This window comes from Centruroides vittatus, unplaced genomic scaffold, assembly GCF_030686945.1.
Source record: "Centruroides vittatus isolate TY-2023 unplaced genomic scaffold, ASM3068694v2 contig_357, whole genome shotgun sequence".
Lineage (NCBI taxonomy): Eukaryota > Metazoa > Arthropoda > Arachnida > Scorpiones > Buthidae > Centruroides > Centruroides vittatus.
The window spans coordinates 634,509-778,687 of NW_027122180.1; the positions used below are offsets into that span (position 1 = coordinate 634,509).

The window sequence follows — 144,179 nt, forward strand, 5'->3', positions numbered from 1 at the left end:
TCATCATTTATAAACACAATTTCAACCTTTAAATAACTGTATTAGGTAAATATTTTCAAGAAAAACGTTCATATATATCTCTTCTAAATCAAGATTTATTGAAAGAATGACTCATAAATTATATTGAAAGCCAGATAAATAACCTACCATATTGACTCTTTTATAGATCCGTTATATGTTGGTTACAAATAGATATACAAAAGATTCTATGCCATAAAAGGTAATTTATTAGAATTCAGAATATTAAATAATAAAAACAGAAAAAATTATATTAAAAATGTTTTTCTATATTTAGAATGTTAATATTACAATTAAATTATCTAGAAAAATATTATTTAAAGAACATTTATAAGAACTTTAAGTTGTGGTGTGATGATAGGTTCGGCATGTTATCGAATGACAAGGATTTAATGTTTAGTTTAATCTTTATTAACAAGTTTTTCTGTAAGAATTTATCAATGCCTAGTCTATCTTACAAAAAACTATCGTAAATTAAATGCCGCAAAGCGGTCTTCAAGACTGACATTTTTATCAGTTGACGACTTATTGGTATGGAGTACACCGAATCATAAACCCCAGTGTTATTTTATAATCTCTATTAATAAAAATATAATTTTAATAATTAATATATTTAATAATCATTTTATTGGTTATTACATAATAAAACTGTGAATAATAAAATTATATAAAATCGAAACTAAAGTCGTCTTTTTCTAATATCGCCGATTACAGCTTCATCTGGTGTCAAGAAACTAAACTAAATAAACATTGATGAATAAATTATAATTTGGTTTAATGAACAAGTAACACAGTTATTTTTTAATAAGAAATTTAAATTTAGTTTTTTTAAATTCAAAATTTTTTAATAAGTGTTTTTCAATTTTATGTTTAAATATATAAACAATTTTATAACCAAACTTGTAAATACGTTTCAATATAAGAATGGTTCTTTAAGAACCTGGAAAATTTCGTTATTACGCTGAATATATTCAGTTCATATAATTTACTTTTAGTTTTTTTTTCTGGAAACATTAATAGGATTTGTCATTAATATAATTTGTATGTAACTGGAGATGGAAAGTTTGAATTAATCAAAGTGAAAATTTTTTTCAGCCTGCTTATTACTTACATAATTCATTGCAACACATTCGGGAATAATACATGCAATTAAAACTGAAGAAAATCTTCATATTTTTATCTACGTCAACTACGGCAAGACAAATATAACCCGATTGATAAAAAATCTTCCAAAATGACGAAGTAGTCCTTACTCCAAAAGACCCTTTTTTTTCTGGAATCCGAAAGACATTAATTCTCCTTTCAACTACAACTCTGGAAGAAGGGCCACTTCGTTATTTTAGGAACTTTTCGTTAGTAAGTAAAACTTTTATTTTACTTCTACAGTTTATGATATAATAATATTGTAGATATTATGACGAGTCCCAAGTTTAGAATTTTTAATAGAGATGTTCAGTGAAAAATGGTACAAGTGATAAATATTATAACTTGAATTAGGGGCACTTGGGCCACGTACTCTTCCTTTTCGTCTCGATTTCTTTTTTTCCTAATCCCCAAGGGACCCAAAATAACAGAAAATTTGTGACTTCTAGCTTATTCTGTAAATATAAACTAAACTAATGAACGATATTTATCCACTGATCTATGCAACTTCGTCGTATGTTGACCAAAGCCTCATTCCTTGTTTTCGAAGCCAAGTTAGCGCAATTGCAATCAGCGTTACCTTGTGAGAGCGTTGAATCATAGAATTTGAAGCTCCTTGTGCAATGTACAGTACAATGCCCTTTTTTACAGTTTATGCCCTCTTTTTTATATTTATACTGTAATATACCGTATTAGTGATAAAATTTAACGTTGGTTTAAAAAATCATATTTTTATTAAATAAAACAAATAAATAGACACATTTACTTGCATATTACTGACATTTATTATCTTTTAATTTTTAGACTAATATATTTTGTATTTTCAATAGAGAAAACTGTTTTGTCATATACGATTTTTCCATTCACTCCTTCAATTATTTTCTGTTATGTAAATATAAAGTTATTATCTAAATGGTTATACGAAAAATGCAATTGGGGTTCTATTCAAATCTTTGTGATTTTTTTTTTAAATTATTTATTTCGGTAAAATGTATTTGAACACTCTCGAATAAATATGATAGGCCTACGAGTATATAAAATTTTACTTTTTATTTCTGTTCTTTCATGTTCAATTGTAATTCTTAACACGAATTGAAATATAAAACGGAGAATTACGGAGAAAGGAAGCTACTTTCTTTAGATTTGCAGTGTAAAATTACTAACAGATTTAAATCTTGATTATGTGGATTTATATCCTGGTCCGTACCTTATCCTACAATATTAATATGCAATATTAATGTTGAAATATATAATATATAATGTTGAAATGCTCGATAAAATCTTACGGAATGTGCATGCACTCGAAGAAAAATAAATCTTAATTTTTTTTACGTTTATGTCCTTACTGTTTTACATTTCTGTGTATATATTGTCTACTTGGACTTAGTTTATTAATTGGACTTATTATACTGGTGTAATTTTTGATTAGCAAAGAGAGATCTTAGTCAAATGTCGAAACAAAATACCTTTATTTTCATCCGAGCGTCCCGACCGAATCCCCCCACTTTCGACTTTCGAGGCCCACCCGTTTTGACTAAGATTGCCTCTCTTTGCTAGTCAGAACACGAGTATAATAAGCCCTATTAATAAACAAAGTCCAAGTAGGCAATATATACACAGAAAAATAAATCTTGTTTTCATCACAATGCTTGTTTTTTCAGTGTTATGAAAGTGTTAAACATCTATCCAGAGACATAAGAAATCTATTCAGCATTATACGAGTGTATGTATGTGGGTCACACTCTTTTCAGCGCTAAACTAACAGAAGGAAATCAATTCAAGACTATTAAGCATAGCATACGAATATCTCTGACTGCAAAGGATAAAGATAAAATTTCAGAAATTATTACAAAAAACGAGTTTTATTTTGTTAGAGAACATGTTTAAAACGACCGTCTTATGTTCATTTGTAAAATCTGCTCATCCCAAATTTTTTACCAGATGTTTAGGGTAAAACGCAATTGATTGTTTCGTATGTTGCGTGCATCGTGGAACACTCTCTGCCCAGTGGTACATATTGTGACGGTTATAAGTTACATTCTATTTCAGAAAAATAGTGCCTTGCCAGTTCATAAAATAAATGTGACGGAATAGTTGTAATTCGTCACGCTGTAAATTTAACATCGTGTTGCACCACTCAAATCCCTCTAAGGCATTCTCTGAATGTTGTGATGTTTCAGGTAGCAGCGGAATTGGTGCTTGTCAGGCGACATAATGATATCCGGTGTTCGCTGCCGTCCACAATCTAACATAATCTAACCCAGTGGTCCCCAACCCTATGCCCGCGGGCACCTTGGCGCCCGCCAATCGTTTTACGTGTGCCCGCCGCTGTGCGACCACGATAAAAATAAAAATATTTCGGTTTTCGATAAACTGCTATGTAAAAGTTTTTTCACTTTGAATGATTAACCATTCAAAAGTAGAAATGGCGTCCAACACAGATGAAAGCACAAAGCGAAATGCGACCGATCTCTTTTTCCCCTCCGCCAAATCTGCACCAATTCAATTTCCCATACCTGAAATGAAGTAAATCGGTCCGTTCTGAATACCATAAAATCAAAGTAGGGAAACGTGTAGGGCCCGTAACTTGGAGTGACCTAGAAATTTCAGCAGTCGTTAAGTAAAAAAAAAAAAAAAAAGGTCAACAGCGATCCGTGTGTCAGAAGTAATCTCCGCCACGATATCTCTCGCACCATCTAGAAATATTCCTGGGTGACACTACGATATCCGCACCGGGTGTCACCCATGCTAATGTCACATTATATAAGATTTGTTTAGAAGCAACTTATTTAAATGAGGCCCCAATTTAAATTTTGTCTAAGGCCCGCTAGAGGCTTAATCCGGCGCTGTTAACTATGTCCAAATATAAATTCACCTTGAAAAAATAAATGGTGCCCGTCGTCCAGCCGGTATTCTAGAATGTGCTCTTAGGTACAAAAAGGTTGGGGACCCCTGATCTAACCTAATAACGGCAGAATGACTAAGCAGTTAAAGTTCCAGATTTTTAAAGCGGGATCTAATCAGACGAGTCGAAAAACCCCAGGAATTTTTTTGAGAGGTGGTATGTCCGGATATGTCGGACCCGTTCTTTACCAACTGACCGTCTCTTTATGGATCTGGTCGAACCGATGATGGGCTTACTAAAATAAGGCCCTCAGTGCCAGCAGGAAGGAGAATTAAAAAAATCTCTAACTTAACTAATGCAGGAAAAATTTCTTTTGCCGCCGGATAGGTGTTTAATTAAGTGAGACTAGTGACAAATTCAAATCACAAAATTTTCAGCTGTTGAGCTTTCATTGGTTTTAAACCTGTAAATATATATATTAATTTTCATATTATAGCCTTTTTATTGCTGTTATAGTTGTTGTTACTTTGTTTCCATGCTTAAATATGAAAACCACAAAATCTCATGCGAGTGTAATTCTTATGCACTTTAAAGATCCATCTTGGATTTCTCAGAGACATGAACTAACGTTTGTTGCTTCGGCTAATAGCCGTCTAATAAAACAATTATTAGTCATGAAAAAAAATTAAACTGTTTTGATAATTGTGAAAAACATTTTCTTGAAGAATAATGTCAGTTTTTATGTACTGCCAAGCTTCAGGTGAATATATCTTACAAGTTAATAAAGCAGCTTTAATACAGCTAGATAAACAAACCAAGTCTGTTTCAAATAAAACGAACTACGCCATTGGCTCGCTTATCCGTCCGTATCAAAAAAGCTTTATCAGATAACATGCCCATAATCATAAATTCATTGTTACATAAATTCATTCTGGTAATTAGGGATGTCTCGATACCACAAAAGTATCGGTACCGGTATCAGTATCGGTCGTAAAGTATCGATACTGGCCAGTGTCAGCATCAGTTATCGAAATTGGAAATCTTGCCGGTAGTCGCTGTTCAGTTTGTCGTTTCGCCTTCCAGTTGTTTTCACTACCGAAAAGGTACAGTACATCTATCCCTTACTTTGCGCTGTGGCTACGTTCCAAAATCGCGTAAAAACGAACCACGTATAAAGAGATATAGGCGTACTGTACTCATTAGAATGAAGGCAAGTGGGCCCCAGAGCAGCAATTAGTATTTTGCTGGTTACTCCAGAGAACTTGACAAATCCAGTCCCGCAATTGACGCTGATCGCGTAGCGGCATAATTTAGAACTAAGATTTACCAGGGCTCTAGACGTTTGCGTATAGTAGTACCCAGTGAGTACTACCCACAAACCCCATTTGCAGGACTGTGGAGACATAGCGAGACCATAGGACATCATACGAAACTAAACTGAAGTATTAGCGAGGTTGCAGCCGAAGTTTTCAACGCGAAAACGTGAACGTCGGACGTTCATCGCCGCCTTCCTATAAGGCTAGAAGTTTGGAATGACGTTTGGAACGTCAGTGGAATTATGCTCGACGTTCCAAACGTCATTCCAAACTTCTAGCCTTATAGGAAGGCGGCGATGAACGTCCGACGTTCACGTTTTCGCGTTGAAAACTTCGGCTGCAACCTCGCTAATACTTCAGTTTAGTTTCGTATGATGTCCTATGGTCTCGCTATGTCTCCACAGTCCTGCAAATGGGGTTTGTGGGTAGTACTCACTGGGTACTACTATACGCAAACGTCTAGAGCCCTGGTAAATCTTAGTTCTAAATTATGCCGCTACGCGATCAGCGTCAATTGCGGGACTGGATTTGTCAGTTTCGGGTCCTAGTTACACATCGGTCTTGTCTTTGTTCAGTCTTGATAATAACGGAATGCAGTATATGTTTATTATTTTTTTATCATACTGTCAACATCGTTGAACTCGTTACACGTTAAATAAAATGGAATGTAGTTTGTGTGATTTAAAATATACCGGTACAATACTTATAGTTTTCTATTCATAATTATAAATGGTAAATGTTTTGTTCGAAATTATTAGTTAAAAATGAAAATAAAATAAATTTATGAATAGACACCTTGTTTAAAAATAAATTATTCTATAAAAAATTAATATTGTAAAATTATCAGATGGAATTACGAATAAAATAAAACGTAGGGGGACTTAAAATTTGATATTTTCCCACTGAGAGAAGTGCTATTATTAGTAATTGAGCGTTCTGTAATATGCATAAGTATAAAGCCTAAAAAACATTACTGTTTGCATTAATTATAAATTCATTACTCACGTGACATACGCAACCATTATATTGTCTGGATAATATTATTTTGAAAAGGATACTTATGTCTGAATATTGTTAGATATAAAAATGTCATTCTTCTTTTTTCCGATATTCACTTAAACACAAACTACATTTAAATATTTTTAAAACTCTATCCTTAATATAATCCTTTTTATGCTTCTCTCTCATGTGTTTGCTTAAGCTTTGTTTATATTTATATTTTAAGTGGCATATAATGCATTCCATTTTAACCAAGACTGAACAAAGACAAGACCCACGTGTAACTATAACAAATCCACTTTCCGAGACTGGCGCTGTTTGCTGTAGCGGCATAAATTAGAACTAAGATTTACCAGGGCTCTAGACCAGTGGTTCTTAACCTGGGGTGCGTGCACCCTCAGGGGTGCGAGAGAGCATTTCCAGGGGTGAGAGAGAAATTTCAAAAATGTAAAAAAAAAAAACAAAAAACGCTAATGCGCGTATGAAAACGGAATTTGAAAAACTAGACTTAGAACAGTTCTGATAAAAACAGTTAGAAGCTTATTCACAACTGGCAAAAGCAGCACTAGAGACACTTTTACCATTTGCCATCACCTACCATTGTGAAATGGGATTTTCAGCACTTTTGCACATCAAAACAAAAGCCAGAAATCGCTTAAATGCATCTGATGACTTACGCATGGCTCTTTTAAAAAAGATCCTCGTTTTAATAGAATTATTATGAATAAACAACAACATAGCCATTAAAATTTAAATATTGCCTTTTATGTTATATAGTAATATATATTGCAAATGAAACGTGGCATTTGTTTATGCAATAAATGTTTTTTCTTAAATAAAAAATATACTCACATTTTTTAAGAGGGTGCAAGAGCTTATTTTCAGATTCAAAGGGGTGCTGACCACTAAAAAGGTTAAGAACCACTGCTCTAGACGTTTGTCTACTGTACATGGAATAGGTGTGGATAAGAAATCGCTGGTGAAAAGATAAAAGTGTCCTTACATTGAAAGTTCTTTCTTGTGTTCAAGTTTTACAAATGTCAGTGCAAACAAATTGTAGCTCATTTTAAACGTCACCGATAGTCCAAATTGATTAACAAACAAAATTGTTGCGTAGTGTTTAACTAAATATTTATTTATAAATAGCAATCTGAACTCTAAGTATATGTAAATTTTGGAAATGAAATTTGACGTAATATATTTATTGATTTTTGCTCATTAATATGTTTTATATAAGTTTAATTTAACCGAAAATAGTGTAAAATTCCATTTCAATTTCTGATTCGGCTGCAAAATCTAATAAATTTGCTAATTTTAATTTAATTATATTATTTTTCAATCAAATCAAATTTCTATTTATCATAATAGGTATTAAACTCCCGTCATATGAGAGAAAATTATATTATTTTTAAAGCGTAACTCGTATTACTTTTATATTGCCTTAATTATTAAAAAAATAATATAGAATTTTAAAATATTTTATCCATAAAGCTATTTTTTTCTATTAAAATAATAATAATTATATATAAGTATTTGTAATAATATAAGTCTTATATAAGTAAAACCATAGTATTATTCATGTTTTTATATTGTATAAAATAAAAAATTAATAATAAAGTATTTGTAAAAACTAGTTTTAACAATTAGGCCTTAAGACAATCGATAAAGAACTTTTATTAAATATGAAGTACCGTATTGTATATATAATGATTGTACCAATAAACAATAATTTTTATTAATGCGAATAAAAAATAAAATTAATTTATTAGAAAATTTTTCTTTTAAAAAATATAATAAATGTAATACAACATATTTAATTTTAAAAATGTATAACATTTTATAAATTGATTAAAATAAGTTATTTAACAGTCGCCAGATGGCGACACGAGATAAAATAGAATTTTTGTCTTGTTTTTCCTTATAATTTTCCTCATTACAAATTATATTGTATTGTTTTACTTGTAATTTGTTACAAATAATATTAGTTAAAAATTTTAAAACAGAAAGAAATTTATTTACAGCTATATTGAAAATTTAAAAGTTAATGATATGCAGGAGGTTTCCGATTTACGTCATGTTTCGCTCCAGAAAAAAGCACTGTATAGCGAATCATTAATATCCATTGGATAATATTGAACGGACCTTTTGCATTTATCAGCCAAGAAATATTGTAAAATGTTTCTATATAAAAATATATTGTAAAATTATATACAGTAATTAGTTTATATATTTGTACTGAATTAACATTATAATTAATGCACTTACCCTATTTTTTTATAATTGAAGTAACAAGAAATGTTCATTAAAATGTTCTCCAGATTTAGTTTCAACATAAATTGTTTCAAGAAATTTCAGTTACGTACAAAGTAATACTTGTTAAAGCGATTAAAAAAATCTAGCAACGAGTTGCTTAACTTTCCCGGCAACATTTAGTAGCGCCATCTGTTATCGTACTTTATTTTAAAAAACTTTATATTTTTAACTATTATAAAATGACAAAAAGCTTAATTTTGAGGGTAGAGATGAGTTTTATAAAAAAAAAAAAAAAATTGTAAATGCTAATAACCAGTAAATTCGATTCTACTCGAGATATGACTCGCAACCCTTTTTTCTCCCCACCCAGTCAACCTTTAACCACCAAAATTTAATAGCATCAATCACCCTAATAAGCAAACTTCCCTACAAAATTTCAAAAAATTTCGACAAAAAGCATAGGAGTTATTAAACTTCAAAGAGAGTGAACAAAATCGTGCCCCCCACACACACTAATAAAGAAAACACCCCGATTTTTTTGTTTTGCATTTCTTGACGTTTCAATATTCCCGATTCGAAAAATATAAAAATCTAAGGGTTCATTATTTAACCGACTTCGCCATACTTTCCCTTTGTTATATATATATAACAGCTGGGAAAGTAAAAATTATTGAAACAATTGCCCAGAGCCGTTGTAGGTAATGCATTCGTTTTTTCTTGATATATTTCTCTACAGCATGATTATCGTCTAAAATTCTAGTATTGACTTTAGAACTTCGTGCAACATCAGGATCATCATCATTAAAAATAGCCATAGCAGTTTTAAAAGCCTCAATAAGTCTCTTTGTTATAGTTTTTAGAGGAGAAGAATCTTTAATTTTAGATTCACGTTTTCAATGTTTTGTCATTTAGCGAAGATTTGTATTAGTTAACTGTGGGTTATGAGAAATCATCATCTGTAATGTCTTCTGGTTCAATTTCAGTTCCTTTGCCATGTCAATAACAGTTTTAGTAACTTCCTCAATAAAATTTTTCATATTTTAAAAATTAGCTATAAGTTGAGAACATATCTTTTACCAGCTTCACGAAGATTACTTTCTTTAACTTTATCCCAGAATTCGCCAATGAATTAATTAAATCTGTAATTGTAAACAGCTTCCAAAACTGCTTTAAAAAATGTAGTTTTTTCCTTCATTTTCAGTTGCTGCGATTGCTTTTACATAAGTTCGTCTAAGATAAATAGAGTTTGTGAGGAAATTATTCGTTGATCCATAGGTTAAAGTAATACCGTAGTGTTGGGTGGTAAAAAACGATTTTAAATTCAAGTTAGCATTAATAAGATACTGCTGATGACCAGAAACATTGTCGAGGATAAGTAATGTTTTAAAAGAAAGATTGTTAAATATTTTTCAATAGCAATGGTGAAATAATTCGAAAACCAATCCACAAAAAGTGAAACAGTAATCAACCATTTTGTATTACGTTTTTAAATAACAGAAAATTTTTAAAATGTTTTTCAATGCTCCTGGATTTTCGCTATAATGTAAAAGCATTGCTTTCATTCTGTAATCCTCAGAAGGTTCGACACCAGCAGTAAAGTTATTCCTTCTTTAATAGCTTTAAATATAGGATTTGTTTTAGTTATATAAATTGTCGAGAATATTCTCTTCTAGAAGAAAATATCCCCTTAGAACTTATTTACGGAAAGGAATTCACTGGCAACCGCTTCATCTGCACTTACAGATTTTCCTCGAACTCCAATATTTATTATTCAAATTCAATCTGAATTAAACCTATTAAGTCAAACTGAACTTGCCTGAAATTCTTCTGTTTGTACGTTTTTTCCCCTCTTCAACATCTTCAATTAATGTTTTAGCTTTGGCCTGGATATTTACAACACTTAGTAGCATATGGCGCCTAGTTTGATCTATATAAACAATTAGAAGTTTTCTATATTTCCAATTAATCCATTAAGTTTTCTGATTACTGCTAATTTCAAAGACGAAGCACTTTTAATTTCATTCATTATCCTGGTTTTATTTTCAATTATAGTACTTTCAAAGGCGTGCAAGTAGTACAAGGAATTGAAACTTAGTCTTCTAAACAGGATAAATAGTTCATTATTATATAATTTAAGTAATTTTAATTTAAATTCTAAACGTAATGGTTTTCTAGCCCACTAAGCAGATCATAGAGACGCAAAACCGAGTCAATTTGTACTCGACGTATGAGTGAAACGACATAAAACGAAGACTTAAAACCAATATTAACACGTCACGAAGATTTTATAAAGAAACTTGTCACTTACCGGTATATTAAATTTGTTTTGAAAAATAATCGATAGCTTATTTTTAAAAAATTTACATAAAGTAAACAGTCTGAAAGTTGCTAATAAATTGATGGTGCGGCGTAAATATGACGTAGAACCCAAATAACTCATTTGAACAGAGATTACCTCTTTTCTAACGAAAGACTTGTTCAGAAAAACTGCTTATTATATCATGGTCATTGAACAATTCTTCCGAAACATTAAATGTTGGTAGTGGCGGTCTTTAATAAATTCATCATCAGCTGGATTTTCAACTGTTTCCAAATATTTTAAACATTTTAGTGTTTTAATTTTTATAATATTGTTTGATTATGCATGTATTTATTATTTTTGTAAACACAATAGATATGCAGAACATTCTATTCGAATTTTGAGTTTCTTCAATTTTTACGAAAACATGAATAAGAACATTTTTGAATATTTCCATAAATTTGAATAAACCTTACTTAAAGAGTAATTTCAGAAAATTTGCAACTACTTTCATAAATCATTTCGCCCACTTTCAATTTTGTGCCATCAATATCTATAATACTTTGAGAGTATCTATTTGTTGCAAAGAATACATAAGTTACTGTATAAATTTTGATAAGAAATAAAGAAGTGAAGCTTATAAATACATTCGATAGGTATAGATGATAAAATATAAATATAATTCGACGAAAAAATATATTTTGATTTTTTAAAGAAATTTCCATGGACACTAAGAGGGTCTTTTTAGCTCCATTAAACCGTTTAAAATATTAACTCGCTACTTTGTTCAGCACATTTTAAACAACTAAAAATTTGCCTTAATTAACATGACCAAGGTCCAATGATTTAATTAATAACAAAAAAAATAACGATTAATAATTGAATATTATTATTATTAATCGAAGAGAGCTTTGAGAAGGGAACATTTGAAATTGTAATATAAAAATAATGCATAAATTTGAAATTTAATTAATTATATTAACAAGCTATTTAATTCCTTTCTTCGTTAATGTGCGTTTATTATAAGTAAGCCTTCCTAGATATTAGTTTTCTACACATTTTCTAGAAAATGATAATGTTAAGCCAATATGTCAAAGTAAATGAAGCCCATATTTAATGGAAATTATTATATTGTTTTAAAAATGATGTTCTTATATGAAAAATGAATAAATTATAGGTCCGTTTTGTTTAATAATTAAGAAATATTATTGAAAATTATGATTTTTATGTGTAAACATGTGATATTTAGTAAAAATAATTTGAAATGCGAAATATTTATTAGAATCATAACAAAATTGAAATAAATTTAAAAAAATTCATATATTTAAAAGTTAAAAATTCTCATTTTTTATTATTTTTTTAAATAAAATATTCAACTTTCCATTTCCTTTTAAATATTTTCCAGTGTAAAAATGTCACCAAGTACTAACTCGTGATTTATTTTTTATCGTTTGTGTGAATGGTACTGAATGTGTGTGGAATATGAACAGAAATTCAACGTGGAATAATATCAAAAATTTATTAATAACCGATGACCTTGCAAGAATTGCCACCTGTGATTCCTTCCTATATCCACTAAAATATGAGTATACAAGGGCAAATGTCGTTTAGAAACAACTTTGTACTTGACTGTATTGAGACCATCTCTCGGAGATCTTCTTTTGGCCATCCTCAAGAGAGCAGTTCTATCAAAATAAATTGCTTTTATAAAAAAAGAAAGAGAAAATTATGTTGATAAAATATAGTCATACATATTTAAAAATTAAATATATTTGGCATTAAATAATTCAAACTTTCTTAAATGAAACTATATAAAAAATTTAAAATTTACGGACAAGATTTTGATGATAATTTACCTGATATGACTAGGCGATTCTAATCTATGATCGTGTTTGATCATTGTATACCTAGCAACAGTTTCTGGTGGTCTGAATATATTCAATCTTCTGTATCTGATTCTAATGAAATAAATACAGTCTATGTATATTATACATAAGAAATATATATATATAATTTATTTTATTATATTTAAAAACTATTTTTATCATTTTTATAGAATATATAATGATTAATTTACCTGTATGCCATATCATCATCTTCTCCACCCCATCCCCAATACAAATTTGAATAACCGTTAACATGTAAAAGATGATCCGTTTTTATAGAAAATACACCTCCCACTAATAAGTTATACGGAAGCCTAAAAAATATTTTTTAAAATATTAAATAAACACAATAAAAGAATTTAATAATTAAATTGATATTTTTCAAGTTACTATTTAATAATTCTAGTATCAGATGGCGCCACTAAAGACATTTGTGTTCTATATATTTATTTATATTTTTAATTTCTATAATTATAGAAAAAAATAAATCTAAATTAAACACTTTATATATTTTTTCTGGCTATTATTTTATATTTACGTATCTTAACTAACTAAAAACTTGAGATATGTTAATTAATAGTTTTTAAACATATGTCAAATTAAATATCCAACAAAAATTCCTATTTATAAATTTATTACACAATTGCTAAATTAGAGGACGAGAGACTTAATAAACCATAATTAACGCTTTAAAAAAATGTTTTTGTTACATGCACGAAGAGTGCCATGTAAAAATTTCAATCATACCGTAACAACCATTAATTAAATCAATTTATCAGGAATATTATCACGTAATATTTAATGGCTCTTCATCTACGTTTGTTCGTTATAGACTGTATCGATTAGTTAGAGTAATAAAATTGACTCAAAGTTGATGCCATTCTAAATTTCAAGTGATACCGATCATAAGCTACAGTTTATCAATACGCATTATGTGAATTGTATGAAATGACACAATTTAATGGTTATAAATATAAATTATGTATTATTCTGCATGAAAATGTTAACATTTCTTAATTAAATATTATTTAAAATTAAAAACTAAAAGGCATATCGAATGTGAATAACTCTATATATTTAAATTGTTTGCATTAAGAGAATATTACGCATCAATCGTCTTTTTATTAGATAAGTTTAGTATTGAGTTTCTTGTATAGATGATACAAAGATGAATTGCATTTAATCTTCTCGAGAAAATCGTCTTAAACATTAATCTTCGCATTGTCCTCTTGCCTTTTATATAAAATACACTTATAAATTGAAGAATACTTTGTCTCTTTAACTTACTTTCGCATTAGTAAATTAAAATTATATTCCTTAAATATTATGTAGATTATACTTTATTAGAGGAAAAATTCGCTTAAAATAGAATATAATTCAATAATAAGATATATGTTTAGTGTAGAACAAAAAGTTTTGAATTTAATTTGATACACAAGAGAAAACGTTACTTATAATGACAAACGTTTTTCTTTACGATAAAGTAGAACAAGTCAAATGGGATTTACGTTCTCTTTCTTGTAAAAAATAACTCTGAGCTATAGAAACTTGCGTGTATTCCGGACAGGAAAACAATTAGAATCTAATAACAAAGGCTAATAACATAAAATACATCAAAATGTTCTTTTCTTTAAAATATTAAATTAAAAAAATAATAAACACTGTTATTTAAATTATAATTTCGTTTTACGTTTATAATTTATCGAATAAACGAGTTTCCGTGCAGAAATATTATACTCTACAATAAGAATATAAACTAAATAAGTAATTTCCTGAAGAATCTAATCCTCTTCGAAAATTTTCACGTGAGCGTTGTCCAATCAATGTCTAACTTTATTTCATCGAGGTCACCACTCTCTCAAGAGGTCATTGTGAGGTTCGCCTTCACTTCATTTGGTATTGTTGTTGAAGATAACGATGCCACCCCAATGTTACGCACAGTACATTTCTCGTTAACCGAGTGACCATAGCGGTTTTATTCTTTCTTGTTTGTAATTTATATCAATAAAAGGCCACTATTGTCCATTTTACATACAAAATATGTTTTTAAACGAATTAATTAATTAGTTAACGTGAAACGCCAAACAATGAGAATATATAATCCATCACAATTTTGTCCATTATGAGCGAACCTAATCAGCAATAAGATCGGTGTCATCGGTCGTAATGATGAGAACGACGTTTCGATTCTCCTATCCATAATAAATTGCGAAATCTGAAACGAATTCGAAGATGGATCCTCAAGATGAGAGGTCTATTAACATCTCGTGGCCACTTGGTTCATTATAACACGCGCAATATTAATGAAACAGAAGAAAAATTTATTCTATGAGTTTACATTGTGTATTAAAGAATTTAACTTAAATTCAAACATGAGAAAAAATTGCCCTTTCGAATTATTCTCAAGAATACTTTCCATAATACATCGATTATTCCTAGATTTTTCTAAAGACCTATATAATATGCATGGAATATTTTTCTTATTCAATATAACAAATCATGATAGTTTTATGTATTGTGTGTGATACGTACTGTATATGGGCGTGATAACTAAATGTATTGGTAGATATAAATAATTTTTTAAAACGAAAAGAAAACTTTAATAATTTATAACTTCAAGAAATGTTTACAAGTAATTATTCACATTCATTATTTTAACTAATTTATAATCACACCAGAAACGAATTAGCAAATATTTTTATAGAGGCATTTATTTACTTTACATTTGAATATCTCTTGAAGTAGTTATAAATCGATGTAAAAGAAGAAATGTCCCGAGATAATTATCGGAGCTGCTGGTAATTCATGCCATTTAATCAGGAGGGCCTCATTCAACACTTTCAAAAGATGGCAATATTTTATCTTTTTGAAAAGACAAAGAATTGTTCTCTTTTGAGAGTTGTAAAATTCTTATTATCTTCTGTATTTAGGAGCGTGGCGTGGAATGGAATTTAGTTTAAAGTTATTTACTTAGTTTAATACTTGTCAATTTAATGTTCGCAACATTATCGACGAGAAATTTCGTAATTTAATACAAAACGAGCGTATCGTTAACGCAAGAATCCATTTGATCAATTCAAGTTTATGTGATTTGTCATTTTATAAATAAGTTTGTTTATCTGAAAAACTGTAGCATTTCTAGTAATAAATCTTAAAATCTATTGAAGGCTTCATTGAAAATTTTAATTGTCTTAAATATTCCTGTTAACGCATTAGTTTTATTCATTATACAAATTTATTCTTTACGTAAACTTACGTGTAATTAAACTTATCAACGGCGACAGACATGTGACGCGGATGTTCTGGACAACTGTAAAAGTTTCTGTCATCTTCAGGAATGAGATCAACATCATGGAAGACAAAACAGTGGAAGTCGAATTCTCTAAGAGCTTCTTTAACTCCGGCATTCATTAAAACACCTTTATTAAAAGTATCTTCCCCGTACTAAAAGAATTTTAAAACAGAATTTTTTTAAATCTGTTCTGTGAAATATTTAAAAAATATAATTAAAGCTTTATTGAAATAATGATTGTTGCAAAAGAAAATATATATATATATTAAAATGTAAAAAATAATTATAGGAAATTTCAAAGTAAAAGATCAATGTTCATTTAACTTAAAATAGATTTTCGATTTTAAAAGGTTAAGCTCCTCTTTACAGAAGTTTAATATTGATCTTATAAAATTATGATTACAACTTTTTAAACCTTAGTTTTTATAAAATATAGACTTTTCTCATCACGTATAATTCAAATACATTTTTATTTTTTTCGTAATTTATTAGAATTTAAAGCTTCTCACGTTTCACATGAACGAGTACGAAATAACAAGTCTGGAGAGGATAACGAGTTCTTTATTTTTCAGTTATTGTATTAAGAACTGAAAACGTTATTTTGTGAGAATGTGGTTTTTGTAGATATTTGAAAATATTACGTTAATAAAATTAAACAGTTATTAAGAAAATTCTCTTTTTTCTTCTGAAAACTTAACTGAATTAAGAAGCATAAATAAGTTCTCTATAAACTCATCAATATAATCCGATATTTGTATTCTGTGGTAGACACGCGTGTTTAAACATCAGAAAATAACGTTATGAGCTGTTGATATGCTAATTTTAATAATGATGACAACCGCTATTTAAATTAAAGATTTAATAATAAGACGGAGAACTTAATATAAATTTACTATATATTTTTTATCTTAAAAGATGAATAAGAACTAAACATTAAATTAATCAAAAGCATTTTATGAGATACTGGGTAAATATATATGATATTTCTATTTATTTAATTATGTTCAAAACACGTTGCCAAACTACCACTTTATTCTAAAAATATTTTAGACTAATATTCAATATCATATAAATCTATTATTCTAATTTGAACATAAGTTTGACTAATCGTTTCTAATATACCCGATAATGAGAAATGAATTACTTAAATTGTGTAATTATATTGTGGGTAAATTGACGACCGTATTCAGAAAAACAGAGGGGAATATATGCCCCTGTACAATTAAAACTTTAAGATAAATCTGTTGAAGAAGTAGACAATGATGCCGATCACTTACAGTCAAGACTATAGTTTACAGCTTAAAAATAGATAAAAGGATGAGCTATCACTCTTTTTAAATCAGATTTAATCAATCAAATATAAACTAAGTTTCTGTATTGTTTATCCTCAGACTTTTTTTCATTAAGATGAAAGCAAGAATCAGTTTATCAGCCACTTTACATTGAATTCAAATGATATAATCTTCAAAACTTAATAATATTTAATAAATATATACTAACATATTTTAAAAGATATATTTATAACAAGCTTTATAGGAGACTTAATGGAGAATTTTAATATATATATATATATATGGAAGTAAATTATACGAAAGCTTGCTAATGATAATTTAATCAACATGGCAGCAGTGATATGCTGCGGCTATTTACCATAATAATTGCCTACTTGCAGAACGTACCGGAAATTTATTGTTTATACCAGGCCATATTGCATTAAATGACCTTTTCAACAGTTGTAATGAGATTCGAGGGATTTGATTTCCGAGCTGTTTCGATGCATATAAAGAATAGGAAAGATTAGATCTCTTGAATTAGATCATCGAAATGCACTATATTTATCCAGACACCATTTCGTTCTGAACTAAGCTAACAAAACATTTTAGTTTGAATTTTAAAGCACTGTTCATTGTGAAAATTTCTAATTATTCATGTATGAAATACGTCCTATTTCATACTAATCGGAAATTCTAATAATATTGACACTTGTAGAATATAGGAATCGTGTAATATGAATAAATGAATATATTACATAACTGTAACTATAAAAATAAAATTTGTTATGAAATTTTCTAAATGAAATAAAATCACTGAACAAAATTCAAAACGTTGAATTAATATAGTTTATTCATATCTTATCGGTTGAAATATTGTAAAAAACGACTTAATTTAATTCAGAATGATAAATTAAAAATTAAATTTTATGAAAGTGAATTTCTTTCGCATTGATTTGATCGAATAGCTATCTTCTTACCATTCCATGGCCTATGCTTGGAATCAACTGTCAGTAAGTATTTCCCTTTCTATGGCTAGTATTTCGAGCAGCAGGAAATTGTTATTCTGATCGTCGAATTCCTTCATTTGGTTAACAAAACATGATTAAAATTTGGCTTCTTCGCTAGACTTTCGATACTAAGCAGTCTCATAGTGGGATATAGTTTCAAATTAGCATGCGTGCGATGCTCTCGAGTAATTAACGAAACTAAAAATATAATCAGTTTTTATAGAACTTCTAACTATCGCCTTTTACCAGAAAATGAGAGCCGTTCGCTTCATTAAACACGACTAATTTACTTCCTTAAAGAGATCAATGTAATTTCCACCGAAGAATATCGTATTGCATCAATCATGTTATTCAGACAAATATGTTCTACTTTTACTAAGTTTCATTGTTACTACTTATTAAACTTACTAAACAAATTAGCATTCATTGCTTTTATACTTTTATATAATATTTTATATCTCTAAAGCATTTTAATTCATCCATCAGTAAAGTTATATCTCAGAGAAAAACTGAAGAAAATTATTACGCTTCAATTCTTTCACAAATTTTTGAATTAATTAATTTTTTATTATTATTTTATAATATATATATATAAATAAAAAAGATTTAAAAAAGTAAAAAAACATTTTATGCTGGTCACTACATTTTTTCAATCTCAGAATGCATGTTCAGGTAAGCGTATAAATTCTGTCACGAACAGAGCCTCCAGTCATAAATTTATTTCTTCAAAAATATTTGCCAACTATATATTCAATACGTATGGCAATATAAGCGTATTTTTGAACTTTTAAAAATATTAAAAACTCACTACGATGGAAGAAACACTCAAAAAATACATAAAAAGTATCTTCAAAATTCCTTTTTACACACTTAAAGAACAAAACAAGTTAAATGGCATTGTTGACCTTTTATTTCGAGGATCTCTTCCGTCTCAATACGTAAAAACCTGTTAAAATCGTCCATCTGGCAGTGGCAAAATGTCAAAATATATCATTGATAAACTGTTCTGTCGAAAATGCAATTAAAAATTCAGTAGGATAGAAGAAAGACTTTAAAATATATGTTATTAATGATATACTTTTACATTGTACCACAAAGGAACGATTTTAATAAGACTTTTACATATTGAGGTGAAGTGCTTCAAAATGAAGAGCCAATCCATGTAACTTTCCTACGTTCCCGAGCTGTGGGTAACGAATAAATTAAGAAGACAGGGAGACTTTTCACTTTTATGTATATAAAAGAGTGTTCCTTCTCTCCAAGTGAATTTTTAATTGCATATTCGTCCTGGATGTTTTATCAATCTTAAAAATATTTTAATACAGATAAACAAATATATGAAAATATATTCTATGTCAGCAAAGTATTATCTTGTTAGTTAAGTCTTGATTATATAAAAATATAATTTAATAAACTTATTTTCTTTCTCAGACAGTTTTACGTTGTCACAGTTGACGAAAGTCTGATGTTGCAGCAAAAAAAAAACAGAAGCTTTTTGAAACTTATCGATTACAAGAGAAATTTTGAGAAATGAGAAGATTTTAAGTAAAATCGAAGGAAATTTGTCAGAAAGTGATGCTTTAACGAGTTCTTTCTAATGATATATAAGTGGGTTATTTAGTATAGATTTTATTCGATACTCTCACTGGAAATTTTATTCTGGGTAATCTGTAAGATAAATAATAACAAAGATGAAACCATAAGACAGTAAAAACAATTTAAATAAATGATATTCACTGTTTCAGAAAGTCATAACGATTTTTTTAGCGAAAAGAAAACAGCGTTACAGATCTGTCAGGAGAGACATTCGTGACAAATTCGATTTTAACCTTTCCTGGCGCCAAACACATTTATCCGTTTGTATCTTTCTTATTTAATTCGGAAAATTCGAGAAATCGGATTTTATTTTCTCAATATCGTTTACTTCTTATTTTGAATTGAGATATTTCAATTTTATTTATTTAACTGAGATTTTCTAAATGAGAAAGAAGTAAAATAAAATATTTATTTACTTGACGAAATACTTTTGATTAAACTATTTCCATGCTTAAGGGTATAAGAATGTAAGTAAAATATAAAAAAATGATCAATTGAAAACTCTGCAAACATGTCAATAAATATAAATGGAATGAAAAGATCAAGTTTTTAAAAGAGATTTTTATATTGATAGATAGCTTAAGGGTTTTTAGACACGATTTAATGAATGCATATCAAATAATAAAGAGGAAATTTGAATAGCAAAATGACTTTTATACATTTAAACATTTTAAGACAAATCTTATGTTGGTATTTGAAGTAGAAAACTATTTATGAAGTTAAATGCTATTAATATATGAAACGAATAATTAGACTAATTTTTTCTATATTTCCAAGTCATTTATAAGGAGATAATTATCCCTCCATTTCTTAAAAATCTTTTAAACATCTTAAATACAATAAATCAATTTATGTTTAATTGTAATGCAAATGTTACAGTGGCAGTTCTGATGAAAGTTCGTTTACAGGTAGGATAGAGACTTCCTTTGGTTGCCTATAAGAAAAGGTCTGTCCTAAATGTTATACTTTCGTCATTATGGAATTAATTTGTCATATTTAAATACGGTTTTTAAAATTTAGTCTTTTATCTTTTTAATCTTAAATAATGTTAAATTTCTATTCGGTAGAAAAGAAATGAGAAAATTCAGTTTATTTTTCCATTATCGAATACGAACTCCTTAGTTTATTACAACAGAATTTATTTTTGGAATTTAGGCCAATTGCCAAAATACAAGTGTTTAATGAGAGTCACTTTTGCTGTAAACGCCTTTTCTTAATGATAAATTTTAGTGACTATCATGAAACTTTAGATTGTTGTAGGAATGCAATCTAGACCAACACTAAGGTAAATAATCTTATTGAAAGTTTCGCAGTTTCAACAGTTTTTGGTATTATAAAAAGTACAAGGAAATTGATAGCATTGATCCAGGATGATCGAAAATTGTAGCAGCTTCCAATCTCGAGTTCTTGTGTAAAAATATCAAAGAAAACTGGTGAGCATGACTTACAGAATTGGTGATTGAATAAAGTATAGATATAAAATTATATTAGAAGAAACAAAATGGATTACAATTAAACATTTTAAATTAAATTTGGAGAAGGAAAGAAGTGTTTTACATTCTCAGCCATTTCATTAAAATGATTGGAAATGAAAATGTTTATTTTTCTTAACATGCAATTTTTATATATATTTTATTACATTTTTAAATCACGATTTTAGTTTTAAATATTTTCAAAAAGTTTTGGTTTTTAATTTGTAAAGATCAAAAATATGAAAGAAAATATAACAGAAAGTGTTACATCTTCCAATTTCATACGAGAATCGCTAAATTTCAAATTTATCAAGTAATCATTTATATTAATTAATGCTAAAAATAAAGTTGTATTAAACTGCAAAACTTTTTATAATAAAGAAGTTAACTTGATTTTATATTTGTTTTACTGTAGATATATTGCACAAGTCAAACAAAAAATACGTAGGACATTTTCAGCATTGACATAAAATACTTTGGACACTACTAAAAAATAAAATGTTTCTACTCATTTAAAAATTTTTGAATAAAATCTATTTATAATTTACATGCTACACATAAACAGCAATATTTATTATGTGTAAATTAGTAAAATAAATGGCACATGAATAAGCAGTAAGTTGAGATATTACAGAAGTAATTGCTAACTTTCATAAGAGGAAAAATCCTTGTATCAAATAGCTACAACTCTAAAAATTGTCAAATCAACAGTTTTTGACAAGAAAAAACACAAGAAAAGTGGTACTATTGATCCAGGATTATAAAAAAATAATTGTAGCAGCTTCCAATCTCACGTTCTTGTGTAAAATTATCAAAGAAAACTGGCAAGCATCACTTATAGAATTGATGATTTAATAGAATGGTTGTGTCAACATGTGATTTTTCAAGGTCAAAATTGTGTGTAGCGATTTTCAGCAATAAAGCCAAGTTTGAGGCTTGCATCAGAAGCGACAAAAAAGAAGTGATCCAAGGAAAGCACGGATTATTTCATCCTGAGTGTTTTAATCGTAGTTCCAAGAAAGTATTATGATATTATGGAGTTGTATGACTGCTCAAGGTTTTGGCATTCTGTATTTTATCGACAGAGTAGCGAATTCAGAAAAATATTAGTAGATTCGTCAAGAAAGCTTTCTTCTTCCATGCCTGGAAAAATTGCAAAACCCAAATATAATTGTCCAACAGAATGGTACATTGCCAAAGCGTCAAAATAACATGGGCATCATGGTTTGCAAATTACAACATTAATGTGTTGAAATGGCAGTCTAACAGTCTAGATCTTTTTCCATTGGGAATCTATGGGGAAAAGATCTCGACAGGTAGTGATTGGCTTATGTCAAAAAATCCAGGAAATCTGGGATGGAATTACTCAAGATGAGTGTCAGGCTCTTATTAATAGAATATATAAACATGTACAAGCACTAATATAAGGAAAAGGTGATATAACAAGATACAATTTAGCAGTGTCCGAAGTAATTTTTGTCAATGCTAGAAGTGTCTGAACTTTTTGCCACTTATGCTTTAAGTATTTATTTTTTTAAATTAAAAGCACTTGCATTTTTATTGTGACGAAGATTATAGTTTAAAATACAACAATTTTTGTAGACAAATTTATTGCCATTTCTTTTTCTTTTATTATGTTCAAAATTACTGTATCTAACAGATTAAAATCAAGAAGTGCCCGAGATTTTTTTTGTTTTGGTTGTATACTGTATAATTTAAGTTAATACAAAGATAATACATGTAATTAAAATACAAATTCAAAAGGTAAACACTTTATAAAAGTTTCTTCGGAAGTAAAACGAAGATAATTGTTGATCATGAATACAAATAACTGAGATATTAGAAAAATATTATTATAATTTTAATAATTTACGTAATTAAAATAGAAGCTTATAATTTTTTAAAACAGATTTAATTTTATATTTATTAGAAAATGTATGAAAAATTAGTTCTTTGTTATTTTATTAATGTAAAATTTGACTTTCTTACTGTATATGTAATTTAAAAAACACATTATTATTTTCCTAAATATTAAAGTATTTTTCAAATATTAAATAAAAATCAGCATTTATAACACAATATTTTAAGCTTAAAATTATTATTTAACAAGAAATTTTGAAAATAATCAAAATTTTAATGAATATAAGACGGCTTAATTCTATCTAAGCCTATTTTAAATTAGTCACTTCTTCATTGTTTTGATAACGAGAATCTTTAGCTCAAACTTTTCAGTTTTTTTAATAATAAAATATGTCAAAGAAAATTTTTTGTTCAAAAACTCATTAAATTGTACAGTTATTATGTAGCTATATCAACTAATATTTAAATTACTGAAAAATAAAAAATGATTTTGTAACAAACAAGTATTGATCGCTATTGTTAAAATAACTATTAAAATAACAATGTAATTTTCAGTTCAATAAATTGGTGTACAATATAATACAGCCTCTTAACGATGTTTAAAAACTAAACAATGGAAAAATTCTTTCAGTTTCTTACTAAACTTTTACAGTAGACGTTATTGTTCCTATAAATTTTTAAACATTGCTTAAGATTTATTTACATTTTTATTTGTTTTAAAGGGATTGTTTATCAAATAGGAGGCAGTCATTTCTTGTATCTATAAGACATTTACAATTTTTATATAAAATAGATAAATAAATGTTCTTTCCTAGTCTTTACAATTATATATTATCTATTACAAATCATATAATTATAAGTAAAACGAAGTATTAGTATTCGTTATCAGTATTCGTAGACTGTGCATTGTGTTGGATGTCTCTTGGCTCGGCCAGTTGTGTACAATCAACACATTAAAGTTAGACTGGCGACTTGCCGACAATTACGACGCGATTAGACTAAATGATGGACAATAAACTTTTATTTATTTATCTTTTCTTATTTCTTAATGCAAGAGTTAGATCAAAATATATAGGCGTAATTTTCTTACCTTTTATCCCATTTAGAGGATGTAATAATACAACGATAAATTATCATATATTTAAAATCAAATTTATCAACGGAAATTTATCAGCAGTATAATACAACAAGTTAAATTGTAAACTCATGTAAACATGGTTATAAAAAGATAAATTAATATTACAAAACAATTTCAATAAAATTATTTAAACGATAAATTTTTTAATTTTCAATTAAGACAACAAAAATAAAAGCAAAAAAATTAATTAATTAATTAAAATTTTGTCTCAAAATAGCTTCTTCGAATATAATTTGTTTTATTTAATCTTTTTATTAATTTTGCATTAAATATTTAATTTCTGATTAGGCTAAATTTTATGAACAAAAATTTGATTGCAATAACATTAGTAAACAATGCACAATACCTTGTACTACTATGAAATTTGGTAGTTATATGATAGAGATCATGTTGATGTTTTGATTACACTTCACACTGACTAGATATTCTCAAATATTTTTAACACTATAACGAATAAAAATAAAGCTATTAACAATAATAATTTCGAAGAAACAACTTGTAATATCGTATATCTCGGCGGATAAGACGACCTTCAGATAAAATGAGGTATAAATTTTCGTCGAATTTTTATAGTTTTAGCATATATCTGTCCTATAAGACGACCCCGGATTTTCGGGGCCTTTTTTTATGATTCAACTATCGCCTTATCCGCCGAGATATACGGTAACTAAAATCAGACTGAAATGCTTTTTTGCAGCTTAATATAAAATGAAATTTACTATCAAATATACTGAATGCATTTTATAAAATCCTATTTATGCTAGGTTATATCTTACTTAAGCAGAAGGAGAATTTCTTTCAGATAAATTTTAATCTAATTAATTAATTCAATAACAAACCGAAATTTACAAAGAATTTTCTAATCGTAACAACAAAAATCAATAGGTCATGGATGTTTTTGTAAGAGAAATTGTGCAAAAGAATTTCAAACAGATGAAGCAAAATCGACCAGTTTCTAAATTAGTAAAGAGAAATGCACTTGAAAACATCTTAACGTTTTTTTATATTTAAAATATGCTGATTAAAGAGCCTAAATAAGCAGATTAAATAAATTAAGTACAAAATTAAAGCAATATTATCCTAAATGTTTAAGTTTCCAATGTAGAATTATTTGATTATTACAGAATTTAAATATAGAATTATTTACAGTAAAAAAAGTTCATTTAACAATTAAAATAAACAATTGCAAGCGTAAAAGTTTGCAAAATGAATTTTAATAGCTATCTTTCATTAAGTTTAATTTATAATCCATTTTCTTTTATAAAAATTTATGGAATGCTACTTTAAAACGTGTTTTCGTCGTTAATTAATAGAAAAGGTCGAAATTAAATTGAATTATAAATGAACGTGCAAATCAATTTTCGTAATTAATATAAATCATGAAGACTACACCTTATTACAATCCAAATGTAAGGTGTTAATTAAACTGCGATACATTTTAAAACAAAGGTCATTTGTTCGTAATACAACATTAGTGAAGCGTCATTCCTTTTGGTATTTGTTGTGATATAAATGATAATTATATTTGTTGTAATTTTTTTCAAAGCCATAGGTTAATAATATTAAGGCCAATGTTCGATGTTGGTTAAACAATATCTTTAATATATTCGCTCAAAAGAAAGAAGTTTGGCAAAGAAAAAGACAAACATGTCGCATCTTTGCCAATCCATCATCTTGTTTCTCATCGCCACATTCCAGTGGGGTGGAAATCATCTAGCTGAAAAACGATGTCTGCCTGTTTCTTTTTACATAGAGGTGCAAACTGTTCCAACTTCTTATAGTAAACTTGTTAAGAATGTTCTCGAAGTTTTTATTAATACATTTATTCTGACGTGTTTTCTATATTTAATATGATAAATTTATAAAAACATTTCTTTTGTCATATATAATCTATGAAAAGAAAAATATTTTGAACACTGATTGTTAAATCATTTTTTAACAATGTAAACGGATATTTTTAATACGAAAGAAATTGTGAAAAATGTAGCGTATATACCAAGAAAAGAATGTTAAAGAAAAGAATGTAATTGCAATTATGTGAAAAGAATGTAATTGCAATTATGTGAAAAGAATGTAATTGCAATTATGTGAAAAGAACGTAATTGTAATTATCATTATATGTTAGAATTCATTTTTGGTTAAAAAAACGAATAAGCTAGAAAATTTGGTTTCTTTTAAAATAAAAATCCAGGAATAAAGCGCAAATGCTTCAAAGTCTCTAACGAACAAATTTGATCATTTTAAGTTATTTAGTTTCGATCTTGTAAAAGATAAAATTTTCAAATGATATTTGATCTGCCAGACGTAAATTGAGTCCCTTAAAGAGATTAATTTAAATTATAACAAGATAATCATCGATAGTCATTAAACATCCTAATATTTATTTTATGTAAAGATAACTTTAATTTAGAATAACAAATCAGATCAATGTAAAAATTCTCAAAATTTCCGTTTTCGGTTTTAATTTTTAATTAGATTACTTCATTCACAGTTTAAATTTTTATCGAATTATATTAAATTGTATAAATTATTTTATTTATAAAATATATATATTAAATAAATATCCAATTGAATTGCTTCCATTCATTATATTTCAAAACATTATATGATTTATTTTAAATATTTATTTTGTTTTATCGATTATTTATTATTTATTAAATTAAATTAAATTTTATTTAAGATAAATTGCACTTCTTTTATTTTATAATAAAGTTTGCAACCGAATTTTAATACTTGTAAACAAATTACTTATTTATAATTTCGATTTAAAAGGCTATATTTGTAATAAAAATTATTTAGTAATTTATTAATTATTATATAAATTAAATCTAAATTAAAATTATTAAGTAAAGAGTTCCTTAATATTTTTATAGTTTTTCTTATTGAAAATTATGTATAGAACCTATATATTTTTTATTCTTTTCTTCCAATAGGAACTTCATTTTTTTAAACATACAATGATTTCTATAAATTTTATTTATTTTGTTCTATTAAACGCTTTACAGAATTAAGCTTAATTAATATATTATTCTTTCGATCATTTAATTTTGAGTTTTTCACTATATTTTTTTTTCTAATTAAGCTATTTTCTGTAAAAATTTAATTTCCTAATTTACCGATGTTAGAAGCTTCAATTTTTCATCATTAACTTAATGTAGAATTCTTTTCGCTTTCCATCATGTTTCAAAATGTAGTATCTTAGCTTTTCACATTGACATAGAATAATTTAAATAGATTCAACCAAAATTTTAAATAATTGAACACAGACTACAATAATTTTTTCTTTCGTTTATCTAAATGGGATTATAAATTTTAATTTTTAATCTCTATGACTAAAAAGTTGTGTTTTCAATACGCAATGATTGAAGATATAAGATTTGTATGAATTTTATTTTTTCATGACACACCAGATACATGCTATTTTAACATCTATAAACTTACAAGCATATATATGTTAATTAAGTTTAATTCAATATAAAAAAAATAGAGAAAATTTAAAGAAATCGTCTTGTGATCAGCAGCGCAGGTTTACTAGTTTCTTGAAAGTTATCTCTCTTCATCCGAAATGATCCATAATTATTTCATGCTAACGGATAAAAATAAATGTATGAATAGGAATAAACAAAAATATTCATTATTTTATTTTATTCTGACCATGAAAGATAATAAATAGAAATAAATAAAATAGATTCTCAGCGGCTGACAGCATGAAGTGGAAAAATGATGGTGTGCTTACATCGCATTTTTTATGTGAAGATCGCATACATAATCTGTATTGAGAATACCCAATACAATTGACATTTAAGAATAAATTTTTATATACATTTACTATTATTTATATGCTTTAAATCAAAAATGCATAGTATATATGAAAAATATATTGTTTTTCTTATAAAAGTATACAATGAGAGGAATTTAATGGATTGTAACATACTATTATTTTCCATTGTGTATCAGTCTTAACTAATATCATAACAAAAAGATTAAAGATTTGTAATATGCTATATATATATATAATATGTCTGAAGTATAGTAAAAGGAATAGCTAGCAAAAAGGAAAACAGAAAAAGAGAAGCTTATTTGAAACGACAACAAAAATATTAAGCTGCACGAAAGGAAAGAAAATAACCAAGAAGTGTGAATCAAGCAAATAAGACACAATAAAACTGAAGAAGAATGCTACCAACATTAACAATATATGTAAAGTATGAAGAAATGTTAAAGAATGACTTAGTGTAAGTTTAAAATTACTAGAAATTGTTACAGTTGATAAATTTATCCTTTCCAATCAATTCCTGTTAAAAATAAAAGAACGAATTTTTGTTAATCAAAATTAAAAAAATACATGAAATGTTTTATCTCTTATTCAAAATTTGTATTTAAGTATCTAAAATGCATCTATTATTCATTTGTTTTCGAAATAGTTCTAAAAACTTTGAGTATATAATTGTTTATACTTAATTATTTGAATTTTAATTTATTCATTTTTACTTTCCCGGCTGTTATATTTAACAGCGGGAAAGTGTAACGTGTTAGTGTAAAGTGACCCCAAGAATTTTACATTTTTGAACTCAGGAGACCTTGAAACCTCGAGAAGTGAAAAAACAGTTGGAGGTTGTTCTGTATGTATGGATGTGTTAGTGTGTGTGTGTGCGTGTGTGTGTGTGCGTGTGCGCGAACGATTTTGTTCACTCACTTTGAAATCTAATAGCTAACTGTTCCTTTTGTCGAAAATTTTTGAAATTTTGCAGGGCGGTTTGTTGTATTAGAGGGAATGATGCTTTTAAATTTTGGTGGTTAAAGGTCAAAAGGGCGAGGAGATGGAGGGAGTTTTACTCGTCATATCAGGAGTAGGATCGGACTTAATGAAGATTTTACTTGTTATTAGCATCTGTAATTTTTTTAGAAATAAAACTTATCTCTACTCTCAAAATTAAGCCTTTTCCATTTTATAATAATTAATAATATAAAAAAATTTTTAAATAAAATCTCATAACAGATGGTGTCATACAGTTTTAAAGTTTAGAAAGTTATGCAACTCATTGATGGCTTTTTTAACATTGTAATTAAAAAAAATACATGAAATGCATACATTTGTTTTATCAAGTTAATTAACATAATGATGGGCTTATAATTTCTTCCACATTTATTCTACGAATATATTTTACTCATTACAAACTTCACAATTATCTTCTTCGATTATAAGCTTTCTTTTTATATTTTGAAAATAGAACATTATGACGATAAATACCTCAAAGAAAACATATTTTACAGTAAGAAACTATATTAAAACTATAGTAAAATTTATTTAAAATTTTAATATTGCTACATACATATTTTATTTTTTTCGAATTAGAGGTTCTAGTCTTTTTCAAATAAAACATCAACATTAATCAATAAATGTCAGAAATCTATTTAAATATATTTCAAGAGAAAAAATAAAGGTAGACTAAATTTTCACTATTTAATTCCTTGCATTTTTATCTCTGGCATAAATTTGCTCATTCGTACTAAATAAATAAAACATCACTGGAGACAATTGATAATTCAAAAGAATGTTATCTGGGATTAGAATAAAAGATGAGAATGATCAATTATTAAACTAGAAAACCACAAATATTCAAATGAAATTATTTTAATGCCAATAAAATTTAATTTTAATAAAGAATAATTAAATGAAATATCGAAGTTTGTAAAGCAGAATAGTAAGTCAAATTTTGTGATAATACGAATTATTATTTACTCTTTTTAAATAGTTTTCCGTTTTTATAAATATTACACAAAATATCAATTTTAGAGTTTTAATATCTCTGTAAACAAAGAAATAACTACAGGTACAACATCTGTTGAAATACCCGCAATACATTCTGCCATAGTGATGTATAACATGTTTGTATAAGACATGTTAGAGTTTTCCAACAAAATATTTCTACAATTTCTTACAAGCTGTATTATATCTTTTCAGTCTATTTTCTGCTCTTTCTCAAGAGATTTATCACAGCATAGATCATAAGCATCAATTGAAACCGTTTTACGCTTATCGAATAGCCTAAATCTCGTCTGTCATTCACTTTGTCATCTATGTTCTGGCTATTCTTTTTAAATACGAGAATATATTATTCTTTTAACAGATATTCAACAAGGTTTATTAATATTTAGTTTTAAAAAATTATATTTAAAAACTTTAAAAACAATTTTTTTTATAGATTAGCATACACATTTTTGTCTCTTAAAGATTTATAAAATTATACTAAAAATATGTTAAAATCTGATTTTAAATCACTTACTTATGTATTTATAACAAAGATTGGATGCAATTTTATTTATAAAATTTGAAATTTAATTAATATTTTGATGCTGTTTAACGGTAAGAGCTCTATTATTCAGATAACATCGAATATATTGGTATTTTAGAAAATGATCTTTGTCCCGACAATTTTTCATCAAATTTTAGAAAATCATTTCTTTTCGCAAAGCTTTAATGGAAAGAAATTCGATTATGTACGGATATTTTTAGAAATCAATTATACCTATAAATGAAAAGGTGATTTAACATTAATTTTCAAAGTTTGAAGTATAATTTTACTATTTATCGAATAAATAAATGGTGGCTGAAATTTCAAAAATAGGTGGAGTTGGAGAAGTTTAAAATAAATCTTTAGCTTGGAGTTTCATGGATCCCTAAGGCACAGAAAAATGAAGATTGAGATCCACAAAGCACTAAATCCTTGGATAAGATACGATGTCACTTTATCTAAAATGATACATTTCAACTTATTACGTTTAAGAGACATATTAGTTATCACTGACATACGAAGCTGTATGAATGCAAAGAACAAACTTCCAGTTTTAAATTACTTTGAAATCAGATCTTTTAGTTTCAAAAATAAATTATAATTGTGATTTTTATTTGTGAAATTGTCACCATAAGATTGAATGCAATTTTATATAGATTACCTATAAATATTGACAAAAATATTATAAATGAAGAGTGTAGCTTTTATATTATTAAACAAAAAAATACTGGTAAACGATCATTGAATTTGCGATGTAATTTTTAAAATTTTATATATTTTATATTATTATTTGATTTTATATATTTACCAAAATTTAATATTTTGCTTTCATTTTTTAAAATTATTTTCAATGGATTTTTTTATCCTTAACAAAAAAAACTTTAAATGAAAAACTTATAAAAGGTAATATTTTATATAAAAAATCATATTTTTGTTCGCCATGAATTTTTTTAATAATAAATTTACTTCTAATTTGTATGATTTAGCTGAAAACAATAAGCATCAGCCTGCATTCTTATAAATTATAATAATTAACGAGTTGAGGAATTTCAATGATGCATGGAATTCAATTTTATTATTGAAGCAGTAGGCCGTAAAATTTAATTTTATTCGCCGTTTTTTATTATTTCAATAGAATATTTATCCACAATGACTTAAAAGTTAAAAATTCGATAATGATTTTATTTGTTTTTTCTTACTTAATTGACGCTATCTGGGGGAAACAACAATTAACACGCCAAGAGAATTCTGTACTTAAGAACTTAAACTCTTCACATAACTGCAGAGAGAAACATTAATAAAATATGTACGTAAACGAATATGGTTGCTATTTTTAGAATACTATTAAGTTATAGCAAAATTTTCGCTCCAATAATTTCAATCAATAAAATTTTCGATTTGAAAGTTTTCTCCGACCTGCTTTCCAAATATTGTACATTTATTAAATTTTATCTATCCCAAGCAAAATCTTGAATAACGCAACTTAAAAATAGAAATCATTTTACTCAAAAGGAATTCAATTTTATATAAGAACAGAACAAAAATAAAACAAATATCATATTTCAAATTATTTGTATATTTTGGAAATTTTAAAGTAGTTTAACTTTATATCAAAGATTATTGTTTTATATGTATCCGTGTCAAAGGGTTTATCCATTAAATTTATAAATAAATAATGATTAAAATATACTGACTTTTATGAATTATGCTGTATTAAGAAATAGATGAATCATTATAAAAATGATGTTTCTATGAGTGGATTATTGTTAAAGGAAACAATAAAGTTGACAGTGAAGGATTATATATCATAAACTCTTTCATGAAATTCATTATTTTTAGAAAATTTATGATCTTTTACTTTCACTGAAAGAATAGCACTTCATTAGAAAAATAATTTGATTTATCATTTACAATTAAATTTGAGAATCTTGTACAAATTGCAACAGTAGACAGAAATAGAAAAACAATTCGTTCGATAACAAAGGATGTTATTAAGCGTATACGCTTATAATTATAATTAAGCACATGCTTAATAATATTAATAATGAAAAATAAATTTTATAATTTAGAATTATTCAACAAAGAGATAAATTCCTTTGCTTATTCAGTAATAAAAATATTAAAGATTGTTCTTGATGTTTCTTTAATATTATATTTTTATGCAAATTTCTGAAATCCGAGTGTCACTTTTATTAAGTATATCGTCTACAGCTTAAAATTTTGTTGAATTCAATTATTAAATTAAGTTTTATTTGAAAATACTTTTAAAAGAATAAATTACAGTTTTTACGTAAAGAAGAAAATCTTTAAAAACAAAACAACTAAAATCTAACATTAATCAATCTGAAATTTATAATTTTATAAGATTAAATTCGAATTTCTGTATAAGTCTAATAAAATTATCTAGGAAAAATTCATATAAGAAAATCATAATGAGCTTCATTTCAGCTCATTATAATTTCCCTATATTTTGTCTATATAATTTTGAAATGATTAATTTGATAAAATTACCGTGTTTATCTTTTATATACATAGTTACTGAAATCATACATTAAAATCACTGACAATTTAGCACTTACCTGTTCTATAACATAAACTTTATATTCCAGTAACTGACGTTGTAAAATAGGGTGAAGAGTATATAGAAGAATGGCAAGATGAACAAGACGATCCCTGAAGGGGATGATAACAGCTACGCGATGCCTAGATGTGCAGTTTATTGGTGTTTTTAACTCTCCTTCTTTTAATGGAATGTTCAATTTAGTTATTTTTTGAATTTGAGAGAGTAGGCGAGGCCTCAAGTCAACTTTTATCCTACCTACTGTAACAGAAAATGAAATTAGCTAAATTCGAAAAGATAATTAGTTATTTTTTTCACAAAACAAAAATAATAAATGGAAAAATCATTCTTTTACAATAATTTATTTATATTAACGATAGATTTTTCAATTTTTAATGATCTTAGTAATTCCACGACTATTCGACTAAATGATTATTGTGGTTACAGTTACAAAATCGCTCATTAGTAGAAGTAATTTACAGAAATCAATTAAACTTAAAGCTAAAATTATCTGTTATAATGATCTAAATTTCGACTTTAGCTTCTTTCTAAATGTACGAGTAATTCAAGTATTCTTACAGACTATTATGTAGATATAGGATATTGATTATCAATATTTCGGAAATTGAGAAAATGTCATTACATTCTAGGATAGTCTATAAGAATTCAGATAACATTGAAGATATGCTTTACTCACTTTTGTTCTGTATAATCGGCATATTAACTAATTAGTTATTTCTAATCGGATTTTAATTAATCGATTTGTTAATAATGAAAATTTTAACAGTTTTACATTGCACTGCAAGCAAGTTTCCAATTTAGGAAGGAATTTTACTGAAAAAATAAATACGTTATGGAATTAATTATCAAATAAAAACATATATTTTGCATATATTTATATATTTTAATACTGTATATCTTTTTTGTAAATGAAATAGTATACTTTTACAATGTAAATAATAATAATTCTGACTTTAATTTTCAGGATTATAAGGATATTCAAATATTTGCGTAATTATATATATAAAAAAATTTATCCTCAATGATAGAATATGGTATAATATGAACGAAATTTATATATATTTGCGTCATTAATTATAAATAAAATCCGTAGTAAATATCATTGAAAATATAATAAAATAAAAACAATAATTTATAAAAAAAACAAATTCTTTTATTCGTAAATATATACAGTATTACAGGAATCGTTGTCCGGAAATGTGGATATAATCTTTCATTTCATTTTAGTAATTGCATGGTTATTTTTTTCATTATGCATTTCATTTTTCTTATTAAAATATATACGTTGTCCTTTCTTAGACTTTAATATCTTCTAACTCATTTTTTTAAAAAAACAACATATTATTCTGTACTTTATGTAAATACAAAATTTTAACTATATATTTGTTTTTCCATCTTTTAGAAGATTCGAGGCTATCTAAATCCTATCAATTGCGATTGTCTTATGCCCCGTCAGCAGCATATTCTTACCATAATTGCGGTGTTCTTCACTTTAAGTATTTTTGTCATTGTAATGATTTATATATTATGAATGTTGTGTGCTATTAACAAGATAATTGCAACAGTTTTAATTTTTAAATTTAATAAATAAAATGTCTGTATTTCTGCATTAAAACATGTATTTTAATGTGCAAACATCAGGACACTCTTTGCATTTGAATAAACAAGTATTTACATTTGATAATTTATAAATAATACTTAGAAATTTCAACAAACAGCGCTTTTATGTATACAGTTCCAAGGGTGCCGGCTCGTTTTGACAGCGGCCCTTCAGGCATTTGCCAGAACTCCCTTTGGCTTGCCCATCCCTGTATCCCTGTATAAAACTTCTGTAAAAATTATACTATTGTTATTATTATTATTGATAATTAAATAAGAAAATTTAAATTTTGATATCCTACATACACATAAACATATAAAATTATATGTTTTAATTTGAAATGATATATTAAAAATCGATAATTTTATCAATAAGAACGCATAAGAACTCAAAAAAAAATCAGCAGTTTTAAACTAATCGTTTAAACTATTCGAAATAATTTATTTTATTATTATTGAAGCAGCTATTTACATGCTGAGTTTTTATAGCTGCGATACGATAAGAAATTTTTACACTCTGAACATCTTGACATATCGCTTTTGGCGAATAATATAATTTCTTAAATTTCCTGAAATATCTACTACTTATCTCTTATGCTTTAGGTAAATTTTATATTTGAAAAAGTCTGTTCTTTATATATTGTAGCAACCTATATTTGGTTACAAATCCTGAAACATCAGTAACCTTAATCTTGACTTTAAGTATGAGTAATAAATTTTATAAAAGCATTTCTTTGCACAAAATAAATAAATTGATATTTCACACATAGTTCATAAGAAGATTTTCTAACAATTATTAATGATAGTAAAATTTATTATGTGGAATTTTTGTGAAGATAAGATTTAATAATTTCAACATCTTTGCATGAAAATGTATTAATCATTGAATAATGCAAATTTAAAAATAAAATTCTATAAAATCATTTACAATTTATACCTATTTGAATATTTATTTCATTCATTTTGTATAAATAATTTCAGTATTGAAAGAACTTCATCTTCCAACATATTTACGATTTCCATGTATTGAAATCTGATAAAATATTCATTATGATAATTTAAAGTGAGAGTAGGAAATAAATTTGAACACTAATATGAATTAAAACATAATTATATCGATTCTTTATTTTATTTTTCCTAATACGTTTAATATTTTTAGGTAAATTAAAAGAAACTATCAAATAAAATATGAAGATACAAAAAGGTTACAAAGAAAGGTAAATTCATTCAACAAATAAGCACAGATAAACAATTGAATCCGAAAAATTCTGAGCCGCATTCATTGGTATATCTATTATTGAACCAACGTATGCTTTCAGAGTAAGAGATTGACAAATTTCTTGGAATTGCAAATTTTTATTTAAGTAATAAGCGAAGCACGTAGAAAAATATATTAAATTCAACTCGATCTATAACAAATCTGCTAAAATAGATTTACAAGTTGATTGAAAATAAAAATTGTTAGCATATCATTTCACATAAAAATTGATCTTTCTTGGAGAACATCCTGAAATATATATAATCATTTAAAAAGTATAGAATTTTTATTCGTTATATGATAGATTATATTAATTATAATTATATATTTTTTTTAAATTTAAAGCGGTAGGAATTGTTAGCATGGTAAGTTATCGATGGCAATGCAATTTTTAATAAAATAGATAGTTTCTACTACGCATAAATTCTAAGTAATCATATGACTTACGGATAATAAGTTTTGCTAAAGAAAGTAATTTAATATTCAGTTAAATTAAAATTCTGAAGAAGAATAAGCAGCTTTCATACGAAAACTTTTTTCAACTAAATAAGGAGTCGTCTTTTTACCTTTTGGAAAAAATCTTTTGTATTTGATAAAAAATTTCTTTTTCAGGAAAGGGAGAAGTTATTCAAATAAAAAAATTATATCTTAGTTTCAAGTTTAACTTTTCTTTTATTAGTTTTATCATAAAAAATGAACGCTTTTCTATTTACATTTTCATAATAATAATATTATTGCAAGAAATTTAAATGATACATAACTCCTTAATAGGAATTTAAGAGTTTGTACAATTTAACTCTTAATGAATATACCAGAATCTGGAGAGTCGATACAAATGTGTAGCTAAAAATATCATGCTCTTCAAATAATTGTCGAAGATCAATGAATAAAATAAAAATGAAATCTGAAGGTCAAATCACAAGATTTAATACTGTTTCTTATATAAATGCGTTGTATTTTAGTCTAGAATTATATATAATCATAGCGATATATTAGTCTAGCATTAGGAGTTTCTTCGTGTATTTCTGTTGTTATTACTTCTATTGTATATAATCTATTATATTAATAGTATTTTTTAATAATAATTTTTCTCCACAAGGAAAAGGAATCATTACTTATTATCATGAAAAAATCATTTATGAAATAAATTTCTATATTTTAAAACAATTACTATGCATAACATAGATTAAATCAACTATCTCTTTCAAATAATATATCAAATAGAAGATAACTTACTGCCTAATTGTATTGTACAATAAACTTAAATGTTCAACAATTTTAATTTCGTTTTGCGTTATTAATATTTCAATTATTAAGGTAAAACTATAATATAAGATTATACTGTATATTACAATGTATTCTATTAAGGACATTTTAAAAAGTAGCATTTATTTTTTAATTAATTAATTTTTTACTTTATGATATATCATTATATATATATAATGATAATATCACAAATGTAAGCGCATACAGAAAATTCAAACTAAATAACTATAATGCACTCCTTAAGAAAATATAATGATGCATTCTAGACTACATTTCCCAAAGTTTTCTTTATTTATTATCTATTATATGTTTTTATTAATACTCATATCATTAAGAATTATTTCATATGATCAATTTTCCCTTACTAAAAAATTTATCTTTGATTATAATAGAAAAGAATATAAATATTATATAAAAATGATTCATTTTTCAAATCTTCTATCATTACAATTTATATCAGTAGGTAATTCTAGAATAAGGAGTAGCTTAAGATGTTTTGCCATATTTATATTGGTTAAAAAAACATTAGTTCTATCTATCGATTTTAATGAGAAATACAAAGATAAATTAATATAATTTTATGAATTATGTTAGAATTATACTTTTTGTTTGATAAAATGACTAATAAATCAAATTTATAATTTAAATATAACAAGATTTCTAGTAACAGACAAGAATCTTGAAAGAATAAATTGATGTTCTAGTCATCTCTCTCTCTATTTTTTTCCCTTTACATGACAGTTAAAAGAAATAATTTGTATCTTATATATTAATAAACTAAAAAATTTCTTTTCGAAATTTAGAAACAACTTCTATTCTATCTATCAAATAAATTAGATTAAAAAAAATTAAATTCTTATTATAGTAATATAGTAAAGAATCAAAATTCGATCATAAATTTAGAAATTTACTGTTTTAAATTATGAAAATGTTAGTTATCAGAAGATTTAATATAAATTTTAAAATATATTAATGACATCTGTTGGCACAATACTAAAACCTGAAAGTATTTATTATTTTCCCTATCTTCGTATAACAATAAAAAATTTTTACAAGAATCTTTGTGTTTTTACTTTTCTTAATAATTTTATGTTACGCAAATATTAATATCAGAATCACAGATTTTTGACTTCAAATAGATTTAGATTGGGTGTCAATATTAATATAGGCCCTACTTAAAGAGACGACCTGACGGTCGAAGCAATTAAGGCGAGATCCTATCTCTCTGGGAGATCAGAGATGAAATTCGGACAGGTCGAAAATCTCCAGAAATTTTTCGGGAGTGGTCCAAATGTCTATGTCGGGCCCCCGTCCCTTATCGCCCAGCTTTCCCATTGTACGCCTGTTGGAATCCGTAATGGACTTACTAAATAAAGACCGTCTTACTTGTTAGTGCACATAGCACCGAAAGAGTTAAGAAATATCTATATACTTAAAGAAACTGTCTTTGTGTTACAATTACTAAAAATAAGTAACTGGATACATTTTTCTTAGTTTCATCAATTTTATTTGTACTGTAAGAAGAGAAAAACCTATAATTGACGATGCGACCGTTACGTCAACTTGTTGATCTACACTACATAGATATATTCGATAAAGAGGTACTTGAATTCGTTGTTCCTTTGCTCTTCAAAATTTCATATTAAATTAATAATTATTTCTATTTTATAAACATTTTACTCGAAAGTTTGAAAATACTTGATTACCTTTCATTTTTACAGGAAACACTACAAAGGAAATCAAACTAATATTATTCTGTTGCGAACGATTGTTATAGATTTCTTATTTTTAAATTTCTAATAAAATAATTTTCATTTAAAAAGTACATTCAGTTATTTTATTTGATTCGAAGGGAAATATTTAATGTGTTGTAATAATCTAGTAATTTTCAAAATTGGTCGGTTTTGAAATAGAAATGTCTAAAACTCCATAAATACAAAAAGAATTAATTATAAAATTAATGTAAAACTTTAAAAAAATCGGTCTTCTATATCGTTATTAATCTTTTTATCAGAAAAAATGCAAATTTTTTTTTGTATTTCATTTATAAATGTGACTTTAAAAGAAACTTTTCTTTCTGCTTTAATCTTGTACATTTATCTAATTGACTAGAACAAAAATATTTTGATAACAAAATTCTCTCTAGCGAACTATCTGTTATTAAGAAACTTTGATATCTTTTCTTTATTTTGCATTAATTGCAAACTTTCTATATCTCTAAAGTATCTCCATTATATATCTGTTATTTTTCTTTGCTCAAATATACGAATTCGTTTGTAAAAAAAATATATTTCTTGTTAAATGTAATAAGGTATATTTATATTTTAATGCATAAAATATTTATAATAAGTTAAAGAATATCTTTTTTCTCAAAGCTAAAGCTTTTAGAGAAAGAAGGTAGTCTTTTCACTTACTAATTTAACACATTTTTTGCACTTTAAAATGATTATTAGACAAGTTTATGGTTATTTCTAATAGTTAAAAACAACACTATACTTCTAGAACATCGCTAATGAAAAAAGCATATACACCATAGAGATGCATTTTTATTACAAATTATTTAAACATAAATTTTTATTTAATGAAATAAAAAATAAAACAATTCATTCTTTATTTATTTATTTTCAAAAACTTTCAACACTTACTTGGTTTATTTATCACACAAAAAGTTAATTATTATCGTCTTAATGATATACAGTATTTATTTTTATTATTAAAATTTTTTTCTTCATTTTAAACTTGTGCTTATCAGAGAATCTCTTTATTATCCTAACGATATACAAACAATAAATTTATTATTTTTTTATTACTTTAAAACAAATATTAAAAGGTTTAAATAATGCTGATTCGAGAGAATATAGAGTGAAAAACGTTTTTGATTTAATAGTAACAGTCTACATTAAAATATTAATTACTTAATTATAGCATTTTATAATAATCAGTTAATCGTTCGTGTAAAGATATAATGTCAAACAATTATTTATAGCTTACATATGTGTTTTCCAAATTGAAAATTAAATGTTTGCAATAATTTTCTAATATTTAATTCTATAATAAAGGTATTTATATTTTCCTTAATCTAAAAATATAATTTATAAATACCTTTTCAATTCAATTTTCCGAAAATTATCTTCATTCAAAATGATTCTGTTCTGATTAAAATATAGTGAAAAAGTAAATAGATTACCCCTTTCAATTTCTAATTCGAAATTTGCTTTATCCTTTACACAGCATACCTTAATTCTTCAAATCCCTTTGAAGAATTAATTTATGCCTGTTTAAATTCATTCTAAATTCTATTCCCAAGAATAACAACCGGATGTAATTCCATATTAATTCTATCATCTAAATCAGTTTCTTTAGCGAATTTACTTTAACAAATTTTGATTTTTTATATAATCAAATGATTTTGGAATAATAATTAAACTTCTTGAATTAGTCAATAAATTAATTTAATTTTATTATTTATTTTTGTAAAAATTAGATATTATAACAATGGTTATTTTATCATGTTTATCGCCTACTACCATTCATCAAAAATTGAAATTTATTTAAAACAGAACAAGAATATTTGATGCTTCTAAACAGAGAACAAAAATAATTTCTGGGATTATATTCGTCTTTAAACATTAAAAAAGAAGAATCAATACATGAGCAATTATTTATTGTGACATTTTCACAATGCCGGGCAGCAATTTTTTTATCATATTTTTAATTTATTTAATTTAATATATATGTTCTCCATCTCAAATTAGTAATGGCTTGCCCCTGTATATCATACTTTTACTTTAACAGTAGAGTCGTACCGGTCATCTATCTAACACCTTTCAGGGGAAAATTTTTGAATTGAAATGACGTGACTTTCGGTTTGCACCGGACGTTCATATATAATTAACCGGGGCCTCCTGCACCTAATATTTTCATATCTGGTCTCGTCGTCGTTCATCTACCCAACTTCTTTCTCGAGATTAAGCAAGGACAGGCAGTGAGACAGACGGACGACAGGAAATTTATAGATGTACAATTTTTTCAGATTACAGCCCAATAACATGGTACTTTCAAATTTATCCTGACGCACTATTCATGAATACACTAATCATATTACCAATATATTGCAAATCTTTTGTAACTTTATAAGATTCCTTCTACTCATTTTCGAAGATTATACATATATAATCTTGATATTTATTCAGTTCCTTTTCATGCTATACAGGTGCTGTGCATGTCATTATATTTCTTTCCTTTTACTTTTCCGGCTTTGTTATATATAACAGAGGGAAAGTATGGCAATCGGGCAAAAAATGACTCCCCCAAGATTTTTACATTTTTGGACTCAGAGGACCTTGAAAATTTGAGAATGCAAAGAAATTCGTTTTTCTGTATGTATGGATGTTAGTGTGTGGTGTGTGTGTGTGTGTGTGTGTGTGTGTGTGTGTGTGTATGTATGGAGACACAATTTTGTTTTACTCTCATTGAAGTTTAAAAACTCCTGTGCTTTTTGTTGAAAATTCTGAAATTTTGCAGGGAGTTTTATATATTTGGGGATCAATGCTATTAAATTTTGATGGTTAAAGGTCGACGGGGTGGGAAGACAAAGGAGTCGTGAGTCATACTCGAGTGAGATCGGACTTAATGACGATTTTCCTCGTTATTAGCATTTACAAATTTTTATAAAACCCGCCCCTACCCTCAAAATTAAGCTTTTTGCTATTTCATAATAATTAAAAATATAAAAAGTTTTTTAAAATAAAATATCATAACATGTTGGCGGGAAAGTTAAGCAACTCATTGCTGAATTTTTAAATTTTGTATGCTTACATTTAATCATCATTTTCAACTACAGTATTGCCATCCATTACAAGACGGACGTCATTGTAAATTATTTTTTCTGGTCTTTGCTATTTTTTCTTATAGATTTATTCCGAAAACGTTTTAATTTTTTCTTCAATTACAAAAGAAATTAAGCCTCTTTTTATTATATGAAATAAAGTTTAAAATATTAGTTATTCTATCATTAATTTTCAATTTTTTTTCAATTTTTTTATTTTTCAATTTTTCTATCAATATTTTATTTTACAGTCATTCTATTCATCATTTTTATTCAAAGACCTGTTTAATCATATGCTTTTAATTTTTTATTTAAATAATAAGCAGATAGTCTGAGCTAATTTATTATGCATGAAGTGTATATTAATTTCTTGTTGTTATTTCTAATGAACATAACTCTGTACTTCTTTGTACAGCTGTCAATTCATACGTATATATCATTATTATTTTACTTTAAAATGGAAGCTTCATCTCTAATATCTTTTATTTAAATTTTATTTTTTTTGTTAGTTTCTTTGATTGAAAATAAATTTTGGTTCAAAGTATATGAAAACTAAAAATAATAATGCATATAGATTATGGAAATAAAATTATTACAGTGAATAGTCAAAAAAACCTTTTAATTACACATAAAACAACAAATACATCAAGGTTTTCAATGGACATTTACTTAGAGTTTCACGGGGAAAAATTAAAATGTATAATGAATCATTAAACTATATTTCCTACGACCAGATAGCCGAAACATCTAAAGACAATAGCTGGGATTCAGAATTCGAATCCCAGTTGACTCAGAACCTGACTAATGGATTGACTTAGAAATGTTGAACGTTACGTCTTACCTCAAGCCCATCATGGACGTGAAAAGTCTTGTTAGTCCTCATAAAGTGAAAAGAAGTAAAAAGAAAAAAAATTCTTACTAGAATTAGAATTAATTTCAAATTGGTTACTTAAATATGCAATACAATTTAATAAGATCCACTAGTAGTCGAGTGGATAAAACCAGTGAACACTGGTAGTTATGTCTCACCAATGGGCTGGCCTTAGTGGATTGAATTGAATTGATAGTAGAAGACAAAAAAAAAAAAAAAAAAAAAACAGATGGACGATCTCTCAAGGGAGGTCTTTTATCGGAAACTGTCCCCTGTTTAGACGCTACTAAATACGTGAAAAAACCGGAAAAACTCCACGTTGTCAGCCCATTAGTGAGGCGCGTATCCACGACTACGAGTGTTCAGTGATTTCATCCACTTGGTCATTTTGACCGTGTGCAGTTTTCCTGGTTTCTTCACATGCCTGATATCTAAAGAGGGTCAGTTTCTCATAGAACGACTTCCGGGAGGCATCATTCCTTTGGCAAATAGCCCTCGTGTTGCTTCACCATATCCCATCAAGCCAAACCGAAAAACATGTTTTATAAGTAAATTTCTTTCACAAAATTTTACAAAAATTATCTAATATGAAACTAAAAATAGCAATATTTGTCGGATATAATCACTTATTTGATAACCAATGAAAAGAGGTTTTGAACGAATAAAACAAATTTCTTATGTTCTTCAAATCTGATATTTACTCGAGGTCAAGAATCACTCAGAAAACTATTTTAATTTACAGATCGTTTATTTATATCATTTCGGATCGGAGCTTTCGCCGATTCTTCCTCAGTCTACAAATAACAAAACTATTTTGCAATTTACAATTATTTGATTTTAAGAGGCATAAAAATGAAAACGAATAACTTACAAAGACAGAACATTGATTCAAAATGCATATAAATAAAAGATCTGCGAATTAAAATTGTCTTTTGAGTGATTCTTGACCTTGGGTAAATGTGAAGGATGTAACAAATTTGTTTTATTCGTCCAAAATTTCTTTTTAGTTATCAAATTAAAACGTTATCTAGTTTTTATAATTTATTTTAATTCACAATTTCAATATTTTCAAAGGTTTCTTCTCTGTTGTTTGTATACGTCTTTTCGAATATTTTATGAATATATTAAGGGGTCGTGATATCATTGAAATTTATTATATTCGAAATTGTCTAAAATTTAGCAAAATTTTATGTTCTGTAAGCCAAACGAAATTTAGATAATTAATTTATTTCATATGATAATATTAATTTTTCGGTTTTTAATTAAATAAGATTTAAAATTTGGTTGCCATATCAAAGATAAATTATACATTTTTCGTTAATTTAATTGTTAAATATGACATAATAAAATTTATTTATTAAATCACGATTAAAAATTAATAAGCAATCGTAAAGGATTTAAAATAGGCAAAATATACAATTCAAATAGTAAACGAAAGGTTTAGAATAAAAAATGTATTAAACTAGAGTGGAAATCAAACTATCTGAGATCGATAATAATCAAAATTATTTACTTCGTGCTATGTTATGCTGCATGAATAATAACCTTTTAATGATATAATTGCCAAAAGAACAAATGAGTCTTTGCGAGGTAAATCTGGTGTTCAGATAATTTCAAATTTTATAGATAATTTAAGAACAAAAATAGATCAATCTAACCTATTATTTCATTAGTGCTACCTTATAAACTTTTCCTTTAATATTAACCTTATTTCTGAAAATTTTCTAAGGCACTGCAAAGAAGCCTTGAGTTTAGACAGATCGAATCTAGTTTAAACTTAGATTAGATTCAGAGGCGGACCCAAAATGTGTCTAACTGAAAAATTAAAAATACAGCATTTAAATAATTGCAACTACTGTACATTAGCAATACAATTATATTGGGATGGTCCGATAATCTATATTTGCTATCATAAATGTTTTTAACAACAAAAATTTGCAGTAAAGAAATAAATTTTAATTTTTTTTGTGTGTCAAAGAGGAGGACTTAACCTCCTAGATCTGCTGTTGGTTAGATGTAGATCTATCGAAATGATAAAGCATCAGCTCACCGCTTTGAGGGCACAGATTCGAGTCTGTAGTGGCTCAGCAATTTTTAAGAGAGCCTTAAGTCGGATTTGTTGGATCTTTTACTTCACTAATCAGCACCCCTATCATGAGCTTTGCTGAAACTATGATGGTATGAAAAAAAACCTTTCTTAATTTCACAGAAAACATAGAATAAAAATTAAAAAGCGCCTTCCTAATAGAAATCAATTCGCTTCTAAGCCGCCATTCTGTGCAAGAGGAATTAAAAGAAGTATAAAAAATTATAATTTTAAATATGCAATAAATTAACATTTTATCAAAAATTTATAATTCATTTAAAACTTATTTTAAATGTGTAATGTGTATATTTTATATTGTAAGTAATTATTATGTAATTGTAACTATAACTGTATATTATATAATACAGTTACTAAAAATAGATATATCTTAAACTTTTACAAAATTTTTAAATTAAATACAATTTTATATATAAAATCTTTAATACTTTTTCTTAAAATATTAATAAATCTTTTTGAAAAATATGGCAGACAGTTATTTGAAATAATAATGTTTAACATTTCAAGTAGAAAAGCTTCAATAGACCATTTTTTCACTTTACTATAAAAATTGAACCCTATGACTATTATCACACAGTAATCGACAGATAAAAGGATTGAGGAGTACTCTAATAGTAACCATTCTGAACTATCTAAGTTCAATGGAGTAGCTTCATTGTCTTTCATTCAATAATTTCAGCTCCATCAGATATTTTTAGCAAACGTTGTCATCTTTCAATAGAATTTCTATGTTACGATAAGTGAAAAATGAAAATTAATTCACATAAAATTTACTTTATAAATATATAAAAAATAAAACATATATTTTATATTAAATAATTATTTTTTCTATAAAGAAAATGTAGTATTTATCATTACCTTTAATATTGATTTTAGAATATTTTTTCTTAATTACGAATCCCTGAAATGCAACCGATATTTTCAAAACTTATAAACTTCGGTGATTATGTTGTTTTTATTTTTAAGATTTATTGATAACTTTGAAGAGAGAAAATGTCAATCTTTCAGTGACATAAAAACCTTGACAAAAACCTATAGGAAATGTTGCAAGAAGAAGAAAAAGAAAGAAAAATCGATAATACATTAATCTGTTGGCTTTAGTATCGCACTTTTAGCTTTATACGCTTAGAAATCAAAGTTTATTACACTCATATTTACACAAAGAAATTTCATTTGTTGTAATACGAAAAATAAATTAAAATCTTAATAAAGTAAGAAATCAAATAAAAAACAAAAACTATAACACAGATATTTCAAAAAAAGACAATGAAAACATTCATTTATTATTTAAAATATTACGCAATATTTTATAAACATATTAAATATTGCATATAACATTTTATAACAATAAATATTTTGTAAGCATGGTAAAAAATAATTATAATTTTTTAGTCAAACGATTATCAAGAAATACTGTTTATCTAATGTTTAATGGAAATCTGTAATTCCAGCTAATTTTAATTATATATATATATATATATATATCCATCTGGATGTAAACTTTTCTATCAAAATATACTCATATTAATTATTTTTCCTCGTATTCTTAATTAATAGTTATAAAAGAAATACTTTGAATTTCTATTAACTTTATAATTATGATATTCATTTTTCCCATTTATCCATCACGTTTTCTATATTCTCGTTTTTCAGATGGATGAACTGTAAGGAATTCTACTGTCATGCTATTCAAGTTCGAATTTCATTTGAATTTTGATTTTTCATGGATATTTCGAATCGAGATTTTGTTCTCCATTCTTCACCACTTTGATCCAGTAATAGTTGAAACTCAGACATATTGTCCCTTCTGCTTTAGTTTTAGCCGAATGGATTTGTTCCGTGAAGATCGGTACACAATAAATCATATGAACTTTTGTGTACCTAAGTTCAAGGAACAAATCTATATTTTTCTAACCTGAGATCATTTCTGATTGCACTTATAGTAAATAACCAAATACAGTAATTTTAAAATATAATCTTAAAAAATACTAGTGTAAGCCTATAATAAATTAATGACAACGTCCTTATTTCCATATAAAATTTTAATCAAATCTACCACAATGTGAATTTTATGCTTATGAAAAGTTTTATGCAGATAAATAGAAAAATTTCAGCTATTTACATTATATTTACAAATGATTATTTTTTCCAGCGATTTTATTGGTTAAATATTAAAATAGATCTCTGACTACTCTGCGATTTTGTGTAAGACATAAGTTAATACTATTTTTATTTAAGATAAATTCTCCCTGTCTCTTCTCTCTTATCTTAATCTTCTTATCTTAAACTGTTAACGAGAAAATTTAAACTATTTAAATTATATACGGAATTTAATATCGGATCAGATTCTTGTATTAATATTTCAACTTTATGAGATTGAAGTGATAAAATCATTTTCAATACAAATTTCTCTAATGAAATTCATGTCATGGGCATATATGAAGAATTTAACTGTGATATTTTTAAACTCATACGGTGAAAACTTTTAAACCTTATTGTTTAATTCTTAACTTTATATAATATAATTAACTAAAAATAAAAAATTAAAAACAAATAAAAAATAATGTAAAATTACCAGAAACAAATCGAAGAAAATTTAAGAATAATTTTAATACTGTAATAATAGTTAAATACAGTATTATTTTAAGGGATTTATAAAGATTTTCGGTATTTAGCATCTTAATTAATTGACATTTTTTGTATTTCACTTCTTTATGTCTTTATAAAAATATTATTAAAACGTTTATTATTTTTATCACGATTACCATAATTATACACTATTTAATTATACTTTTACGCGAATATTCCCGAAAAATACTCAACATTTATATAAAATTTAGAATTTCTTACAAATTTAACAAATACTAAAAATGTTAATTTTACAATTTGAAGTCAAATTATTTAATCTTTAACATTATAACACAAGTTTAAAAATTTCAGTGAAAACAATAATATTAATAAAATAATGAAATAATTAGTCAGAAAGTAAAATATTTTATAATAGAACAGTCGATTTATGTTATGATATGAAAACATTACAATTACTTCTACTTGACAGATTTAAAAATAAGAAAATAATCATTGTATAGTTTTAAAGAGTTTTTATTTAAAAATTTAATTCCCATTCCTTCTTAAAACTGTGGCACTCCGAAGTTATTACAAGGCACATAAGGCTTTACTTTGAAGTAATTACGTTTTATTCCTATTTTAAAGGCTTCATCAATATCCAGCATTATAATTTCACATTACTTAAGAAGGAAACAAGTGCTTTAAAAATTTATACTACCAAGTGGAAAAAATTCCATTTATATCATTCGATTTCGTGGCTTTATTTTCTTCAAATATGCAGTTTCAATCCGATTTTCAGCTTTAAATCCATTCAATCTTTTGTTCTTACAAAGCCTTTCTTTTCCTCTCTGTATGTGGACAATGCTTTTTTTAATACGGATTGTGGATTATTGGACAATCAGCAGCAAAATAGCTGAGATAGCAGAAAGAAAAGGCAAAGAAAAAAATAAAATAAAAAATAAACTAGAAAAGGAAATCATTATTTATAAGATGGAGATTCTACTTAGTGCAATTCTACATAATAAAAAATAAGAATGCCACACCGAGAAAATGCAAATGAAAGGCATAAGATTAAATTTTATTTGTAAATGTATGTATAAAGCAAAGTACAACCATGTACAGTTCATTTATAATAATAATTTATTCGTACATTTGCATTTTTATTGTTTTAAGAAAACAAACTTTAGCCTACTTCGTATTAATTATAAAATACGGTTTTGTACTTTGACGTATCTTTTTTTTTATAAATGATAAAATTTAAAAATTTTCTCTCGTTAGTTTTGTCGTTTATTAGATACACATTTATTATCATTTTATTAAATATAAAATTTACATTATTTATTGCATCTGTATAGATAAAAAAAACTTCAAAAGAAACCAAAATATATTTTTTTAAATCATTTCTTGTATTAATGATTAAAATTTGACTGGTTTTTCTAGATTTAAGTCGTTGTATTTCATACTTAACAGAAGTTTATATATATATTTATATATTTTAACGATCTTTTACAGCCAGATTTTGTTACATCAAGATTTCCTAATAGAGTAACATGAAATACATCGTGTTGCGCTTTGCATGCATACCACTTAACTGCGTTTAGAAGATATTTCCATTATTGCTAATCGAGATTTATTTTTATTGGTTTAATCGTTTTAAAAATCATACAAAATATGAATTTCATCGTTTCATTTTGTAATTATGAAGAGAGCGATTGTCTCTCACGTTATCATTGCCGTATATAAATAAATACATCACGAGTAAATATTTCGGTCGCTTTTCATTCGAAAAAAATCACCATTTTATACAATTATTCGCCTCTATAATTTAAGTTTTTATTAAAATTAAATTGTAACATAATAATTACTGAAATCACAATCCTATTTAAACACTCGAAACTGTTCAATTTAACTTACTGCAGGCACTTAATGGTTACTTGAGTTTCGCATAACATAAATGTGAAATTATTCTGTTTGCAAATTCTAATTTTATTGGGAAATATTCACAATCGTTGACATGTAAAATTGACAGGTAAATTATGGTTGGTGCTTTTATGGTTAGTATTTTTTGAATTTGTTTATTTTTCGATTCTACATATCGGTTTTTTCGATTGTTCAATGTTATGATTTTATTATAAATATGTAAATTGTTGTATGCCATCTTGTCGTGTTGATTTTATTGTTGGATTCTTATTTATTTTTATTGCTCTTTCCGATTTAATAGAATATGATAAATTCAAATATTTCCTATGAAATAAATAAATTTTCTACTCCAAATATTTTCATTTTAATGCTCTTCAGTAAAAAGTGACAAACGATTATAGCTTCTGAAAGAAATATAATCATTTTCAGTAAATTTTTCGGTATTCAATCAAAACAAAAATATTTTAAACATAAAATATAAAAGTTTAATAAATATATTTATAGAATTTTTATACTTTTTTGAATTTTTTATTAATTTTATTTATAGACACAATTCATAATATTTTAAAAATTATAATTTGTAATTCACTTTTAAATTTAAATTTAACTTTATCAGTTTACATGTTTCTATCATTTCTATATACAATAAATTTTATTACAGAACAAGCTTATAAATTTATTATTTTATTTTACTTTTGAATAAATAAATATAGTCATGAATGATAGCGTGGAAATTGGATAAGACTCCTACGTAGAGACACTAGTTTTACTGTCTTCCGGTGATAAATACTGAAATTTTCTGGATTATATTTTTATTAATTCAAGTAATAGTGGCGAAAAAGACTATTTAAAATGAATAAACAATTATAATTAATCGTTTATTATTATAATTGAACTTATTATATTTTTTACATTATAATATGGAAATTATTGAAACTAATTTAACTAACTAATTAATCTAACTTCTTTCTATTAACTTCTAATAATTATAATGGTTATGGATTTAATGAATTATAGTGTTTATAATGATTATGAATGTAAAAATAGATTCAGATTGTTTCGTTTTTTTTCCTGCGTAAATGCTACACCAAATAAATTTTCCTTTCCTTGTTAAAGATGTGCATTCTATACAATAGTATCATTTTACATTATTAGTCTATTTATCATGAAGTTTTTCAAGGATAAAATTTATACACAGCTTTTTTATTTAGTGTCAAATCAAAAGAAAAATTAAGCTGTAATTTAAGACTTGAATAATAAATTTCCAGTCTTTTTCGTAAAAATTTGTAAACTATGACACAATTATTTTATGTAATTACATTAACATTATAAATTATTATTCAATTACGCTTTTTGTTAGCTAAATATTACGTTTAAATTAGCTACAGTTAAATTGGCGTTGCAATTCAATTATTCTTTATTGTAATTTTTCTTAAGTATATAAATATTTTCATTTTTCACTTAAGTTTTTTCAGATAATTCATTGCATTATAACGTAATAACTTTTAATAATACGTTCTGTTATTTATATTTGACGATTTTCTGGCAAATCAAGTGACTATTTTAATTAATTAACACAACTTTACGGTCGAGTGGATAAAATCACTGAACACTGGTTCTGGATTCTTGCCTGACCAACAAGCTGGCCACGTGGGATTTTTCGTGTTTTCTTCACGTATTTAGCACCTAAATAGGGCCAACTTCCCACAAAAAGTCCTCTTGGAAGTCACTCTTCTTGGCAGATCGCCTTTGTGTTACATTGTCTTAAACCTTGAAATCAAACCACTTAACTTTAGTGAATAAATTTTTTTTCTATGAACAAAAAAGTTTTCTCAGAAACGATGAAAACTCAATGTCCGAAATTGGTGATTTATAATCTTCATTAAAATTATTTAGGCCACTAATCTTTTACTTAGTAGAGGATTGTCAATGTTCCTAAAACTTTTTAATTAATTTTATCTTATCTATAGTCTCCAAAGTTACTATACTTATCAGTAGTTTATCCGCTATAGCGAACTAATAATATTTCTGTATTATAATGACATAATTTTTAAACTTACTGATAAATGAATTTTCTGATGTCACTTTAGAGATAGAGAAGCTCGATATGTGCATTGTCCAACACTGCAGCAAACCTGGTAACAGTCTTCCTATGAAACACAGCTAAAATATTTTGTTGCAGTACTGTACATAAACATTTTCTAATAAATATAACTATTATATTAGAGTTTACATATTTTCAAATTTAAGGAATTTATTTGTTTTTATATTTTATTGCTTATTTATTTGAATTCTAGAATATAATAATTCTAATTTATTTTTATACTGCGAACTACTTTTAATGATAACAATTTTGCCGACCACTTAGCGTAAAGTAATATTTTTTTTTCTAAAATGTGAAAAAAATCATTTTAATTTTAAAATTTAAGAATATTTGAACTTATAATTACAATTAAATATTGTGTTTTAATAAATTAGCACAAAAGATCGATGTGAAGATAAAGAATTACCATCATATTTTATTAATACTGATTGCTCCATTTCACTAAGAAATATCAAAATTTCAAGGATTACTGATGATTACGATCTACATTTGATAATTATTATTCTGAAAGAATAATATATATATATATATATATATATATATATATATATATATATATAATCAATTTTTAATTGAAAGCGATCTAAAATTGACCAGTTAAAATCAATACAAGTATATTCTATACCCGCATCTAACAAGATGTTTGCGCCCATATTTTAGCAGGAGCAAGTCTGCTTGTGAGAGAAATGGCAAACAAACAAACAGAAATTTGGAATTTTTCCTTAGAGACAACTCTGAGTTTTATAGAGGTTAGTTTATACGTATAATATAAATATGTCGACTTTAAATATAAACATATATGAAGGTTACCTTGATGTCAACAATGTGCAGTACCAATTCTCAGCAGGATAACTTTACTTAGGAAATTTTTCTAAGCAATTACCGAATAGTGCTTTATTAAAACGATATAAGTAAAATTAGGAGCTTAGAATTCATATTTACAGACAACTTTAAGAATTAGAAAAACGGAACTGTTCTCACGAGACGTTTCACAAACAATAAAAATTAAACGAAAGCAACCTTATACGATGAAAGTTGTATATTGTTTTAATAATTATAACAAAAATGACGATTTAATATAAAATATTATTGTTTCTTTAAAATATTTTTAAAGTTTATTATATTACGAAACGCTTAATGTTATATAAGCTTGTATAAAAAATTTTTGTCTCTATTATTAATGTTTGCAAAAGTAGGGCATGCATAATCAAATGAGAATACGAAAAATATTAATAATTTTTTAAAATAACATTATGCAAAAAATTATTTTAATATTATGTATATTTCTGATATTAAATTTTTTCCAAACTGTGACATAAAATTTGAAAAAAACACTATTGTAATAAAATAAATGTATGAAAATAGCGGCTAATGAGAAGCGTAGAATCTACACAGCACTTTGAATGGTCTAAATTCGATCCGGACGTATTGCGTTGTAAATGGACATCACTGTCCAAACAGGATTAATAAATTAATTAAATAAACGATATTTATTAACAGTCGAATGTAATGAAATTCTTCTAGGGTCAAACATATCAAAACATTATTATAGATGTTACACAAAGAAGATTCAATCTTATCTTTTAATATTAAATTTTATTTCGTTGTTGGATTGATTATAGGTATCGAGAATCAAACCAATAACAAAAATGTAATTATGTTGTGTCGTCGAAAATTTGGCACATTTACAACGTTTTGTCTGGCTAAATTTCATTCATAGCTAATTCAACAACACATTTCTATAATTCAATAACCAGAACATATCCCACATTTTTAGTTTCGATATTAACATTTTTAAAACAATTTACAATTTAAATTAATAGATACGTTTTTCTTTTTCTTTTCGTTATTTTTTTTTAGAATAAACAAGTTTAAATGTAATTAAAATCTGTAAAAAAATTTAAACAAAAAATCGAAGAAAAAATATCAAAATTTGATATATTCTTATCTATTCAGTCAAAATTTTTAGACTATAATATATGCAATTTATATCGTATTTATTATAAATATTGCATACACTATATACGATATACAGGATGATTCAGAATGCATCAACATGGAAGCTGATTGTATAGTATATTTGGAGGAAACAGTCCCATATGAATGGGGATTCCCGATACCACAAAAGTATCGATACCGGTATTACGAGTAGTTTTAAAGTATTAATACCGGCAAGTATCGGCATCGGGTATCGAAATTGGAAATCTTGCTGGCAGTCGCTGTTCAGTCTGTCGCGTCGCCTTCCGGTTGTTTTTACTGCTGAGAAGGTACTGTACTCATTAAAATGAAGGCCAGAGCAGCAATTAATAGAGAGGTTGAGGCCCACGTATTCAGCCCAAAACGTGAACGGCGGACGGACGAGCGCCGCCATCTGGCAATTCTATACGGTCGATAATGACGTTCGCTATGTCTAGAATAGCGAGTAGACGATCGGTTTAAACTTCTTAATTTTTTTTTTGTGTTTGTGGTTAAAATTATGACGTATTTTATTAAAATAATGATTATTTAAGCATCTATGTATATAATCGAGACGAGTTGAAAATAATAATAATGATAATAATAATAATAATAAATACCAACTATGCCCTGTGTTGAAATAAGCATACATGATTTCCAATACACTGTTAACAGAACACACAACTGGAAGACACCTGGTGTAGACAACATTCACAATTTCTGGTACAAAAAGTTTACATCACTGCACCAGGAACTAGCTAAACATCTAACACACATCATCATCAATCCACAAGACATGCCAAATTTTCTTGCCCAGGGCATCACCTACATGAAACCTAAAAACAACAATACCACAGACCCCACACAATACAGACCAATTACATGTCTTCCAACACTCTACAAATTATTGACATCCTGTATCGCAAACAAAATATATAAACACGTTGAAGAACACGACATTCTAACAGAACAACAAAAAGGTTGTCGTAGAAACCACAGGGGATGCAAAGAACAGTTACTCATAGATTCAGTCATTCTACGGCAAGCACACAAACAACACAGAAACATACACATGGCATATATAGACTACAGAAAAGCATTCGACAGTGTTCCACACAGTTGGCTGCTACATATTCTACACATGTACAAAATACATCCATCACTCATTGCATTCTTTCAAAACACTATGCAGCACTGGAGAACAACACTACATCTCAGGGTTAGTAACACTTCCATACAAACAAACCAAATTTTTATTAGGCGAGGAATATTTCAAGGAGATTCCTTGAGTCCTCTCTGGTTCTGCTTAGCCCTGAACCCATTATCCAACATGTTAAACAACACGCAATATGGTTACAATATCAGACACGAAAAAACAACACAGTTTACACTGTCACATCTCATGTACATGGATGACATAAAACTTTATGCATCCACACAAAAACAACTTCATCAACTCCTACAAATCACACATTCATACACCAAGGACATACAAATGGAATTTGGCCTAGATAAATGCAAAACAGTTCACATAGAAAAAGGAATCCTGAAGAAAGAAGATTTTGCACTTGGAAATGGAGACATTATTGAATCCATGGAAGAGGGCGAGTTCTACAAGTATTTAGGATTCCAACAGGCCAAACTAACAGAACATACACAAATAAAGCAAAGATTAATTAAAGAATACCAAAGTAGGTTAAATGCTATTCTCAGAACACAGTTAAATGCAAAACACACAGTTAAAGCAATAAACACATATGTTATCCCAGTACTCACATATTCTTTTGGAGTTATACATTGGACTCACACAGATCTCGAGCAACTCCAAAGGAAAACAAGAACAACACTTACTAAGCATAAACAACATCATCCTAAATCCGCCACAGAAAGATTAACCCTTCCACGTAAAGATGGCGGACGTGGCCTGATTGACATAGTTAACCTTCACTACAAACAAATACAGTCACTGCGAGAGTTTTTCTACAAAAAACAAGAAACATCACAATTACATAAAGCAGTAACTCTAGCAGACTCGAATAACACACCATTAAACTTACACTCACATCATATGGACACAACACAACATATAAAAAGCATAGACACCATTAAGCAATCGTGGGCTCGAAAGGCACTCCATGGCAGGCATCCTTATGATCTGGCCCATGATTTTGTTGACAAAACTGCGTCAAACAGCTGGTTAGCTCGGGGATGCCTCTTTGGGGAGACGGAAGGATTCATGATTGCCATACAGGATCAGGTCATAAATACTAAAAACTACAGAAAACACATACTCAAAGATGCAACACTCACAAATGACACATGCAGAAAATGTCACGTCATGCCAGAAACTATACAACATATCACCTCTGGTTGCAAGCTCTTGGCACAGACAGATTATTTACACAGACATAATCAAGTAGCAAATATAATACACCAAGAGCTTGCAAAGAAACACAAATTAGTAGACATCCACGAACCATACTACAAATACATCCCACAGACAGTATTGGAAAACAACACGCACAAAATGTACTACGACAGAGCCATAATCACAGATAAAACAATTTACCACAACAGACCAGACATCACACTCATTGACAAACACAATAAAATCACATACATTATAGACATATCCATTCCAAACACTCACAATATACAAAACGCATGCACTGAAAAAATTAGCAAGTACACAGAACTCGCCCAGGAAATAAGGCATCTGTGGAGGATGGATAGGGTGCTTATTGTACCTGTTGTTCTCTCCTCTACAGGTGTCATACCACACATACTACACAAAAGCCTGGGCACATTGGAATTGAATAGAAACACATACATCACACTGCAGAAAGCCACTATATTGAATACATGTCATATTGTGAGAAAATTCCTGAATACAGACACACACCTGATACACTTCTTTAATTTCTGTTTTGGTTACTATGCCTTGACTCTGGTCCGGCATAGTACACAGCCACCGGTGTTAACCGAGTATATCTCACTTAACCCAACATAATAATAATACATGTCATATTGTGAGAAAATTCCTGAATACAGACACACACACTGATACACTTCTTTAATTTCTGTTTTGGTTACTATGCCTTGACTTTGGTCCGGCATAGTACTTAGCCACCGGTGTTAACCGAGTATATCTAACTTAACCCAACATAATAATAATCAGTGCAGAGCCAAAACGGTAAGGAGTTGAAAGTTGAAATTTGGTACACAGTTAGGGTACGTCACGAGGACGCACACTAAGAAGGGATTTTTCGAAATTCCTCCCCACGGGGGGAGTGGGACAGGATTAAGTCTTAACACTTTCATCAACAATGGAAGTGTGAAGTAACAATGGAAGTGTCAACAATGGAAGTGTTACGTAACAATAAAATTGTTAAGAGAAAGCGACTTGCAAAACGCAGATGCGGTTTTTTTCGTTTTTGCGGGAAATCGAACATATTTTTAGACCCATCTAACAATTCTCTAATTAGTCTAGAAACAGGGGGACCCAATTCTTGCATTCTGTGAAAACGGGTAAGGTTAACTATAACGTAATAATCTTAATCTTCGCTACCGTTACTTTTGCCCGAGCAACGCCGGGCCTACCTGCTAGTTTACGAATAATATTGTAAAGAAACAGACAATTTTATTCCCAGAAATTATTTAATTACTAAATTTTTTAGCAAGTGATGAGAAGTGCCTATAGAATTTACATATATTTGTCTTCATAATAGCTTATCTTAAGGTAGGTTTGTTCTTCCACGGCATTTTCTACCATTAACAGCATAATACGTTTGTAAATTTTCTAAAACTTAATTTTCCAAACTGCTTTCGAATTTACATAAGCCACTACTTCCCTCGACAAAAGTATGAGGTAGTCCTATCGTCCGATCGTGCGGTTGGAGATACAACGCTAATTAAAAATAATTATTTAGTGTTATTAAACATCCTACAAATACTTTTAAATAGTTTAATTTGTTTATTTACTTTCGCTGGTAACCCTCGATGTTAAATGTAACCGCCATTTTTTCAACAAATTTTCCGTGAGGCAATGCGCGACGTTTACTGTCACGTGATGTTGTGAACGAGCACCGCAAGGTCTTTTACTTGGACTTAAAACGTCAAACGTGTACTTCTGCTTGCCATACAAGTTTAACGTTTATATTTGCGCCTCAACCTCTCTAATATTTTGTAGCTTACTCCGGAGAATTGAATTTCGGCTATCTGGTTTAGGAGTCAGTGCGTCAGTCAGTACTTCAGTTTACGCTCGTATGATGTCTTATATACTGTACTGTACAGTACAGTGCACAAAAGAAGCCCAGATCTACTGTTCTGCTAATGAGCTGTAGGTACTACTATAATTGAATAGGGGTGATAAGAAATCGTTGGTGAAGAGGTAAAACGGTGTCTTTACATTAAAAGTTCTTTATTGTATTCAAATTTTACAAATATCAGTTCAAACGCGTATACACAAATTTTAGCTCATTTTAAACATCACTGATGGTCCAAGTTGATTAAAAAACAAAAATACTGCATAACGTTTAACTAAATATTTATTTATAAATACTAATCAGAACTAAGTGTATTAATTATTTTTATTAAGTGTATGTGTTATGATAGGACATAATAACGTATATATAGTTATGTAGCCAGCACCAGCAATTAAATGTTAATACTGTTGAAAATGGAAGGACTGACATTAACTGCTTCTCAAAATGTATAGCACTTGTACTGTACCGTACATTTAAAACATGATAGGATAAACTGCCAACTTACGAGACAAAAGTTTTCTCAAAATGTTGTAATTAATAATTAGCTATCATGCCTATCTATTCCAAATGATAAAGTACAATGTTCTTTTTACATTTCTCAAATAGTATTGAATATACGAACCGTGTTCATATGGGAGGTTTTCTCCCGAATATTCCGTAGAAACAACTCCCAAAGTCAGTCCTGTTGATGCATTCTGAATCACCCTGTATATTGTATATGGTATAATTATGCGATGTTCTAATCACATCATTATATTGATTGTTAAACTGCCATTTAATTTTTGATTTCCATGTGAGAGTTTAATTGTTTCATTTTAAAAATTAGAAATCTTTGAAAATTCCATACTGTTTAAATTTTTACTTATTAGCAAATACAGTAACATTAATAATTAATTTTATAATAGTTGTGAATTAAAATCTGTAACAGTTAAAATTTCAGTGAAAATATTGGATTTTATTGAAATATTCTTCAGATTTCTCTTGAATCCGAACACCTAATATTTCATATAATTTTGCCTCAAATTAGAATAGACCGAGAGAATCGGGATGAGATCTTCTAGTCTATCACAAGACCTAGATCACTTTATATCAACTGATACTCCAATTTGTTGGCTACAGTATTGCATAGTATTGTACAAAACAATCTAACCTGTTTTTTCTCAAAATATAAAAAACTAGACATCTACTCAGTATCAGGTATTCCCTGAGGTGTGGTAGCAAACAGTATCTGGGGCAACGACGTAATATCTAGCAAGTGGCTAAAATTTTGCGGACAAAAGGAATAAAGAAATGAAATATAATTTATTTACATGTATTCATTAGAAATTTAAATAAAATAGATTTGTCAATTTATAAAAAAGAGGGAAATGAACATCATAGTTTTAGCTTACCATATTCAGGATCTGTTCCTGATCATGCCAACCTAAAATTGCAGGGTATTATGAGAAATAAAAACCGAGTGAATATATCAAAAATTGAACCCCGAGGCAATTCTGGACACAATAAAGTTGCCCGCGATTGCCTCGAGAAAGTGCCCACGGTTGCCCCAAATCGCCATGTTTGATTTTAATCAGCTTTGGAAAGAGAGTTAACATATCTAAATTTTGATATCACAGAATGCATTATTATCCACGTTTATAAAGATATTCAAAAACTTCGTATGATACTTTTAATAAATAATTCCTGAAAGAGTAAAATCTTTCAAAAACAACGATTTTTCAGCTGCACAAAACATAAACGAAAAATAACAACATACGTCAATACTACCTGGCTGATAGGAATCCTGACGTAACATGACATGCTGCCATTTTTATTATTTATAATATTTTACGTCCAGTTTTACCTGCTGTGCAAAAATATTTCCGTTTACTCTAATTGTTTGTTTTTGAATAAATTTTGTTTTTTTTAAACATTATTGTTGTGAAATAATTTAAATATTGTAATCACAGGAAGGTATTTCAATAGTTCAAATGAAATTTATAATACAGTACAATATTTGTGGATTTTATTGAATTATCTGAATTTTTAAAATTAATGTCGGTAGTTCTACCAGACATTACGCATGCAAAGTAATTATTTTTAAGATTTAAAAATAAAATTATTTTTCAGCTAAAAAAATTAAATTAAAGTATTAATAAGAAAAAGTAATAGCTCTTACAAGAAAAATTGTTCATTGTACAAGCAGGTTATTAAAAATCGTTTTTCTAACCAAAGTTTTTTAATATCGATTAGTTTCATCTCACTTTTTATAATGAAGCCACTTTCAATAAGTTTGTTATTCACACGAAAATATTCTTCACTTTATAAACTATTTGTGAAAATAGTATGAAGTTCAACTTAATAGAAATCAATCTTCTTCAATAGAATCAACCTTCAAATAAATCAATCTTCAATAGAAATCAATCAAAACTTCTCAGAACGTTGTAAGAAGTTGATAATTTTTTTATTGCGTTTTAAATTTCACAATTATTAAATTCTTCTTAAATTTTCTTATAATTGTATTTATTAATTTCTAATCCAAATTTCTTTAGGTTAGAAATTAAATTCGAATTAATACAAATTTCAGATTAAATTCATAAATTGTTATTTCACACTTTTATAAGAATCAAACTAATTAAAATTTCTGTGTTAAAAAACTATTGCCATAGAAATAAGTAAAATTAGTAACTAATTATTTTATAAGAGGTGACATCTAATCGATTTTTACTTAAACTTTTCACGTTATAACTATATTAATTATTTCATTAAGTTTATCAATAAATATTGTCACATTAAACACTAAATTTCATTTCTACTTTCTCACATTTATGTTATAAAAAAAACAAAAATATATATATTTTTTTGTTTTAATAAGTAATAAATATATATATCTATATTTATCTATATTCGAGTTATAAATAGATTTAAGTATATTTGATGGTTTCTTTCCTATTGTGTCAACAATAACTCATCAAAATGAAGTTTTAAGATGAAGTCGTTAAGATTAACGATGCAAACAGAACGGAGCTCCTCCCATGAAGAAATCTTGGGAGTCGGGCGTTTACAGTATATACAGTAAGTACATTGAATGCCACGCCCTACGAAAAGGTGAATAAGGAACTGAGCATGGAGTGATGTTTGATTTTCTACGTGTTGATATACCGATAGACAGAAAGAACGTCAGGTATTTTACAAGATGAAATTCATTTGTTGATTGATGATTATGTGGAAAAAAATGTTTTTTTTTATGTTATAAACTGGTTTATTTAAATCCGTTTTTTGAACAGTACAGTTACCATTATCAATTTTTAAACCCCTTATAATTAATTATAATTGGTGTAAAAGCCTAATATTTAATATTTGAATTTGTTATAAATATTGGAATATAGGAAAAGTATAAAATTATATTTATGAGATTTTAATTTTAATTGATTTTGAGGATTATTATAATTATCATTATTCTTGACCTATTTAATGACTTCTTTGTGAATTATGGATTATTTATGCGACAAAAAATGATTAAAATTACTTTATTAATAATCATATTTACATTTCGCACATTAACTCTACTAATTATACACATTTTATCTAACAAATATAATTGATTTCTTAGAAAATGAATACTTTAATACAACTTATGGATTAATTTGATGAGTGTATGTTTTATACACACCCTTACTCCATACTGATTAGATAATAACTGTAGCGGATTATATACAATAACCTGAAATTTGTAAGAATTAAACTCTGAAATTTTAGGTGATTGCACATAATATATGTTAGTGATAAGAACCAATTTCAAGAATGATTTCGAATCAATCTGGGTCTAATAAAGGCATATCTACACTATTATTAGATCATATATTACATTAATGTTACTTCTTATATTTCTGCAATTTGATGGAAAAGATAACATAAGAGAGCTTTAGTAACTGCCAACGCAGATCATATTATCATCAACGTTTGGTTTACTATATTATTGATTCTTTACTCTATCAAGTTTATCTTATAGAGAATGGTTGGAATCTCTGAACAAACTATAATCTTAATATTTAAGATAGCAACATAGTAATTCACAAAGTTAATATTTCCAAATTAATTATCTACATTTCTAAAATTGAATTTTCATTCGTAACTATAAATGTCCATTAATCAATAAGTTAATAACCGGTTGATTAATTAACCGAATAACTAAATTATAACTAAATGTGCCCATTGTAGGGAATTGTTATGCTAATACTTATTTTAATTTGTGATAACGATAACACAAATTATTTAGATACACAAAAAATGGATAATTGTACAAATTAATAAATATTTAAAAATATAAAATAAAATCCAAATGATTAAACAGAGTGGAAAATGCAGTCTTTGAGTGTTTTTAATGTAATAAAAAACATTACATTTAGCACCATCCATAATAGTAGAAAAGCAAACTTTCAGCAGACTTAATGGATAGCAGATAACAACCTTTAAAGGTTATTTTTTTGTCCTTTTCCGTCATTAAGGCGCGTGTAATGAATGAAAATGCTCTACGCAAGTCATTTACAGATGGAAATTTTTATCTTGACACATGCTTAGATATAAAGAATGAAAAACATTAAATAAAAATAAAATATGTAAATTAAAACATTATTACTGTAGCTTTGAACTTTATCATTCCTCAAGAATGCATTCATGAAACGTTATAAAGAAGAAAAATGTTTTTAAAGATAAATTTGATTTATTTCTGAAATATTTAAATGATAAATCTAAAATCGATTAATTATTGCAATTTATTATCAAATTACATTTAATTGAATCGGAATTATTTTTATTCTAAGATTTAATCTAAACTAAGAGAAGCGAGAACATTTTAATGCTAAAAATCAATATTGCTGACAAATTTAGAAAGAAACTAGTTGAATGATCATTTGTAACGGACTTTGAAAATTGATACTATACAAACATTACACCGTATCGCATTTCTTATCTTAATTTTGATGTATTGACTTTAATATTTGTTTAATCATTAAACAATAAGAGACTGTATATACATTAAACAGAAAATAAAAATAAGTGCTTTAAATTGTTAACAATTTAATATAAGTTACTTTTAAAATACAGAAATTGTTTTTTGAATTAATAAAGAGCGCATCTCACGTCATACTGTCGCGTCATCCACAATCCAACCGCATCCAAAATCTTTGTATACCGCATCATTTTCTCAAGTGTGACCAAGATTAATGATCCAATATATCCTCCAAACGATCCCTCAACATCCAGTAAATCAATAGGTCCTATTCTATAGAGTTCTACTAAAAATCGAGCCCTCTCAATTTAAACTTTCGAACTTTGATATTTCGGAATGGAAGTTTGAAGGTTTCTAGATTTATCTGAATTAAAAGTGACACGAAACATCTATATTTCTAAATTATTTGGCTATCTGTCTGTTTAGAAATATTGTCATTATCTCCATTATCATTATACACATCAAGATATTTATTATTAAAACTATTATGTTTTGAAAGTATATTTAATAACCTAATTGATTCTTTTATCAAATATGAAAAAACCTAATAAAATAGAATCTATATTTTATAATAGAAATGTAATAAAATGGTAAATACTTTTACATGCATTAATATTGAAATGTGTTTACGATGAAATATGTCTCTAGGTATATTTTGTTTTTCATTCGTATCGAATTAACTCATTCTTTTTTGTTAACAACATACTAAAATACGTATTGTAACATGATATTTTAAAGAAAAAATTGTTTTTAAATGTCATAGCTTTAATATCCTATTCGCTACTATTTTTCTATTATTAAATTCAGGCTCTTATATCAGAGAATAACAGTTTCGAATTAAAGCAAGATAATTCTTTAAAAACTGAACACCATAACGTTCAATTTTAAATCGATACCTTACTAAAGTATGGTTTATATTAAATTAATTTTTAAAATATAGATTAAATTATAACATATAAATCAGAGAGTGATTTAATGCAAAACTATAAGACTATACATACTTTTTTTTAGTTAGTGTTTAATTACATGTAAATTTTAGATAATTTATAATGTCTTTTTTTTAAGACATTCAAAATGTTATAAATACAAATTTCATAAAAAATCATTTAAATTTTATATAAATATAATAATACATCTCTAAAAAATATTGAATTTTAACTCATTATATATATTTTATATGAAGTAACGCAAAAAAATAATTACTTTAAACATCAAGATTTAATCATTACATTGCAATTCATTTGATATAAATTTATGTGTTTTGATGTGAAATAATAAACGGAATAACATGCAACATATTTAAAAATATAACTTGAATTAAAGAATTTCCAAAATCTTTTATATAAAATCTAAGTTATTAGTAAAATATTATAAATAACAAGTCAAAACTTTGCATTTTAATTGTAGATTTTATTTCTAGTAACATACGTGTATAATCAATAAAGTAATCGATCAGATTGAGCATATCTTAGAAAAATTCACAAAGTTGGCAAGTATTGTAAATATATTATCATGATTTCTGTTTTAAAAACAACAGATTTTTCTTTAGATTTTTCTGGAATAAATCAACTGGTTTATTCAAATTGCCATCGTTTTTTTCCCCTTGACTTTTTGGTCCTCTATTTTCGATCGTTATTGTGATGTTCCGCTGAAAATTCATTCTGTATAATCATTGTTGGGTAACTTTATCTTGAACTGAAAGACTATGGCAAGACTTTTTGATTGTAAAATCTACTTAAATGAACCTTGTTTACTTGTAATGCACTTCGTTACAGTTCAATTTCGATGGACAACATCTGCTTCTCAAAATAGATTCTATTCTTTACAAATTTGATCCAAGTTAACTTAATTGTGCTTTTACAACCCAAGTTTTAACTTAATTTTTCTTTTAAGTTTTCTTTTTTATATGGTAAGATGTCTTGTTATTATATTTTATGACTCCAAATACACTTAAATAAATAAAAGAAATATTTTTAATGCCCTTTTTTCATCATACATTAACAATGGATTACATTAAATTAAATATATCTGAATCTATATAAATTTATAAAAAAATTGGCTTTAAAAGAAATAATTTGAGAATGTTTACGATATAAACTGCAATATATTTCGTAGAAAACTTAAATTTTGAATGCTTAATACGTAGAAGTATAAAATGTAATTGGTGATGATCGTTTAGTTTTCATTTTGAATTTAAAATGGATATACAATAAACCTGTCTAAAGCGGACACTATATAAACGGAACTTAAATGGGAAATAAATTTCAGAACCGAACGATTTTCTACAGTATGTAAAATACTGATACAAATATACGCCGAAAGGAAGCAAAATAAGACTTTTTAGATATTAATTGCATAAGATAACCTGTATAAAGCGGAAGTTTTTGGCACTGTAGTACTTATATTCTAAATCATAATTAAAAGACACTGCAAGCATTTTTCACAGTTTTTCATCTGTATATCACATGCAAGTTTCAGTGTTTACAACAAATTTTCTTAAACATAAAACACTTACATTGGAGGAGAAACAATTTTAAATATGAAATGTAAAAGTTTTTCAATTTTTCTATATTAATTAAAATATAACATTCTATAAGACGAAAACTTGTCAAAACGAAAAATTCTACCCGGTACAGTGGTTGTTCCGTTTTAAACAGGTTTTACTGTATTATAAGTTACGTTTAATAATTAGGTTGTATTATGATATTTGATTGATTATCACTCGACAAGTACTTTTTTTATAACTCTATGGCGTGTTTCAATCAATAAGAACATGTTGTTCGAACATGATACCTTAACTTTAGTAAGTTTATTGATTAGAAGAATCGATTATATTTGTTTTTTCTTGTAATCATTTTTTTTCAGAAACAGAACAATTATTGTAACATATCGTTATTAAATTTATTATATAAAACATAATGTTTTATTATATATGTTAATAAAAAATAATACATTAGAAATATATTTTTTTAGTAATAAGGCATAGAAACCTTTAAAAGAAGTATAGCGAAAGATTCGAATATTTCCCCCAGGACTGATGCTAAACGTTTTTCTTTTTATTTAAAAATTCTTTATAACATATTAAATTTATTAAAACATAATTAGAAAAATTTAACAGCGAAGAAAATATTCTTAACCATTTCTATTGACTTTATAGGATTTATTATACTTCAAAGTAACTTCAAAATCCGCCCCAACTGTTGATTATACAGTAAACTGGGCATTATATTTCCGAATTTGATTTATAAGTATAAATACAATAAATAAGATATTTAATTTAAAATATATGCCCTACACCTCAAATTAGTAGTGTCTTGCCCTTGTACATCATACTTTTCCTGTTAGCAATAAGCTCGTACCGGTCATTATCTGACTCTTTTCAGGAGAAACTTTTTGACTTGAAATAACATAACTTACAGTACAAATCAGAGGTTTCTATATAGTTACTCGGGACCTCCTGCCCATATGATTTTCAGGTTTGTTACATTTTTTATCTATCTAATTCCGTTCTCGAGGTTAAGGAAGAGACAGACAGACAGTGACAGTGGGAATTTATATATCTACAATTTTTTAAAATTGCAGCCCAAATATCCATCTAAATAGAGAACTAAACACAAGTTATAAACATTAAATTAGTAGATAATTTTATTATTCTTTTATTAATTGAAATTTTATTTTTACAATTTAAAACTTTCTGAATTAGTACTAATACTTCTTAATTCTAAAATATTCTTTTCTATTTTTTACTTTATGATAAATACTTTCTGAAGTAAAAACATTATAAACCAGCAAGTCTTAATTCGCACGTGTTTTATAAGTATTTTTAAAAAAATATTTTCTGGTGAAAGAAGTTCAAAACTGTCAAACAACTTGGCAGAACCCAATTCCAGATCCCAAGAGTTTTGATAACTTTGGTGAAATGCAATCAGTTGAGGTCTAAAAGCAAGCCACTAAAGTGCCAAGGGAAAATATTGCCTGATTTTCACTTATAGAGAAAAATCTGTACATAAAAATATTTAATAAAAAAATAAATTATTTTTAATTTACAAATCATTATTTACGTTAAATGAAAGAGATGTTTATTATTTTTCATGCAAATATTATAAGTTAAATTAAAATAAACTTTATAAATTGAATTGTATTAACATACAAAACAAAATTTTATAGAATTACTTATTTTTTGTATTCGAATTATTATTATTATTATTATATTCACTTATTATATGAATTATCAGAGTTCATAATGGCCATTGAAATTTTCAGCCATATTACTCAAAAGATGCTATTGATTATCTACGATCTTTATAAATTTATGGATAATGCGACATGTTTCAAGGATGGATGCTTTTTGAAGAGCGTGTTCTATTGATAGATGGAGGTTAAGATATTGGACGTGGTTATTTTAGATTTGCCGATAGAAGCATGTTAGAGGACAAGAATGGTAGCTGGAATATTAATTGCCTCCTGAACTCCATCCGAAAATAATGAGTGCTTTCACAGACGTATTATTTCATGTATTAATTATATAGTAAATAAATTTTTTTTTTAGATTATCGAATTATTTATAGTTACATTATCATATTTTACAAATTAATTAAGCGTTATACACATCTTAATATCATTTCAATACTAAAATACATAAGGATTTAACTCGATTTTAATATTTTATATCTTTCTACAAGTATCAAAAAGCTTAAGTTGAGCAATGTGAAAATTATTCAACTACTTTGATTACTTAAAATATTACGGATTTATTTATTAAATTATTTAATAGAGTATATCATTAACTACTTATAAAATTCTTTTTATTACAAATATTAAATAAATTTATATGAAATTTTTCCCAACAACAAATCAAACAAATTGAAAAGCTATTTTAGGCTATACACAGATTAACTTACTGTAATATATATAATATGCTATTTAATTAAATCATATTTATTAAATTAAACATAATTTAGAAAAAATTAAACATAATTTTCAAAATTATATTGTGTCTAGTGTTTGAAATTTGAAATTAAATTATAATGTAATAAAATAAACTTTATTACAATGAAATTCAATTTGGAAAATTTAAACTCCATATTATGCCTCTATACTTAAAAAATATAGGTATATAATTGAAAAATATAGTTAATTTTAATAACAAAATCTTAAGAACAAAGTTGGATAAATGAGAATCGAATTAATACGGTAAATAATTTAAATATTTTTCATAAACCATTAACTGTAAGCTTATATTTAAAATTATATATAATTATTTAATTAAAATCCAGTATTAATAATTTTGACTGTAGCAATTTACATATGGGATTGAGTCCAATCTCTTTATATAAAATGTTACATAAAACAAATGAATTATTAATATAAAAAGAAAACTCAATACTAGACTAATAGAATAAATAAACAAAGCACGAATGAGTTAAATAATTAGAAAACGGACTTGAAAAGTTGTCATATTCAATATTTTATTACATATCTTTATGAAAGAATAAAACTAAAAGAAATTTAAATGAAAATTTCATTTCTATTTTATTTTTATTTAAATTACGTCTATAAATAAAGTTTCAAAAAATATAGCTTCAGAATTTTTTTTGTTGAATTATTTTGTTATATTATATAGATTTAAAACAATAAACAATTAATAAATAATATATTTTAACTAAAAGAATATATCATCCCACACAAACTATACAAAACCCGATTATTCCGGATTGTTTACAGAGAGGAATTTATCTATAAAGGTAGTATAAATATCACTCTTGAGATGACCTATAAGATAGAATTCTACCGTCTGCAAAATCTCCTTTACTCTATATGTTCACATGACAACGGATTTTTACTTAGAAACGAAATATTTTCTGATATATATTCATAAAAACTTCTTACTCCTACTCTTATTAGAATATGCTTTTTAACTTTGGAGAAATACTTCATATACATTTTATATAAATATTTTTTATTTTCAAGCAGAAAACACTGGGAGAGTTCAGGTTTGAATTTTATTCGGGTTTTCGTAATTTTTCATGAATAATATCATTTGAATCTTTTTTCCTTCGTTCTTAAGGTTAGTCGAGGCTTAAAATCACTTATAAAGAACATAATTTGTTCAGTTGTTGACTAATTGTATTGTACTGGACAATACTTTTAAATTTTAATTATATTTATTTGTAATCTATCGGTGCAAAAAACAAATTAATTTAAAATTTATATTTATAGTAATGTATAATATGTAAAATAGTCAGAGACTCAATGAATATGATAAATAATATATATATATTTTATATTTTATATTAAAAACTACAGTAGTTTTCATTCATTGGCTTTGATATACTAACTATTAACAAAAATGTTATGTTGTGTTTGGCAAATGAATTATAATTTATTAAATATATATATATTTAATAATTATATTTTAATTATATTATTTTTGTAATTTATATATATATAATTACAAAAAATAAAAATAAATATAGAGAATAGTTATAAGAAAGACTATAAAAATATATCTATTAAAATTTTTTAATCACTTAAATTTCTGAATAGATAAAATTGAAAATGAATACTGTAATCACAATTTAATCCTGTACTGTACAATGTTGTATTATTGTGTTTCTTTTAAATATATTCCATTATTAATCTTTACTTATTTATATGAAGACTACTCAATTAATTTGAATAAATTACTACTTTAATTAAAAAAACATTTTGTTGTAAAAATACTGATAAGGGCTCCTACAAGACTTTCCCGGCACTCGAACAGAAGGTTAAGGGAACTAGGAAAGAAGTCCGATAATTTTCAATTATAATTTCCAAAAGTTAAAAAGAAAAAAAATATATTTTTTTTTGGTATAGGATGAGTTAAAAAAAGTACAAATGCCAATAACGAGTAAACTTTTCATTTCGTCTGACTCCAATCGAGATATGACCTCTACTCTCCTCTATCTCCCACTTGATTTACAATCGCCAAAATGTAACAAATGTAATAGCATCAATGCCCATATATAAAAGTATTCCTACCAAGTTTCAAAATTTTTGTTTTATGGAGTGCTGAGATATAAAGCAAAATGCAGGCCATACGTACACAGAATTTTATACTAATTTTTTGGTGTTTTTGGAATCTGAGGACCATAAAATGTCGATAAATCCAAAAGAAAAAATCCCGGGTGGTCAATATTTGACCGATACACGAAAATTTCTCTACGTTACTTTAAAAACCAGGAAAATAAAGTGCCTATTTTGTTTTATATTTCATATTATTTATTTTCAATATTTACAGTATTAAGCACTTTATTCTGTGAATATTTATATATTTATATCAAAAGAATTTACAACACTAGTTTACACCCATTTTGCGACTGGGAAAAAAAGTGGGGGGTTTTTTTTTCTTTTTGTTAATTCCTATGCGCTGAAGAGGAAAATGAAGTTAAAAATTTCCTGATACATAATGTTTTCGAGTTGTGATCTTACGGAATTTAAAAATACTTGATTCAGAGACTTAATATTAAATACAGATATGTAGAGACTTAAAAGTTATTTGGTTATTACTGGGACTTCAGAGTGGTTTTACCCAGAACCGCAACAAGCTTTTCGTAGGTCCTAGGTACTTTTTAATTTTTTAAATGTAATTTTTAAATTAAATTGCATTAAAAATCATTTAAGATCTAATTTGTCTCAAACAAAATTATCATATTTATCTGTACTTTCCATAGAAAGTGAAATATTAAAATATTTGCCAGTTGAGGAAATTATTAAAGATTTTGCAAGCAAAAGGTATAGAAAAGTCTACATGAAATAAACTGAGCAGAAGTTTAATGTTTTATTTTAATTGCTACAACTTCTATTTTCTCAATTTTTAATTTCATAGGTTCTAGGCATTGCCTAAAGTGCCTAATGGATAAGAACGCACTAGTTTTATCAAATATTGTACGAAAAACTTGTAGGAGAATTACTTGAAAACTACAATAAAATGGGCTTGTAGAATGTCCTTTAAACTACACTTTTTACATTTGCATTTAATTTTTTCCCCAGAAAATTTGGGTGTTGTCAGCGATAAGCAAGGGGAGAGGTTCCACCAAAATATCATAACAATGGAAAAATGATATCAAGACAGGTGAGATCCTGGAATGACGGAAGATTGCTGGTTCCTATGAGAAAAAGTGATATAGAATATAAACGAAAATCAGCATTTGCAAAAATGTTATTGGCAGTAGATTGAGCATAAATGTATTTTCATATATAGGCCTATATTTTTGTAAATAAAATTTTTCAGTTTGAATATAAGTTGAATTTCTCTCCTATTTTTACCTATATTTGCAATAAATAAAAATAAAAATTATATTCAAGAACTCAAAATATATGTGCTGGAAAATTATATTTGTCATATTGGTAAAAAGGATGCTTTATGAACCACCCACTATATATAACTCGCATACACTTTTTTTTATTTGTCAAGTAGTGTAATTATCCTTATTTTCATAGGATTTAATATTGCATAATTACTAAAAAATTAATTTGTAATTATTCATATTATATACTGATATTATTAAAAGTAAACACATGGTAACGCAACAATAAAATAATTTTAGTACATGCTGCTCTTTGGGTAAAATAGAAAATGAAAATATTATTTTAAAAGCCCATTAATATATTGTTATAAAATTTTTTATATTAAAAAAAAGTTAAGTGATTGTACATCAATTACGTTTCTTACAAAAATATTAAAAACTTTTCACAAGACAAAAGCAAGAATTAAGTAAAATACATTATGAACTGCTGTCCTTTGTTCATTAATCACTGTCAATCTCATATTGTCACTTAAAATTTCTAAACATGTAAAATCACTCTTACTGAATAAAATTTCGTAAAAATTCGAACAATCATTATGAATTATATTATGTAAGTAACTATTTTTGAAGGAGGAGTTAAAATTAGCAATAACTTCTTTATAACATTCTAAATTGTTTAAAAAACACGAGAAATATTTTTTAAACACGTGAAAATAATTACTTTAAAAATCTTTAAAAATTGGAATTTTTAGAATTGCTGAAATTATTTTCGTCCATAAAATGCTGCTGTAATATATTATAAATTAAATTTACAATGGGAGATAACTATTTTCTATATTTTTCACTTACCTTCTGTCATTTTTAAAGTCCTATTTTAATTAAATTAAATATAGTTGAATTTCATTAAAACGAAAATTATAAATGAGATATTTTTAATAAAGACAAATGTGTATTTCGTTTTTAATTAAAAAATATTAAAAAAACGAGATAAAGTAATATCTTGAAACGTGGATTGTTGTTTATATTCTTTTGCAAAGAGATTATTATCAAAATTCATTCATCTGGTACTTGATGATAATAATAATGAAGCGTAAAAGAAGATATAAATAATTTTATACATGAGAATTATAGAATAGTTTTAAATATTTAGGTTATAAAATCAATTTAGAAAAAATTAATCTGAATAAATTACTTCTCTATATAATTTGATTTATTATAATAAAAACTCGAATAAACAATTAAATTAATCACAGTTTTTCGTTGTTTTTTCCGTATTTAATATTAAATTATTAAAAAAAATTTTCCTCGATTTAATATTTGTTTTATAAACAAAATTTTTCTTTAATCTAATAACAATTTTTTAGTTAATTTTTAAAAGTTCATTTTAATTTGAAGAATACTTGCTTATTTGTTTAACAACTAAAATCCCGATTATCGTAAGAGATTAGCATAAGATATATGTTATAATGCTTAGTATGTTTATAGAATATATTATATTTTAATTTAAAATTTAAAATTTTTGATAAATAAAGTGAAATACGTAAATAAAATTCTAAAGTATGTCAAATTTTATTAAAACACTCGTCTTAATATATATTTTTAATGCAAAAATTCATACATATTGTCCATCTCGTAGTCTCATAAACTATCCTATGATATCGAGTTCATAAAGTTAAAAGTTGTTTACCTAAAAATTAAACAAAAAAGAAAAAAAAAGAAGTTGTATCCACACTAGAAAATTGCATGGGTATCATAACTTTCATGCAAGATAGTTTTTCTCAGATTGTTCTCTGATATCATTCCTAGAGGAGACATTGGAAAGCAGATTTAAAGTATATTTTATTGGAATAACTCAGAAATGGAGTACACCAAGTGAGCTACTAAGATTTGATTTCCAAGTTGTATAAAACATTCAAGTTACAATATATTGTGAAAATATAAGCTATTTTTTTAAATTTAGAAAAGTTTCTCTAGATTCAATATTCCCATTTATGTAATTGTTTATATCTTATTTATAGAAATATAACGCTCATAAAAACTGCAAGAAAATACTAAATATTTAATGCCTGAATACATTAAACGTTCAACTTTTATTATTATCATTTATTTTCATAATTATTAAGTTAAAAATCATTCACAGATAATAAAATCGAGTATAATTTAATTATAATAATAATAAATATTATTAAATATAATTATGTTTTTAAACGTATACAAAATTAGAAAAATTAATTTGAAAAAAGAAAAACAAGTTTGTTAATTATTATAGAATTTTTTTCTCAGAAGTAATGACTAAATAAATTATTCCTTTACGTAATTTTTTACAGTGTGAAAATTACTCTTTATTAATTTTTAATCTTTTCAAATGTAGACTTAAGTTTAAAAATTTTTTAATTTATTGAATTTAACAACGGATGAAAATTGTTTACCGAAATTCATTCAATCAAAAATGAAGAAAAAAGAAAAATGAATGATGACGAAGAAGAAATGAAAGACATATTAAATATATTTTCAATTTTCCTGTCAGATTTTCATTGAATATGTTGATTTAAAAGAATAAAGATATGAAAAATAGAAGAGTTTATGCGCTGTAAGCTTTATTAAATTGCTTAACTGTAATGTAAGTTAATCTAAGAAATCAAAGAAAATAAAATAAGGATTTTTATATTAAAAAGTCTTTACACTTATGATATAAAAACAGGTTGTTATACGCAAAAAATAATTCCGATTGTAGTGTGATTTCAATGGATGAAATTTGTTTAAAATACATTTTGGATGGATGTAAATGCTAATAATAGAAAAAAAAGAATTAAATCTTATTTTATTACTGAAATATGTATTATAGAATTATACAAATATATAGAAACGTGTACTTTTGAGATAATATGAGTAAGTTATATTCACGAAGGAAAGAACCAAAACTTAATCAATTTTAATTAACTTCTTTAATTTCACTAAACATTTTATAAACTTCATTAGTAATAATAAATAATTTTGAACTAATATCTAAAGTTATTTTTAATTGTAAATCTATTTCTAGCGGTAGTTCTATTAAAATTTCAAATAATGTATAATTATAATGTTATAATATCGTACAGGTTTTAGACAGTTTTGACATTATATATATTCCACGATATGATAACTATTAATAAAAGTAATGCTAGATTATCCACTGTCTAAGATAAGATATATTGATTCTTTCGAGAAATAATTATAGTTATTATTAATGAAGAGTTATTTCGGTGAAAAACTTTCTTCATCAAAATAATCGGATTGATAAGTTCTGTTAGAAATATTAGATTTCTATATGTTTTCCACGAATTATTTTCCATTTTATTATACACAGAGAGAATATAAAAACAATACTAAAGCATTATTGCTTGAAATACACTAAAACTTGTCCAAAACGAAATTTGAATAAAACTGAAATCTGCCAAAACAAAATAGTAATCAGTACAGTGCGATTCGGCTTACACAGGTTTTACTGTATTCGGTTATTAATCGTTTATATTCGTTAACATTAAGAATTTGGCTAAGATAATCTACTTACATTTTACAAAATTTATTTATTTATTGATACTATTAAATACAGCGATGTGTATGACTTCCCTCCCAGAAATTAACTAGACACAATTACACACTTCCCCATTGTGTTAACGACTATTCTCAATACACGCAAAATAAATTGTTATTAATATCCAATAATTATATTTTATTTGATTTTATATAAAATTCTCTTTAACCTGCAAATTATTTTTTAATTTGGGAGAAATGAATTAAAAATATTTTAATGAAACATTGCTTAAAACATAACACAAATACCAACGATATACTTTATTTTAATTTTATGTTTTGCGAAATAATGAAAAAATGCAAATATTAATATTTATTTTTCCATGATTCTGAAATAAATATGTAATTATAAATTTCATAATTCAATCAAATCTATATAAATCAAAATTTATACGGTTTAGCATTTAAAATATTTTAAAAAGAGTGAATGTTTGATAAACTTTAATTATGTTATGAGACTACTCTACAGTATTATCTAATACAGTATATAGCATATATACTATGCGATATACATCAAGACTGATATAATCTCGCTGTGATCACCTCATTTTTCTAAATATTTCATAAATTGTTACTATAATTGCATCGCGATTATTACAATAATAACCGTTTTTTATTAGATAAAGATTCTGCAAAATTTAATTTATGAAATTTTATAATTTTATACTCGAATATAGCTTATATATATTCATGTATCAAAAACAGCGCAAAATACTTGAAGCAATTTATTTATTTTTCTTCAAATTATTTCTGTGTAACAATAGCTTTAAGAAAAATTGTAGTTTTTTTTAAAAAATTAGCTGAATAGCTGCAATCAATTAAAGAAAATCAATTGTTTCGACTATTCATTCACAGTACTAAAGAGCAATTTGATATCGACCGTAGACAATTAGATAATCAAAGTCATATAAGACAGCACTTAAAAAGATAATGGATGCACAATCAGCGGATATATAACATACGAACTTATTGTGTACTTCAAGAATAAACTCAAAGAAAAAAAAAATCTAAAGATTATATTTTGTTCCAATTAGAAAGTGATCATTACGTTCAAACGTAAGATATGTTTGCACATAATAATTTATTATTATTATTAATTATTAATATCAGAGAACAAAACAAATCAACATATCAAAATAAATTGAATTACTTTCATTAGAATATTCAGAAAATAAGTGTTTTAAATTAAAGATAAATACATCGACTTAGAAATATTTATTTATTTCAGTAAATATAGTATATAAGTTGGTTTATATAAGTGATTTCAGTCAATATTTACACGTTAAAAATTTCAAAAACTTCGCTTTTATAATAAACTAAAGTTTATTCAATTTTACAAAGTTCGTGACTTGTATGTAATTTTTAATTTTTTATATTTTACATCAAAATATATTTAAATTAAAATAGTGAAGATAAAAAAATTTCATTTCTGATAAAAATAAAAATTGACTTTAATAAGATATTTTTATGGTTAAAAAACAAATTTTTAACAAAAAATAAGATTGTATGAATGACATGCACTATGTAAACTATAGGATGTTGGTAAATATAACAAAATTTCGAAAATAATATGATAAAAGACATCTATTATAAGAATAATTTAAATGCTGGAAGCGTAAAATATGTTCAAATATTTTCTTTTTTTAAGCACACAAATCTAGAAAACGTTACGACATTCTTGTACGAGATACAATGTATTGTTATTTTTGAATCACTGAATATCATATTAATAATAACATAAATATCATATTACAGAGTCTATCCAAGCGTGTTTAGTTAGCTCATTATCTCTTTTCGGTATACATGAAATTATAAAAGCAAGTAATAAATAAAAGTGTTAACTTTATTTTATTATATTCATAATTTCTCTTATAAACCTTAACATTTATTACAGTACTTTAAAATTATAAAATTTTTAATCTTGACAAAATAATCATAAGCTTAGAAAAATCACAGAAAGTAATTTATATTTTTAGACATTGTTACTTGAATAAATTATTATATATAGAATTTTATAAAATGACTTCTATGTAATGTAAATTTACACAATTTACAGTATATATACTGTGTATAATATATAAAATATGTTTTATACGTAATATATTTTATCACTAATTATATTTTCATGTTAATTTATTGTTTTTTTTATAATTGAAAATGTGTTTTAATATTTGATCTTTTAAAATTAAAGAGATTTTTCAATTGAAAACTATTTAAAGACAATGAGTTATAGATCCCTCTTGAAGAAAATTTTAGTATTTCAATTTGTCTTTCACGTTTGTACATTGCAATAATGTTACTTTGGCAGTTTGACATCAACCGAACTTCGTATTTGACTGGACCTATCATTTAACATCAAACTTGAAAGGTCTGCAATAGACTCTTATCATTTTACAATGTTTTATATGTTTTGAGAGAAGCTTGAAAAAGCATTTTTGAAAGGTTTCAGTATTCCATACATCTAAGGAATTCGACAGATATTATAAGTTACGAGACAAAAAAATAAAATAAAAATTCAAAAACTTTTATTTATAATAAAATATTTTTTTGTAGTTGCAGAGTTAAATAAAGTATAATGCACTTCATAGAATTACTCTACATCATAGATAATTTATAAACGTAAAACAAATGTCAATGTCTATTATAAGGGATTTTATATTTGTCGAGAAAAATGCAGGAAACTCTTACAGCTATTTTATCCTTGGATATAAAATACCAAAAGAAAATGTACTTGGAATACTTTCCAAAAATGATTCAGAGAATAGTAAAAACGACCGCTTCAGGCGATTTTATCTTATACAAGTCAAAATTTTTCAACTTTTTCAAAATATTATGCCGAATATATACCATTGCTCGAAACTTCAGATGAAGAATGTTATAAGGTATGTTAAATAAAAACAATTCTTGACTTACCCCCTGTAGAATCAAAATTAAATTGTCAATATTGTATAAAATATTTAATATGTAAATCATATTTGTAATAATATTCATAATATAAAGCATAAAGCATTTAAAAAAATAATTATTTAATATACATAATTGAATGTTTGAAATGACTTAATATTTAGAAACGTTTTAGCTTTAATCTCTATATTGGAAAAATAGTTTGTGTTCAGTGAGATATAAGATGATTTATCCATGTTTGTATATCGAGACTTCGATACAATAATCGCCATCTGCTACAGTTTAGATAAGATTTATTTGGATCTATAATCGGTTAATGCATTGATAAATAATGATGAAACTAAATACATTTCGATAGAAATATCTATTTTTATTAACAGAAGTTTGTTTTTTATAATGTTACACAAAATAAAAGTTAATATTATATAGTTTATTTAAGAAATATGAAAATGCAACAGGTTTATAACATACTGACAATTTATGATTTCGTGTAATTTTAGTTATAAAACTTAATTTGTTAAAAAATATATTTTCAAATGATTAAAAGTTAACAACATTTATATTTTTTATCGCTCAAATCGAGACAGTTTTTAAAAGTGAGTAAAAAATGGGTCTAAAATGGCTGAACTTATATCATTAAAAGTTATTTATATATTGATCTATAAATTGGTTATATTATATTAGAAGACATATAAAATGGTTCTAAATTCATTTAAAATTTTATTCTATTTTCGAGAGTTAAGTTTTGCTCGGTTTAAGATTATGCTCGGGACGTATCATCCCCCTACAGATATTCATAACATTAATCTGTTAAATTTCTTAATTTATAAGATTTTGTAGTTATATTTAACATTTTATTAACTTTCTTGAATTTTTGCTTAAAATGATTTTTATCCCATAAAAACTACAGATTAAGAAATTCGGAAAGTGCAAAAATGTTGATTATATACTTTTTCATAAAGTGCATAATTTCATTAAATATTTCTTTAAATTTTCACTATAGGTTTTAAATTATTATCTAGTATACAGTACATATTAAGCATGAATAACAATCGTTCAATTTAGTATAGAACCCAATTTAATTTTTACAATCACATATTACAAAAATAGTAAAAATAGAAATAAATAATTGTCATTGTCAATGTCTAACAAATTTGACAGTATCATTAAACTTTAATATAGTCGGTTAGCGAATTTGGATGCTTACCAAAATCGACTTTGGCATAATTAGAATTCTTTTAAAGTTTAATTTCGGAAATTGTTTAAAATTATTATCAGTGAATAATCATATCAGTCACTTTCGTTGCATGTTTAAAAAATATTTAATGACATTTAATTAAAAATTTATTAATAAATTATATCTAAATATGTGATTTAATAAGGTTTTTTACGGAATTATAATATAATTTAACAATTTAAGCAATTTTCGAAATAAAACTTTAAAATTAGTCTAATTATTATGCTAAAATATGTTAATGTAAAATTTAACCATATTAAATTTTAATCAATGTAGACTCAGTACATAAAAAATATGAAAATATATAAATTAATTCGAACGTAATGCAATTCAATTATATCAGCTATCGACGAAGAATATATAAAAATAATATTAAAATATAAACTGATAGTTTGTAAAAATTAATGATATTTAAGCTTAATTTTTCTAATCAGTCTACAATTTTATTAAAAGAAAATTTATATATAAAATTCTTATTAATATTAAAATTCTAGACTCGTTCGCTTGATAAAAATGCTTTTAATATTTTTCACATTGATCCGGATTTGAAGAAATTATTTAATTTATTATTTATTATATAAAAAGTATTTTTATGGAATACGATAAATAGAATATGAAATAATAGATAAATTCAGAAAGAATTAAACGCGAAGATCTTTTAAAATGCTCACTTTTAAAAAATAATTAACTAATATTTTGATATTAATACATCAATAAAGATTGAGTAAATATCTGATTGATGATAATTTCTTAGAGGGAAGAAAGTCAGAACATTATTTACTTTTGCTTATCAATGCTAATCATCGTTAAGACCAAATAATCTTCCAAACTTTCCTCATATATTATATTTTTTCAGACTTTTTCCTTCAAAAATTCCTTAGAGAATTGTCTATATTTATACGAACTTCTCCTTTAACTTTATACCAAGATTTTCCAGCGTTACAATATTTATTATTGATTTATCTTACATTTCAAAAATATTTCTTGATTTTATTCGAAAATATGTTTACTTTTTTCATATCTGAAATTTTTTATTTTCTGTTTTAACTTATTTTAATTATTTTCATTATTAGAAATAAATAATATAAATTTTACTGAATATAAACCGGTATGATGAAATATAATAATATAAAATGTATTAATTTATTTAACATTAATTAAATAATATTATGATGATCATGGGCGTAGCCAAGAAGGCATGGGTGGGCTCGGCCCCCCAGTTAACCTGGTGCCCCTCCCCAGAAAAACACGATTCAAAATTATTAAATCCAATCAATCGATCAATTATCAATATATTTAAGTCACAACCAAGCTGCTTTTATGCTTTCAATGTATCTCCTTATGCTTGCATAAATTGCATAAGGAGATACATTGAAAGCATAAAAAAAATAATTTAACAGTGAACTTCCGCGCCATCTAGAATTGGTTGTAGCAGTCGTAAGATTGTAGCGCTTATTAATTTGAAACAAAATAAATATTTGCCTATTTAACAAAATGAATAAATTTTGTTGTTGAATATTAAGAATGTTAGGATCAATTTTAAACGACAGTTTTCTACATCGTAACACTTAAGTATGTCAAGCGGCCCTGATGAGCATGTGCCAATCACACCAAAAAGCGCTAAAATGGCAGCACTGCTGCACACACACCCTTGCTCCATCTGACGGGCTCGAACCGTGGCACGCTCAGACGCGCGCGAACCTGAAAGAACCAATTGGTTTTATACTATGTACAATGAATAAACTTTCTGCTGTATTTTTTAGAAAAATAATAAAAATTATTTGTTAATACACTATACAATACAGGTGAGTTGAAGCTTCAAGTTTTGTGGTAAATTGTGTAAAGATTTTATACTGTTTATTGAATTCTATAAGACGCAATGTAAGCACGTACTTCCCATAGACCAAATTAACCTGCATTTCATTTTATTCTTTTGCTCAGAAACAGCAGTGATATCTTTCCCTTCCTGAAAAATTTCGACAAAGAGAAACAGTATTTTCACTGAAAACACTTGAATAAAAAAAAAATCTATTGTAAACTGAAGGTAATAAGGAATTAGAAATTGACATATGCTTTACTTTCCATAAATGAATTTCTGCTATAAACAAGTAAGTTAAATCGTTGGTTTGCCCTTCGATCCAGAAGTGCCCATGAACGAAAGTTACTCGAGATCACTTCATTTAACGTTGTCAAATTTTACGACAAAAATCTTTTAACGAATTGTTCAAATTATTATTATTATTATTATTTTACGTTGACCTGCACACCTGCACATCTGAAATTCCGAAATCGAAAAATTCCAATTCATATTGAAAGTAAGTACTAAGTTCCATTGCGTGTAAGATTGAGTGCCCACTGGTGGCTCCAGTCTGATGCCTGCCCAACATTTACTTTTTCATGCTTTGTTTTCTTTTGCACTTCTGAAAATTACCTTATTACGTAGTAATAATATGTAAAGTTATTTCAATTGTATAACGGTTTAATAATCGATTCAGTTTAATAACATATAAGCACTTATATTTTTTTCTAGATATAAGATGTCAACATGAAAAAATTCAAAGACATCAGATGTTTTTTTAAAAATAATACTCCAAGGACACGTGGAAGTAACACGGAAGTAACACGGAAGTAGATGCGATAAGACCTAGTATTCCTTTCCCCGAATCATCAACAAACTCAATAAAGGAATCCTGTCTGGACGAAAAAAAGGTGGTTGAAGGTACAAATGATTTAGAAAATTTCTCTGTATGCTCGCCACCACCAACGTCAGTAACATCACAGTCAGCCGACTCAGTCGTAGAAGTGGATGGTGACGGACTCATCGTTATTGATTCCACAAAATATCTTTCTAAAAAATTTGACAAACCGGATGAACTAGGCAACCTTCAAATTGGACCATCACAACCTGTTATAGATTTCCCAAAAACTAAATTTGGAACAAAATTCAGATCGTTTTCGTCCAGATATTATAAACTATATAATAGCTGGTTGGAATACAGCAAAGAAGAAGACAAAGTCTACTGTTTCGTATGCAGAAACTTCAACAAGGGCAATATATGAGACCAAAATGAGAAATTTGTGAAAAGTGGTTTTAACAACCGGAAAAAATTAGAGAAGTGTTAAAAAAACAGAATCATCGCCTCACGCTGAATGCAGCCAGTATGTGTCTTATCGTCAATCTTTTATAGTTGGAGATGTTCATTAACAACTTATGAAACATCAAGAAGAAGAATTTGTTCAAAACAGAGAATACTTGGCTAAACTTATTGATATAATACTGACCCTTGTCCGTCAGGGTTTGCCTTTGAGAGGGCACCAGGAAGACGCATCTAGAAATAGAGGTAATTTCTTGGAAATTGCTCAACTTTTTTGTAAATATGATGACAAATTTTTACTCCACTTTGAAAAACACTACAACTACTGCAGCCCAGATATACAGAAAGAAATAATTGAAGTGATATCGAATCTCACTCTGGAAAAAATTGTTGAAGAAGCTAAAGCATGTGGCTTTTTTCTTTAAGTGTGGGCGAGGCCAGATGCTTTAAAGAGGAACTATTGTCAATAACCATAACATATATGCGAACGGTTTAGACATAGTCGAAAGATTTATAGGTTTTACAAATTGTTCCACCTCCAGAGATTCGCAAGGACTGGCTACATTAATTTTGGACACATTGAATAAACACCATTTGGGTGATGTTCCAATTCTTGCACAGTCTTATGATGGTGCTAGCGTCATGTCTGGTAAAAATCGAGGTCTACAAGAGATTATCAAAAAAACTCATCCTCACGCAATTTACATCCATTGCTTAGCACGCAAACTAAATCTCGTGGTTGTTGATTCATGTGCAAATGTTTCACTAGCAAAGACATTTTTTAACGGCCTCGAAGCTTTGTATATTCACTTCGCACAACCTGGTCATTATGCGAGCCTGCAAAAATTACAAGACACTCTCGGAATGCATACCAGCCGTGAAACGGGAAGTCTCATTACTATCAGATGGAGTTGTCGCTACGAAAACTGCCAAGCAGTACTGACAAATTATGAGGCAATTAAATTGACATTGGAAAAAGAGATCACTGAGAACCGTGACAAGCACAGTGGAAGCCCTTGGATTACTAAATATTATTACGAAACCAGAGTTCGTCATTTCCTTGCACACATTTCACTCAGTTTTCGCTATAGTGAATGTAGTGAGTAAATTTTTCCAGACTCAAAATGCCACTCTTGGTCAGACTAGTGACCTCATAGCAAGTACTATAAATACTTTCGAAGCATGCAGAAATCAGTTCAAAATTTGGACAGACATCGAGCAGTTTTCTGAAAAGCACGAGATTTCACTAGTACCTGTTAGAGTCTCAAAAAAGAGGCGTCAACAAAAAGAATTTTATACAAAGTCGATTGTGGGCAAAAGCAATACATTAGATTTTTCAGCGAATTCACAACCAGAAGAATACTGGAAGATCAACATTTACTACCAAGTGGTAGATAATATCATAGTAAATCTGAAACGCCGATTTGAAAATCTACCGTTCGCTCGTGTGGTGGACGCATTTCTTAAATTGGACATGAAGAATGGAGAGGATTTCTTTAGTAATTATAAAAAAATCTTAAAAATTGGTACATCAGCGTTAGAAGATGAAGCGATGGTCATGAAAACATGATTCAATTTAAAAATGTTGAGATGAATGCTGAAAGTTTCAGAAACCACATTAAAAAGAGGGCTGCCCTAATTTATACAAACTTTTTCAAGCAGCAATAGTACTCCCAGTGAGCTGCTCAACATAGAGAATGCCATTGTCAAGGAAAAAATTACAGCCGAAAAAGTGTTGAGCCGATTTGCAAAAAGAAATAGAAAGCTGAAGCTAATTTAATTGGGTGTAGTGTACCCACTGAAAGTCTAGATCTAGATCAAAGACGGTGAACTATATTAAAGAATAATAAAAAAATAATTGATTGGTTAATTTTTGTTTAACGCATTGCTAGAGTTTGATATTAATGTTACGAGAACATATGATTAAAGGAAGTTTCATATTATATGTGTGTTAAGTTATTGTCGATTCCTATGGAAATTCCATTTTAATGAACAATAATTTGAAATAATTTAATTTTGTGTCAGGCTGGCCTCTGCTAGGTCCCCCATAACAAAACCACCACTGATGATGATGATAAAATTTATGAAAACTTATATTTAAAGAAAATTCTTCTTAAAGAAATGTCTTTTAAATAATAAAATTTAAAAAATAAATATTTATTAAATATAATACAGTATTTTTCTATATAAAATTATACAGAATTCCAACTATTCGTCTTCCTAAATATTTTAATATATATCGATTAATTTATTACTTTTTAAATATTTAATTAAATTCTCATTAAATATTTATTTAATTCTTAACTATTATTAATTTTTCTACTGAAGAAGCACAAGAAAAATTTTTTTGATGTAAATAATTAAAATTTGTGAAATATTTAATGTGTTAGTTTTATTAAAAATAATACTTTTATCGTGTATGAGTTAAGTTTTCTCATACATTAAAACTAAACTGAAAAAATTTGTGACTAAACTGCAGAGAATTTTATAAAAAATTGCATTAACTATAACTTTAATAAATATTTTTCTGTTTATCCAATACCATTTTATGTTTTTTGCTTTAATATTGTGCATTAAGTGGTTTCTTTTTGTTGCCGCTGTCTACGTTTAAAGAAACTTCAAACTCTTTTGTAAACGTATCTTTTCTTTTTCTAATTTGAATATCCATTTATGAACCTTTACTTAAAATTTATAACAAGCAACATGTTATATATTTTTAAAATTATCCAAATGACATAGAAATATTGCATTTATACTCTAAAAAAATGATATAAAATATTCTATTAAAGGGTAAAGCAGAAAACTATTCTTCAAAAAACTAATTACTTTATTAAATTTTAATTTTTAAATTTATTTTTAATATTTTAAAAAAAGTTTTAAAGAGAATTCTTTATAATCTTGTACAAATTCTCCTTTATTTATTTTATTAAAAGAATAAATAATTGTACCCTTTTTTACATTAAAAATATTTTTAAAAAATAATTTGCAAGTAGCATTTTAAAATGCACAAAAATATTTATTTTTAATCTTAAAATTTGACGTTTTTTTACTTTAAAAGTGAATATTTAAAAACACGTTTTTTTTGTAAAAGAATAATTTTTAAATTTAGTTCTTTTATTTCTTTTGTTAAAAAATCATAATTCAAATAAGGAAATGCACTTTTTTTTATTGATCTTTCTTCTAAATTTAGCTTTCTTTATAAAATTCGATTTCTGATAGAGTTTCAAAACTGAAATTTTTAGCTTACTTCATATTCAAAACGAACTCGAGAAGATTTAAGGGAGAATTTTGCGACCTAAAAAGTATTTAATTAAAAGTAGTTTTTATAAATAAACTGAATTTTATATTGAATTGATATTTTTTAAATTTAGATCTTTGTTCTCTTTCTAAATATCTATGGTAATAAGTCTCATTTATTTTCGAGTTCCTTTCTAAAGAAGAAAATACAGAATAGCCTAGATTTCAATCTCGCTTATATGATTAAGAATTCGTCTAGGTATTTTGAAAATTGTTTCTGTAGACGGGGAAAAAACGTTTACAGAAGAAACATCTCTGTACTGTAATAATAATTATAATTTTTAAGATAAAAATAAATCTACTATAATTTTAATAAATTCGATTTCGTCAGTTTTCTTTTATCTATAAATATCATAATCAAGAATAAAACTCCAATTACTAGAAATATCACATTTTTTCTCCTTTTTAAGCAAAAATATATATCTAAAATAAAATTATAATTAATTTTCCCATTACAAAACAAATAAGATATTAAAATTTCTCCTATTTTATATTATTATTTTTAAACTTACTAAAAAAAAGTTAGAAACACAATTTAAAATTTGATTTCAGATTAATTTTACAATTTTTAAATAATTAAATCAGTAAAATCGATAAAAGTTATGCTTAGTAAAAACAAATATTTGCAGAAATAATGTATAATCTTAACATAATTTTTCTTTATTGCAATTATGCAAATGAGACATTCACTTCATTATTCGATAACTATCGTTAAGCACGTGTAAGTAATCTACTGTGTAATATCAGAATTGCAGACACCTAACTTGTCTCCAACCGTTAATTGAATTTCAACTGAAGGATCGCAAACACCAAATGAATGTTACGATTACATATGAAAATGAACTCATTATTGCTGTAAAGAGATGATCCACACGATAACAAAAACTGCTATAAATATAATTAGAAAAAATACAATTACTCTATATTTATTATTTTAATAAATGAAATTTTATTTTATTTTTTTAATTTTCTAATTTTTAAATTATAATTTTCATTCGAAATAACTCAATTATTTTTATGCTTTGACTATTAACATTTTGCCTTGTAATTATATAAAATATAAAATTATTTTAAAATAGCTTTTAAAGTTTATTTAAAACTATAATAACTTGTTTGACCTTATACTTAACAATTAAGAAGAGAAATTAGTTTTAAAATTTCCATTAAGGCTTTTTAACTCTTGGGATTATTGTACATATTTATTATTTAAATATCACTTTAAATTAATTTTTGTTTTAAAATTTTAATATAGCTTAAAAATATTTTCAATTTATTATTTAAGAAAGACAATTTATATTAAACTTATTTATCAGTCGAATGAATTTATTTTATAATAATATTGTAGCAATGACATTCCTACGATCTCAAATTCTTTTGACTTTAATTTCAAACAATTTTAGATTATTGCCACTATTTTTACTAAATTTTTCTGTATAAAGTTTATAGGAATTATAATTTCTGAGCTGGCTTTAGATATATTTTTAATAAGACCTTCAATATATTCAAATATAAAGCTAAATTATAAATAAAATCATTCTGGTTTATATGGAACGGTCTATATAAAAACTTAATTTATTGACTTTTACGGAATAAAAAAAAATGTAATGTTTGTATCAATAAAAAAATCTTTACGAAGAATAATCTGAGTGATATTTTTTGTATTTTTTCCAGAAATAAGCAGGATTTATTATTTTTAAAAGGATTTAACATCTTAGATAAAAAAAATCTATGGCTTATTAGGGAGCTTAGTTAGAGAGGGATAAAGAAGTAAAAAAAAAAAAAAAAACTTAGAAACAAAGCTATAGAAGATTATTTCATAAATATTAAAATATTTCAGTTATGATGAAAATCAAACTAAAGCTTAATTTTTGGTTAAATGCGTTTTAAATTATTGAATAAGATGATGCTAGATTGAAAATCCGATCGATAATGTCAGTTGTTGACGCGTCTTTACAACCCTATTCTAATTAGCCAGATGACAAATTCTACAGAATCAAACCGCGATTTAAATAGAATAAATACACTTATCACACGTTTCTATCGTAATATACCCGAAGAAAGATTAAATTTAAAGCTTAAAAAATTATATAAATCTCATCAATTCATATTGACAGTTTCATCTTTAAAATCTTATAAAATCTGGAATATTTGATATAATTGTATTTAAATTCTTATTTAAAGATAAATGCAAGCTATTAATTTTAAATAAATAATTTATTTTACGATAAATTCATGAAAACAAATAATAGTCATATATATTTTTTTATTTATAAATGATGCATATTATGATACGATTAATCACTTAAGGGCGTAATACAACGACGAAAATCCAAACAAACAAGATGACAGAATGTATAAAATAAGTGATAGTCCATCAAAACGAAACAAGTATATTTCAGAAAGATGAATGACTGCTACCAACATCAATAATTTATATTTATCCTAACTGCAATGAAATATGTTGTAGCCTTATATGATAATATTTTATATGACAAAAACTAACCGACTTTTTATGTTAAGAATAGGGGGAAAAAGTTTCGAATTCTCCTTAGTTCCTTTAAAATTTAATTAGTTTTCGACTGTTGAAAAAATCAATTATTTTGTTAATTATTAAAGATAATTTTTCACATTTAAAAAAATTATTAAAAAGTATACACTTTGAGTAATAAATATCATTAAAATTTTCAAAATTTTATTCAATTTTCATTGATTTAATTTGCAATTTAAAATGAAATAGAACAAACAATATTGTTCTGTTTTAGATTGATTAAAAAAAAACAATTTCTATCAGGTAAGATAGATTGAAAAAAATAAAGAAAAAAATATATTTTTCTCATTGTAAATTGAAAAATAAACTTATATACAACAGTATTACGTGACACGACAGTATCTTGAAGTAATTTCTTCAATCAAAAATTTTCTTTCTAAAATAAAATAATTTTACAAAATGCATATATTAACTAAGCTGAAAGCTTACGTTTCGTGTTTAATTCTTATGAGAAAATTGGTTCATATAAAAATATTTATCATTTTTTATTTATAATTGAGTTATACCATTACTTTAAAGAACTAATATTTTTTCAATTTTTATGGATTTTCACAAAAATCATTTTCCTCACGAAAGGTATTAGTTTTGAAAAATAAATTAAATAACATGTTATGGTTAAAAAATTGCAATTTTGATCTATCTAATTCTTTAGAAACAAGTTTCTATACGGGCAGGAATATAAAAAAACCATGTAAAATTTTTATATTTTCTTTTCTAGAGTATAAAAAAACGTAGTTGGAAAGCAATTTGGCTTCTTTCATCTCTTTGTAGAATACCTATTGGTTAACTCCAGTAAAACCAAAGATGTAAAACAAATATAATACAACACAATTAAATAAAAAACTTTTCAATGAATCCTCTCAGAAATATTAGAAAAAGTCTTTAAAAAAATCTATCTAAATTTTTCATTTTTTAACGTTTCAATTATTATTATTTTTTTGATAAAAATTTAAATAATAATTTTCTTTCATTTTATTTTAATATATTTTTTTGAATGCAGTACATTTGTTTAAAAAATATCAGGAACGATATTAAATTTTAAGCTTCTATACTTTATATATTTTATATATATATAAGGCCAAAATATTTTTTTTTAAATCGTTTATGTAGCATTTTAATTTACGTTTCTAGTAAAACCTTGGAAAAAACACTATTATGTGTTGCCTAAGTAGCAGATGTTCGACCGAACACTGTAATTAAGACACTATACAATATTTATACATGGCTACTTGCTAAGATTAAAAATAAAATTCTAATTAGTGTGAGTAACTTATTATAAATATTTACACACTGAAATTTAACACATTTAAACACTAGTTTTTGTTAAAATGTTTTAAGAAGAATTTTTTTATTGTTAGATTTCAAGAATTTTTATGCTAAATGAGCCATTTATTGTGAATTTTGAATACAAATGTATGATGTTTTCGTTGTATTTTTATATGGGTCTGCGAACTACTGAAATATTTTTGAGGAATTGTAATTAATTTAGCAGGGTGTTAATTTTTGCAGTAGTTACTAATGATTATGGAAGCTAAATGGAAAATTAATTCGCAAAGTTTTAAAGCAAAGATAGGAATACAAAACAGATAAAATTCTAAGATTATTCAGCAGATTTGAAAAGTAAGTGCATTTATTCGAGAATTTTCAGGTAATTTAATTTTGAACTTTAAATATTCCGCAAAGGCTTTCATTGTTTTTTTTTTTTACTTCAGAAAATCTTTTAATTGTAATAAAAGCTATCATTTTCACGTGACAGTGCTGTAATCACTACGCTAATCATTTAAATAAATTTTAAAACAATTTAAAAAATTTTTACACGACACTAATTATAATTTTACTAAAAAAATTAATTTCATTAGGGAAATAAATTTTCTTATATTTTACAGCAAAACATTTTAAAGCCTTGAAAAAAATTCAAGGTATTAATTTGATAATTTCTATATATGTGCTATATATCATCCATTTTCGCCTAGGACAGTCTGTAAAAATGAGAGTTGACGCATTTACTGTTGATGGAATAACAAGCACTGCTGGCCTCTTGACCAGTCTCATCTTTCAGTAGGAAAATATATCTGTAAGTCATTTCTATGAACGTGAATCTTTAGCTAGCCTATAGTCAAAAAGTCAATATATGGAGAAAGTAACTTTCAACAACATTCTTTAGGGAATTTCTGATAAAAATTTCGATTTTACAATCTCTTCTTATCTAAATAATATTCATCTATCTTTCAGTAATTTTTAGGAAAGAAAATTATTTTGTAAAATTATGAAAAATGAGGAAATTTTATGCAGAATTTTTTTGATTTCGCTAGCTTAAAAAAAGTAAATTTTTGAATAATGACTAAGATAATTTTAATATTTTATTTAAAAATAAAACAAGTAATGGAAATTTGATTTAAAATTTTTGATAATCAGACTCTTTATACACATTAAAAACAAATATTTTGTAAATTAAAAAATATATTATTAAATTATAATAACATTCTTTTCATATTTATTTAAAAAAGTTTAAAATTTATATTAAATAGCTAACTCATCATCATAAGATTATCTAGGATTTAATTTTATAAAAGAATTTTTGTAATTAACGATAGAAATTTTTAATTAAAAATATAAATATCTAAAAAGCAAATAATTGGATTTTTTAAACAATTTTAATCAAATAATTTTAATTTATTTAAAAATTTAGATCTTACAAAAAGAAAAATAAGATTAATTTATTAAAATAATAATAAAAACAATTGATTTAAAATTAAATAATAAATTAGAAAAACTATAGTAGTTAGAAAACTCAAATTTTAATTGAAGTAAAATTATTACAATTTTTAAAAAATGCTTAGGATGTCATTTCAATAAATCTTTCCTGTATTAAACACGGTCAATTTAGATTATATGAGCAGTTATATACAGAATATTAGTAATATTTATGATATTACCGAATATAAACGTGTGAATGGTAAGTAATTCCTCCTGCTCTATCTGAAATGTACACAGTATAGTACAGTAGAGATTTCACAATTTTCAGATCGAATACACTCGAATATATCATCGTCGAATATCTTCAATCCTATTATCCCTGGTATAGTGCTTAAAGACGAGCTTTTAAAATTTTAAAAATAGAATTCCAATGCATAAAATTGTGAATAGATACCAAAATTTTATTTCCTGTTTATCTATAACTAATTCATTATTTGTAAATATACAGATTAAATGATATATTTAATAATTTACAAAAGACATTTGTATTTGCTTCCTGATTCTTTAGAAAAAAATGCGCATTCAGAAACAACAAAATAGGAAAATCAATGAAAGGTATTATATCTAAATCGAAACTTATTACAACAAATATAAAATGCGATTAATTACATTTATAAATTATTTTTAAAAGTACATAAAGCTTTATTTAGAGTGTTTAATCTCAAAATTAATAAATAAGTGTCATCGAGACTATACGGTCGGTTAGATTTGAGTATATGGATGATAATAAGCATTAATTAGCAATATATTAGCAGTATATCAATTAGCAATATCGCTGTAAACCATAATAAGTAATTTTTTCTGATTATATTTCGTGACATATCTTCATAACAGTAAAAATATTTCGGGAAAAAATTGTTGTATAGTCCAAAGATTTTTTAAAATTTATTTTATTTTTATTCGCCAAGTGAAACAAAATGCTACTCGTATATGCTCCAGTTTTTGTTCTTGTTAAAAATTGAATTCGAAAAATGTAAAAAATTTCATATAAAAATAGCATTAAATCCCATTTTTAAAAATAAAAATATTTATAAAATAACATTAAAAGCAGCTAATTTATATATTGTTATACTCCTTTATTTGAAATTACTAAATGTTAAATAAATATTTATTTGAATATATAATATTATGTTATCATCAAAAATCAGAAGACTTGTGTTTACAATCCTATTTTCCACTGGATTTATGGTACAGCAACTAATGAAGATGCCGAATTCGAACGAAAACTGGATTTAATAACTTCTTTTCTGAAATCACCATTCTGGAGATTTTCATCTAAAAGTGCATAAATCAAAACAAAACATAATATTTAAAGTGTTTACTTGTATAATGAAGGATAAAGTTTAGTTATTTATCATCACCAATGGTATGTAAGTAAGGCAAAAATTTCTGCGAAACATACTTTTTAGTTAAAAGACAGAGATGAAATTTATTTGCCTGGAAAAATAATGAGAACAATTTCGGAAGTATTTCTTTGTAAGCGGAATTAAACAAACCTGAGTATAATACAATAATTCAAATAAACAATAATCCTTGTAGCTTCTTTTTGTGGTTATTGTTTATACGTATCATAAGTTTGATGAAGCTGTAATTAATTTCGGTACTACTGTGATGATTGATAAGATTGTTTTCATATGTAAAGTAATTAACGCTTTCGTATTTCAAGAAAAAATAGTTTATTTTGTTAGAAGTACTTGGTTAATTTACACTTGTAATAGCATTTTTATAAGGCATTAATTAGTAAATTTGTTTCTTTTCTTTTTTCCCTGTTAAGATCATAAATTTTATTTAATTTAAATAAATTTTCAATCCTAACTATTAAATTTAATAATAAATAAGTTATAAGTAATAATTTCTGTAAGTGTTTTCAAACTATTAGATTCGAAATTTGGTTAAGAAACTGCTCCGAGAAAGATACTATTTTGCATTAATTTTAATTATTTAAATATTTGTTGCAATTCCAGCAAGAGAAACGAAAATTTTCATAAACAGAAAGGACATTATTAGATACCTTTATGCCAAATTTTGGCTGTTGTGGTTAAATATTTCTCCGGATATATGCGCTTGCTATGCGACGAGAAATTCTAGAAAATTGTTAACATTTCTTCGAGTCGAAGTATGTCAATCTATAGAATACTAACAGCTGAAATTATGCAGATTTAGGAAATCATCTGCTATTTTAAATTTAATAATAAACTTTTTCCAAAATATACTGGAACGTTTCGAGAAATGTTTGAAAACTCTCGGAATTTTTCTTTTACATTGCAGATACACCAATGGACTTTATTGTACTGTACATGGAAATTCGGAATCACTGTCTTGTTTTGTGATTTATATCAGCGTAAAACGTATTGAATAATCAATAAACGTTAAAAAAACTTTCGTTTCAAGTAAAAGGAATTGATATTTGAATTCAATATAAAATATATCTTACATACATTTATTTTGTTAGAATAAATATTCAAAAGGATTAAGTGCATTGTGGACGGATAATGTAGTCTTTCCTTTAAGGAGATTACAATTGTAGTATTAAAATTATACAAGTTTGGCAGAAAGACAAATTGTAGTTACTATTTTGAATTCTGTAATTATTTTTCAAGTCCTGGGTCACTTTTACTTAATCGCTTAATAATTTAAAGTTTATTTAAATTTATCATTGTCACACAATTTAAATATATTCAAAGAAATTTGAATATTTTATTTGGATTGTTTCTGACTTGAATAACACTCTTTCGGGTAAAAACAGCCAGTTCAGTGATTTCGGGTAATCTGCGAGTTAATCAAAAAGAATTTTTAAACCTATCTTTAATTGGCATCATAAACGATAGCACCATCATTACAGTCTGTTCTGTCGATCTGCCCAACTGTAATAAGTAAATGTCGTAATTCTTAAATTATTATTATTATTTTTTTTTAACGCTGGCGATAACATAACTTCAATACAAATTCAAATTGAGTTTCAATATTTTTGTTATATTTGTAAATAAAAATAAACGTAAATGAAACGAATGAATGAAATTAAAATGAAATTTTATATTTGGATAGACTGAAATTGCGGAATTTCTTATGGTAATTTTATATAATAAATTAGATTTATGATATATTTTTTATACTATAATTTTAATATTTTATCTAATAAGATAAGAATAACGCCGATTTAAATGAAAGAAATCTATTTCTGATTTTAACGAACCGAATTCAAATCTTAATTTATTTTTCATTACATTTTATTTTAAAAATAGGCTAAATACGAAGGTTTTAAATACACGAGAAGATAATTTTTAATTATTGAAAGTCTTTTAAAAAGAATATTGAGAAAAATATACAGTGTAATAAGAAAAATCATATCTATGAACAGAATAGAAATTTGACAGCGAGAAAATTATAAAAAGTATAATTCTACAGAAATATTTTTCGTATGCTATTTTTAAATTTTAAAATGCATTAAGCAATATATTTTTAAAATATTCAAATAAAAAATAAAACGCTGTATCTATTTTTAAAAGATTTTTGTCGTAGCAACGATGTAAATATGAGATATCTAGTGTTGCTACGCCAAACTCCTTTAATATACTTGCATTAAGAATATTTTCATAATTGAAAAGATATACGATTAAAATAATATTTATCTACTAAGATGAATTGTTAGCACACATTTTTTTTATTAATATAAATAATTCTTGTCTGGAGATTAAAATGTTGCCTTCATATTTTCGCTCTGGTGAGAATATAATTGTAGCAATTCCCACAATTATATGCTTTGATTCACTCAAGATAAAAATTGTTCGAAATATATTCAAAGCTTTTCAAATTGAATGAAAATAATTTGTCTTTTTTATCCAAAATTTCTAGAATTTATAATAAAAGTATATCTATACACATTATGATTAAAAGGTTCGATTTATGATTGCAACATGTTTGATGCTATTGAAAATTAGAATAGAAAGAATGATATAAGTTAATTTCTTTATCATTTATATTATAATAAAAGGCTAAATTGTATCTATAAATAAACATGTATCTGCAAGCTATAAAATTGAACAATGGTTAAAAAATTATTACATAAACTAGGAAATTAGTTTACAGCATACAAATATAAATTACAGATATTTCATTCTTTAATTCATAATTGTAAAATGTTTTATTTTTATTATATTTTAGATTATATAAAATTTAGAAATTATTACAGCATAAATTTATATGTATACAAAAATTCATTATTTATAAAAAAGAAAATATATATATGTATTTTCTTTTTTTGAGATAATTTATTCAGTGTATAATTTTAAATAGCTAGTGAGAAATTTTATGTAAAATATGCGAATAATTCATTTGGTATTACAATATTTTTTCTATAATAATTTAATATATTAATTATTCTAACTTCAAAGTAACAATATAGTTAAGCTATTATAGTTAATAGTATAAAAAAATTAAATTATATAGTAAAATAGTTTTCAAGACTGAAATTATTGGAATATATTGATTTTTATTCTAGAAAGGCTTACTAAAATATTGAATTGATCTCATGCAAAGTTCGATATATTCATTTTCGCAAATTTAATTTATTAGAATTAATATTTAAAAATAAAAATATGCAATTTATAAAAAAATAGTATTTTATTTCATTTCAAAATTAATTTAACGAAGATTAATTTTTAAAATATTTACCAGAAAATAACATATATATTTTTTATTTCGATAATCCCTTACAATTTTAATGAAATTCGAAACGTAATAAAATATTTATAAATTTCAACTTATTTTTATTTAATATAATCTATTTTTAGAACAAATTTATATTTTTTAAAAGTTCTTCAGAAGTTTCTTTAATAGAAGAATTTATAATTAATAATTTATATTAAATTTTAAGTTTTAATTATTAAAATTTTTGTATGTAATATAATTATCACAATAAAGAAGTAATACCTAAATATTTTAGTAAAAATGAATTTTCACGTTTTATAAATTTAATATTTTTTATTTTAATAATTGTTGTTATGTTATTTAAAAACGTTCAAAAGAAGTTCTTATACATTTAAATAAAATTAAAAAAGTTTATTGCTTAAAATAATTTAAAGTATTGCTTAACTTATATCTAATTTAAACATATTCGTAGGGTAAGAATTATAAATTAAAAATAAAAATTAATATTTTTCCGCGACATATTGATATGTGAATATTTCCTTACTAAATATCTCAGGAGTACATTTAACTCTTATTTAATTTTAACTTATAGTAATGTTATCTTTTTAAATATTATTTTATTTATCTTTTAATATAAAACTAAATACTGTATATATATATAGAATAATAGCTCTTTATTTCAAAAATCATGATTTATATAACTATGTTTCGGTTATTTCTGTTAAGAAACGGATGTTGTCAATGTCATTTCTTCTGAGGCATGTCATCCAATTAAGGAGAAGAACATATGACAAATGATTCCGCTAATTGGATATTGTATTATCACGTGAGCACTGACATGTCAGCGAATTTTTTTTAAACTGATTCACAAAAGTATTAATACATTTTGTTAATATTTTATTTTATCAATATAATTTATCTTTGGACAATTTTCGACAAGTGAATAAATTTTTGCCTTCGAAATATAAGCGATAGAATTTAATATTAAAAAAAATAATAATAAGAAGAAGTTTTACGTTAATATTAAAATTTTATTTTCAACAAGATAACACGTTTTAAATTGTAATATTTGTTATTTAAAATATTTGCTTAAAAGTTTGATGTATTCAAACAAAAGTTATAACTTGACACAGTTATTTCAATTGATTTTTGCATCCTGTTGATCTGATGCGAATGAAAAACGATTAATGAAGCTTTAGAATTTTTATATTGATCCAGCTGAAGATTTTTCTTCTTTTACAGAAAAGTAAAAATTCTACTGAGAGATATCAAATTAAATTCTTAGGATTTAATTTCTATTTTTCAATTAGAATTATTAAATATCTTTAACAGTTTTATCACATAATTAGAGTTTTATTCGGAACAGATATGAATTATGAATTAGAATTATTATACGTACTCAAATATAGATGCTGTAAAGAAAACCGAGAAGTTCAATTATAAGTTTCCATATATTATAATTTTATTTAATAAATTCTATAATTTTTATATCCTTACAATCTATATTAGAACTGATGTTTATTTTATCATTATTGGATTAATTACTAATTACTATTAATTCTTGCATATTTTAAATCGTGAATTTTAATTATTTGACTTGACTGATCAATATAAACTTAGAGTTATACTTTGTACATTTATATACAGTTATACGTGTATAAAATATAAAGTAGTTATATAACTGAACCTAAAATATACTTATTTACTTTGCATATAATTATGTACTGTACTTAACGAATGACAGCATATAGCAGAAGCCAAATAGTAAATTTAGCTTCATTGTTTGATTTATATTAAATTATTTACACTATAGAATATTATATAATGCATTTACAAATGCTTTTATGAATATAGCAAAATGTTTGCATATAATTTGCTACAGATATATTTAAACAGTTATATAAGCTTAATAATTATACATTAAAATTATTTATTATAAAAAATTACATATAGTTTTTAACGTTTTTAATTCTTAAAAAAGTAGCGAATCGATTATATTTTTCATTTTTGTATTATTAATAATTAAAATATATCGAAATTACGTAGCCTTTAAAATATAAAAATAAATAAGTATGTATAAGTAAACAGTAAAAAATAAGATTTTTTAAAGCAAAAAATCTCATTTTTTAAACTCAAGTAATCTTTTTATCAAATTATCATCGGAAAATGCAAATTTTTTTCTAAAAAATTCTTCTCTAAATCAAATTACTTAGAAAGGCGTTAATGCAAACTAGAAAATATAACCAAATAAGTAATCCCTAAAACATTTTGGAAAAAAATTGTTCTGATAAATATAATTTTAGATCATTTTTCTTTTATATTAAAATAAATAATATAAAATATCTATAACATTTTAAATATTAAATAAATTAGAAATAAACAATATAAATTTAAGGTAATAGCGGCTTTAATTTTTATTTATTAATATAATTTCTGTTTTAAAATATCTTAAAATTTTTTTTTTTTCGTAAGCTAAATTAACTCTTCGTAAAATTACGCTTTTCGCTTACAATAAAATAAATTTAGATTTTTATTTTTTCCATGTTTAATAAGTATCGAAAGAAAAGGAAATTAGCAAGCTGTATAGATAAATAAAAGAGTTAAGTTATGAATAATTGTCTCTTTTATACGACATAATAAACAGAAAAATATCATTTAGTTTGCTAATAATAATTTATTTAACTTTGGAATTTGATTTTTATTAAACTCTTAATGGAATTTTCTCTCTAATCAGAGCTATTACAATAACAATAATACGTCATCTAACATTTATTATATATAAAGAAAAATGAAAAATTGCTGAAGAAAAGCTAATTTTAGATTTCCATTTACCTAGCACGCATATTGTAATTTGCAAATTTTAGATAAGGAATACACGAAATTTAAGTTTAACATTTTAAACATAAATTTTGTTTTTAATAGTATTTAATATTTCAATCCAAGCATTTTTAATTTAGTAATTTTATTGAAATTGTAGAAAATTCACAGAAAGAACGTTTGCTAGTTGTTTTATTTATACATCATGCTAATTTTTATGGTGTTTTATCGATGGCAAACTTTATTTAAAGAAAGAAGAAAATTCTTATAAGGTAAATGAAATAGTTAATCAACAAGACAGGGAAATTCATTAGAATTCTTTGACTTTTCCTAGAAACAGAAAGACAATTAAGGATGATGACGGAAATTGTCTTAGAGAAGCGATAAGACACGAATTGCATGAAAGACAATAGTGCAGAACCGCGTCTGGCTGCAAATTAATTCTGAAGCGTTCAATCAACGTTCTTTAGATCAATTCTACAACAGAAAATATCTACTTACTTATTACACATTCTGTCCTAAATCTCAATAATGACTTAAAATAAATTTTATTTAAACCTTCTTCAACCTTTCCATACTTTCAAACAGTTTCAAACAATTTAAATTCGGCTTAATTGGATGAGCGAGAACGTTTCCCTGTAAACGTCACTACGTTGTATTCATGTTGTGTTGTGCAAGAAAATGCTATTTACAGGCGCGAGAGTCTTTGCTTCTTAATATATTCAAATTACTATTAATGCACTTCTTGACTTGATATAATATTACATTTAAAAAGTTATTTTTAAATTAAAAAATTGTTATAAACCCATTACAATATATGTATTAAGATATTTTTAAAAACCTGCGATTCTATTCTTAGAAAATAATCTCAGGTTAAAATCTGGATAGATAATTCTATTACATAACCTGTCACAATAATTGTCGAGTTTGATCATCGTCATCCATCTTACTATTGTCGTAATAGATGCAGTGAAGATCCTTATTACTCGTCTCGTGATCTTTACAAATGTTCCGTCCCGAGTCGTTCTTTACGCCTCGAGATTGTCCGTTTGATGGTCCGTTGAAAGTCACACCTCCACACTCGATAATTAGTTATATACAGTTTATTTACAAATATTTACAAAGATATACACTATGTAATAGCATTACGTACACTACAGTATCGAAGCTGTGATGCAGCACGTCGACTTAGCTGGCCTGGGAACACGAGTCACTCTTCCGGAGATGGCTTAACCTCGTGGCCGTCCGTCTCTACAACAACCTTTCTCCAGAGGACTTTCTAAGAGGAGAACACTCTCTCTATCCGCCTCAAAGGTCTGCCTGTTGTTAGAGACCGCCACGTACCAGGTCCCTCGCCCTTTCTCCTCGCTTTTTTGCCACCCTTCCAATTTAAGGGATTCTGGCACTGCCTCCTGCGACCAATCACTTCCTTCCCCTTCTTAGAGCCTTCCAAGACGTCCGCCCTATCCCCCGCCGACGTAGCTCACATTTGCGTCCGTGCTTTATTTATTCTTGTTTTCTCAAGCTGGCCGGCACGTGGCCAACACATTGTCCCTTAAGTGGAGACGCTACACCTTTGATCCTTCCGGCCGTTTATGGCCCCGACCCCAGGTGGGAGCAATTACCTCAGTCGGGCGGTTTCTTTGACACAGGCCACCAAAGGCGACCTTTACAGATGCCAATCCATACTAAGTTAATTATAATAAACAAAAATAAAAATATACATTGATTGTATGTACCTGCATATAAATAATTGAGAAAGAATTTTTAAAATATCGAAATTCCTTCTTATTTAAATGATTGATTTTTCGTAATTATGTAAATTCTTAAGTTGTTAATGTTGATATAACAAATTTATTATTCATTACAAAACTTACACATTAAACTCTTAATGAAAAATCAAATTTTCGTTTCTATATTTTAATAAACTAAATTCTTGAATTAATTTAATATTTATAGACTTTTTACATTTGTAAATTAAATTCTTCACTAAACTTGAAATTATTTTATAAACAAAATTTAATTTTTTAACATTATCTTACGCATATTTAAAACAAAAACTTGTGAAAAAAATAGTCATATATTTTTCAAGAAACAAAATATAGAAAATTAGTTAATTTATTAGTTTTACCTTATGTAAAAGTCACTTCTACATTAATCTTTTTAAAAAAGAAATAGTAAAAAAATAAATATTTTTGTATTTTTTATGAATTGTAAAAATAAATTTGTATTAACTCTTAACTAAAATGTATTATATTCGATACAGAAAAACTTCAACGCGTACTGTCATTAATAATTTAATTTAAATGAAATTATAGAAAAAAATTTAAATTACTGTAAACAATTTAAGAGTCAGAAAATTAGAAAAAATAAAATTAATTTTTTTTTATGTTCTTTCAATGTAATTTTATCATTGGAAGAAAGAAACTAATTTTCATTTATCTTTCTGCTTTTATTGGAGAATTAAACTATATCACTTCAAAAAAAAATCTAATTTAAATCACTATAATTATAAAGAAAAGTCTGTCTGCAAAGAATTTGAAATAAAATAATCTTTACACTTTCATGCTCTTATTAAAATTAGTAATTTTCTAACTATATTTTATAAAAATATAAATAATTTTATTCAAATTTAATATTGTAATTAAAAATGTTAATTCTTCTATCTGAATTAAAATATCAAAATCAAGGGCATACAATATAATCAGGTAAGTAATAAAGTTTTATATTTATGTCACCAAGTTATTTAACCAAGTTTGTTTACTATTCTGATATCTGAATTAAACAGATTTATCCTATTTAATATATACTAAGAGCATCTCCTTACTTTAATACGCTCATTAAAGGGAATATAATAATTAAAGTATGTATTAAATTGTAGCATAGATTGGTGAGAGTCATTAATCTAAAATTCTTGAATGACAAAAAATATTTCAAATATTTATATAAATTGAATATATAATTTTAAAAGAATGCTACGAATAATTTAAACAAGTAAAGTTTTTTTAATCAAAAACTGTATTCGATTAATTATAATAGCCATTGATTAATACTAGATTTGGAATAGTGAATAATTAATCATCTATTTTTCTTGTTTCCTTCATACAAAAGTAAATTTAATTTGTAACTAGATAAACATTACTTAAGTTTCATTGAATAAAATATATTAAAATATTAATGAAATTTCTTGCTGTTTAAAAATTTATAACAATGACTAAATCGTTTTTAATTATTCTTTAATAAAATTATATATATATAGTAGTTAGTAATTAATAACCTTAAATTTTTAATATAATTTTAACACTAAAATTTAAAACAAAAAACAAAAAACAAATAAAAAATTTATAAATATGTTATTGCTTTTAACAAATGAAATAAATATTTATGGTAATATACAATAAATATTTAAGACACATCCAGTCATTTATTTGAAGAAATAAAATATTACTTCTTGGATGTAAAACTAGTTGTGTAATAGAAATGTCACTATAAATAGAACACGCGAAAAATATGGAACAAGTTAGGTAAAAGCAGATAATAATATCTGTCGAATAAATGCTATTTTCTTAAATTATTTTTGTAAGTCGTTGAAAAAATTATCAATCTGTCATCATCTTCATTTTTCTAATAGACTAGAACTTTTTATATAGCTTATTCGTATTACTTCATTAATTTCATTTTTATAAAATTCTTTCGATTACGAATATTATAATATTATAAATAACGTTCAGTATTTAGGTAAAACAATTAATTATGATTATTTGATATATTTTAATTTTGTTTTATACTATTAAAGATTTGTTAATAATTCAACACTTTGTAAATTCGATATACATTTCTTAAATTGCCTATAATTACTATATATTTATTATAAATTCACTTAATATAAAAGCTATTTTAATATAAATGATGTATAATATTCATATATTAATATAAAGTTTACCAAATTGAGAAATGTTTAATTTTCAAATTTGTAACACGAATATTTCAAGAAAAGAATGTTATGATAGTAAAAATATTGTTATGTTTACATATGACATCCATTTATCCATATGTGTAATTAGGTTAAATTATTAAAATATTGATAGAATAGGCGAAATGTAAGATTATCGGAGTGACCACTTTAAATCAACCTGTTCGACCTCACCTGAAGTAAAAGTAAAACTGCCGGATACACGCAATCTATCCAGAGCTCTTTGGGGATTTAACAAAGGCATTAAGCAAGATACACACCCACTTGGAATTCCTTAGTATATCGTCCCATGCTATAGAAAATTCTCTTAAATTAATATTAGAAAAGTTCTTCCTACTGTTATTTCGGGAAAGAGCGTGGTGATTAAAGTAATTGAAAAATTCGAAATAGCTTTCTCCTTTTAAATTATCATTAGAAATAGTTATTTCCCGATTTCTAATGTCATTGTTGTTTTTCGATTTTGATAATAAAAGTATTAAGTGACGTGGACGAAATTTCCTACGATGATCGATCAATATCTTTTAACCTCTACACAATTTACGGTAGTTCTAAGCAGAGTGAAAATATAGAATAGAAAAGACTTACATAGACCTGTGGGCACAGCAGGACATAATGGTTTTCTTGACATTGTTGACACTACCGCACTTCCACGCGTTGTTGCGTTGTTTCCTAACGTTCTGACAGATCTCAAGACCTGTTTCAAGCGTGCCGTATTTACCCGACTTTGTAATAATAGAATATTAGTTTCGACCGAAGGAGCATTTCGATCCAATAGTGCCTCAACTCTTAATGTTTCCGGCTTCTTTGTTAGAGGCTTAGTCACTCGGGCTACTACAGGAATCTGTGGTTTTCTGACCTCAGTCTGTTGATGAGATTGTGGCTGGGATGTCAAAGGCGACGTTAAGTTCAATTCGTGTCTATGAATGTAGTGAGCTCTTCTGTTGGCGTGGATCACTGCTATTTGCATCAGTGTTACGAAAATTAAAGAGAAAACGAACATGAGTAATAAAACTGACGGCATCATACGTATAGCCCTCTTCAGCGTGAATCTGACTAGCGGTCTAGCTAGAGGAACACGCACTCTCACCACCTGCATGATGTCTTTAGATAGAAGGCACGTCTCAAACAACACGACCCATTCGACACCTTGGTCTGTTTGTAGCGGCAACTGAACAGAACCGTATTGACTGCTGTTTCCATGGAAACAGCAGCATCCCGTACAGATGCGCAGGCGTAGTGCTGATGGAAGAACTACACGCCGCATTCTCTCTTTAGTAGACAATTCGATCGGATTCGAGAATAGTCGCCCGATACAATAGCATAGTCTCGTTCGTTTACCATGATTTTCGGATTTGCCCAAGTTGGATTAAGCCACCGACGAATTCTGACCACAATTCTATTCAAACAACACCTATATTTAGCTCTAGACAAGTTGTAAGTGCAGAAAATCTAATTACTGAAGAAATGTTCTTTAAACCTTATCTGATTAATTCTGTTTCGAAAATTGAATCAGCACATCAAAATAGTCTACCATTTAAATGATTTACGTTTTTTCGACTCAAATTTTATTCTATTTGTTTATTTATTTTCTTTACATTTATCATCATAAAATTTATAATTACAACAATTTTGTCGAGTAATTTATTGTATGGAAATGTACAGAATAAAATTTAATTACAACAAAAACTTGTTTCCAATTTCTTTATTTTATTTCGAAACAGAAACTTTAACGTTAAGAATCTCTCTTTAATTAATCTAAAAACTTTCCTATTGCAATTACTAGAGATAGAAGTGGATATAGTCTTTGCTGGGTTAAAACAATTAGTATAATTTACTGTTAATTATATCAGTTCTCTTTATCTGTAAACAACACAAAAGAAAGCTCTTAATTAAGAAGCATAGAAACAATAATCAAATTTAATTCATTATTAATATTTAATATCGGTTAAGTCGTAGTCTTCATGAAAGATTCTATTAAAACTGAGATGTAAAACAGAAAAGTTCCTAAAGCTTCAATCCGACCATTGACTAGTAAATAATAAATAGACAAATAACAAGTAGGATCTTAGTAAATTATTGATAGTGTTCTATTGACATTTCTTTCATAGTTGTTTATGGTGTAATGGTTATCAAAATGACACATGATGATAATCCATTACTTGAAGAAACGATCCAGAAAAAAATCTTACTTCTTTAGATTGATAAAATCAAATTTACAAAACATATAAATATAATTGAAGTAAAATATAAATAGTTATGTATTTAGTTTACATGAAATTATAAATATCAGAAACAACGTCCTCTAGAAGTATATCTGTTTTTTTTTATTTAAAAAAAACATAAATACAGACTAAAAGTAACATGCAATATTCTATCGATTTAAAAATTTAATCTCTGAAATGTAAATATAAATTTTTGTAAAGTATATAGGAACAAAGTATTTTTAATCTATCTTAATAAAGATGGACTTTATTCTTTTTCGATGAAATTATTTTAAAAATTAAACTGTTAATAAATTTTATGAGTTTTCATTATTCAGCTAAACGAATTAAAATTAATTTTTTACATATTAACTTAAACTTTATATATTATGATGTTGTAATTAAAATTAAGTATTTAAAATTGTTTAGAGGAAAATATTGGCAATAATTTAATCATTAATAAGAATACGATATATTCTATTTAACATTGTTTTAAATTTGAAAAGCTGAGACGAAACAAGAAAAAGTTATTATATTATCATGTGTATTTTAATGAGATTGAAGATATGGGTTCTAATGTTTATTTTTTTTTGAATAATTTCAAGTCAATTAATCTATATCAAGCGCACTGTTAGTAATATTCCGATAATGAAACTTATTGCTTTACTTCATGTTTCTGTTTCGAAGCACTTGTCTTTCAATAGGCCACTCAGATAAGGAATTGCTCAGTCATGCTGTCCTAGCTTGAAGCAGTCTAAGTGAACTTTTGCCGCTTAATGAAAAAACTTAGCTGAAATTTAATTGCACAATTGATTTGTAAGAATGTCAGATTTTTTCAATGACTTCGCGTATATAAAATTAATTTTATTCATCCAAAAATAAATCGTTGTAGTGTTTTATTGAGGAACTTTTCGTCGGTCATTCGTAAAGAATACTCACAGAATTTCTTATTTATACATATAACAGCATTATTAAAATCTTCTTAAATCCACTACACTTCAATAGATTTAAGTGCAAGAGAAATTAAAATGATAAAAACATAATCTTTTGACATCTCAAAGAGTTTGATTTATTTTGTTTTTAATAATATTCAGACTAAAATATATTTCTTTTAAGTTGTTACTTAATTACTTTTAAATATATTTAATCGTTTAACGAGAAAGTAGTGTATTCTCTACAGACTACATGTCTGTAAATCCTCTACAGATGTAACTGTTATATTAGGAATTTTATTCTTTAATTCAATTGGCTTTTAAATTTCTTAAAATAGGCACTTAATTAAATGTTTTTTTGTGCTTACATAAGTTTTAATGACAATATGAAGGAACAGCAAATTCAGTTTGCTTATAGTTAATTGATATATATACATACGTAGGCATATTTTATCAATACCAAATAAAAATTTGATTTGGAAAACATTTACCTAATCTTATAATTGTGCTGTCTTAGAAATATCACACTTATATATTCTTCTGTATTTAAACTATGGCATAATTTTGTATAAATTAATAACCTCTGAATTTGGCATTTATTCAACTTTAAACGAGAACAGTTAGAAGAAAATACTTCAAATTAAATTATCTTTAAAAGTCATAAAAATACATAGCTTGGATGCATATATGAAAAAAATATAATGAAGTGTTAATAAAAATATTTTGATTTAGAAGCTGAAAATGTTAAAAAAAGTCAAAATTACTAAATTAAAATAAATTTTTGATGTACATTTTACGAACAGATTTAAGATTTTAAATATGGTAATATAATTGTATTAAATAAAGATTTGTAAACATTTCAGTTGTAATTAAAAAGTGAGTTATAAAGAATTATTAAATATAATTTATATTTAAACAAATTTCAAATGATAAATGTCTAGAAGTTTAAAGTTTTTCAAATGACCATAATCATTTTTATGGAGTTTCACAAAAATAATGAGAAAATCTAAACATGAAGCAACAAAAATGATATGTTTTTTTTATATTGTCAGATCTGACTTATATGATAAACTACAGCTTAAAATTTTATTATTATTTTTCGTCATAAAAATTTCCGTAATTATTTTCTAGCGTTGGATATGTTCTTAAAACCTGAGATCTCAAGGAAAAAAAAACATTCATTAATGAGACTTTAGACTCTTCAGATAAATATTCAAGACAAATCTAAATAATGTTTTTTCCTGTTGCTGACTTAATCTAAAATATTATTCATTACAATTTATGTGTGAAAATTTAATCTTACAACATTACAATTTTTAATGTTTATGTTATGAATGGTTAAAAACTATTTCTTTATGTATAAAAATATTGATTTGGTAAGAAAAAACTTTTAAGGATTAACTATAAAATATATTTAATGAAGTTAATAGTTCGTTTTACTTCAATGACAATCGATGATGCAAATTTTGTCACCAACGTTCTGTTAATTACTCTGCAGGAAGGTACGCCCTTATCTTATTCTCAATATGGAGAAGAGGAGAACACGATTCTATTAATGTCTCCTACGCGGATTCCGACTTGAATATGAAGTCATTAGATTCAAGCTATGTAAATTCATTTAACGGTTAAATAACTTTGTTCGCATAAAGTCTAATTTCGAATTTAATTGTAATGTTTCGTACGACATATCATGTAGCATTTTACCTTTTGTTGGAGTGCGATGGCGAATGACAAATGATATTGCCGTCCATAAAAATCATCAGATAATTGATAGCAATCTAAGATCTAGTTCACTAACATTGAAGCTAATAACCTAGAATTATTTTCTGTCATTTTATGGGTAACTTGGTGCAGAGTTTCTTTTTGTACAAACCACTAAATTGAACATCCTAATGCTTCGCCTTTCCTAAATGGATAACAATTTATCTCAATAAACGTTTGCTTTTTTCCAGCAAATATTTATTATATTTCGAATTTATGTCTTAATATTTCTTATATTAATTTTTTTATATTAATCATTTTTAAGCGAAGAATATTGACGCATGTATAAATATTACACATTTAATCCATTCAAAAGTAATTTATATCTTTTTTTAACGTTTAACTTTACAGAAATTTTTTGTAACAGACTCTATATAATAAAACTATAAATCAAATATACAATATATATGTACCGGTACGTAAATATAATGCCTCTTAGGTCTGATAAGATACTCAATTTTATTTACTTTCATTCAAATTAACTTAAAGATCATAAATTTGTTTCCATATTATTGTATATAAGTGTCTCAATTCGTTATTTACAATACTTAATGTATTTTCTCAATAAGCAGTGTATTAAAGCATAATTCTTTTGGGTTTGTTTATGCTAAATCTTAAAGTTAATGCCTAGCAAAGATTATAAATAAAAAGATACTTTTGAATCGAATCGATTAAAAAATAAAGCAGAATATAAGATTTAGACAAATAATAATACCCTAAAGAATACTGTATTACAATCATTATCATCATATTTTAAATCTGATGCAACACGTTACAATAAAGAAAAATAAGAACAATAATTTCTTTAAAATAATTTATAAAATTACTTTAAAGAAATGTATAGAAATTAGTGTATAGATGTAAATGTATAGAATTGTAAAGAAATTGTATAAGTGCTATTTGGACTTTTTTAAACATCTCGATAAAACCACTCCTTTTAAAAAATTTGTTTAGATTCAATGTTTATAGAAAATTGGATTTTGTATTGAATCTTATTTTACTGGTATTTATCCTCAGAAAGGATAAAGAACTGAAGTCAGCGAAAAATTTGAAATCAAAGATTTAATCTTCGAAAACGAGTCGAGTGTCAAAAAGTCTTAAATTAGTAAGTTGACATTGGCTTTTCGTAACATAAATATTTCTTAATTTTTATATGCAGAAATTAAACACACACATTTACATATTAAATAAATTAATGTAAAATTGAAATGTTATAACATTTTTTTTAGAAATATGTTAATATTATTTGTTTGTTTGAAATTACAATGTAGAAAAGAAGAATGAAACTCGAATCTTTTTGAAATTGTTTTTCTTTATCTTACAATTTATTATTTTTTTTCTAAGCACAATTGTTGGCTATTTTTGATCATCCTTTCTACAACGTCATCATTTTTTTACTTTATCAGGACATTGTAATCTAGAACATTTTATTCTTTTACATTGCCTAATCTTTGATGAATTTTTGAACCGAAGACTAGAAACAGTCATTATCTTTTCTTTAATAATTTGTTTGCTTATAAATTCATTTGCTACTGCTTTATCTACAAAACGTGAGACTACAAAAACGATTTATTTATACAATTTAATACTGGAAGAAATCTATATTTTCCTCTTTTTCATCAAAAATATTTTAATATTTCTATGATCCTCTCGTTTGGTTTCCATATATTTTTCCTCTGATAAAATATGATAGAGTGTTATTCAAATTATTTCATTCTTTTCTTATCATAAAAGATTGCAATATTATTCATACATAAGCCAACTGCACTATTTATCTTATGGGCTCGTATTTAAAAAAAAATGATAGTTTTCGAACAGAAAGGTAATTTATTTTCTCTTACTTTCTCTTCTTAAATATATAATCATGCAAAAATATTCACATTGTAACAGTAATTAAGCATAGTTACGAATGTCTACTGATATAAAAAAAACATTCTGTTATAGAAACAATTGACCCAAGCGTAACAATCAACTTCATGATGAAATACTTTGTCTTAATAACGAAAAATTTGAATAAAAATATATAATTACTTTCAATATATATTTTTATTTAATACCATAAGGAAATTTCTGTATAAGATAAGATTCTCTTAATTTAAAAACTTAATTTATGACTTAAAAACGTTAAAATTTTACTAGAAATTGCTTTATATAATATTCACATAGTTGCATTTCTATTATGCTTATATTTAATATAAATCAAGTTTTGACTTTCTGTTCACGATTATACATCAAAAATGTTCTGTATTGTACTGTACATGAATAAATTTTGCTAAGATAAATGGTTAACAAATTATATATCAAATATACGACATGCAACAGAACAGCCAAAGCATTTGTCATATTTTTTATTATGAAATTTAAGATAGATATATTTATTATTAAAAAATTGATCGTCTCCGTGTATGCTTTATCTTAGGGGTAATTACTGAAGCTATATAGCCAAATTTTCGTAATTTATAAATAATAAAAATTTTATTTTAATTAAAAACTAAACTTATTTTTTAAATAAATGAAATAAATTTTTCTCGTTTAAAAAATCTATTATTTTCAATCATGCTTTAACAATCGACCCTTTGAAAAATAAACAAACTTATATTAAATCAATATTGTCAAAATATTTAAAATTAAAAGAAAGAACTTTATTATAATAATTTTTTAAAGTTGTTTTACTTAATTCAAATATATTAGACGACATTTGATAGTTTCTAAGATTAAACATTAACTTTTAATTTGTAACTCTAATAACTTGATTATATGTCTTGTGTTACGTAATTGGAATCTATTTTGTAAAAAATGTAATTTAACTCTTTCTGAAAAAGTTTCGTATATCTAAAATTATTCCTTCTTATTTATTAAAATATTACATACTCATTAACAATATGTATGAATGTGATTGTATATGATATACAGTATGTAAATATATATACTTTATATGTGTGTGTGCAGCCACGTTACCAAGTTATTGGATGATTCTTTCTAATATTATAAAAGAAATAATATTAAAGATAAAATTTTAAAAGAATTCTTTTCATCTCAATATCTTTATTAATTATTAATGTCTTTAAATTTCGAGCACATGCTTCTTATCTTTACACTGACAGGACAAAATATTAATATCTGGTGTTGTAGTTAAAAGAATGCTCCTCCAGCCAATCTCGGGTACAGGCTGCTCGGGTATGTGAAGGAGCATTACTCTGTTTAAACATGCCACCTGAACAGGACACAGAAAGTGATGAACGGTTGCAGATGATCAGCAAGCAAAATCTAGTAGCATGCAGCAGTTAATGACCTCTCTAGACGTACTAAGGGACCTAAAGTGCACTGGAGAAGGCTCCTCATACCATTACGGAGCCACCACCTCCTTGAGTAATGCGAACCTGATAGGATGGGTCCATGGTTTCATGCTGTTGACGCCACACCCACAGCCGTCCATCCATCTAGTGAATCTGCAAATGAGATTTATTAAATCATACGATTCTATGTTACTCAGCAACAGTCCAGTTGTAATGTTTCTGGGCCCACACTAGCCACAAGCAATATTGCGCAGTCAACAGTGTCACCCAGGTAGGATGACTACTACTGTAGCTGAATTTATGCAATTAGCGCTGCGCTGTCCGGTACATAAACAGTACGATGGGAATCCAGATTGAAGTCTGCTGTGGTTTGAACTGTTGTTGCTCGTCAGTTGTTTCACAATCTAGAATAGTCTACGCTTATCATGGTAATCAGTGGCTGCGGAGCACAGCCACGCTCTGGCCTTCCATGGTGTACTGACGGTATACACTTGATACCATTGCCTTCGAAAATTGTATAGTTGTTACCACTTGGAAGAGTGAATGCTTCATCTGCATAGTATCAACAATACATTTACAACGTCGAAAATGTCGACTTGTCTACCCAACTTGGTCACCTTTTACGTGCTATCACAAAACTGAGACGCATGCTTATTTATATTATCAAAATGATTATATGTACTCATTAAGGGAAATGTACACCGGATGTACCTTCACGGCACTCTTGTCTCTAATGTTTTGCCCTATAAATAAAGATAAAAGTATTCATTGCAAACGTGACTCTAAGATTTTTAACTAGAACCAGAGAAAAGATTGGTTTGATCTTAAGTTTTCCCACTTGATCAAGAACATAAAATTTGAATATTTTTTAAAACCATTAAATCTTACTTAAAATAACTGGTATGTTTATATCAATGGAGAAGAAGTAATTGAGATTCACATTAAAATTGCAATATCGTTTAACGTTAAAACAATATAGTTCTGCATGTTATATATAATATTATCAAATTAAGTAATGAATTTGTTTATAAAAAATACTCATCCTATTTTATTTAGTCGATGTATAGTACGAACGTTTTAGTTTATAAATCGATTTTAGTAGATTTTAAACACACAAGAGATTTTAACTATATTAAGGAACTTTACGAGAAATAAGTAAATATAATTTTCTAGATTTTGATATCAAAATAATAATATACCATTCCGCATGAATGGGTTTAAAATATAATTTTATAAAATATTGAATCAAATTTTTTAGATTTAGATTCTTATGAAGAAATAAAAAATGATTTGAATATGAATTTAGAAGTTTTAATATTTCTAATACTTGAAAGATATATTTGCTATTTTTAATTTAGGCCAGTCAGTTCAAAATATCGTGCGTCAATTAAAAAATATCAATGATTAGTTATCAATTATTAATAATATACCTAATTTTCCTGTAAAATTTTTAACAAGAATATCATTACTAATCGTTAGACATTTTTGTTTTACACCGGACGTGCTAGAACACCTGACTCCACTAGGCATCTTACCCCAACAGATGGGAAAGATGCCACATTTTTCTTGGGATATCATGTCTATTTTTAATGAATTTTTGTTTTCTCGTTTTATTGCAGGTTATGCATAGAAATTATATAAGAACTTCTCGAAAAGGTTCCTGGACTGAAGAAAGCTTTCAGCTAGTTAGTGGTGAACTTAACAATACTTATACTGGGTTGTTACACTTACTATAAAGTATTTTGTACTACATATGCAATAAATTAAATTTGGATGAGATATAATTGCATAAAATTAATTTTCAAATATTTGTTATCTTCCCCAATCCTTTAGGCCCCGGCTATCTCACCCGGATACTCGGGGTAAGATGCCTAAAATGCCAGAGAGTAGAAAAGTCGTCATTGCAAACACAATACATAATTATTTTTGATATACTCCAAAGTTATATTTGAAAACATACTCAAGAATATGATATTTTCGTCAGAGGCCCCAAAACTCAAATTATCGCTATAATTTCCTTCATAAGCAAAATGTTAGGCATTTTTCCCCGATCCACTATACTTTCTAGAGAAAAATTTGCAATACTTTTCTTGTACAACTTTCTATAAAAAAATTCGAAGAATGTTTATTATTTTTGAATTATGATGCTCCAAGATATTTTGTTATATATATATATATATAAAATGTTGAATCACTTCGCACTTTGAATTTTTCTAATTTTCTTTTTCTTTCTTTAATTTTTTCCGGATATAAATATATACAACGATCTCCTTCACAAATCATCTTCAAATAATTTCTAAATGATGAAAAAACGAAACTTTTCAGGTGATTTTATTGAAATTAATTATCTTTTAACAACGCAAATTTAAAAATTATTTCGCCAACATTTAATTACAGTGAATATAAGATTACTGAAACAGCGTTGTAAAAATTTTCAACTTTTAAATAAGCAACTCTCATCTTAGATATTAATAACTGAGATTTTTACGAAAAATAAATGAAATTTAAGAAAAATTATTTTGGTTTTAATAAATAAATATTTACAACAAAATTAAGGTGTTAATTTAAAACTTTTTTTTATTTATGTAATAATGTTATAATTTTATATGAAAAATTTATTTCCATTAAACATCCATTTGATTCAAATAATTCTAGATTAATTCATTGATTTTTTGAAAAATGGTCTCGACTTTTTCCTGATAAATTCAAACAATAAACAGGAAAATATATGTGAAATCTTGTTTTGTATTAATCAAAATATATGAATGAAGTATTTTCATAACATGTCTAAACGCTGAAAATTATCAATTATAATAAATGCTTAAATATTATCTATCATTTATATAGTTCAGACCGCACTTTTCGGTAATTATATATTCCCATTTAACTATAAAAACGTCATTCTATCATATATATATTTATTTTTTTATTCAAATGTTTGTAATTTTATTAATCTTATGCATACAGATAATTACTAAAAAAAATAAATAAGAAAAGAATATTAATAGAAAAAGTATTTAAAAAATAAAATTTATTATATTATAACAAATAAAAAGGACAAAAACCAGAACGAATCCACCTTCCTGTCCAAAATTTTCATATTTTTAAATTTTATATTAAAAATTATTATAAAGCATTAAAATATCTTATTTATATACATTTTTGGATGTTACTGTGACCATTATCCACTGCATTCATAAATTTGGCTTTCACAATCGTTAATTTTTCATTTTTTTTTTGTTTTGGTCGTTTTCAAACAGTGTTACTCGTCTGCAAATATATTTTATTTTATGTTTTTCAAGAAACAAAAATTTCCATATATTATTTACATTCTTTCAAATATTTCTGATATATTTGCGTACCAACGGTATATAAAAACTTATTACTAATGTAGTTACACCACGGTATAATTAACTTTTTAAATTTTTTCCAATTGATGATGTAGAACAATTGCAATTAACTTTTTCTTCTTGTTTTTCTTCTTTTGTCTGTTTATTTGAAGGTTATAGCCTTTAGTCTTGTCCTCTGGCTGTGATAAATATTATGAATAGAAAGTCTAATCAAAGCTTTCAGTGCTCCCAAGAAACTAGCACAGAACAAACATCAACAGACGAATATATTAGGACGATACAATGGCTAACAAAACAAAAATTACTAAAACTGATCACGAACAGTATTTATTCCCAACACTCTACAATTAGCTCTTGAAGCTTTTTTAAATAAATCAGCATACGAAAAGACTTAAACATCAGAACAACAATGTTATAACGTTGTCAAGTTGTTAATTGTTACTTTCAGCACGTTTGAAAAGTCTTCAAAATTAAACGAAGAGTAAACAAGATAACTTTAAATATATTATATATTTATAGAATTTACTTTGATAGTGAATATCAACGAACGATTTTAACTCAAACTCATGAAAATGTTTGGAAACAGAAAAATTTTAGAAATGTTTTTCTTAATATTTACAGTCTCATGAAATTCTTGCTTTTGTATAATTTTTGTATCAAATACAAAAATTTGATACAAAAATCTTTGTATCAAATAAATATATTATTTAAATCATTTTAGAGCAAATTTCAATTATAGATAATAAGTTATTTTTTATATAATTTATTATTTTTGATTTTAAAAACATTAAAAACACTTATGTTTATAAAATTGCGTAAAATTATTCTTCGCTGTTATAATGCTTATTGTTATTTTTATTTTATTACATTTCTAACCATTGCTTGATTTATAGTTTAAATTTAAAGCAGAATATTGACCGAAACATTGCAGAACATAATTTATTTGAGTAAAATTTATAGATTAAACTAATAAATTACGTTTATTTAGATATACTTCCGCTTCCTCTTTAATTGCATAAACATTTTAGTCAGGAATAATTTATTTGAAATTTAAATAGTCAGTTCTCTTAACGTATTGTTAGTTTATGAATATTTTTTAAACGTCATTTAATTATTAAAGCTTACGTTTTTTTTTTCCTCTATTATTCATCATAAAAAAAGAAATATTCTGAGGTATTCAATTTTCAACTGTGAAGACCTGCTGAAAAAATATAAAAATTACAATATAAATATATAAAAGTGGTAGATTTAAAACCATTCTGACACGAAAACACAATTGAATTGAAATGAGAATATTATCAGTTCCAAATGATCTTCACATACAAATGGTGCAGTCATTTCTATATTCTGAGATGTCCTGGAACAAATATGTTGATGTAATGGTTCCGGAAGCACCTTTTTACAGCAATCTGTCATCAACTGATGATGGAGCGATACGCCCATTGAATGTTAGCGAAAGAGTTTGTTATTTAACACGGATATCGGCTCCTATCTACGTGAATATACATGTTCATTAATCTAGGTAATAAAATCTTTTAAAAATTAAAAGATAGAATAGTAAATTTTTAACTTATTATTTACTAAACAAGACTAATTTTAAAGCTAGAAAATAATTCAAAGTCATCTTAAGAAGTTTGCAACACAAAATACAAAAATCTTTAAGTATATTTGATAATTACAATTTGTTACATTCTATATACATTTAGTAATAATTTATAATGTAATTTTCAAAGTTATTATAATCTATAACATATTAATAATGTTAGAAGCAGGTTTTATTTATTCATTTTTAAGTAAATATTACTTATAAAATTTTAATACAGTATTTATTTCTGGACTTATAATTAATGAGATCATTATGTTCTATGAAATGGAGTAGAAAATTTTCACTGCTAGTCATTAAAATATTTATATAAAAGATATCGATTACTAGAAATTTTAAAAGTGAACATAAAATCTGATTATAAGGTGGAGATCGATTAACATCGTCAGAATTCCATTGACCCGAATAATAGCGTAATAGATCAACTTGTTTATGATAATGAAAAGAATTGCGAATAAGATGAGACGATTCAAGTAAAGTATTGTAGACATTGCTAGAGAGACTTGTTAGGCGATAAGGAAAGGAATCCAATAAACCTAGTTAAATATTGACTCGGTACTGTGCTCATATTTGATCAGTAGTTCTTACTGTGAATACTATATATTATATATCGAATTTAAGATAAAATATGTTAAATTTTTTATCTTGACACGTTTAAATGAACTGAACTCGATTTCTTTGTCAAGGTTTTATTCGGTAATCCCGCCATTTTCAGTTCGTTCAGTTTTACTACTGAGCCATAAATTACGAATAAAATTACGGGTAAAGATAAATTAGAAACAAATTAATAAAAAGAAGGAAAATAATATCTTTAAAATGTACTGAAATTTTAAATAGAAGCATAAATAAATGTATCCATTAAATCTCCTAAATGTTGAATTTACGGTTAAATTGCTTTCTGTTTTAATAATTTCCCTTATCTGAGTGCCACTTTTTGTTTTTAGATAAATGAAATAAATGAGTTTCTTTAATATTCTACCGTTTTATGGCATATTCCAGATTGTAATAAAAATGGACTCTATCTCAACGACTATTAATACAAGTCAAAACGTATAATAATATAAAAAAACAAATAACGTTTCATGATTAATGGTAATGTTTCTATAATTAATTAGTACTTCAAACAAAATCTACTATTATTAATTTATATCATTACATATTTTAAAATTTTTATTAAATCAACTATACATTTAACATTTCAAAACATGTCCATATTTATAATTAATTTTTAATTAAAAAATCAGAACAAGGCTTAAAATATTTAAACAGGAAGTTTATTTCTTAAAAAGTAAAGAAAAATATAAAGATTATGTCGGCCGTTATTCTTTTAATAACACAAAGAAACATCTCTCACAAGAAATTGTCAGATTTCAGATAGAACAGGAGAAAAATAAAAAATAAAAAAATATCGATTGCCATCAGTAATGTCTTCAGGCAAACAAAAGTGACTCTTTTTAACGTTTTTTTTCCTCTTATTTTTTTTTCTAAGGATAACTTATTGTTGTCAGGTAGCTGAAAATTCACATTAGTAAAGTAGAACTATTTTCTCCCCTCTTCTTAATGAGATATATGTTTATTACGGAGTAAGTTAAAATTACTTCGTTTATAATTAATTTAATTATTATATACGTGTAATAAATATTTTTCATATAGTTAAATTATAACAACACTAAAACAAATATTTTTAACTTGTTAATTGAAGAAAAATAAAGAAAATTCTTCATATTTTAATAACTTCACGTTGAAAAAAAAAACTAATTTAGATAAAGTTTTCTGTACACAAAAATCAATTTGCTAATTTTTAGAAAACAATTGATCATCTTATGAAGAATGTTGTCTTTTTTTCCCTTTATTTTAGCCAACTATTAATAAGTCTACGGGGAAGACACTGTTGAAAAAAGAAATTTTTAGACTTTTAACCAGATTAATATTACGAAACTAATAAATATTAAACGTCTGTAACTGGCTAAGAAGAAATTGATTTTAATTAAGGATCAACCATTAGATTGCATTAATTTAATCAATATATTAATTACTTCATTAAATTTTAATGATAATTAAAGTTATCTAGCTTTAATGTTGATTTAAATTAGTATAATCTAATCTTATAACGATAATTTTTAATTATTTTAATCGAAAATAAATCTATATAGTGCTTAAAATATCACTTTTTAAAAAGATATTTTAAACCGAAAATATAGACTAATGTATATGTAAAAGCGAATATTTTTCTAAAGATATTTGCTTTTACAAATTACATAATAAAATAAAATAATTTGTCTGATTACACACAGATAAACTAGAAAAATATTCTAAATTTAAAACAAAAATATATATATAATTTCTAATAATTATCTGATTCAAATATTAAATTTATTTATTATATTTATTTTATGTAAAGAATAGAATTATTTGTAAAGTTTATGCACGTGTGGTTTGATCACGTGTATCCATTGTGTTTATTGTATTTTACATACTATTGTGGCTTTTCTCTGATTTTTTCATTCAACTATTAAGACGATAAGTATGGTTCTGCATTAAAAAGTTTTCAAAATATTAGCAAACAAACTTTTCCCTTTTCGAGTAAAAGTATTACTAACAATCGAATAAAAGGACATTCTACGCCAAATATTAAATTTCGATTTCTTTTCCTCTGGAGAATATAAAAAACGTGTTTCATATTTATATCAGAATTCAATAATACTTTCAAGAAAATATTTTATGTGACATTATATTCATTTCAAATTATGCTTAATAACTTTTCGGTCCGACAGATGGCAGACTGATTATATATATTACTCATTTCATCATAACTTGAAACCATTATGGATATCTTAATAGCTTTATATAATATGTTCTATATACTATACATAATATGATTATATAATACATATATTATATTCTTATATAGCATATATATACTTTGAATAATATATTTTATAGCCCATAAAATTGTAATCTAATTTTATGGGCTCAGTATTTGATTGCAAACCATAAAATTGAAATTCAAAATGTGCCGCCATAAACTTTTTTCCATAATATGTATTATGGAAACTCGTTTTAGCAAAAAAACAAAGTCACAGACTAAATGCTAGCCAAAGATCTTAATATAACTTCCGATTTCGTCTATGGATCCTTATGAAAGTCAAAACGTGTCATCACATGAAAATAATCAGTTTTTCACGCCGAAATCGTTTTCTCTGTCATGCTTTTTGTATGTTGAATACATTAAATTAGTGACAGATAAAAAGGATATTTCGAAACCACTTCAATTGTGTTCGATATTCCATAAAAATGCGAATAAATTTATATTACGGCATTATATTTTCATGAAAACAACACTACTTGATACGAAGAAAGTATAACGCAAAAAAGGACAGGGAAGTAAGAAATAGATATTGCGTTTTCTGGATTAAAATGGTAATTTAAACAAAAAATATATATATATTCAAAATTTGACAAAATCTAGACATGAAAGGCTCGACTTAAGTTCGTAGACTAATAGCATTAGCATGTAAAAATTATATGAAAAATCTGATTATATAATAAAGGACTCTATTAACTTAAAGAAATAATATTTTATGACTATAAAGATTTGTATTAAATTTATTACACATTGCATTCGTTTTCTGAGTATTTTATTTTCAAGAATTTATTCAAACTATTCCATTTTATTGAATGAATTATTAGGTTCAAAAGTTTAAGTACTTTCTAATTTTTAATCATAATTTTATAACCACTCCTACAATGGCAATATTTCGCAATTTTATAATAAATTTACTAAAAATATAAACGAGCTGGTAAACACAATCGCAAGACGTAGAATCTTTCATCCTCCATCATCCGCTTATTCTACTCGTCACGCATATTGTCTATAAACTTATTAATGGAGACATCTAAAGGTTAAACGTATTAAATCAAATATTCAAATATAAGTTATGGTTTTTACTCTTTTTAAATTGTTTTTGATAATATCAGATTCCGAGAATTCGAATTCAAGCCAGCAGGATAGGAAATATACGTAAAATATCAGATTGTATTTAATATATTGCACACGTTTGACATTTATAATTTGACTTCTGTTTAATTTTTCGTAGAAATTTGATAAAATAGAACGATTGGAATTTGATTTTAACACTGTTCTCAGTTTAAACGTTACTCTAAAATATCATTTAAGATATAAAAATGTTGCTTACTATGAAAACATACCGTATCGATTAGTGACGTTTGTTATTTTGTATTGAAGATTTCTAAAAAACAGCTTCCAATTCTCTAAATTTCTCGTCACACCTAATTTATCTTACTTCTCTGCTATATTAAAATTACTTTCTGTGGATGAATTAAAATTCAAACCATTTTACAATTTCTGAATCAATTCAATTATAAAAATATTGGATATTAATTGAGATATTTTAAAATCGAACTAAAAAAAAAAGAACTCTTACTAGAAAGACATTTTCTTCTAAAATCATTATATATATTTTTAAATCTTTCAATGTTTTTCCATTAACAAATTTTTTTCTATAATTTAATTTTGTATTCTATTAATATTTAATTTTCATCAAAGTTTTGAGATTTAATTAAATGACAGTTTCAAATTTAACTCCATTCCAACATCTTAAATTTCTTTCGATAATCATTAATATGCTTAATGATAGTTTTTGAAGTAATTTTTATGATAAAAATTTAAATAAATTTTAATAAATAAAAAATAAATAAATTTAAATAAATTTTCAAATAATTTCTATTTATGAATGTCATATTAATATTAAGAGTATATATATATATATATATATATAATATATATATATATGTATGTATGTATTTTTTATTCTTTAAAAAATTATGGATAAATTCTGATAGAAACAATAATAAAGTTGTAACTTCATTCGAAAATTTAAGCTGTTTGAAACATTTTAATGATATTTTTATATAAAATCTCGAAAAAGTAATTCAATTTGGTATTAATCTAACACCTTAAAATATCCTTAAATGAAATAAGATCCTAAAATAGCTATCTAAGAAACCCTCATTTTTTCTATCAAAGTAAATATTTTTAGGAAGAAAATTGTTTACTTTAAGAAGAAAAAATATTACTCAAATATATAATAATAAATAATTAAAAATGAAATAAATATTTTATTAGGAATATTTCATTTCACTCGACATTTTAATTCTGCAAACCAATCTTAAAAAATCAAGTATTGGTTACTTTAAATGAATTTTATTAATATTTGTTAAATAATTTTAAAATATTCTCTTTCATTGTAGTTTTAAATAATACACGCAAGATATATTTCTATAAATGCATTCATATTAAAATTAAATCCATTTTTTTAATGTCGAAATTTAAAATATTTGGGGGCAATGTGATTAATAACATGTATGACGTGAATATATTTAAATTTGCTATTCTAGTAGCATAATATAATTTATCATCATAAATAATTTATTCAAAATTAAATATCTTTTACTATAAACATGCAAATTTCACAGATGAATGCAATACTAAAATTAATGATATTCTTATTAATAAAAGCATTATTTTAATTAAACTTCCTAATATTACTTAATTTTTTACAGAAAATTAATCACTGTCTAATTACTGTAATTATCCTCAAGATTATATTTCACATGTAAAATCATATGAATATAATTTTTTAGTTTAATGTTTAGCATGAATTTTTATTAATAAAAATTTTTAATAACCTTTATCAGTGGCAATATCCATGGTATTTTCAAACTTTGTTATTACTTTTTTATTAAAAATTTATCATATTTTTAGAAAAGTGATATTAATAATTTTTCTCTTTTTAAGTTTATTTTAAGTTGTACAAAACAGCACTGAATTTTTGTTTCAGTAAATGAATAAACAGACCTTCGAAACTGAATATTCAAACGAGGGTCTACGGTCTTCATATTTATTATAGGCTAATTAATAATAATGATATAAAATTGCTAAACCATAATTTTTTAAATTTATTTTATTATAATAAAACTTCGAAATTTAAATATCTTTGAGCAAAATTTTTAAATTTTGCTCAAAAATATTTAAATTTCTTAAAGAAAGATCTTATTTTCTGTTGAAAATTTAATTTTCGTTACAAATTTATATATATATTTTTTAACTAATTAAATTTAAAATTTAAAATATATATTTTTAATAATTAGTTTATATAATATTATTAATAATTTCAGTAAAACATTCTTCATTTTATTTAAAATTATTACGAAATTATAAATATTGTAATATATATATATATATATATTTTTTTAATCCAAAGAATTATTATTTCATTTTTTAATTTTATATAATAGAATTAACAAGTCTTTTAAATAGGAAATTCGATTGAAACTACATCAAGACAGTTTAAAATTTAAAAGAAAAAATTATGAGTTCTTATTCATTTTTTAAAGTACACAATCAACCATATAACGTATCTACTGTATTTTATATAGACTATTATCGATTTAATGGTTTTATTATTAAGAGAAGGTCGGTTTCAGAAAAAAATATTAAAAATTGTTCGATTCACTTTCAGAAATTCATCTGAAAAAGTAGAGTTGACAAAGCAATTATATTGCTGGATATAAAGAACATTCAATTGAATTTATTTCTCGAAAATTGTCGTTATAATAAAGCAAGGTAAATAAAATATACGGGTATAATTATTTTTACTCAATAGATTCTTTCTTATTTCAGAAAAAATAAAACTTTTGAGAAAGTTTTCTGAGATACGAAGAGAAAAATATCCAAAACTCCAGAAATAAATATTGCTATAACTTTCAAAAATCGATAAATAATCAAATCGAACAATTCCATATCTTGAAAAGGTTTCGTGCAAAAGAATAAAATTTCAGTTGTTTAGCAGTATTATGTGTTCTGAAATCGCTAAAAATGTTTAAAGAATATTTAAGCTTTATTTATTAAACTTTCATATTAATTTAATTTGAGATTTACTACAATGAATTGAATATTTATTATATTATTTTTTAAAAAAATTGTAGTTTGTTTTTTATGTTATTAAAGAAGAAAATCACTTTATGAAGTTTGGTGTTGCTTATAATTTTCAATAAAATAAATAAATAAGTAAATAATTTATTAGATACTGTAAGTAAAACTAAATTACTTTTATTTTAGTATTTATGTAAGAATTAAAAATAATTAATTCTTTATTTAAATTGAATTTTATCCTTTCTTAAGAAAAAATATCACAATCAATCTAATATGAAGCGAATTAAATAAATTTAGTATTAATTATCACAATTAATATTGTTGACATAACGTTATAAAGTGAAAATTGACAAAATATAGTATAATTTTAGTAAAATTACAAAGATCTTAAAAAGTTCTGTGTAAACGATTTCATTTTAATTTTAAAACATATTTCAAAGAATCACAAAAATGTCCACAATTGATGAAAAAGTTCCACAGACAATGAAGCGCACACCTCACAACAGACTATTACTTGTAGGCTACTGCTGGAATTGGAGTTGAGTCCTTTCACTTCTGTCAAAATTGCCCACATTAATTTACATAATAGCAAACTTACAAAAATCTGAAAATAATTTTTTCTGTAGTGTGGGCAGTTTCGATAAAAGTCGACTGCACGGAGGATAAAACTCCGATTCCACGTGTAATAGTCTGTTATGAGATCTTCATTGTCTGTAGAACTTTTTCATCAACTGTGAACATTTTTATTGCTCAATAAAATATTTGTTTTAAAATATAGTATAATTTGACTAAGGAATATCCCTTAAAAACACATTTTTTATGTATTTTTCGTATTACAGTAACAGAACACCTTCTTAACTGCATTTGATAACTATATTAAATTCGATCATTAATAATAATTTATACATATAACTTTGCAAGTTTTGCTATTATCAAAAAGCTACAGAATTTATTACAAAGACTTCTTATATAACAGATATCGTGTTGATTTATTTTGTACGGTTCCTTCATCGGATCTTGTCATTGTTGGTAATTTCTTGAGACGATGTCGTTCTTGCAACATATCACTTTGAAAACTTATTGAATAAATAATGCAACCAATAAAACAGATGGAGAGATCAAATCAAATATAAAAGATATGTATAAAATATTTAGGTTTATCTATTTTATCTTAAAGTTACCTAAAAATTTATCATCTTATAAAACATCGTAAACATCATTATATGTGAAATTTATTATCGATTTTATAAACATGTCAATAAGAACTTATTGAGACACTTTCTATAAATTATCTTACTACATATTTTATAAATATATGAAAATTAATTACAATATTAATTCGGATTGATTTTAAAAAGCTATTTATCAGTTATAAAAATAGTATTTGCGAAAGATGCTGCATTTAAGTAAAGACAATACTGATGTTAATATATTTAGTTGACATTTATCCGAATAAAGTTAAAAATGTCAGCCATTAAAGTATTTTTGGGGTAACAAACAAATTTTATTAAAATAATTTTTGCATAGTTTACTATTAGCCATAATTTAAATAAATAATTATTGTATTACAAATTTCTATGTGAGAAAATAAAAGAACAACTACGTAGAACAATATATATGAAGTAAGCAAATATAATAAAGCCACAATACTTCAATACACTGTAATTTATATTCTGCCAATCTAATATAATTTACAATCTTTCACTATAATTTATAACTCAAAACATTCATTATGTCAGTGAGGCTACTTGAGAAGATAAATCTGATCGAATCTGTTGAAGATGTTTAATATTTAGCCAGATTTATCTTCTCAAAATAAATCAATCTTCTTAACGAATTTCTCAAAATTTAGCCAGATTCATCCCGAAAAAACAGTAAATAGTTAAAATAGAAGTTTAAAGAAATGTAAGTTAATTATGCAAGTAGGGAAATTTATCAGAAATATTAAAATTGATTAGTTCAACGAGAAAATAAAGTTTTATTACCTTTTATTAATTCGTAGAACTAATCCACGTTTGAATTTATTTATTGGATATTCGAGAAAGAATCCCAAAGAATTTATGACTCACTTGTTTTATGTAATTAGAAAATAGAATTGTGATCCAGATTTCAGTAATCTCAATTATCTTTGAAATAGAGATATCACAAGTTATTTAGACAATAAAGTGAAATAAATCCATTTGTATTCTATATAAACAAACTGATAAAAGAATTGGAAATGAAATTAAGTTAACTATAGATCACGAAGTTATTTATAATTTTCGTTTGCTTCTGGTTTAAAAAGCAATTATATAATAAAATTGTTTAAATTACTCTTCAATCACTTCAATAATTGAAGCAATGAGATCAAAAGAGGACTTATCAATGATTTTGGGGTACATGAAGTTAAGATCATTGTATTCGATAAGTTCGATAACAGCTGTGGTTTGATTATTAGAACAAATTATATATATTATATATATATATATATATATATAATACGGGTTCGGATAAAGAAGTTACTCCAGAAAGAGAAGAGGAAGAAGACAAGTATAAGAATAGGTACTTTAAACATCGGAACATTGAATGGGAAGAGTAGAGTTGGTTGATCTTATGCAAAGGAGGAGAGTGAACATTTTGTGCCTGCAAGAGACAGGATGAAAAGGAAATAAAGCTAAAGAACTTAGTGAAGGGTACAAGCTATTTGTGAGTGGGCGAATAAGGGAGGAAGGAATGGAGTTGGTATCATAATTGATAAAGTTCTAAAAGATAGTGTCTGTGAGGTTAAACGATGGTGTGATAGAATTATGAGCGTTAAGTTAGACGTTGGTGGAATTTTCATTACGATTGTGTGTGTGTATGCTACTCAGCCAGATAGTAGAGAAGAAGAAAAGACAAACTTCTGGACAGATCTTGACCAAGTTATAATGTGTGTTCCTATGAACGAGAAATTAATCTGTGGGGGCGATTTAAATAGTCATGTTGGAAAGAGGAAGAATGCGGAAAGAAGAGTTCTTGGAGGTGGAGTGTGGGCGAAATGAATGGAGAGAGAGAAAGACTAGTCGATCATGCTGTGACTTTTGACCTTGCGCTAGTTTACATCTACTTTGAGAAGAAAGCAAACCAACTGGTTACATACATGAGTGGAGGTAGATCCAGCCAGATTGATTTTTTCTTTGTCGCAGGAGACATCTGAGAGAAGTGAGAAACAGTAAAGTGTTAAGAGCATTCTTGTGCCGATTTTTAAAGGTAAAGGAGATGTACAGAATTACGAAAATTACAGAGGTATAAAGTTATTGTCCTATACTATGAAGATTTGGAAAGAAACTGTAGAAAGAAGGATTTGGCAGGAATCTGAGATTGGAGAGGAACAGTTTGGCTTTTTGCCAGAAATGACTACGACTGATGCTATCTTTGTTCTAAAACAGCTGATGGAAAGGGAAATGCAGAAGATTTGCACATGGTGTTCACAGATCTAGAAAACGCGTATGATAGATTTCCAATGCAAGAGGTATGGAGATGTTTGAGGGAAAAAGTGTTCCAGAAAAATTAGGCTCGTACGAGGGAGCAGAGACCCAAGTTATGAGTAGTGTGGGTACTACAGAAGGGTTCTTCGTTAATGTTAGTTTACATCAGGAATCGGCCCTTAGCCTTTATTTGTTCGACCTGATAATGGACGTGTTGGTGTGTGACATAAAGTGTGAGACTCCGTGGAGTATGCTGTTTGCGGATGATATTGTGCTGTGAGAACTTTCCAAACCAAGGCTGAGAAGAAACTGAAAGATTGGAGAAAAGTTTTGGAAGAAAGGGGCATGAAAATTAGCAGAACTAAAACAGTTTATATGACTCTGAATGAGGATAAAGAAAGAGAAAAGAATAAGGCGAGGATAAAGAAAGAGAAAAGAATTAAGATCATTGTGTATATACGGTAAAAGAACATTTCTATATTGACATTTCTATATTGTTTGATGATAAAATGAAAACTGATCGCAGTAAAAGTGACCCTGAGAATGAATAGTTTAATTGAAGAAAAGACTTGTCAGATTGTTATGTCCAACCTTTGCGCTGATATTGTAGGAATTCTTCACACGGACAAAGACTATTCATGTACGACGTCAGCCGTATACTGGAGGAGAATTCGTTTGTATCTGACGATTAGTGACGATGGGAGATGGAAGGTGAGTTTTTGCTGATGTAAAATTGTATTCATCCTATATATTTTTTGAAATTTTAATTTATTAAATTAATTTCAAACATGACTTCCAATAATATCAAAAAAGGAGACTGTCAATAGTTTCCATTGTCATTTTAAAGGCAGTTTTCCTAAAATTCAAACAAATTATTCACAAATAAGCTAAACTAAATAAAATTTTGCTAATAATGAAGTAAAATTTTATTTCCAATAGCAGTGACACAACTGGTAAGGTTTATTGTGTTTTTCTCAAAAATAAAAATCTATGACAAGTCCTCTTTCTGATCTCATTGCTTCAATTTTTGCACAGGAACTATTTATAATTTTTTTCAATATTTTTCAATTAAAACTGAGCTCTTAAAGAATATATATTTAAAATGATAAGTTGTATTTTTAATTGTTCATTCAGTCAGTCATTTTGTTTCATTTTGACAGTTTATTATATAAAATTATTTATAAAATTACAATATAACATATTTTAGAAACGGTTGTGACAATCTTAAATTATTAATTAATATTTATTTCTTATTGTAAAAAATGCTTTTTTTATTTATAAATTCTGTTTACTTTTTCAATTACAGATTTTTATAATTAATTAGCAATTTACTGAGATTAATTGTAATTTCGCTATTCATTCCCAATAGACTGTTGCTTGGATTCTTTTTGTTGTTATTCGATTGAATAATCTCTGAAACATCGAATAGCTGAGTTTAATAAAGCTAAAAATCATTCATTAACAGATAGACAATTTTTATTTTTAAGAATATTTTCGATTATAGTTTCCAAACAATGATTAGTTATATAAATATAATTGAATCATTATTTAAATATCAAGAAAAAATTATTAGATGGAGATTTCTGTAAAATGACAAGTGTTATGTGAAAACCAAATTATTTTTTGAATCTTAGTTTTGCAAGAAATATAACATTCATAAGTTGATTTACTTTGGCATATTTATTAAAATAATGATATACTTTTACAATTTTGCAAAATGAAACACAAATTAAATTATTAGAATGTACGTAATATATTAAATTTATGTCTACCTCATCCTAATACTCGATGAAAATGAATTAATAAATACTGTTAATGGAAAAACCTGGATTTACACAAGTGACATTTCTAGTAATTATAGCAAGAGTACAAAAATTAAACTACGGTATGGTGTTTATGCAGTTGTAACTTTTGATAAAATGGCAATAAAAAAGGAATTGAATGAGATGAAAAACTTGTTGGTTATTTAAATTTGTGGAAAGTAATTTTGTTCGCTTTGTATAATTAAGAGGAAAAAAGTTCAATCTACAGATTTGATAACAGAAACTACACGAATTTTTTTTTATCATAATGGTAATTGGCATAAATGTTTCATGGAAGATACCAATAGAATATTTTTGATAAACTCAGTTTTCAAGAGAAGGCAAAATCATTATTGTATTTATTAGAACTACTACATAATATGGAAGTGAGATACGTTTTAATAACTTGTGGTGGTTTGATGAGCAATACAAACACGGTTAAATGTCTGGGAGCTAAAACTACTGCATCAAAAAATGCAAACACGGTTTTTACATCTAGTTACAAAAGAGAATTTTTTTATGTTGAATTCATGTTATGTTTCTAAACTATAACAATTCTGAAATTTTTAAAGTATTAATTAATTTCTAAGGAAAATTCAATGGTTTTATATAGACAAGTTGGATAAATATCAAAATAATAATAGCCAGAATTTTATGTATCTAAAGCCACTGGTACTTTTTGAATAATGGTTTTTGATCAAGTTTTTAATTTGTGCAACTCAAGAAATCTTTTTGTTAAGGATTTCAGAACAGTAATGAGAACTAGTAACAAAGACAGATAGTAAACATTAATTGAATATGTAGAAAAAAAATGTTTTATGTCTGAAAAATGGTTAATGTTACCCTAGGTATACAAAATGGCGGCTCGTCTCTGACTCCAGCATACAGAAGCGAGGAAACAGTGGGGATGCACGTTTTCTAAACCTAACCTATTCTAATAAATTATCATAATTATTAGCAACTAAATTATTAGAATAGGTTAGGTTTAGAAAACGCGCGTCCCCATTGTTTCCTAGCTTCTGTATGCTGGAGTCAGAGACGAGCCGCCATTTTGTATACCTAGGGTAACATTAACCTGAAAAATGATAATAAATTCTTGATACACCAGAAAGCAAGAGAAACTTCTACCACAGCTGTGAATTTTGTGTAAATCTTTATCTTTGTCTAAATGTATTGTGCAAAATAAGAAGTCGACTTGGATAGAATAACAGTTTTTTATGTTTATACTTTAAAGTAGCGTATAAGCAATTTTTCATCGAAAAATAAAATTAAATATATTATATTATATTATTTTTAATATTAAAAGAATAGAAAACTAAATTCCGCAAAATAATATACCACTACTTGGGAGAATCAAATTACCAAATGTAATATTTGTTCTACTAAATATCTAGTTACATTCCTTTCATCTAGAATGTTTGGTGTTTTTGATTATGATCATCAGAATGATATCAAGATCTTGATTATTGTTTTAACTCTAGATTTTAGTGAATTTTCAGTAATATACAGTAGAGAGTCCTTAATCGGAACCCCGGTAATCGGAATCGCCGGTAATCGGAACGATTTTCAGTCGGACTGTGTCGTGCTGAATCGAACGTTTTTGATACTAGATTTACTTCTAAAGTATAATTTTCATGTTTTTATATTTTTCAATATATTTATTTTGTTTGTACAAAATGCAGAAATAATTTTTAACGATACAATAGCCTCGATTATTATTATAAAAATTTTCGTTAGGCTTAAAATCGACGAAAATTCAACACGAAGAGACACGCAACGGAGAAAAATTTGAACATCGGACAGGTTAATGTATTTTTTCGTACATAATCGGTAATCGGAACAAATCACTAATCTGAACAACCCCAGTCCCCAATTGATTCCGATTTTCGACTCTCTACTGTAATTATATAGATAGTTGGGTATATAGTTAAAGATGTACACAAGAATCAAATGAGACGTGTATAAAAAGTTTAACAGCAGATATACAGTGACGTTTAGAATTACGATGTTATATTTTCATCTTGACTAAAATATTGAATTATTATTAACATTGATAAAGAATGATACTATCTCTTGAAAGATTTTATGTTTGTCCTATTCACGACCAGGGCCGGATTTACCAATCAAGGGGCCCTGGGCACAAATTCGGTGGGGGTCCCCCCTTTAAGAGTAGGCAAATTTGATGATTTAGAAAATTTACACAAAATACTGTACTTTCAATTAGATTTGAACTAGGAAGTTGTAAATTTCATTTAAAAATAAGGTTATTGTAAACATACATATATTTTATTGTGTAAAACTAATTATTTTAATTTAACTGAAAAATACCTATGTGAAATTTTTTCCCGAAATTTTCCGATGTTTCATAGGTTTTTTTCCGGGTTTGGTTTTCTTTGCCTGTTGCCCTCATGATTAGGCCACACTAGGCTGTCGCGGTAATAGAAAAAAATTATGTTTAAACATAATTTTTTTTTAGTTTTGTGGGGGCCCTGGGCACAGGCCCCAAATGCCCTTATGTAAATCCGGCCCTGTTCACGACACGTTCTTATGTTTGATATATACTGTATTAACATAATTCATATTGATACTACAAACCACAAATCATTTGGTATTCAGAACCTGATAATTTGGTAACAGGTAGAGGTAAACAGTTGGCAATGTGATGACAGGCAAAGTAACTTACTACTTTTCTAGAAAAACATTTTTGTTTCTGCTTTATTTGCACATTTCGTTACTTGCTGTCAGACATCTTGCCTGCACGTTTGTCACGTATGAATGATTTTTTATATGCTGTGATAAATCACAAGAGTTTGTATAGATAACTTGATGATACTTAAGACTTCAAACTACTCATGATTCCATGCGAACAATAATCAGGATCATTAATCTTAATCTTTCGATTTCCCACGAAAATCAGCAGCGTTAAAACGAAAACTTTCGCATCCATATCACACGTACAGTACGTTCATGTCTCAATAAAGGCCAAACATTTAACATAGACTTTTCTCGCCAGTTGTGATTCAAATCCTAACTTACTATTTCTAATAGTAATCTGATATTCTTTGTGAAAACATCACCACATTATTAGTATCATCAAATTACTGATTCTTACCCTAATTACTCATTAGGAAGACTTTATAAATAGTAAAAATAATAGTAATTTTATGCTACAGTATTTCTCAAATTGAATTGTTGTGACTGTATACATGCACAGAAAAATGTTTAAGATAATTTATACTCAATAATATGAAGCCACCAGCAAAATAATTATTTCTAAAAATTTAAATATATACTTTAGAATTAATATATAAATATTAGGGAAAAACTTGAAATTATGAAATATTAATAGATACAGTAATCAATTTTCCAAATCACATGATAATAGCCTATATAAAATAAGTTTATTATAAGTTATTAAAATATACTGTACATTGTTATCTCATTTAAAAAATATTAAGTAATATTAATGAAACAGTAAGCTGATTTTTAAATTTCACATAAAATTTTCATAATAATTTTTATTGATTTGTTCAGCAAAGCCTGGTTGTAATAAATTGTGATAGTACTTGTTTAAATATTTAAAATACATTTTTAGTACTTTTTTATTTCAAAATAATAACCATGTATACATAATAATTTTAAGATTGATGCAGCTTTTGAATAAAACCGTATGATAACCTTAGACGTTGTCATTTGAAACATGGTTCTAATTCTGGTTAAATGATAAAGTAAATAAAGATTAGAGACAGTACTGTACTGTACATTCCTTTACGTTGCGCCGCCATGGATTCTGCCGAGTATCTAATATGGCCATATAGGAAGGATGTTTCGAATGCACGGAATTAAATAAAACATTATTGAAATTAATTGGGTTAATATGAGTTATTTCAGTTAATTAAATAGTTCCGATAATTGTATATTACATGTACGAGAATACTCTAGTTTATAGCAACGCATCGTTTCCCATGAACGATGCGTTGAGAGTTGCTGGGAGTTGCTCTGTTAAGCAACTCCCAGCAACTCTCACCAAATGTTGCTGGGAGTTGCTTAACTTTCTCGGCAAACATTTGGTGGCGTTACCTGTTATTATATTTTATTTAAAAACTTTTTATGTTTTTAACTATTATAAAACGGCAAAAGCTTCATTTTGAGGGTACGGATGGGTTTTAGAAAAAGTTGTAAACGCTAATAACGAGTAAAATCGTCATTAAGTCTGGCCTTACTGGAGATACACACGACCCTCTTTACCTCTCCACTCCCTAGACCTTTAGTCATCAAAATTTAATAGCATCAATCCCCCAATAAACAAACTTCTTTGCAAAATTTCAGAAATTTTCGACAAAAAGCACGGGAGCTAGTAAGATTCAAAGAAGGTGAACAAAATCGTGCACCCCACACACACTAACATACATACATACAAAAAAAAAAAAAACCGAATTCCTTTGCATTTGTCGACGTTTCAAGGTCCTGACTCCAAAAATGTAAAAATCTGAGGGGTCATTTTTTGACCGATTGCCATATTTTTCCTCTGTTATATATAACAGCCGGGAAAGTAATAATGATTATGATATAATCATTACAGATTGACATACAAAAATCCGGCAACCTCCAAACTTGAGGAGTGTCGGATTTTTTATGGTTATATATGCTGTATATATCTAACAGAAAATGACTACCTCTGTAATCCTTTAAGAAAATTAATCATTAAATGAAAACAAATAAAATTTTAATGTTCATCAACTAAACAAAACTATTCTACAGAATTTTAGTTAGGCACCTCCAGGAAACAGTGGCGCGCCAACACGGTAAATTTGAAAATGTGCTCTGAAATCCACGCCGGAAATCTGAAGGAACCGGATTATCGATGGCCGGATTTTTGAATGTCAACTTGTATATTATTTTTAATTTTGGCTTAGACAATTTCTGGTTTCATGTTTTACGGCTGCTACTCGAAATACTGTAATTAAAAAAATTGCATTTGCGAAAAAACGTATAACGTAATGTAAAAATAAAGTACAGTAGTGAACCGAAAATCGGAATCAATTGGGGACTGGGGTTGTTCAGATTAGGGATTTGTTCCGATTACGAATTATGTACGAAAAAATATATTAACCTGTCCGATGTTCAAATTTTTTTTCCGTTGCGTGTCGCTTCGTGTTGAATTTTTGTCGATTTTAAGCCTAACGAAAATTTTTATAATAATAATTGAGGCTATCGTATCGTTAAAAATTATTTCTGCATTTTGTACAAACAAAATAAATATATTGAAAAATATAAAAACATGAAAATTATACTTTAGAAGTAAATCTAGTATCAAAAACGTTCGATTCAGCACGACACAGTCCGACTGAAAATCGTGTCGATTACCGGCGATTCCGATTACCGGGGGTTCCGATTTGCCAGTCTCTACTGTAATTAAAAAGTAAAGCATTACCCTAGTGTAAAGTAATTTTTACTTGTGTCCGGTTCTCGAGTTGAGTCGGACTTAATGACGACTTTCCTTGTTATTAGCAATTACAAATTTCTATAAAACCCATCCCTACCCTCAAAATTAAACTTTTTGCATTTTATAATAATTAAAAATATAAAAAGTTTTATTTAATAAAATATCATAGCATATGGCACCACGAAATGTTGTCGAAAAAGTTAAGCAACTCGTTGCTGGACTTATTTACACGCAGTAGTATTTAAAACCATAATTCTACGTGTAAAAGTAAAGAGACTGTACTGTAAATTATCTTAGGATGTGTTAACATACGAATGAAGCGAATTCGTTAACATACGAATGAACATACGGAACATTTCTATTTTTAGCACTGCATTAGCGGAGGTTAGAAAGCGCCGTTTCGTCACTAAGTAATTAGGAGCGGTCTTAAACGGCGAATCGATAGTGCTTAAAAATGGTCGCTTTCTCATCGGCAGTTTTGTATTACTTTTGCAGTACAGATAATCTGCGCTTTCTCGTTTTACTGCACCAAAAAGTTTTTATTAAACAATTATCCGAGAGAATAAAGAAGACGAAAAGTGATGATTTATCGTTGTTGGCATGCTTCAAAGTTTGGAAAGCAAAGAGTTTGAAAAGAAATTCGCGTATACACAATACACGATGGAAAAAACCCTACCGAGATATTTTGATATCGACTTTAAAAGTAATTTGTCTGTCGCGTGCTTCTGTAGAAATTTCGTTACAAAAATCGTTACAAAAGGTGAGGATTAATCTCAAAGTAAAGAGGATTTTTCTCTGTAAAAGAAGCCCCTATTCTCTTTTCCTCGTAAAGTACTGTACATGGTCGCCGCTATGTGACTCGAGCAAAAAAGCAGCACGTTGAGGTGCCACAGATGCTCTCGAACCAGATTTTCATTATGCTCAACTCGAATTTAGGAACGAGTTTTGTGAAATTCTGAACAGTTTTTCGTGAACCTACTGTGTATTTACAACGTCACCGTTCGACGATTAACTTTAATGCCACATGCCTATTTTTCATTTTGTTTTTTTAAAATTAATTTATTATAAATTAATTATTATTAACTTAATAATTAATAACTTGTTATTTATTTAATAGCATTAATATTTAATAATTAATTAATTAATAAGTTATTAATTAATTAATAACTTTAATAAAGTTTATTATCATCGATTATTATTTATATTTATTTATTATATTGAATATATAATTAATATTGTTATTAATTATATAATTATTTTACATTTCAAACAGACAAGAAAACGTTAGTGATGTTTGATATTATATTTTTAATCGATGTAAATGAAATGATATTGTGCCATAATCGATAACAAGCAATCGATAGTCAAAATATAGATAGATAAAATTCTATAATAATAACAATTACAAAACATTTTTTTAAACAGCTTTATATATACTTAAGCTTTATTCTTGTACGCAAAACTAATTTTTCTAATGATATTTTAATTTCTAATTAGGTATTTTTATGTTGTCTTAATAGAAACTTGTAACGATTGTCAGTAAACTTAAGAGTTTTTTCATTTTCTATTAACCTATGTGCATTTTTGTTAGAATTTTTCTGCTCTAATTTTTATCCAATTAAATTTAATATTTTATACTATGGGAGTTTTTTAACTACGATCTATCAGGGACTTAGATTCATTTTCTTTAATATACCACTATTTATCATAAGATATCGTTAACTAAATAGGTTAAGTAAAAAAAAAAAACGACAATTTCTGAGGGATTACTTTTTAAATAATAAAAAAATTATCAATATTACTTTTATATTTATTTTTTAAATATTTAATAATAGCACTTCTCCTTTATTTACTTAACTTCTTAAACTAAATCTAATTATTCACTAATGAACTTAAGGAATTTTTAACGAAAAATTTTATTGCAGACTGCTATCAACTTTTATGAAATCCTAAAAATTTTATTAATAAATTTAAAAAATACTAGGAAAAAATATCGACTAATATTTGGGATAATAATATATATAAAAACTATAGGCTAAATATACTTACATGATGAAAACGCACAAAACTCTGTTGGAAATATCAAACGGAAAACGCGGGGTACTGTATATTATTTTTAAAATCACTATTAATCAACTGATTTTTTCATAATCATTACATTAATAAATTTAAAATTTTCAAATTTAAGTTCGAAATTGTTTACAGTTGAAATTTGCCAGGCAATCAAAACTATATTTCCAATTTCCGAACCATTAGAAAGATTGTGAAGCGATACGAAACATTGGAGTGGATGCTGAAGAAAGTCAGAGGCAATACACCTAATATATAAATAGTTTTGCAATAATGAATTTTGTTTAATTCAAAATTAAAGAATACAAAGACAAAAAAGTACGAATAGGACAAAAGCACTGAATAGAATAAAAACACCAATTTATTTTCTGTTAAAGCAAATGCAGAAATCGTAAATATTGCCTAATTAAGGATTTCGAAGCATTAAAACATTGTGACATTCCTAACTTGTTTGTGATAAGACGATTATGTAGAAATTGAGAATTTCTTTATTACATGATAGTAAAGGAATATAAAAAAGTACATTTTACTTATCTTTGTAAAACATTCAGTTTTTTACAATAGATAATTTTTAAATCTTAAAGTTCACTTCTAAAAAATTTTCCTGGTTTTATATTTAAAATATGATAAATGAAATAATACTAATTATTCCTGTTTGTTTCGTGTTGTGAAAGATTTAAAGATGTTACAATTAAAAGGCAGTTTATTGGTTAACTAATAAAAATTAATCATCAGGATTATGAACCTATTGAATTGTAAAACATAAAGCTAAGCATTTCATTGTATTAGATAAAATGCGCTAATCGATGAAAAAGTAATGTATCAAGAAATTGATGTTGGAATCCAATTATATTTTATTAGTAAGAGCGTAAATAAGGACGATGTTTTATTTTTTAAAACTTTTTCTGTCCTGTAGGCAATAAAAAGGGCCTCTTTTAGCAAGCCCATTATGATTCGGCCAGGCCCAAAATAGGACGATCGAGTTGTGCTCGATATATCTAGACGGACCACCATCTGAAAGATTTCTGGGGTTTTTTCGACCCGTCCGGTTTCGATTCCGGATCTCCCAGAGTGGTACCTTGCCTGCTCGGCCATCCGGCCTTCGATGGTAAGCGATTACAATATCATAGGAAAGGGACAATTTTCTGTGGAATAATGATACTTTTTAAACTTCCGCTGGGTTTCTATATATTTATTTATTTTACAATCAAAGCAAAAAACTGAAAAGTAATTGCATATAAATATAGTCATTTATCAACATTAATATACTGATACAGGATGTTTTATGTAAGACGTTACAAATTAGAAAATATGTTTTTAATGGAGAAATTGATAAGAATAAAAGTTTAATATTTTCGAAGAGCTTGTTGATGCCGTACTTGGTCTATCCTTCTTTCAGGTGGAGCAGAGAACAACTTCGAAATCTCAAACCGAACTACCAGTTTTTTATATTTTTGGATTTTTTAAATTAAAATAAAGTTTACTAAAAACGTTTTTTTTAAAAATAAATAAATAAATTCAAAAGTTATGAGCATATTCGAATGTTTTTAAAGATAACAGTCTAATAACAATGCTAATCTTATGAGGTTTCTTAAAGGACCAAGTTTTTTAACAACTGATCATGTTTGAAGATATGAAACAAAAAATGAATGATGCTTGTGAGTAAAATAAAAACACCAAAAATGTTAGGGCGAGTCCACACATTCTCTATTCGTCGAATGTCGAGTAGCGAGGATGGTTAACTCGTGACGAATGTTTGTTATTCGCGGTTTTCCAATTGTTGTCGGTAAAATCTGTCTAATCAAAGGAGACGAATATTCCCTTCCATGCATCCGTGTTGTTCACCCACACATTTTCTTGGTTTTGATCATCCGCATTGCTACTTTTTAAAATCAGATATCGTCTTTTATTTTTGTACTTAGTTTATTTTTTCGATTTGGTTTATAGTTTAAATATATTTTTCTATGCAATTTTTTTTCGCTTATTTTTGCAACACAGTTTTATTGTTGTTTTTTTAAGAATTTCCTTTTCAAATTTGCATTTCTCTGCCTTGGTGAAGTGCCACTATCGTCTTTTAGGCTATTTTTTCATTAACTACTAAACAAAATGAAAATGAATATGTCTTTGAACATTTGTTAAATTACCGAGAAAGAATCAAACACACCTCGTCATCTTTGCTGCAAATTTTTATTTCCACGAGCATAAAATGACTAGGGTTTTTCTTTGAAGGAAGTCTCAAGTGACGGATATTGTCATTGAACTGTATATTGACAATACGGTTCTGCAGGGCACGAAATAGACAGTAGTCAGTTGACGCCAAATTTGGGCTGATGGATATGATGGGTGAGACAAAATCTTCCAGCCCAGACTGGACAGCTTCCCTAAGGTTTGCTGTAGTGCTGGCACGCTGTCATGGCGGTATCGGACTTTGTCAATGTTTGCTTGTAGTTCTTTTGATCTTGGTTTTTAAATAATTTAGCTGTTCTCAGTAAAGTTCTTTCGTGGCAGTCATGGTTGGAAGTAGCTCTATCATGATAACGTCAAATAAACGCAGATCATAAAAATTTATTTTAATATAAATTAATTATACACAAGGTCATTAAAACATGTATAAATTGGGAAAAGTGGGAGGGGAAGGATTAAATACACAGTACTGGATTGAGTCTTTCCAGAACATTTGGAGAAAATTAAGGGCGATTGTGGAAAAAGTGTAACTTATGAGCATTAAAAGTATATTTTCAGTGTAACTTGTATTACTAAACTTCCCTCATCGTATTTTTGTTTTCGATAGCATAATGTAATTTTTCCGAAAAGGGTCTTAAAATTTTAACTTTTTTTTTTTTTTTTTGAGAATAGGGCTAAAGCTAAATTTGACAGGAAATGGAGAGAAGAGGTTTAAACTTTAACTAAAGTAGAACACGTGGTTTATGGAAGAATCCTAAGCTTAATTACTTACGCATCACTTATCTAGACAATTATATTTTACACAAGTAATATGATTGAGATTAATAATAAAATGTATTAACCCACGAATGTTCTGAGTAAGAAGAAAAAAACAACTTTAGCTAATGCCACAGAAGTAGATTCAACAAAGCAAAACTATAATAATGGTAAAATAATTAAGATAAATGATCTCTTTACCCTTCAAAAATCCTACCAGGAAACTAGCCAATAACTCTTTCAACGTAGAGCGAAAACGCGAGTCTAGTATCAAAATTTCAATTTTTAATTTCTGATGCATGCAAAATATCTGTTATCGAAATTCTTTGTTGTAGATGAAAAGCATAAATTAAATGAAATAGAACGAAATATTAATTCTAAACAAAATAGAATCGAAATTAGAGAGCCAAACAATTTTAAACCAGTCCCTTATGAACCAACACCAGTTACTTTTAATATGGACAGAATAAGGAATGAAATAAAAGAAAGTAATCTCATAATAAGAGACATTCATCTTAATTCTGAAGATTTTCCCAATGAAATATTTAATCTGTTGAGACAAATTACTCTAGACGTTAAATTTTAAGATATCGATATCACATAAACAAGCAATACCACTCATCTTATTGGGCTGCAATTTGAAAAAATTGTAGGCTTATAAATTCCCACTGCCATCTGTCTGTATGTGTGTTGTCTGTCCTGCCTTAATCTCGAGAACAGAATTAGAAAGATGATAGATGAGACGGGATATGGAAAGATTAGGGGCAGGATACCCCGATTAATGTATGTGAACTTCCGATGCAAACCAGAAGTCACGTTTTTTCAATTCAAACTTTTTACAGATGACTGGCACGACTCTATTGCCAATAGGAAAAGTATTATGTACGGGGCAAGCTACTACTAATTTCAAGTGGCGAACATATACTTTAAATTGATTTATTGATTTAAATTAATTCTTACAATGAAGGAACAAATTAGTTACATAATGTTATTAAATATACATAAAAAAGTAAATTATCACAAAAATTGTAAAGATTTAGAGAAGAAGGAGAAAATCTTAAATAAAGTAAATCTTGACATGTCGTCATTTTTCAAATGATTATACTTGAAATCTTCTCCTAGTACAAAACACTTTAGTTGATATATCACTTGACAAGATCCAAACAAATGTATTAAGAGGTTCTCTTCCTCTTTACTACCGCAATAACTACAAGACTTCTCTCTTGATATATTTATCCGATAACCCTTTAACATAATCCGAAATCTATTAAGTCTAAGTTGCATAATAAGGCTTTTCGTGGAAAAATTAGTTTCACAGTTTAAGTAGTTTTTTGTACACCAACTTAGGCGCATTTCGAACAAGTTAGCTCGTTTAGCTGAAATAGACGATATATCCTGATTCCACAGCTGGTCTGACTTAGTTTGAATTATATCATTTAAGTAAGTTCTCAACAATGAAGCTGATCGTGTTGAAAACAAAAAGGAGTAGCCCAAGCTATCAAAAATATTCTTAACTGAAGCAGGCCAACTTTTCTTATCAGGTTTGACTGCTGTTAGCAAAACATTATAAGTAATTTGGCGCAAATCATATGAGGGTAACTCCATAACTTTTGACCAAAACAGAAGGATAGCCTTGACAAATTTCAATTCCAATGGAGGTCTTCCCAATTCAAGACGAACTGCAGAGCTTGAAGCTGAACGTTCTATTTTAAAAAGTCTCTTAAAATATTTATCTGTACTTTTTCTAGTTTGGACAGAAACTCCAGTCCCCAGACCGGAAATAAATAAGTCAACTTAGAACCAATAAAAGCGTCAAAAAGTTGAAAGATACCTTTTATAGAACTTAGCTTCATTCGTTTTTGTAGAGTAAACATATAGCCTGTCTTATTCTGTATGTCTTTGGCTATTAAGTCGAAATGATGATTATACGCACCTGACGAAGAAAAATATATCCCCAGATACTTAAAATATGGCACAAAACTAATTTCAGTATTATTCACAAATATCTTATCAGATTTAAGTAGTCTGCCTCCGTTGCGAAAAACCATTCCCTTCGTTTTTTGTAAGTTAACTGCAAGATCGTTTCTTTTAGCATAATTAACTAGCAGAGAAAGTTTTCGTTGCAAGCCCGTTTTTGAATCTGCTAGCAGAACTACATCATCAGCGTACATTAAGCAATGCAGATCAACAGATTCTCCAAGAGCAAAATCCGAAGTTTCAGAGGTAGGAAACAGTTGTGGTAAATCGTTAATAAATAATATAAACAACAGGGGGCTTAAAGGTTCCCCCTGAGGCAACCCACTACCGGAAATGATTCCTTTAGTATTTGCCAGATTGCCTCTCACATGATATCTTGTGTTACAAAATAAATTTTTTAGTAGCTTAATGAACGGAGTTGAAACTCCTGATAAATGTAACTTTTCCCATAAAATATTAAAATTGATTCTATCGAAAGCCTTTTCCAAATCCACAAATATCGAATAGATTTTACGTCTTTTTCTTGACAAAACATACTGTATTAAACCATTAAGTATAAAGACGTTATACATGGTCCCTCTTCCTCTAACAAATGCTCCTTGAAACTGGGAGATAACATTAAATTCTATTATCCATTGATTCAACCGATCTGCCAAAATTCCGGTAAACAACTTTCTAAAGGTATTTAACAACGCTATTGGACGATAGTTTTGAGGATTTAGTTTGTCTCCTTTCTTGTAAATCATTTGCAATAACACATTTTTCCAATGCTCGGGAAATTTTGATGTTTCCTTAATCTTGTTAAAAAGTTTAAGTAATTCTAAACATATTTCATCAGGTAGGTGCATAATAAATTCATTTTTTATACCATCCATGCCAGGAGCTGATTTTCTTTTTAGTTTGCGAATTGAAGTTTTTAACTCAGAGAGTGAAATTGGATCATCTAGAATAGGAGAAAAATTATCATGATCAAAATCAAGAATTGAATCAGAACTTGGGTGGCAAAAGTTACAGTCTAAAAAACGTTCCCAGTCATGAAGAGGAATTTGATTATCGGATTTCTTTCTCCTGTTAAATCCATTAACAATGGACCAAAACTGTACAGAAGATCGCGCAGACTGCAACCGTCTACTAATATTTGACCAAAAGTTCTTCTTTTTAGTCTTACATAAAGAACGAAAGATTGCTCTAGAATCACAGTATTTTATTAGATCTTCATTACTACGGGACACTCGAAACCTCCTCAGCGTCTTGTTCTTCATTTTCTTCGCTGTTCTACAGTCTCTGTGAAACCAACCCAAAGACGGTAGTTTTGTCATTCCCAGGTATGTTATCATTCTACATTGTTCAGCTGATGACTTGATCAAATCCAGAATAGCAGAATAACTGTCCTCTATTCCATCACTTAAGACAATACCTACATATCTGGCCGAAACTGTTTCAGAATATAAACTGGCTTTGTCTTCTTTCCAGATTAATCCTTTTTTCTTGTCAATCAAGTTAGATTTTCTATCCTCGTCAGTGTCTATCAAGATTTCAGAAATGACCAAATGATGGTCAGACATATAATCTTCAGAGATAAAAAATTTATTCAATTTCTCTACCAGACTCTCACTCAGGATCACTAAATCAATTACTGAAGCACCCAGTTTGGAAATGTAAGTAAAGTCTGCTGGTAATTCAGAAGGATATCGACCATTTATTATGTATAAATTATAAGTTTTCACTAGTTCAATAAGTAAGTTTCCTCTTTTATTACAAATTTTATCATTTGATAGTCGGATGTTTGAAATCGCATCCCCATGATAAATAGTGTCCATACTCAAGCCAATTCGTGCATTAAAATCACCCATCAGCAGAAGATCATAATCTGGAGTATAATCAGAAATCAAATCCTCCAATTTTGCAATTAAAGTTTCAAAGATAGGAATATGAAGATATACCAATATAACCATCATTTCTCGTAGCCCTGTATTTTTCTTCCGGTTAAATTTCACTCTAACAACCATTATATGTTGCCATGACAGCAGCAAATTTACTTCCCCCAAATCTTCATTTACACCTAGAAGCAACCCGCCGGAAGGTCTACCTCTTCCTAAACTTTTAGTAGCCATTACCTCAAAAACTTTTAATCTACAGTTAAGGCTTTTAAATCTCGAACACAGTGGGGCTGTAGACCAAGTCTCGGTTAATCCCAAAATATCAGTTTCAGAAATATGTTTAACAAAACCACTATTACTTAGATTAGTCAGGAGGGTACCCTGAGAATTCCATGTTGAAACTTTCAATCCAACTGTACACTTGCTCGGATCGGAGAATGAAGATTTTGAGAATTTGCCATTCGATTTTCCACTAAAAAATCAAGTTTCAATAATTCTCCTTTATCTAGGTCGTAAGTATATCTCTCATCGCCAACCTGCAAAACATCAGCCAACAGTCGAACTCTCCTACCTTGCAGCTTATAATCGTGTAGAAAAGGTAGAAGCTTCTTCCGTCTCAATCTTGAACGCCAACATAAATCATCAAATATTTGTATATTCTTCAATGCATCATGTGCCTTTATCTTTCTAACGTTACCGAAAATTAATTTCTTGTCTGTAAATGATTGCAATTTCACCAATACAGTATCTGATCGGTTAAATTTCACTATCTTAACTGTTGAAATTGACCTTGATTCGCCTATCAGTTTAGAAAACAGGTTTTGCACTTTCCTATTCAAATCGGAATTGTCGTCTGTTAAACCCTTTATCAAAATATTTTTCTTTCTCATGTCATTCGACACCTTGTCTATAGAATGCAAAATCAAACTGTTTTTTCGCTGCATATCATCTTTAATTTTAAAAATTTCTTCTAATTTAACCTCCAACTGAGTTAATCGTTGGTCGTGTTCATTATGCAAATTAACCAACCAGTCAATCTTCGTAACAACTTCATTTAGAGTCGAAAAAAGCTTATCAAACCGGTCGTCCAAATATGAAATAATCTCCCTAGGAATGGACTTACTTGAATCTGTCTTTGAAGAGAAAAAATCCTCCAGTTTCGCCGACTTCAAGGAAGGTTCGCTCGGAGAACGACGTCGCTTCACAGTAGATATCGGTGATTGGATCTGTGAATGCGGCGGAGTACGATCAACCGGACCAGGATTTAGTTCAATGCCACTTATTATTAACAGCAACTCAAACACCATTATCCAAAATTCGATATTTTCCATAATTTTAAAATTCCAAGTAAGCTCACAAAAAAGTTCACCACCACTCTTTGCAGCAAGCAGCGCCCCCTCACTTTAAATTAAATAAATTAAAAATAATAAAAATTGCATCCCGGCATTGTACGATGTCACAATAAATATTTTTTTGTAAAATATATTTTTTCCTCAGTAAAAACAGAATTATAAAAGGTTACATTAACCAAAAGGAACTGTTTAATGACATTTATTAAGATTAAAGGATGAGAAGAAAGAAACTTCTTCCTTTCTTATTCGACGCAAGTAAAAAAGAAAAAACCCAGCAAAACAGCGTCACTAAAAATGACATATTAACAGTAAAAGACTGTAATCTCACTTTCGATTTAACAAATAATCAAATAGTGCAGTCATCAAATCCTTTTTTAAAGGACCGGGAATCCCAAAAGGACACCGAGATCAGAATCAGGTTTTAGAAACGATAAATAAATACAAATCGAAATCCTTTTGCACTACATGTTTGAAGCTTAAACGCAAACGTTCACAAATGTTTAACATACAATTAAAAAAAATGTGAGACTAAAATTCCAACAGCTCCACATTTTTTCAATTGCATGCATTATGATAGACTTCGTTTCACAATTTATGCAATAAATTATGACCTTTGTAGAAATTCATCACTGTAATATACTAAAAAACAAAGAATGTAGTTTTTAATTGCATGGTTCATAAAAATTTCTAATTGCTAATTATTGTGCGTAATTGAAATTGTCTTACTTGACTGGAATAATCTTCTCAACTCTAATTTAAACCTAAATATAGTAACAAAACTAAGCTAAAACTTGGAAAATGCTACATATTCTTTGAAATTCTGTAAGGTAAGGCAGATAGTTTTTTAACCTCTATTCCATTGAAAATTTCTACGGTTGTCCAGCTCTCTAGAAATGTCTAAAATAGAATATTCAAAGTCACTATAACACTATAATAATCGTCGAGATTAGACAAAATTCCTAACGACTATATTTTTAATTTCCTACAAACTACACAGATCTTTTTATTAAACCTCTTTAATAACATTT

At 26.4% G+C, this 144,179-nt stretch overlaps 1 protein-coding gene across 1 annotated transcript; it reads right to left on the bottom strand.

Moving 5' to 3' along the window:
* Positions 1-12,380: 12,380 nt before the first annotated feature.
* On the bottom strand, positions 12,381-103,285 carry LOC136974812 (beta-1,4-N-acetylgalactosaminyltransferase bre-4-like). Its single transcript, XM_067269761.1, has 6 exons — positions 102,726-103,285; positions 33,274-33,515; positions 16,016-16,203; positions 12,951-13,073; positions 12,730-12,831; positions 12,381-12,558 (listed from the first exon to the last, which is right to left on the bottom strand). The coding sequence occupies exons 1-6, from the start codon at positions 103,234-103,236 to the stop codon at positions 12,384-12,386; spliced, it is 1,341 nt and encodes a 446-aa protein (XP_067125862.1). The 5' UTR covers positions 103,237-103,285; the 3' UTR covers positions 12,381-12,383.
* Positions 103,286-144,179: the final 40,894 nt, after the last annotated feature.

Excerpts from the sequence above, each read along its gene's own strand:
- LOC136974812 (XM_067269761.1), bottom strand. The coding sequence starts at position 103,236 with ATGCAGGTGGTGAGAGTGCGTGTTCCTCTAGCTAGACCGCTAGTCAGA. Across the intron at positions 13,074-16,015 it reads GTTGATAAGTTTAATTACAC|GCTTCCGTATAACTTATTAG; the intron begins GTAAGTTTACGT and ends AATATTTTTTAG. Across the intron at positions 12,559-12,729 it reads GAATCGCCTAGTCATATCAG|AACTGCTCTCTTGAGGATGG; the intron begins GTAAATTATCAT and ends TTATTTTGATAG.